The sequence below is a fragment of the Cornus florida genome, unplaced genomic scaffold, assembly GCF_030987335.1.
Source record: "Cornus florida cultivar Cherokee Brave unplaced genomic scaffold, ASM3098733v1 CherokeeBrave_3.0.0_Hap2_Chr11, whole genome shotgun sequence".
Taxonomy (NCBI): Eukaryota; Viridiplantae; Streptophyta; class Magnoliopsida; order Cornales; family Cornaceae; genus Cornus; species Cornus florida.
The window spans coordinates 120243290-120356574 of record NW_026775581.1 but is presented as its reverse complement, the minus strand read 5'-3'; the positions used below and the strand labels follow the sequence as shown (position 1 = coordinate 120356574).

General features: G+C 35.2%; 5 protein-coding genes and 1 long non-coding RNA gene across 9 annotated transcripts; 5 read left to right on the top strand and 1 right to left on the bottom strand.

The window, feature by feature from the left end:
- Window positions 1-45863: 45863 nt before the first annotated feature.
- On the top strand, window positions 45864-46663 carry LOC132281997 (uncharacterized). The gene is made up of 2 exons (XM_059783641.1): window positions 45864-45962; window positions 46184-46663. The coding sequence occupies exons 1-2, from the start codon at window positions 45864-45866 to the stop codon at window positions 46661-46663; spliced, it is 579 nt and encodes a 192-aa protein (XP_059639624.1).
- Window positions 46664-57476: 10813 nt separating this feature from the next.
- LOC132285815 (formin-like protein 5) lies at window positions 57477-65612 on the top strand. Its single transcript, XM_059788042.1, has 5 exons — window positions 57477-57904; window positions 58947-60144; window positions 63867-64067; window positions 64165-64316; window positions 64587-65612. The coding sequence occupies exons 2-5, from the start codon at window positions 58974-58976 to the stop codon at window positions 65190-65192; spliced, it is 2130 nt and encodes a 709-aa protein (XP_059644025.1). The 5' UTR covers window positions 57477-57904; window positions 58947-58973; the 3' UTR covers window positions 65193-65612.
- A 1277-nt stretch (window positions 65613-66889) lies between these two features.
- On the top strand, window positions 66890-69999 carry LOC132285816 (large ribosomal subunit protein eL30-like). Its single transcript, XM_059788043.1, has 6 exons — window positions 66890-66984; window positions 67080-67126; window positions 67257-67362; window positions 67600-67701; window positions 69571-69639; window positions 69723-69999. The coding sequence occupies exons 2-6, from the start codon at window positions 67106-67108 to the stop codon at window positions 69761-69763; spliced, it is 339 nt and encodes a 112-aa protein (XP_059644026.1). The 5' UTR covers window positions 66890-66984; window positions 67080-67105; the 3' UTR covers window positions 69764-69999.
- A 2240-nt stretch (window positions 70000-72239) lies between these two features.
- LOC132283040 (uncharacterized) lies at window positions 72240-79962 on the top strand. 4 transcript variants are annotated; one of them, XM_059784915.1, is made up of 8 exons: window positions 72240-72573; window positions 72738-72935; window positions 76030-76277; window positions 76384-76539; window positions 76703-76859; window positions 77096-77238; window positions 77407-77442; window positions 78754-79962. In XM_059784915.1, the coding sequence occupies exons 2-8, from the start codon at window positions 72860-72862 to the stop codon at window positions 79558-79560; spliced, it is 1623 nt and encodes a 540-aa protein (XP_059640898.1). In that variant the 5' UTR covers window positions 72240-72573; window positions 72738-72859; the 3' UTR covers window positions 79561-79962. The 4 variants fall into 4 exon arrangements, with proteins under 4 accessions (XP_059640898.1, XP_059640897.1, XP_059640899.1 ...); XM_059784916.1 differs by adding an exon at window positions 75414-75544 and having other exon boundaries at window positions 72249-72935; XM_059784914.1 differs by having other exon boundaries at window positions 72240-72935.
- A 5074-nt stretch (window positions 79963-85036) lies between these two features.
- LOC132284893 (short-chain dehydrogenase RED1-like) lies at window positions 85037-101960 on the bottom strand. Its single transcript, XM_059787033.1, has 3 exons — window positions 101533-101960; window positions 95341-95500; window positions 85037-85499 (listed from the first exon to the last, which is right to left on the bottom strand). Exons 1-3 carry the CDS (start codon window positions 101867-101869, stop codon window positions 85163-85165), a joined length of 834 nt encoding a protein of 277 aa, XP_059643016.1. The 5' UTR covers window positions 101870-101960; the 3' UTR covers window positions 85037-85162.
- Window positions 101961-106277: 4317 nt separating this feature from the next.
- LOC132283297 (uncharacterized) lies at window positions 106278-107261 on the top strand. Its single transcript, XR_009471988.1, has 2 exons — window positions 106278-106441; window positions 106585-107261. It is a non-coding gene; the product is annotated as an uncharacterized LOC132283297 (long non-coding RNA).
- The last annotated feature ends 6024 nt before the right edge of the window (window positions 107262-113285 follow it).

Sequence of the window (113285 nt, the reverse complement as noted above, 5' to 3'; positions counted from 1 at the left end):
AACTTTAATTTAGATTTTTATCAAATATAGATAAATTTAAAATAAAAAATAATATTTTACTTGAAAAAGTAAAACTTTTTTCTAAAAAAAATTATTACGTCATAATTCACCCCGCTCCCCCGAATTTTTTGAAACTCATCATAATTCACCACAAAAAAAATTGCAGAATAATTTTTAAAATTTATTAGAGAAACTATTGCTATTGACTGGTTGAAGGGATTGAGTTCATTGCAACGCAGCTTTATTCAGACTATATTTGTTTGCTAAGCGCAATGTTTACATTGACTGGTGGTCAATGAAGATTCTATTTTTCTAGGTAATGTACTGCTAATCAATCAATAATTTAATTTCCTTTGTTCTAAGCTCTAACCTAATAAACAAGACAAGAGGGATGGAATTTAAGGAACATGATGTGATATAATGGTGGACCTTCAGTATTATTGAAAGGACAAAAGGGTTTGGGGTCACATGGGATTATGTTGTTGGTAGTTCAAAAGTCCCATTTCGCATAATAAATTGGATTCCCAGTTCGAGGATGTGACCACTGTTCTTTTTCCACACTCAATTCTTTGTTACCCTAACAAACAGAAATACCACGAGGTATAGGTGCCAGATGCTTTGATACTCCAGGCATTTTTCATTGAGGAACACTTCTCATACACGTATTCGATATGTTAGAAGGCGGGATATATATTATGAAGGAACTGTATTTATGTCGTGTGACATTAACACTTTTTAAATATGTGTTTAATATTTTTTATATATATTCACAAGCAAAAATTAAATTTTATTATTTTAGACATTTGGTTAATACTTTTTAACTGCTTACGTCCATATTTTTTGACATGTCTAAAGACGGGTCTACTTGGTAGTAATAAATAATATCAACATATTTTAAAGTGTTTCTTTTAAAAAAAATTGTCCTTATTATAGATGTATGATAAATGATACTTGTGCGTTTAAGGCAAAAAACTATTAAAATAACGATACATATAATATAAAAATTATTATAATATATAACTAGATAATTTCATTTTTTATTTTTTTCGAAGTAATTCTTAGTATAGAAATTAGAAATAGATTAAAATTTTATAATATTATTATTTAATAAATATATATAAATAAAATTTCATATTTATATATAATCGTATTCACGTTGCACTCATATCTTATTTTTAATAATTTTACGTATCAATGTATTCGTATTATATTGTGTCCATGTCCCAAGTTGGTGTCTATAGTACTTATTTTATGTGTGATGTTAATGAATGATACAGAATTATTACAAATAAATATTTTCACACCATCTGCCATGAAGTTGCTTCCAGAGTTTCTATAAGTACGTAGTAATTTAAAAGACGGCACAATAGTTTGTGTGTTCAGTTCATTTAATAGACAATATATATATATATATATATATATATATATATATATATATATATTATTGCAATGTCTATTGACAATAATCGAGACAGGGTGAATGTCATTTGTTACCTCTGAATTGAAGAAAATTATTGAAGCATAGCGTGTGTCAAGTTTTCATTGGAAAATAATTAGCCAAATACTATCATTTTGTCTCTCACCTGACAACCTTTGAGACAAAGTAATGTTTCATTTGCACTAAAATAAAGGAACGGGTGAAAATGACACTAAAAAAAATTGCTTTTTTAGTCCATTGATTCTTATATATAAAGACATTATTAGAAGAAAAGATGATATTTTTAAAATTTTATATATTAAAAATTAAATTTGTAATTAAATAGTGATTTCAAACCCTCTTCAAATTTAACGCACTTATACAAAAAAAATAATAAAAAAATTAAATAATAATAATAATAAAGTGATATAGATATTTGTCTAAAATTTTAATATTAGTAGTGTTTTTCTCACTTTGTTATAATTTAAATAACCCAAAAAAAAAAAAAAGGACAATCATTCTTATTTTAAAGTATTCAAATTAAAATGAACCCATCAGTCAATAATAATATCGGTTCGTAATTTTTATCATTTTTCTTATTATGCTACAATGGTGAAAACGCCAATGATCCAACAACACTGGGAATTCTAAGATGCTTCTAAAGTTTACAATTATTCAATAAGCAAATTTTCCACCTTGGCTGAGAGAGGCCAACTTATAGTTCTGTTTGATAAATAAATAAAAGGAAAAAGGGAAAAACAGTTGGTAATTGTTTTGCTTGGTGTAGAAGGGGATTTAAAGTTGCATAAAGGAACCTTTCAAAAAAGAAAAAGTTGTATAAAGGATTAAGTGTAACTAGGGCTGCAAGTTGGGCTGGCCCAACCCAGCTCAACCCCAATCCAACCTCAACTCAAATCGAGTTGGGTTGGGTCAGCCCAAATTGTACCCAACATGGGTTATGGTCATAATTCGGACCGAATATTTTAGAGCAGGTTGAGTCGGGTTGACGGGTTGATTTTTTTTATATAATTTTTTTTCTAAAATATATATGTATTATATATTATATATATTTAATTATATTATTATTAAAAATGTATATATTTTTAGGGCAAATCATTTCAGCCTCCCCAATGGCTTCCATCTCTATTCTTGTTCTCAACTTTAAAATTGCCCCTCTTTCTCTCTCTCCGTGAAACTGCAAACTACAAAATCAACAAGAATCAGAAGTTCAAAACCCATATATTTCAATTTATCTATCTGTTTACAAGAATCAAAAGTTCAAAACCTATTATCTATATCAAAACCCATATCGGTATATCATTTCAGATTGTTCAAAAAATCAAAACCCATTTTTTTCAGTTTCCATCCCTCGCTGTTTCAGTTCGGGTTCGCCGTTCGTAAGCTTTAACCGTTGTTTCTCAACTCTCAAGCATACCCCCTCTAAACTCTCAAGCTTCGCCGTTCGTTTTAGGATTGCAGAGAAGTGCATATACGGCGACAGAAAGAGAAGAGAGAGGAGAGAGAAAGAAGAAAAATAATAATAATAATAATAAATTTTGGGTTTTAGGTTGGGTTCGGGTTGAACCCTAACCCAACCCGAACATGTCTAGATTTTGACAAAACCAACCCGAACATGAACCTGATTTGTGAATATAAGCCCCAATTTCAAATTTTCTGGGTTGGGCTGCCCAAGTTGCAGCCCATAGTGTAACTAATTATTTTTAATAAGAAAAAGAGGTTTTGACTAATTACAAATAAATTTGAAATTTGCATTTATTTGGAAATGTGTCTCCTTGAGATTTGCCCCACTTTGTAAAGACCTCATTTGTGTTAAAAAATGGGTACTTTTTGTCATAAAACTAGTTTTGAATGACCAAAATGCCCTTCAACCTAGTGAAAAAGACCCAATTACCCTTATTGTGTCATCAAATTGCAAAAATAAATTGTTCAAAGGGTCAAAATTGCCCTTTTTCTCTCCCGCTCTCCTTTTCTCTCTCCACTCACCTACTTCCACCACTAATTGCCGCCTCCATCATCATCACCACCACCACCAAGCACCATCTTCCTCATCTTTTTAATATAATATACATAAGATCGATGGCTCAAATATATATATATATATATATATATATATATATATATCTTTTTCATATATATATAATTTGTTTAATTTATATATTAAACATTTAGCCTCTCCATATCTCTCTTAAAATACTGTTATAGCGGATTCAGCCCTATCAGGACAAGTTTTGTCCTCCACTCTAATTTGGCCTTATAAAAACTTGACACTTATCTAAAAAATAAAAATGGATCAAATTAGTTACCCAGATTAAAATCCATGAAAGAAACCTATTTTCTCTCTCTTTGGGGGGGGGGGGGGGGGGTGGGGCAGTCCTTTCATCTTCGCCGGTCACCGTTCCAAATCCTCCATTCCACCGGCCGAGTTCAGCCCACCTTGCCATAGTCCATCCACAGCCGAGCTTCTCCTTGCCCGCCGGCGCTGCGCTGCAAACCCATATAAGAGCAGCCTCGCGATTTTTTATTTTTTCCCCAACAAATTCTTCTTTCCAACTAAAACTTTTCTATAAGATTTATGGCCATCAAGAACAGAGCTGCTTTTATAAAATGTGCAAAAACTTTTTGAGTGCTGGTTCTATTTACTGTTTTGTAGCTTGAAATTTAAGGGCTTCAAAAAGTTCCTAAATTGATTGATGCATTCTGTTTTAAAAGCTGAGTTTTGCTCCAAATTTTCTTTGCCTATCAAAATCTGGTTTATAAATTACTCTGCAATTAAAGTATATACTCCGTATCTTAGATGCTGGCTATTAGTAGTGTTATTCCAAATTCCCTTTTCTTTGATGTTGGTGGACGGCTCGGCCGTGATGGAGCCGGTCAGCGGTGAGCTTGCTGGTGGAGGGCTCGGCTTCGGATGATGGCGGCCGTAATGTGCGCGGCTGCTTGACAGCAGCGGTGACGGGCTGACTTTGGATGGTGGCGAGGACGGCTCGGCTGAGGACAACTCGGATATGGAGAGCTCGGCCGTAAATAATCTAACCGGCGGTGGCGATGGAAGTCTGGCGAAGATGAAGACGGTGTGGGCTTACGGTGATGCTCGGAGAGAAGAAAAGAGAGGAAGAACTGGATGAGAGATAAAATGGGTTTGTCTCATGGATTTTACCTGATAACCAATTTGATTCATAATGATCCATTTTTTATACTACATTTTGGACGGGTGTCAAATTTTCATAGGGCCACATCAGGACCGTGGATAAAACTTGTCATAATAAGACAGGATCCAAGCATTGCCACTTAATAAAAATCAAATTAAAATTCAACTGTAGCCCACTAATATGTCCTTTACTTTTCCACGAAAGTTACAAAACCATTTTATAATAGCCAATTTGAGACTGTAGCCCCTCATGTAAAATTTCTATGATGATTGTAACAAAAAATCAAACAATCATCATAAAAATTCTATTAAATGGGTTATATATACATATATTAAACCCAGACATGTTACATAATCAGTCATCATAATAAGTTCTCAAAGTGCTAAGTTGGGTGAGTCTAAAAATCTGATCTTTTTTGTTCTTCCATTCCTGAAAATTGAAGGACTCTACATTACCTGTAGGCGATTAGACTGATTATTGCAGAAGATGAATGAATTGAAGAAAGAGACTGCAAAACTCAAACCACCATGCACATGACTTTCACGATCTGTAAGCAAGGAATCACTAGCTATATACACACACATATAGTGAACTTTTATATATAATCGCCAAAAATTGTTTGCCATATATAATCACTAGATAATCTCTATTTATTTATTTTTTGTTATATATATACACACATACACATAACAGGAGCAAACAGAGGGAAAATGTTGTCGGAGTCGTAGGAGGAGGTCCAGATTAAAAATTTAACTTGACGGGGGTTGGTGATTGTGGCAACGCCACCACAGAAGGAAAGGTTCACAATAATAGTTTAATTATTACCTTGCTGGCGGTGAAGTTGTCGAATTCATCCTCGAGCTTCTGTTGCAACTCATCAGAGTCGATGTCGACGGAGAGGACGATGACGCCCCAATTGATGCCTTAGAGGACGGAGGTGAGGCGGACGTGGAGGAGGATCACGTCATCCCTGGGGCGGAGGTAGTTATGTACCGCCCACTTGACGGCGAAGGCACCTCGTTACTGAGGTCGACGATGATGGTGATGCGGCGGTGGGCTCCGGCGGAAGAGAGGGGGAATCCAGGGGAAGATGGCTGGATGTGGGCCGCCGGTAGCGGCTGAATCGGATGGTTTTGTTTTAACCAGGATTGTTGTTTTGGATTCATAGGACTGTGTTAGTTTGTGTGAAAGAGTGTATAGAGAAAAAGAGGGGAGATAGATGGTGGCAATTGAAGGTTAGTGGTGGTGGTGGCCATGGTCACAGGTGGGTGAGAGGAATGAGAAGTCAGAAGAAAGTGGGAATTGTGGTTGTAAGGGGTAAAAATGTTATTTGACATATCAATATATTTTGATATCTTTAATAATATAATAATAAGGGTAGTTAAGTAAATTTACAACAAAATCTGACATAGGGGTGTATTTGTGAAAAATTGGCAAACCTCTGGTTTGTTTGTAATTAGGCAAAACCTTGGGGGAGGTAAACCAAAATAAAAAATAAAGTAAAAAGAGAACATAAAAATTTCAAAATCTCTCCAAAATTTTCTCATCTTCCTTTTCTTTCTTTTATTTTTACTTATTTTTGTTATTTTGCACAACAACAACTTTCTATTTGTTCCCTTGATTACTTCTTTTTATTATTATTATTATTATTTATACTTAACCTTTCCATCTAAGATTTCTTATATAAATCTCTCAGCACATATTTGGGTCCTGTTTGGCTGGGCTTCCTCTAGGCTCAAAATGGGCTTCCAGGCTAAGGAAGCCCTTTGCCAATTACAATAAGTGTTTGGTAAAATTTCTGAAACGCACTTTTAAAAATATTTAATGGTTTAGAAACCCCTTAGAAAGAAGCCAGGAAAACCTACTTTCAAATCCACTTCCCACAAGTGAAACACTTTTTAAGTAAAATCTCTATCTTGTCCATTATTTAAACCTATTTTTTAATTCAATTGCCAATTCTTTTTTCTCTGAATCCATCTTGCCACTCGTTCTCCTTCCATACGCCATTTGAATTTTCAACCAATCCATCTGCTCGGTTGGTTCTCTCCTCATATCTCGTTTGTATTTTTTACCACGATTTGACTCATATCCTCCTTTGACGCCTAAATTTACAAATCTCTATTAAAAGGGTGAATAACATATTACTCCACACACGATTCTCTTTAATTAGCAAAAGAGGCGATTGCAAAAAAAATCGCTGGCGAACCCCTTATATTTTATAGGGTATTATTAACTAACATGTCTTCATATACGAGCATTTGTAACATGAAGTGGGTCTGTAGAACAATAAATATATATGCGTGTCCGAAAATTAAAGTCATGGGTTTTAGGGAGGAAGGACTCTTGTAACGTATATCAAGGTGAATAAAGTCAATAAAATGCCAATTCTAATTCCCTGTTGGCTTATACTCAGACTCAGGACTCAACCCGTTATGTATTTGTAATGTAACCATAATTAGAAGGTGAATTTCTAAAGAATCGATGGATCTAATGCACCAGTGTTAAGGATGAAATCCATGATTAAATCTTGAGTAGGGGTAAAAATGGGTATACAATTTCACTGTAATTAGTTTATATGTTGAGGGTTCTTTAAGACATTGTAATAGGGATGAAAATTCATAGTACACGGGCTTGCTGTTTTTGCTGCATTCTCATTTTGATCAACTAATCTTCCTGTTTTGCTGCACTCTCATGTTGTTAGGTAGTATATTTTGTTTATAAAAAATTTCATTTGGTATTTTTTCAACCTTCGTCAAATAGTGACCATGGCGATGGGTTTGAATGGGACCAAAATCCTCTCCATTGGAACAATGCTCTTATTCTGGCCGATTTTTACTGTAGCGGCAGTAAAAAAGTTAAAATATGTATTTGTGGAAATATAAATTATATACATAATATATACGAATTATACGCATAATATATACGTATATCATAACAGTGTTACATCCAATTTGAAATTTGAAATTTCAAAAGCCCGCCCTTTATTCTATCTTATTATCCCAAAGCCCAAAATAGAATCAGATTTTTATTTGTTACCAAAACAAGAGAGAGGTCTCATCTTTTTCCTAAAATTTGTTCTTCTTTCTTTTTTTTTACTTCTATAGATAATTGTTTCCAAAGAAACAGAGCAACTGGTGCATGCTGTGAATTCTCCGGTACATGAATTGCTGGAAAAGGAAAGTTATAAGAAGGAAGAGAGAGAAGAGAAAGAATGCGAAAGTGTTCGGCGTAAATTATTTGGGTTTACAAAGATAAATACTTACCTATTTTCAATATTGTAAGTTAAAGTCGTTTCCAATATATTAGGTTTGTTTTTTTTTTTTTTGTTTGTTGATGTATTTATAAGTTTATTCCTGCTCTGAACCACTATTAAAGGTTATATATATTGTATGGTTTCTAAACCCTAATTAATGTTGGAGACAAATATTACATTTATTATTCTTATGATTATTTGGATTCGGACTTTGTATAAAAAAAAAATTTGATTCATTTTTATTTAATTCTGAACCTTAATTAATGTTGGAAATAAATATTGCATTTATCATTGTACTGATTCTTTATGATTGTATTTTGAAGAAAAAAATTCAGCCCTTTTTAATATTGGAAACAAATATTGCATAATTATTGTTCTTACCTTTTTAATGTTGGAAACAAATATTGCATAATTATTGTTTTATGATTAATTGGGTTCATATTTAATATTGCATATTGCAAAATTTTCAAACCATAATTAATATTGGAAACAAATATTGCATTTATTGTTCTTATGATTAATTGGGTTCATATTTTGAAGAATAATTCTTAACCTTTTTTTTTTATGACATGTGAATCCTAATTAATGTTGGAGAGGAATTTATATTTTTAAGTATCAGTATATAGTTGATAATTAATAATTGATGAGAAATTGTTCAAATTTAATTGCTGATACATACTATAAAAGAGTTGGGATGTACTTTGTTATACAGAATGGACCATATGTTTTTGTTTGATATTGTTTGTAATAGTAATTGAGAATTATGAGTGGTCGTAATAATTAGTAGTAATTTAACATAGTTTTAATATTTAAGAAAATACTAGCCCCAAAAAAGATTTGAAGTTCATGTCTCAGTTAGAAAAAGTAAATTAAAAAATTAAACTGTCACATTATTGTACGAAATTAAATATATTCATTGACTTTAATTTTTTTTATAGTCTTATCCTAACGTTATAGAAAATGGATTGACTTTGGTTTGAATTTGGTTTGCAATTGAGGGCCTTGGATTCTTGATACATTGTGTTTGTTTAATAATCTTAATGGGTCACAAAATTATAGTCGTAAATTTGCTGAGATGAATGCAATTTATAGTACTTGTGGTAAAGGCAAAATTAGGGAGCAACAAAAGCACTGACAAAATCCCCAATAGCCTCAATTGTAAATATACGTGTAAATGAAAATGTAAGGGGTTGAAATCAACCATGGAGCTAAAGATTCACAATAAGATGAACTCAACGAAATGAACAGTTCAGGTTGAGGTATTTTTCTCCCCTCACCGTTTTCCATGTAGTTTCATAAATAATACCATTTGTCTATTAAATTATGCACACGTAATAAATCTTATTATTATGTTGCAGAATTTCACTGAAGCCTTTGTATCCGGAGAGGCAAGTGGCAACCAAAGTTGAACAATCCCCTACCACGTGTTCGTTACTGTCAGTATTATTGCAACTATAAGAATTTTCATATGTGACGCCTTCATATGTGATACCACCACCACCTGCAATATCAATGCTGGTGAACTCAATACTCCATTAACTAACCAAACAAATGTGCTATTAAGGTAGAACATGCATTTAAGAACAACTCCAGATGTAAATTGGATTGCATTTTGTCCTATCATCATATTCAAAGATACCAGATGTAAACAATTGCCAATCGACTGGCACGCCAACATCCCACTTGTCAATTTCGGAGATAGGCTGACCAATTCAACGACGACTCTTTGATTCTTGACAGTCATTCCAATATGTATTTGACTTTAATTTTATGATGTTGTTCATTTACGTCTGCGTACTTGTAACCTTTTGGAATTTGCGCGAGTTGTTTTATATGGTATGTATATTTTGGTATATCTGGAAATGTAGTGGTTGACCGACTTTTGATAATTTTGTGTATTTATTTATGTATTGAAATTAAATGTTTTCTTTAGAAGAACAAATGCATGTGACTGACCTATTTAAAATGAGGCAATGCATGACGTATTAACACAATACATTTGGCATATAATACCGTTTATTGCTCCTAATATTAATGATTTCTTTTAAGTCAACTCATCAATTCAAGTAAAATTATTTTACAACATAACTTTTTTAACTTATATAGGCTAATACAAATATATTTGTACAAATCATTCAAATCTATAATTTAATAGTTGCATGCCTAAGTTATACATAACATCCCAATAAATTCGTGCCGAATAGAGTAATTGCATCCACAATACAAAAATAATTCAAGTGTTTTCTAAATGTTGTTCCAATTTTTCTGGGACTTATTTCCTTTTACAAATATATTTGTACAAATCATCCCAACCTTTACTTAAATAGTTTCATTCGTAAGTTATAAATAATATCCCAATATATTCGTAAGATAATTTGTAAGACCCAAATGAAAATAATCGAAATACAATTCTCAAGTGATCCATTTATGCAAATAAATATGTTATATTTATCCATATATTTTTATAGTTAATGTCATTAATAGTTTGTAGAAAACATCCCAATAAATTTGTAAGACAATTTCCAAGACCTAAAGGAAAATAATTCAAATATGAAATGATCCATTTATGCAAATACATATGTTATATTTATCCTTATATTTTTATAGCTAATGTCGTTAATAGTTTATAGCAAACATCCCAATAAATTTGTAAGACAATTTTCAAGACCCAAATAATAATAATAATAGAAATACAACTCTCAAGTGATCCATTTATACAAATAGATATGTTCTATTTATCCTTATATTTTTATAGCTAATATCGTTAATAGTTTATAGAAACATCCCAATAAATTTGTAAGACAATTTCCAAAGCCTAAAGGAAAATAATCGAAATACAACTCTCAAGTGATCCATTTATGCAAATACGTATGTTCTATTTATCCTTATATTATTATAGATAAGGTCGTTAATAATTTATAGAAAATATCTCAATAAATTTGTAAGACAATTTTTGTAATACCCCTAATTTTCAAAAGGATAAAATTGGAATTTAAATTATTTTTAGGGCATTTTTGTGTGTTTATTTGATTTTGTGTTTAATTATTTTTTTATTTGATTTAAATGATTAGTTGTTGTATTGGAATGTTTAATTGGTTAATTGAATTCTTTGTTCTAATTGAATTATATACTTAAGAGGCCTTTGAAATGTTTAATTAAATGCATTGTTTTATTTATTTATTTTTAAAACAAGGTTGGGCTTGGTTAGGATTCACGGACTTTTGGATAGTGTAAATGGGTACAGTATTTACCCATGGAAGTATATACATGTATATATGGGTATATATGTATATGTGGATTTGGTTAATAATTAGTAATTATTATTAATTAAATTATAATATTACCGTCATTTAAGGGGTATTATAAATTCTAGGGTTTTAAATCGTATAACAAAATTGGCCGACTAGGGTTTAGTTGTGATTCCATCTCTGAATATAAGTAGACGTAGGTTTTATATATGCCTATAAATATACTGTGATAATTTTGCAAGGGATTTTTTTAAAACCCTATTCGTATATAGAAACATAGAGAAACAGAGAGGGTATTGTGTGGAAGAGAGAGTTTCATTAGGATTTCCGTTATGGATTAAAGGTTGGACCAAGGAGAAAGGACTGAGTTGCTCTTGGGGTTAAACCAAGAGCAGTAGAGGAGATTCAACGGCAACTAAGGTCGTCGGAAAACCTAGAAAGAAGACGATGTTGAAAGGTTTCAAACCGAAACCGAAACCGAAAGGCAAGTTCTATTCTGTCTCTCTCCCTTTGCCTGTGTTCTGTGCATCCTTTGATGATCTCTAGGATTGTATTTGAATTTTAATTGAATCTTACATGCTTGGAATATGTTAATTAGATCATCTGTTTATGTGCATATTGTCTGAAAACAATTCTTGCAACTCTGTTCTTCGTTGTTTGTTTCAAAGTATTAAATTGGTCGTTGTTTTATATCACTATATTAACTTGTAGTATGGTAAATTAAGGACTGGGGATTAACATTGTATATATATTAGACAGTGAGGACAAGTTTTAAGGAAGAACAGAGGGGTAGGAAAGGGCCGGAGACGAGGCAGATGGTTGAAAACGAAGAGGGAACAAAGTCGAGGCTCTCAAAAGGGAGAGAGCCGGTTCTCCCATGGAGAGAGCCGGCTCTAGGCAAGGAGAGCCGGCTCCCCCTTGTATGAGAGCCGGCTCTAGGCAGATTGAGCCTTCTCCACTATTTTGGAGAAGGCTTTGTGATCCTATTTGTTTACAGAAGCAGTTTTGTGCGTTGTTTGGTTCGATTGTGGATTTTTGGGTGCACTGTGTGGACGATTCTTGAGTATGGAATTGTGTGGGAAGTAGACTAAGACGATTAACATGCAATCTAGGTATTGTTATAAGCTTTCAGTGCATAAGAGATGCAATTATGCAGGTGGAATAGGAAGCAAAGGAGAAGGCTCAAAGGGAGAAAGAGAAGGCTCTAAAATGTGGAGCCTGCTCTAGGTAATTTAGAGCCTTCTCTAGTTTTTTAGAAAAGGCTCTAGGTGGTTTAGAGCCTTCTCCAGTTTTTTGGAGAATGCTCTTTTCAATAGTGTTCTCTGAATTTTTTTTTTTTTTTACGAACAGTTTATTTACTGTTGGAGCATGGGAACTGTTCAGTTGACTCTGGGGTTTTACAGAGGGTCTAAATGGTTAATTCTTAGTGTTATTAAACTTATTATTGCATGGTTTAAGTTTCTATGATAAAGGATGAAGCAGTGTAAAAATATGCAACTGTGCATGCTATTAACATAAGAAAGGAACTGAGTGGCTTGTTTAAATTTCAGAAATTTAATGGGACTTCACAAAGGGGTTAAATATTTAATTTTGGGTGTGATTAAAACCTTGAACTGATTAAAGTTGATTTCTAAATCAATGGGACAAACAATATAAAATTAATGAACTTTCTATGCTGTTAACAGATGGAAGACGGATTAATTGCTTAATTAAATTTTAGCAATTTGATCGGATTTAGCATGATTATAAAACTTGTTTAAAATGCATGAGAAGGTCATTTAATTATTAGTTCTGATCTATGCATGCTCGGGATGCTATTTGTTGAATTATTAAATCGGTTCCTGCAACTATATGGTTATAAGCTTGGATTTGAATTGCTAAATGTTAAACACAGTTCTGCAATTATTTGAATATTGGTTTGGACTGTGAATTGCTAAAATTTAATTTATATGTTGTAATTTACATGGTTTTGGATGTTAATTGTGAAATCGTATATATTATTCTACAATTAACTGGATGATGGCTTTGAATAGAAATTGTTGAAGTATTATATGAACTATTCTGCAATTACCTGGCTTTTGGTTTTGGATATTAAATTGCTGTACTATTTATCATAGTCTATAATTTTTACATGGTTTTGGATTTTAATTGCTGGATTAATATATATTCTGTCAATTACATGGATACGGAGGATTGTATGCACCGGTATGGGACGGTGTCATACTAGGGATGGTTTAGCTCAAAAACGCATAAACCTAACCTATTGGATTAAAGGAAAGGATTGTAAAATATTGAATCCTAATTTTGTTTAAGTCAGATCAACTGAGTAAGTTGAGTGACCATTTGGATTTACTGTTGTTTGGAGTTAACTCATATCAACTGAATAAGTTGAGTGGTTAACTGATTATACGTCTTATGTCAGATCAACAAAAAAATTGAATGACATACTCTGGTTTGGACGGATTTTAAATATATGATTATGGTACCGCGAGATGAGCTTGAGTCTCAGACTCGTTGGTTAGGGTGTGTATATGCAGTGGATGCGTAGCTGGTTATAGTAGGTTGTGGTGTACCCTGTTAGGTCTAGGTACTCATGCCCACCTTTGGGTGCGTTTTTGCATGTTGCCTTCTATTCAGGTTGAGACCCCCTACATAGTCTAGTGAATGTCCCTTAGTGTGGATATTTATATATGTATGGACTAGATAGCTATTACTGAGATATCTAGGGCATATCTGCGTATCGGGTCACTGTCTGGATTGCAGTTAGGATAGAACTTGCATGTGGGCCTGACCCACTCTTATTTTTACAGGTGTTCGTCAGTTTCAGGCTTAGAGCTTGATTGTGCTGAGCAGATACAGTTATTCACTCCACCGACGACGTATGAGTATTTTCTTCTCATTATGATCATTGGTTTTCTTTGCAGTTGTTCATGTTCAGTATTGAAATATTTTTTAGTAGGGGTCCACGAGATGGATTCCCGAGTTGTATTAGAAGTAAAGGAGAAGTTGGTGTATTCAAACTAGTTCTTGCATATAAAGTTTATTTGGAGGTTTTTTTCCATTAAAAGATTTTCATTTTTGTTCTTTTCAGCAAAATTTTATTCATTTCTGTTTCATATATTATATTCTGTGTTTGTTAAATTGCTAATTGATTTGATATCCTCGGGTTACCGGGCGTGGGCCTGGCCAACCCGCATCCGGAAATCCGGGGGTATCACAATTTCCAAGGCCCAAAGAAAAATAATCCAAATATAAATCTCAAGTGATCCATTTATGTAAATACACATGTTCTATTTATCCTTATATTTTTATAGCTAATGTCGTTAATAGTTTATAGAAAACTAACTAATAAATTTGTAAGATAATTTCCAAGGCTCAAAGGAAAATAATCCAAATATAACTCTCAAGTGATTAATTTATGCAAATACATATATTCTATTTATCCTTATATTTTTATAGCTAATGTCGTTAATAGTTTATAGAAACATCCCAATAAATTTGTAAAACAATTTTCAAGACCCAAATGATAATAATTGAAATACAACTTTCAATTGATCAATTTATACAAATAGATATATTCTATTTATCCTTATATTTTTATAGCTAATGTTGTTAATAGTTTATAGAAACATCCCAATAAATTTGTAAGACAATTTCTAAGGCCCAAAGGAAAATAATCGAAATACAACTCTCAAGTGATCAATTTATGCAAATATGTATGTTATATTTATCCTTATATTTTTATAGATAATGTCATCTATAGTTTATAGAAAATATCTCAATAAATTTGTAAGATAATTTCCAAGGCCTGAATGAAAATAATCGAAGTACAACTCTCAAGTGATCCATTTATGCAAATACATATGTTCTGTTTATCTTTATATTTTTATAGCTAATGTCGTTAATAATTTATAGCAAACATCTCAATAAATTTGTAAGACAATTTCCAAGCCCAAAGGAAAATAATTGAAATACAACTCTCAAGTGATACATTTATGTAAATACATATGTTTTATTTATCCTTATATTTTTATAACTAATGTCGATAATAGTTTATAGAAAATATCCCAATAAATTTGTAAGACAATTTTCAAGCCCAAAGGAAAATAATCGAAATACAACTCTCAAGTGATCCATTTATGTAAATACATATGTGGTTTAAATTTTAGCCGTATCATCCTAATAAATTCGTAATCATCCTAATACATTTGTACAAAGTTTCGTTCCAAAGTTATAGAGAACATCCCAATAAATTCGTAAGTAGCAGAGTAGTTGCATTCATACCACTTTATACATAATTCACGTGTTGTCTAAAGTGTTTCCAATTTTTACATGACCAAAGTAATACAATCTAAATACACCTTTTAAGTTATACGATTATGCAAATACATATATACAAACCATCCCAATATTTATGTATCGTTTCGTTTTAAAGTTATAGAACATTCCAACAAATTCATAAGTACCAGAGTACTTGTATTCACACTACTTCACATATAATACTAGTTCCAATATTTTTGTACAAACTTTCGTTCTAAAGTTATAGAGAACATCCTGATAAATTCGTAAGTACCTTTGCAAAAGCTTATAACTTAAAAGGTATCTTTGGATTCTATCACTTTGGCCCTTTATAAGTAGCAAAATACTTGCATCCACACTACTTCAAACATAATTGACGTGTTGTCTAAAGTATTTCCAATTTTTTCAGGCCAAAGTAATACAATACAAATAAACCTTTTAAGTTACAGTCTTATGCAAATACATATGTATAAACTATCCCAATAGTTATGAACATATTTTCATTTCAAAGTTATTTGGAACATCCCAATAAATTCGTAAGTCAATTTTGGGATGACTGGTATATATGTATTTGCAAAAATAAATAACTTAAAGTTGTATTTCATTCTATTACTTTAGCCCTGCAAAATTTGGAAAAATTAAAGAAATAATCTTCAATTAAGTATGAAGTAATGTGACCGCAAGTACTCTGGTTCTTACGAATTTATTGGGATGTTCTCTATAAACTTGGAACGAAGATTGGTACAAATATATTGGGTTGATTGGTACATATGTATTTGCAAAAGTAAATAACTTAAAGTTGTATTTTATTCTATTACTTTAGCCCTGCAAAAATTGGAAAAACTAAATAAATAATCTTCAATTAAGTGTGAAGTAATGTGAATGCAAGTACTCTAGTTCCTACGAATTTATTAGGATGTTCTCTATAAACTTGGAATGAAGTTTTCTACAAATATATTGGGAAGATTGGTACATATGTATTTGTATTGTGTTGTGTTGTGAGTTCACAATCTTGTCTTATGTTGTTGAGCTCACACTAGACGCCGCTTCTAAGTTTTTTCACTTGGTATGATTTCGTATTTATTTTACAAGTTGATATAACTTAGGGTTATAACCTGTTGTATATCATGGATTATTCCATTATATTTGAGTTTTATACCTATTGTGGATTGCTTACAATGTATTTCAATCATAGGATGTTGCTTTACCTCACCCTTGAAATGTAGACGTTAGGAAGCATGATCCATTAAGTACAATTTATATTATTCATGCAAAGGCATTAAGACTATACGGTACACGCATACTCATTTCCTACAAGTAACTTGTTTACTCCCCTTAGTTGTTTGGGATATTTTCAGGTAAGGAGAACTTATTTTGCGATGCACAACATCCCTAGGTTGGTTTTGTTGTATTGATGTCCTTTTATGTAATAGGCGATCGATCGCCGAATTCGAGACTCCAAATCTTCTTATGCAAATGCTTTTGTACATCCCAAACAATCTCATACATTTGTTTAGGTTAGCTTGGTTGTATTGACATCCCTGTTCTCACAGTTTTGTTAAGTTTTTTTGTAAAATTTTGAGGTTTCATATCTTCTTCATCTAGACTCCGAATCAAGTGATTCTTAAGTCTAACTTTGTTAATTTTTCGTTGTCTTTCCAATGGTGTATACTAAATTCCATGAATAATTGTAACAGAATCACCATTTATTTCTCCTTCAAAAAATCATCTTTGATTTTTTATTTTGAACACATTTAATTATTCATTATGAAAAATATGTATCCCATAATATATATATATATATATATATATATATATATATTTCAAGTTTGGTTCTGAATCTTCTAACAAACTCCAAATTTTAAATCATATTTCATTCCAAAAATGGTACACTAAAGTTACCCTTATCATCAATAAAGATTTCAAACTTGAAGTCGTTGCTTTGGTTGATACAGGATGTGATACCCCTCGGATCCGAGACACGGGTTGATCAGGCCCAAGCCCAAATCCGAGGGATATCAGACAATTAATATTTTAAAAACGAACACGGAATACAAAGTGATTAAAGAAATAATATAATGAGCGGAAAGAAACTAAAATAAATCCTCAAATATAAATATTTAAATCTTGACAATCCAAACTCTATAAGTTTAACAACTCGGGAATCCATCTCTAGTGGACCCCTAATAAAATCCCAAACTGCATGGAAGAAAACTGAAGATAAAATCCAAATCTAATATCTGGAAAGAAGTCCTACGTTGTCGGTAGAATAGAAGTCTGTATCTGCTCTGCACGATCAAACTCTAACCCTGGAACTGACGAGTACCTGAAAAATATAAGGGTGGGTCAGGCCCACATGCAAGTCCTGATCTACTACAATCCAAACAGGAATCCGATACGCAGGTACATACTAGAAAGACTCAACAATATCTAGAGTAGTCCATATATGTATAAGTACACACTATAGGACGCTCACTAGTCGAAAAAGGTCTGTCTCAGCCTGAATAGAGATACCATGCAAATCGCACATACTGTGGTCATGTGTATCTAGACCTACCAGGGAACAACACCTCTGTCCAGCTATCCATCCTAGGCAGTATACGCACCCTAACCATGGTCCTGAGACTCAAGCTCATACCATTGCACATATAATAAATATATAAAGTCCGTGTCCTCCTATTACAAAATATCAACCATCTGAAAAGTGGTTTGATAAATGTAAAGCAAATCCATCCTGAAACCATATTAAGTCATTCAATTATTTGATTGATATGACACAAGTAGGTGATGGACTTAACTCATAGGGTTAATCCATACCTTAATCAAAATTAGGTAGGATTTAGTGTTTGACTAATCCATACCTAGTATGTCACCGTCCCATACCGGTACACACAATCCTCCATTATAACATAGTTATTAAAATAACACTATATAATCAACAACCATCCTCCAGTATATGCATTTGTATAAATTCATACATATACCAACATTAGGTATTCACTACAGAACCTAAATATCATGCTCCAATCATTTAAATAGCTAGAATAAGACATAGCATTTAAATCCTCCAAAACAGCCAATAAATTGATACAAATTAAATATCAATTTAAATCCAAGCTAAGTATAGTTAAATGTAATTAATTTACCGTACTCATAACACTGTAAAAATATATGATTATATATAATTAAATTATATAAAATATCTTTGCCAAGTTACAGTAATTAAAACTAACTAGACAGTGTGCAAGCTACCCGTTTCCTCTTAGGTTCTCCTTGCTCTATCCTTCAATCCAATTATGAATTTATATTTTTCCATCATAATACCAGTCTTATACAGTCCCATACATCACTTAAAACAATTTAAATGAAGTGCAGAACCCAGAAAACCCAAACAGCCCCTTAAAACACTACTGTGCGAGGCAAGAATAGAGCAGGCTCAACAAAAACATTGAGCCTGCTCTAAAATTCACTTAGAGCCGGCTCCTTCAACATTGAGCCGGCTCCAAGTCCTTTATAGAGCCGGCTCCATCCACTTTGAGCCGGCTCTATTGGTAATTTAGAGCCTGCTCCTTTCCCCTTTGCAACCGTTGCCTGATCCAGCTTCGTCTGCTCCAACTCCGGTGATTACAGAGTTTCTGAGATGTTTTTAAATCTTTGTTCAAGTTCAAACTCAGTCCTAGGCATATATTAAACCACTGATATTCAACTAAAGCATGCATGGAACACAAGCTTAAAAGCTATGATTACAGAACCTCTGTTATCCAATTTTAAGCAAGTTCCAATAGAATTTACTTCAGTTTAATTTAGTGCAATTAAATATTGTTCTAAGCACTTGTTCTAGAGTTCAAACTCAGTCTTAGCGTGATTACAAGACATCTAATCACATCACTAATCCCAACCGCAACAAAACTGAAACATCCACCATACATGATACAAATAGCAAAACATCAAAAATTATTCAAAGCAGATAATTCACGATGTTAATTCAAAGATTAAACTAAATTCATGTATGCATAAAACATGTTACTATGTTGGTTTAAATCTGTTTTAACCTTTATTTAGCCCCTGGAGTCCAACTAGTCATGCACAGAACACGAATTAACGGGAGAGAGAAGAACAGAACTTGCCTTTGAATTTCAGATTTGAAATTTTAATTCACCGTCTCTGTGTGATATGTTTGTGTCCTACCCTGTAGTTCCACCCTACCCCGCTCCTTCCTCCTTGAGATGCTTTACTAACCACCCAAGTTCACTCTGTGTTTCCCTTCAATCTTTCGCTCTGTTTTCCCCCTATCTCACTGTATATGTGACTATGGTGAATAGGGTTTTATTTGTAACCCTAAACCAACGTATACACACATATATATAAACACTACAGAAACCCTAAGTCCATAAAGATATAACTCGGCCCATAGATAAACCTAGGTTATAATCAACGTCGGCTACCCATGTAAATTTAAACCTAACTTACGATAAGTAAGTAAATTAAAAAAAAAAAAAAAGACCAATTAATTAATAACAATTTTATCGGGTAATTAAATCAAATAATACAATTTAATGAAAATTAAAGACAAATAAATAATTAAAACAATTAACTCAATTAATCACAATTAATGCAAGTAATGCAAATAATTAATTAAAGCAAATAAGTCAATTAATTCAAGTAATCCAATAAATAAAAAAAATGTAATAAAAATCATAAATTAAATTCAAGAAATAGCCTTTTTAAAATTAGGGTTATTACACAGGAGCTGATCTAAATTGCATTTAGGAAGGTCTCATACCAACTAAATATTATGAGAAAACCTCTGAAAGGCTAAGCTCAGCTAATGGTAGTAAAATGGACATAAAATACAAGCTTTCTAAAGCTCATATTTGCCAAAACAATGTACGTTTTAAAACGTCACTTGTCTTGGTCAAAAATATGACTGATAAGCTAATATTAGGTGTCCCATTCATCTACCTCCTCTATCCATTCACCACTAATAATGAAGGATTAGTCACTCGCCCTTTTGGACACAAAGTTCAATTCAAATTCCTTAGTCCTCCTTCCAGGAACGAATTAAAATCAGTAATTGATTCCTCTGTATCTAAATCAATAAATCTGCTTCAAAGTAAAACTCAACAGTTGAGGTTTTTAAAAGAAGAAGTTAACTACAAGAGAATTGATATTCAATTAACTGAACCAGTTCTCCAAACAAAAATTCCAGATTTTGAAGAACAAATTAAAAATACAGTTTGTTCTGATCTACCCATTGCTTTTTGGCATAGAAAAAGACATTCTGTGAAGTTACCTTGTATTAAAGGATTCAAGATAAGACATATTCCTACTAAAGCCAGACCAATTCAAATGAGTCCTGAAGTCATCGAATTTTGCAAAAAGGAAATTAATGATCTTCTACATAAGAAGATTATTAAGAAAAGAAAGTCACCTTGGTCATGCCCAACCTTTTATGTTCAGAAAAACTCTGAACTGGAAAGAGGTGTTCCTCGTCTAGTCATCAATTATAAACCTCTAAATAAGGTTTTATAGTGGATCAGGTATCCTATTCCCAATAAAAAAGATCTTATTAGTCACCTTAGTCAAGCAGTTATTTTTTCCAAATTTGATATGAAATAAGGTTTTTGGCAGATTCGCCTCCGTAAGAAAGATAGATACAAAACTGCCTTCACTACTCCCTTTAGTCATTATAAATGGAAAGTAATGCCCTTTGGATTAAAAAATGCTCCTAGTGAATTCCAAAATATCATGAATGATATTTTCAATCCTTATAGTCACTTTTCCATTGTTTATATTGATGATGTTCTTATCCATTCCAAGTCCATTGATGAACACTGGAAACATTTGAAATCGTTTCTAGCAACAATTCAAAAAAATGGTCTTGTTGTTTCTGTTACAAAAATCAAGTTATTCCAAACTAACATCAGGTTTCTTGGTTACCATATCTATCAAGGTCAAATTTGTCCCATTGATAGGTCTCTTCAATTTGCTGATAAATTCGCAGATCAATTTCTAGAGAAATCACAGTTACAGCGGTTCTTAGGATCTCTAAATTACATTGCTGATTTTTACAAAGGTCTTCGCAAGCAATGTAAACCCCTATTTGATCGACTTCAGAGTAACCCCCCTCCATGGACTTCTGTCCATACTGATATCGTCAAATCTATTAAGCGTTATGTCAAGTCTTTGCCTTGTCTTGACATTCCAACTACTGATTCTTTTAAAATAATTGAAACCGATGCCTCTGACATTGGTTATGGTGGCATCCTCAAGCAACGAGTCAGTCCAAATGCACCTGAACAATTAGTTCGATTCCATTCTGGTGTTTGGACAAAAGCACAAAGTAACTATAGTACTATTAAGAAAGAAATTTTATCTATTGTTTTATGTATTAGTAAATTTCAAGATGATATTTTGAATCAAAAGTTTTTACTCAGAGTTGATTGTCAAAGCACAAAATATGTTTTAGAAAAAGATGTTGAAAATATTGCTTCTAAACAAATTTTTGCCCGATGGCAAGCTATACTAAGTATATTCGATTTTGATATAGAATATATCAAAGGAAGTAACAATTCTATTCCAGATTTTCTTACAAGAGAATTCTTACAAAAAGCCGATGGCAGACAGACAGCCTCCCCAGAGGCCCCACAGAGTTAAACCTTTTGATATTTGCTCCGGTAAAACCTCAGTCACCAGATCACAATCCTAGTCACGATCTTCTGCCCTCGCAGTCACCAATAGATTTCAACCACTTACTTCTCAGTTACCAACCTTCAAGTCTGCTCTAGTTAACCCTGTACCTGATCCCTTCGAAGTCACTACTACAAGCTCCCCCCAGTCATTTGCCCCCAGGCCTACCCCCAAATTACCCAGTGACTACATTGAAAAACCAGTTCTTGCCTTATTCTACATAGAACCCTCTCTTAGTCACATCCAGAACCCTATTGAATTGGCCCAATCCTATTTTCCCCATAATCTTCATTATTGCTCCAGTCATCCCTTCAAGTCACTTTTATATTACAGAAATATTCTGTATTCCACTAAGTCCATCCGTATTAACAAAATCTTTGACAAAATTGATAAGACAAAAGTCCTTTACCATTCTCTCTACATACAAAAAATCACGTCCTTAGAAGAATAGGGTAGTCATCCTGCTCTTTGCAAACTATTACCCGATAATGATTATGTGTTTAATTACCATGATTACATGAATGCCTGGTTTATCATCCTGTTTCACCAAAATGAGTCATTCACACATTCTTGGTTTCTCAATTTTGATAACCAATTCAATTACAAAACTCCACTCCCTACTTGGTTTTTGAAATGGTGGTCTCAGTATGGCTCCATTCCAGAAATCTTGCCCTTGACTCTTGCCAACCAAATCAAATATTTCCACACTGTTTACAAAGTTAGTAAACACAATTCTCAGTTCCCTATTCTCTTCCTCTTCTCCTGCAAATACAAAGTTCCATGGATTTTCAAATGGCAATATGATATCCAAGGCACTCTAGTTATCCGTCGTCACTATGTTAAATGGTGGGACGCATTCCAAATTGACAGAATCATTGGTTACATTGAGGGAGAATTTCCCCAGCAATCACCAACCCCAGTCACAGCAGTTTTACAGCCGCATCAAGTAACTCAACACAAACAGACCTCCTCTTCTGCGACTACCTCCAAATCCAAGAAAACTCCCAAATCGGAGATTGAAGAGCTCAAGAAAATGGCTGCTTCCTTAACTGATCGCCTCCAAGAGCTTTCCCAAGAAGAGGAAGAAGCTGATGATGCATCTTCTGAAGCTGAGTCTAGTCACCCAGTTCATTTATATGATGACTCAGTATTCCAAGATAGTCAAAATCCGTATAATGATCCTTACTAAGGATTTTCAGGAAAAGTCAACAATGCTACAATAACAGGTCAAAGTCACTATTTTTACAGTAACTGTCGGCAGAATCACTATTTCAATAGTGCTCCCGACAAAGAACTATTCATCTACAGTAACCGTCGGCACAAACGACAGGAACAGTAACTCACTATTCATGAACAGTCACAGATGCCTCAAAAGTTAAAAGTAACTTTTTGAAAGCCGAAAATTGCGCCTCAGATGTCTCCAGCCTCGCCTATAAATGCAATGGTCAGTCCCATTGTTATTCAGGCTTCATTTAAGCTTAGATTTCAGACTTCGCTTGAGAGAGAATTCAGGCTTCAATATTCAGTTCTAATTGTAATATTCAGTTTTTGTTTATTTATCCTTTCTGGGTGTAATACATCACCAATATGTTGTATTCTTCAGACTTCTATCAGTTACATTAATTTATAAGTTTATTTCAGTAACCTTTTGTTGTAATTATTTTCTGATTTTAATATCAGTTTAACATTCAGTTATTTATCTTGTTATATATCTTGGTCAGTTATATACCACCTTAATTAATTTACTCTGTTATATATATATATTTGGTCGGTTATACACCGCCTTATTTAATTTAATGTTTACTTTGTTTAAAGTTATTGTGCGCTTCCCTTTTTTGGTATCAGAGCCATTTATTGGTGAATATTTGTATAATCTATTCTGTATCTTCTCTCTTGCTTATCTTGATTGATTGTTCTGTTTAAATCATTCTGTTTATTGATTCTCATATCGTTGTATTCTTACTCTTTCCTGTAAGTCCAGATCCAAACAATAAGACCCGAGCCAAACAGTAAGACCCAAGAGAGGCCTGAGCAGGACGGCATGAGCGGATGAGTGCGTGGATAGGAATTAGATACCACTTTGAGAAAATCATGACAATGGTATGTTTTATCCAGTCAACCAACCACAGATAGTTCGAGATAAGTAACCATGAATAGGTTATTCAGGTCTTCCTCTTCAATGAGTTCTAGATCCAGAACCAGCCTACCCCCTATTCCAAACATAGTTAATGAAGAAGAATACCAAGTTGAAGATATTAGTTTAGATTTTAGCGATTGGAGTATTCCTCGTATTCCAACCAGAGAAATCTACAAAACTAGTTTCTTCAAGTCAACCTTTCTTAGTAACTACACAGTTAAAACAGTAGAACAAATCTACTCCTTGTCCAAAGAACATGAAAGATGTCAGTTACTAACTAGTAAAGCAATTAAGAAACACAAAGATCGTGGATCCAATTTTATTCACATAGGATTAGTACTAGTGGCTATTAATCCATTGGGTGGTACTGGTCTCAATGCCTCAGTACTCTTAGCTCTTTGTGATGCTAGATTCCTATAATATGATGATAGTCTCTTAGGAATAGTTGAAACCAGTCTCTGTAATGGTCTAGTTCATTTTTATTGCTACCCTGATCTAACCCTCAGCCTCACTGATCCTCATTTATTAAAAGCCTTAACCCTTAATATTAAGACTTCTGGTTACAAGATGCTCCCTGGTTCACAACCTCTAGGTCTTATTTACCGAATTTATTATAAGACAAGAGGAACAAATCTCAACATTAAAGCCATAAAAAAAGATGCTAAGGGCCATACTCTACTAATTGAAAGTAGTTATGCTGATGCTAATATTCAACTCAAGAAAACTATTGCTTGGAAAGACATTTTTTTACCAAATGAATGGTTTCTTAAGAATAAAAATCATCCATTAAAAATACAAAATGATATCTGTAGTCCTGATAGAGTTCAGGAATATATTGACGGAACAGTTAGAATAAGCTTTGATGAACAACGCCTTTAAACCCGTTCTCGTCCTTTTACTTCCTCCAGACTAGATCATGACAAAGATAGTAACTCAGTTCCTCCTCTTGAAAGAAAAAATTCAAGACTCAATCCACAGTTCAAAGATCTTAAGCTAAAGGGCATTCATATTGAAGAATAAATTAGTCATCCTTGTTATGAGCAGACTCCTCCAGCTAAGTCTCAATCTGCACCTAATTCACCTACCCCTTCAGATTTCATTGGTAACATTAACCCAGTTGATCCCTCGTTAAACACCATTAGTAAACCTTATAAATATAATCTCCCCAAGTTACATGATGAATATTCCTCTCAGCAAAACAAAGAAAAAAGAAAAAAAATCGGAAAAATCATACTGAGAAGGAACAACAAAAAATCCTCCGTCATTGGCAAAGATTTATGACAGAGCATCAGCTAGAAATCAAAATTTTTGATTATCTAGAAAACTGTTATAATCAAGTCAATGTGTTAACTAAAGTCAAATGGAAAAAATCAGATAAATCAGTAATTTCTTCTTCCCATCCTCCTCTAGACTCTGTAGTTCAAGATCATATGGGAACAGAAATTGCTGCCTCCCCTTTAAAAGTTACTACCACAGTCATTGATAACGACACAAGAAAAATCATTGAACAAAACAATTTTACAAATCAATATTTGCATACTATTAGGACTCAACTTGATAAGATTGAGCTTTCCCTCACTCAGTCCTCTATTCCTCCAGTCACTACCACCCCACTTGAGTTACCAATTATTTCTATGCCTATACAGCGCAAAGGCCTTCCCAAAGCCCTTCCTGATCCTTCTGTCCTTCTCCAGATCGAAATACTTCTCAAAACAATGGAGAAAGGCAAAGCCATTAAAGAAGATAAAACGCTTACTGTCATCAATAACACTGATGATTCTAATAGTCTTTCTTCTACCTCTAGTTACCCCTCTGATATTCAACAACTTGAACATGCTTTTTCTAATCTAGAGATTAATCGATTAGCCAATAAACGGGTCAAACCGACTAGTCTTACCAAAAATTGGTACCCTAGACCAACACCTCCTGATCTCTAATATGAAGAAAGAAATATTCAAAATCAATTTTCTGTATCCTCTGATAAACTCTATGAATGGAATATTGATGGTTTATCTGAATAAGAAATTCTTAATAAACTTAGTCATATTTCCATGGTGGCGAATAACTATGTTACTACACATAATTTTAGCCAACCTGAAATAGTTGATCTTCTTGCTTCGGGATTTTTAGGGATGTTAAAATCCTGGTGGGAAAAACATCTAACTGAAGATTCTCGCACACAAATCAAAAATGCTATTCAAAAGGACAATGATGATCTTCTCATTTTTTATGAAGCTTTAGGTCAGGCCATTCCTGTTGGAGTTAATACTCTTGTTTACACCATAGTTGATCATTTTATAGGAACTCCTAGTAACATCACCTCCAGAATACATGACCAACTTACAAATCTCTCTTGCCCAACCATGAGTGATTTCAGATGGTATAAGGATGTATTCTTGTCTAGAGTTATGCTAAGAGATGATAGTAATAAACCATTCTGGAAAGAAAAATTCATTAATGGATTACCTAACCTCTTTGCTCATAAGATTAGAGATACCCTTAATAAAGTCACAGGGCTGGCACCTGAGTAGGAACAGTTTTATTCCCTCCGCAAGATGCTAAGGGCCATACTCTATTAATTGAAAGTAGTTCTGCTGATGCTAATATTCAACTCAAGAAAACTATTGCTTGGAAAGACATATCTTTACCAAATGAGTAGTTTCTTGAGAATGAAAATCATCCATTAAAAATACAAAATGATATCTGTAGTCCTGATAGAGTCCAGGAATATATTGACGGAACAGTTAGAATAAGCTTTGATGAACAACGCCTTCTAACCTGTTCTCGTCCTTCTACTTCCTCCAGACTAGATCATGACAAAGAAAGTAACTCAGTTCCTCCTCTTGAAAGAAAAAATTTAAGACTTAATCCACAGTTCAAAGATCTTAAGTTAAAGGGCATTCACATTGAAGAACAAATTAGTTATCCTTGTTATGAACAGACTCCTCCAGCCAAGTCTCAATCTGCACTTAATTCACCTACCCCTTCCGATTTCATTGGTAACATCAACCCAGTTGATCCTTCGTTAAACACCATTAGTAAACCTTTTAAATATAATCTCCCCAAGTTACATGATGAATATAGCAAAACAAAGAAAAAAGAAAAAAATTTCGAAAAAATCATACTGAGAAGGAACAACAAAAAATCCTCCGCCATTGGCAAAGATTTATGACAGAACATCAACTAGAAATCAAATTTTTTGATTATCTAGAAAACTGTTATAATCAAGTCAATGTATTAACCAAAGTCAAATGGAAAAAATCAGATAAATCAGTAATTTCCTCTTCCCAGTCTGGTCTCATCAGGGGAACGGCTCCAGTTCCCGACCAATGTTGCAGAAGAAACGAAAGTCACGGGGCTGGCACCCAAGTAAGAGCAGTCTGGTTTGGGCTCGCACCCATCCCATACTATCCCGCATCGAAATTTTTCCCCGGACCCAAACCCATTCCCTCCGTAAGACGCTGAAGGAAGGGAGCATCCCCTTTATAGGACGCGGTAGGTCACATCAAGAAAAAACTTTCACCACGTGGGTAAAAACTGTTTGTCCTTTTTCTCCACCGATAGTAAAAAGCATCTGAAAAAGAAAGATGCTCTACCGACATCTTCTTTGCTCTGTCATCATATAGATGATGGATGTGACAAGAGCAACCGTCACACCTGACATCAGCATCGATGAAGCATTCATCTATTCGGCTACCTCGTGGTCTGTCTGATTTCTTTCCCTGCAGTCACCCGCTCATGTCGTCCTGCTCAAGCCTCACTAGGTCTTACTGTTTGGCTCGGGTCTTACTGTTTGGATCGTCGGACCGGAAAAAAATCGCTGACTCCATCACTTTCTCTGCAACCATAAAACTCATCATCTTTACAGCTGAAATGGGCGTTGACTGATCGCCACTTGGCTCCGATACCATTTAACAAAAAGAAGATTGTCGACTCACAAGATGATCTAGCCATTCAGAACAGGATTTGGTAATTTTGTGCTCGGAAGAGAAATAACTGGTTTCGGCCTGTCTTGGCCTCATCAGGGGAATGGCTCCAGTTCCCGACCAGTGTTGCAGAAGAAATGAAAGTCACGGGGCTGGCACCCAAGTAAGAACAGTCTGGTATGGGCTCGCACCCATCCCATACTATCCTGCCTCGAAATTTTTCCTCGGACCCAAACCCATCCCCTCCGCAAGACGCTGAAGGAAGGGAGCATCCCCTTTATAGGACGCGGCAGGTCACATCAAGAAAAAGCTTTCCCCTTTATAGGACGCTGAAAAAGATGATTTGCCGACATCTTCTTTGCTTTGTCATCATATAGATGATGGATGTGACAAGAGCAACCGTCACGCCTGATATCAGCATCGATGAAGCATTCATCTATTCGGCTACCTCGTAGTCTGTCTGATTTCCTTCCCTGCAGTCATCGGCTCATGCCGTCCCACTCAAGCCTCATTGGGTCTTACTGTTTGGCCCGAGTCTTACTGTTTGGATCGTCGAACCGGAAAAAATCGCTGACTCCACGGCAACCATAAAACTCATCATCTTCACAGCTAAAATGGGCGTTGACTGATTGCCACTTGGCTCTGATACCATTTAACAAAAAGAAGATCGTCGACTCATAAGATGATCTAGCCATCCGGAACAGGATCTGGTAATCTTGTGCTCGGAAGAGAAATGACTGGTTTCGGCCTGCCTTGGCCTCATCAGAGGAACAACTCCAGTTCCCGACCAGTGTTGCAGAAGAAACGAAAGTCACGGGGCTGGCACCCAAGTAAGAACAGTCTGGTCTGGGCTCGTACCCATCCCATACTATCCCGCCTCGGAATTTTTCCCCTGGCTCTGATACCAAAAAGGGGAAGCGCACAATAACTTAAAACAAAGTAAACATTAAATTAAATAAAGCGGTGTATAACCGACCAAATATATATATATAACAGAGTAAATTAATTAAGGCAGTATATAACCGACCAAGATATATAACAAGATAAATAACTGAATGTTAAACTGATATTAAAATCAGAAAGTAATTACAACAAAAAGTTACTGAAATAAACTTACAAATTAATGTAACTGATAGAGGTCTGAAGAATACAACATATTGGTGATGTATTACACTCAGAAAGGATAAATAAACAAGAACTGATTATTACAACTAGAACTGAATATTGAAGCCTGAATTCTCTCTCAATCGAAGTCTGAAATCTAAGCCTGAATGAAGCCTGATGAGCAATGGGACTGACCACTGAATTTATAAGCGAGGCTAGAGACATCTGAGGCGTAATTTCCGGCTTTCAAAAAGTAACTTTTGACTTTTGAGGCATCTGTGACTGTTCATGAATAGTAAGTTACTGTTCCTGTCGTTTGTGCCGACGGTTACTGTAGATGAATAGTTCTTTGTCTGGAGCACTGTTGAAATAGTGATTCTGCCAACAGTTACTGTAGAAATAGTGACTTTGACCTGTTACTGTAGCATTGTTAACTTTTCCTGAAAATCCTTAGTAAGGATCATCATAGGGATTTTGACTATCTTGGAATACTGAGTCATCATATAGATTAACTAGGTGACTAGACTCAGCTTCAGAAGATGCATCATCAGCTTCTTCCTCTTTTTAGGAGAGCTCTTGGAGGCGATCAGTTAAGGAAGCAGCCATTTTTTTGAGCCCTTCAATCTCCGATTTAGGAGTTTTCTTGGGTTTGGAGGTAGTTGCAAAAGATGTCTGTTTGTGTTGGGTTACTTGTTGTGGTTATGAAACCGCTGTGACTGGTGTTGGTAACTGCGAAATCGCTGTGACTGGTGTTGGTAACTGCTGGGGAAATTCTCTCTCAATGTAACCAAGGATTCTGTCAATTTGGAATGTGTCCCACCATTTAACATAGTGACGACGGATAACTAGTGTGCCTTGGATATCATATTGCCATTTGGAAATCCAAGAAACTTTGTATTTGTAGGAGAACAGGAGGAGGATAAGGAACTGAGAGTTATGTTTACTAATTTTGTAAACAGTGTGGAAATATTTGATTTGGTTGGCAAGAGTTAGGGGCAAGATTTCTGGAATGGAACCATACTGAGACCACCATTTTATGAACCAGGTAGGGATGGGAGATTTGTAATTGAATTGGTTATCAAAATTGAGAAACCAGGAATGAGTGAAGGACTCATTTTGGTGAAGCAGGATGATGAACCAGGCATTCGTGTAGTCATGGTAATTAAATACATAATCATGAGTGGGTAATGGTTTGCATAAAGCAGGGTGACTATTCCACTCATCTAAGGACATGATTTTCTATATATAGAGAGAATAGTAAAGAACTTTTGTCTTATCAATTTTATCATAAATTTTGTTAATACGGATGGATTTTGTGAAATACAGGATGTTTCTGTAAAATTGGAGTGACTTGAAAGGTTGACTGGAGAGGTAATGAAGATTAGGAGGAAAATAGGACCGGGCTAGTTCAATGGGGTCCTGTATGTGACTAAGGGAGGGCTTAATGTAGAATAAGGGTTGAACTGGTTTTTCAATGTAGTTGCTTCAAAAGGATCAGATGCAGGGTCGACTAGAGAAGACTTGAAAGTTGGTAACTGAAAAGTAAGCGGTTGAAATCTATTAGTGACTGCTAGAGCAGAAGATTATGACCGGGATTGTAATATAGTTATTGGGGATTTGCCAGAGCAAATATCAAAAGGTTTAACTCGGGGCCTCTAGGGAGGCTGTCTTTCTGCCATCAGTTTTCTGCAAGAATTCTCTGGTAAGAAAATCTGGAATAGAATTGTTACTTTTTTTGATATATTCTATATCAAAATTGGATATACTTAATATAGCTTGCCACCGGGCAAAAATTTGTTTAGAAGCAATATTTTCAACATCTTTTTCTAAAACATATTTTGCACTTTGACAATCAACTCGGAGTAAAAACTTTTGATTCAAATTATCATCTTGAAATTTACTAATACATAAAACAATAAATAAAATTTCTTTCTTAATAGTACTATAGTTACTTTGTGCCTTTGTCCAAACACCAGAATGGAATCGAACTAATTGTTCAGGTGCATTTGGACTAACTCTTTGCTTGAGGTTGCCACTATACCCAATGTCAGAGGCATCAGTTTTAATTATTTTGAAAGAATTAGAAGTAGGAATGCCAAGACTGGGCAATGACTTGACATATCGCTTAATGGATATAACTATATCAGTATGGATAGAGGTCCATGGAGGAGGGTTACTCTGAAGTCGATCAAACAGGGGCTTACATTGTTTGCGTAGACCTTTGTAAAAATCAGCAATGTAATTTAGAGACCCTAAGAATCGCTGTAACTGTGATTTCTCTAAAATTTGATCTGGGAATTTATCAGCAAATTGAAGAGACTTATCAATGGGACGAATTTGACCTTGATAGATATGGTAACCAAGAAACCTGATGTTGGTTTGGAATAACTTGATTTTTGTAGCAGAAACAATAAGACCATTCTTTTGAATTGTTGCTAGAAACGATTTCAAATGTTTCCAGTATTCATCAATGGACTTGGAATAAATTAGAACATCATCAATATAAACGATGGAAAAATGACTGTAAGGATTGAAAATATCATTCATGATATTTTGGAATTCACTATGAGTATTTTTTAATCCAAAGGGCATTACTTTCCATTCATAATGACCAAATGGAGTAATGAAAGCAGTTTTGTACTTATCCTTCTTGTGAAGACGGATCTGCCAAAAGCCTGACTTCATATCAAATTTGGAGAAAATAACTGCTTGACTAAGGCGACTAATAAGATCTTTTTTATTGGGAATAGGATACCTAATCCATTCTAAGACCTTATTTAGAGGCTTGTAATTGATGACTAGGCGAGGGACACCTCTTTCTATTTCAGAATTTTTCTGAACATAGAAAGCTGGACACGACCAGGGTGACTTACTCTTTTTATAATCTTCTTATGTAGAAGATCATTAATTTCTTTTTTACAAAATTCCATGACTTCAGGGCTTATTTGGATAGGTCGCGCCTTAGTGGGAATGTACCTTCTCTTAAACCCTTTAATGTAAGGTAACTTTACAGAATGTTTTTTTCTGTGCCAAAAAGCAGTAGGAAGATCAGAACAAACTGTATTTTTAATATGTTGATCAAAATCGGGAATTTTTGTTTGGAGAACTGGTTTTGTTAACTGAACATCTATTCTTTTGTAATTAACTTCTTCCTTCAAGAAGTTCAGTTGTTGAGTTTTACTTTGAAGCAGATTTATTGATTTAGACACAGAGGAATCAATTTCTGATTTCAATTTGTTCCTCGAAGGAGGACTAAGGAATTTGAACTGAACTTTGTGTCCAAAAGGTCGGGTGACTAATCCTTCATTATCAGTGGTGAATGGGTAGAGGAGGTAGATGAATGGAACACCTAATATCAGCTTATCAGTCATATTTTTGACCAAGACAAATGATGTCTTGAAACATACATTATTTTGGCAAATATAAGCTTTAGAAAGCTTATATTTGATGTCCATTTTACTACCATTGGCTGTGCTTAGCCTTTCAGAGGTTTTCTCATAGTATTTAGTTGGTATGAGACCTTCCTGAATGCAATTAAGATCAGCTCCTGTATCAACCAAAGCAACGACTTCAAGTTTGAAATCTTTGTTGATGATAAGGGTAACTTTAGTATACCATTTCTGGAATGAGATGTGATTTAAAGTCTGGAGTTTATTAGAGGATTCAGAACCAAAGGGGTTTGAATGTTTTGATTCTGCTGAATGAGTAGAAGTTTCTTCATCAGAGGATTCAGAAGAGTCTTTTCCTATAAAAGAAAAAGCAGGATTTTGCTTTAATTTCTGTATATTATTTTTGGTAACTTGGTGATCTGTCTTGAGATTTTTAATCTCAGTCTTTATTATGTTAATTTCTGTTTGCAGATTTTGGATAGTGACTTCTTTAGGTTTGTTATTAAACCTTTCTAAAGTTTTATATAGACTGAAATTGGGCTTACTAATTGTTGGGGCTTCAGGTTCTGAGTTACCTAATAATACCTTAAGTTTTTTAAGATATAAGGTTTTTAACTCAAGGTCATCTACCTTACTGATTAAATCAATAAGTAGATGTTCTTGTTCATCATTTTTTGTGAGAACATTAAGTGACTTATTAGGATTGCAGCAACTATCTTTACATCCTAGTATAATATTGGGAGAACTATGAGAATCATCAGATGACCGGGAAGAGGAACCAACTTCTGGATCACTACTGCTATCATCAGTGTCTTTTAACTGGAGAATTTTGTAAATTGATTCTTTGATTTCACTAGGGATTTGTAACTAGTTAATTTTTGTTTTTGTATAACGATCTTTTGCAAAGTGACCTGTACGTCCACATTTGTGGCATTTATCATTTGTGGTAGGGGTATTCTTTTTCTTAAAATCCTTTTTCCTAAATTTCTTTTTAGGCTTAGGTTTTTTAGAATAGTATTCATTTTTAAGAAAGAATGGTTTCCTATTTTTGTAGTTTCGACGGTAACCTTTGTAACTCTTTTTGTGTGACTTGGGGTTTTGTCTAGATGGAGCTATGGGTGGAAGTCCATATTGTTCACAAAAGGTTCCCATTTCATATTTAGCTCGTTTCCTATCATCTTGTAATTGGTTACTAATTTTCATGTCAATACACATCCTTAATCCTTCCTTTTGGATTAAGCTGATGATATTGCCATATGTGAGATTATCATAATCAATGTTACCTGTTGCTTTACTAAGAGTATCTCGAATCTTATGAGCAAAAAGGATGGGTAAACCATTAATGAATTTTTCTTTCCAAAATGGTTTGTTACTATCATCTCTCAGCATAACTCTGGATAAGAATACATCTTTATACCACCTGAAATCACTCATGGTTGGACAAGAGAGATTGGTAAGCTGGTCATGTATTCTAGAGGTAGTGTTACTAGGAGTTCCTATAAAATGGTCTACTATAGTGTAAACAAGGGTATTGACTCCATAAGGAATGGCTCGGCCTAGGGCTTTATCAAAAATAGGAAGACCATCATTATCTTTTTGAATGGCATTTTTTATTCCTGTTCAAGAATCTTCAGTTAGATGTTTTTCCCACCAAGATTTCAACATCCCTTAGAATCCTGAAGCAAGAAGATCAACTATTTCTGGTTGACTAAGGTTATGTGTAGTAACATAGTTATTAGCCACCATAGAAATATGACTGAGTTTATTAAGGATTTCTTGTTCTGATAAACCATCAATATTCCATTCATAGAGTTTGTCAGAGGAGACAAAAAATTGATTTTGAATATTTCATTCTTCATATTGAAGATCAGGTGGTGTCGGTCTAGGGTACCAATTTTTGGTAAGACTAGTTGGGTTGACACGTTTATTGACTAAGCGATTAATCTCTAGATTAGAGAAATCATGTTCAATTTGTTGAATATCAGAGGGATAACTAGAGGTAGAAGAAAGACTATCAGAATCATCAGTATTATTGATGACAGTGAGGGTTTTATCTTCTTTAATGGCTTTGCCTTTCTCCATGGTTTTGAGAAGAGCCTCAATTTGGAAAATGACAGAGGGATCAGGAAGGGCTTTGGGAAGGCCTTTTCGCTGTGTAGGCGTAGAAATAATTGGTGACTCAAGTGGGGTGGAAGGGACAGGAGGAATAGAAGACGGAGTGAGGGAAAGCTCAATCTTATCAAGTTGAGTCCCAATAGTATGCAAATATTGATTGGTAAAATTGTTTTGTTCAATTATTTTTCTTGTGTCATTATCAGTGACTGTGGTGGTAACTTTTAAAGGGGATGCAGGAATTTCTGTTCCCATACGATCTAGAACCACAGAGTCTAGAGGGGGATGGGAAGAGGAAATTACTGATTTATCTGATTTTTTCCATTTGACTTTGGTTAATACATTGACTTGATCAAATAGAGGAAATTACTGATTTATCAATTAGAAATCAAATCTATTATATATATAATATGTGTCAAATTATAGTTAATATAATCCCAACGATAACCTAAAATGAATCATCTTTTATTTCACGTCAACACGAGAACATCATGGAGATATATACATCCCAAAATTAAATGTAATATGTGACAATCAAATATCATATAATAAATCCCAACAAAATTGTAGAAAGAATCACCCCTTATTTTAGTTGAACACGGTTTACAGTCTTCATAGAAAACACACATCCCAAATAAAAATCATATTTGATTACATTTTAAGAAGACAAATTAAATCAATCTTAATAGAAAATATACATCCCAAATTAAAATTGAAGTGTGTGAAATTGTAATTATTCATTAAATTCCCAACATAAACCAAGAATGAATGCTCTCACTAGAACACATTAATATGGATAGAATACATCTCGAGTTAAATGTAACGTGTTTCAAAATTATTTGTTCTCTATATCATAACATAATTGTATAATGAAAATTTCAATTATACGTAAATAATAATAATAATAATAATAATAAAAATAATAAATAAATAAATAAATAAATAAATATACATGGCATTTATGCCAACTTGTACATGAATAATTTTCTATTGTAGCTCAACTCCGTTTGTACGCAGGAGTGCCAACCATTTAGTGTCATAAACAATCCAATCTACCCGCAATCACAACAATTTAATTTGCAGTTTAAATTTAAAAATTATAAATTTTTAGAACTTTTAATACAAACTTAGAATCTTAGTTACCGTACCACCCTTTACAAACTTTGCATCATGATTCATAAACTCAAAACAATGTTGGAGGTACATATGCCGATCTCCGATTAAATTTTTTGGCCCCTCAAGTCCAAGTATTTGCTCTATTGCACTGTAATATTCACATGTTGTCGTCCATTTAAAATCTAAAATTGTTAGCTATTAAGACTAATATCCATGAATATGACACACACACACACACACACACACACACACGAGCATATAAAGATCCTTTTGTTGGTAACTAACTACAAATGATATACCTGAAACTAATGTGGTCCATGTTAATAGAAGGTTTTAAAAGGGATAGACATTAATCATAAAAATACCTAATATTTAACATTATTTGCACAAAAAAAATACAAGATAAAAAAATATTGATTGGAGACAATTGAACATAGTGTAGTAAAAAAAATCATGATTATAAACTACACATAAGATAAAGGAAAGAGTAGCACCGGTCAGCTAAAACTCAATATTTTCAATTTATAGTACTGAAAATTCAAATACCAAAGTTTTTAATACATCGAGATATAAATCAAAATATGGTATGAGAGACATGTAACAAAAATCATCATAGGTTGAATCAAACACTAACATAAATAAATAAATAAAAATGATATGTAAACCTAAGAAATCAAACGCATGCAAAAGAAATCAAAATATGAAATACAAATTAATGCACGCAATAGAAATCAAAGGTGGCATGAAAGAAACATGAAGTTAATATTACATTCACCGATTAACTAATTTTGTTGTTTCATAAGAATGCGTACAAGAATGAACACATTAATTTTAGAATTAAAAAAAAAAAAAAAGTGAAAAAAGAAAATAAATGGTAACTAATACAGAGTTAATATTACATTCAACAATTAACTGATAAAAATTTGCATAAAAATGCAAACAAGAATGAACACTTAATTTTAAAATTGAAAAAAAAAAAAAAAAGAGGAAGGAAACTATTTCTTTGGACTTTTTTTTTTACATACTTAGTTTTTTGCAAAAGAACTATCTTAAAAAATATATATATTAAATAAAGGAACTTGTTTACCTGTGTGATTAACATATATATAATCTCCAATTATATATACATGAAGACACCGATATAACATTTACCGAATAAATTAAAATAATGATAGTTATAGTAATAATAATAATAATGCCACCATCAATCTTATTATAAATCAAATAATAAAACCTTAAGCAAAAAAAGTGACAAATTTGTTCTCCAGAGTAAAGTAAAAAATTTTGGTGCATAAATTAGTCTTGCTCTAAATGCTTAAAAAATAAATGATTGACGAATTGAAACTATATATATACATTCGATACTAGCAGTGCCTGTATGATACAGGCTCTAAAATTAAATTTTATATGAATTAGCTCTCAAACTTAAAATCAACTCATTCGACAAAACAAAAAAAAATAAATCATAATAATAGAAGGAAGTTGGAAATATAAATACAATCTTAATTGGTTTATAACATATTGTCAAACAAATCATTCAATACATATTTCTAATGAAATTAATTCCATGAGTAATTGAATGATAACACTTTTATTCTTCCTTGATGGCTGAGAAAGCTTACCCAAAGAAATGAAACAACAGTACTAACTTGTTGATTTATTTTTCCTTTCACCAAAAAACCAAAGAATTAGGAATTTAAAGAAATTTAGATTTCCTTTTTGTAATCTTTTTACTGGTTTCTTAGTAACCAAATGAAGTTGCTAACTAAATATAAGATTGAAAAAAAAGAAGATAAAAATATAATGTGAAAGAAACAAGAGAAGTTTATCCTTTAAATTGCCATTAAAGGGCTGAGTTGCAGTCGTCATATCTTATTGCAAACCACTGAACCAAATGATTAAAAGATGATATGATTGCAAATGTTGAATGTTACAATATTGAGTTTTTAATTATTAAATTAAGGAACAAGACCTAGAGAGCAACTACAACTGAAAGAGGGCTAAACATGGATAAATATAACACCAAAATGAAAATTAAGGTTCTTTTCAAAAAAGGATATATATGCCTACCAAGGGCCATGATTTCTAAGCACCTAAAAATCTCTTCGAACATTCATTCTTACTATAAGTGAAAATCATGAGTCTCTAATCGACTGGCTAAAATTATTATTGGAATAGTATTCTTAAGGCACTTTCTATCATTATGAACATTAGACCAGTTTCTCCATTTAAGCAACATAAACAACAAACCAGCACTACTAACCTATGATTTCAATTTATGTGATAGAACTAAAGAAAGTCGAAGAGTGATCGTTTTTCTACCTTGGCACTAGATTTAGATTTATTTCCATTGTGACTTGAAATTGATGCCTTTGCTCGTTTCTTCGTTGCCCCTGTCATAACTTCAAAAATTGTTGAAAGATTGTTTTATGATATTGAAGAGGCGTTTCCTGCATCAAAAACAGCAAAATGTCAATGGAGGGATAAAACCATAGAATACCGCAACCCATGGGAAAAAAGCAAGAAACAATTTGGCCATAGTTGGCAAAACTTCAGAAACCCAAATGCAAGACTTCTGTGCTTATTTTTTTTGACGCCTCAATTTTAGCCATTTAAAACCCTAAAATACCACAACACCACAACAAACTTCTGCGATTTACACCAAATTTAACCAAAAAAGTGGAGTCAAGGTAACCAAACAAGCAAGGCTTTCAATATAGAGAAGAAGATTGTTGTGTATTTAAAAGGACACAAAATTTGAGTGCTTCAATATGTACTAACCACCTCTACAGCAATAAACCAACAATAATTCATATGAACACCCAAAATGATCACCAAATTATTTGGAAATAAACTACAAGAATTGAAAGCATAGAGCATAAGATTAAAAATTGAAACAATTTAAATGACCAGACCTCTAATATGTATCAACAACCTCTGCATCAATTATGAACAAAATTTTAAGTATAAACACCAAAAACGAACACAAATTTAACTATAAATAAACTATAATACATTTGCACCAACCACCTCCGTAACAATAAAATAAATCAAATTAACTATAACAATTGAAAGGATAGAGAGAAGAACAAAAATAGAAACAAATAAAACGACCAGTCCTCTAATATGCACCAACAACCTCTGCATCAATTATCAACAAAATTTTAAGTATAAACACAAAAAACGAACAAAAAATTAACTAGAAATAAACTATAACAAGCGAAATAATATTAGATAAGAAGAAAATGAGACCAATTTTATCTGATTTTGGGGAGTGACGATCTGACCAGATGAACACCCAAATAAAGACCAAGTTGATTTGATCAACCTAAAATTTTCAGTATAAACACCCAATCAAACGAATGAAGATCAAGTTCACAAACAATTACCAAAGATTCAGTTCTTTTCTCTTCTGATTCTCCTGCCTTCCCCACTTCCGTGTTCAGATTTTTCACCTGCCTTCCCCACTTCCACTTCCACTTCCACTTTCATGACCTAAAAAATTTAGGAAGGAAAATGATAAGGGCATTTTAGACTTTTTGAAATATAAAATAAGAATATTTTGGTAAAATTCTTTATTCGGATAATTACGAAGTATTTCAGAAAATACATGAAATAAATAAATAAATAAATAAATAAATATATATATATATATATATATATATATATATATAATATTCTCTCATACGTGGTTAAACTTTTGTTACTGTATTTTTTTTAATTGACGTGGCCCAAACTGAGCCACACATCCAAACTAGCGGGAACAGGCACCGGAGAAGATTTCTCTCCGGTTTGAATGGGGGTATTAAGGAGATGGGTTTGAATGAAAATGGTATATACAAGATGGATAAAATTGTCAAACAAAAATTTATTTAATAGTAAAATGACTTCTAAAAAGTACACTCACCAAAAAACTTTTTATTGTAAATTCCTTTAAACAAAATTCCTTATCTACAAGAACTTTTGGTGTTGAGAAAGCCCCAAACATAACCTTGAAGAATTAACTAACTTCTTTATTAGACGGTTTTGTAACAAGTCCCCCTTTCGAATGTCCACCCACTCTTCTTATGTTTTAGAATCTTAAATACCAATTTTGCCCTTGTGATTTGGTTTTTTTTTTTTTTTTGGAGTCACTACACATCCACTGTTGCCTTATCACTTGCTATTTGATTAATGTATAAAATTAAGAAGTGGAATTTTAATTAGTAATTATGATTTAATTTTTTTTTTTTCATATTTTTGTTTAATGATTTTTAAAATTTTAAGTGTTTGATGTTGAGAAATAAGTAACGATTTTCTCACTTTTTAAATTTTTTATTTTATTTTATTTATTATTATTATTTTCATACCAAAACTCGTACAATTACCTTTCATTTTATCAAACAATTAAATTTATGCTAAGACATTAAATAAGATTCCATGATTTATTAATAGTAAAGCCCTGGTCCACTTGTTCTTGTTCAAAGATAAAATTAAATCAAATCAATTTTAACGGTTTCAGAAACATCATAACTGAAACAAATTGTAAGAATTAGTTGAATTAAATTATAAATAATTGGTTTGGTTTAGTATTGATTCTATGATTTTTTACTTTATTCTTTATTAATGAAAATCAAACATTTGTATTATATAAAATATACAAATTAAATTATCAATAATGGTTCTAAGGATACCGGAAGTGACATGGGCCAGATATGACCCACGAAAAGAGGATCGGGCCGAGAAACTGGATTCAGCCCACACAATGACGTTGCGGAATGGGCCGAATGCATGGGATCTTCCGAGAAGAGCTAGGCCCGTAAGGAATGAAGCCTGAGGTCGAGGGACCCAACTTAAAGAATCAGTTATAACATTCTAATAGCACTTGTAAATGCCTATAAATAGGCAGGAAGGAGAGAATGTAGGGGGGATTTTTTAATTGAAAATGTAATGAGACTCTGTCAAAATAGAGAGAGTTAATTCTTTGCATCTTCAATTGGCGCCGTTTGTGGGAAATGATGAAGAACATTCATTCATGCTTGATCGATGTCATGTTAATTCAAACTGATCCATGAAGACGAAGCAAAATTTCTAGAAATTGAATCCAGATCGGAGAGATTGTAGTTTTTTCTGAAGGAATTCTTGATTACTGTTGGTTTTGACATGTTTACGTTGGAATTACGCAGTTGAGATTTGCTTGATTGCAGCTAGATCCGGTGAGTTAGAAGCTAGAAAAGTTCAGATCTAGCAAACTGTGATCGCGATTCGGTGAATTTGAGTCCAGATCCGACGAGAGTTGCATCAGTAAAGCTCATATCTGATTAAGATCTTGTGATTAATGCCTTTGCTTCGCTCCCGAATCATGATAGGAGGTGAAAGCTCCAATCCTGTGGAGAATGTCCAACAGATGAAGCTTAATGAGTTGATGAACATGATCGAAGTTCTCAGGAAAGAGAATGCAGAGTTGAAAGCTGGAATGCAGCGCCAAGAAGCTCCGGCGATTCTGCAACCACTTCCGGCGGATGAAGAGGTTATGCATCCTGTTGTTACGCGTCAAGGTGAAGAGGAAGAGAACAATCTGATAAATCCTCATCACGAGGAGGATAGGCCAGATGATTTACCGTCAAATCCTCGTCGTTTTGATGATCGAGAAGGCTCAATTCACTTAGATCCACGGCGTGATCAGATCAGGCGAAACGAGGCAATGACTTTTAATCCGTATCAGGAGAGGTTCAACTGAGAAGAAGCTGTGGAGTTTAGACATCACAAAACTACACCGATCTGGCAGAAGGAATACATGGAGGGAAAGATCATCCGATTCACTTTATCGACCTTCAATGACTACGTTAGACTACCGAAGCTCAGAAAGGAGACTACGGATCAGAGAGCTGCCGCAAGGTTCCATAGAGAGAATGAGGCCCTTCGTTCAGCAGCTCGGACGATTGACTCGCCGTTTACCGATGAAATTCTGAATGCTCCGAGTCTAAAGAAATTCTCCATGCCAGCTTTCATCCTGTTTGACGGAACGACTGATCCGATCGATCATGTATATCATATCCAATTGAAGATGACTCTGAACACGGAGAACGACTCCTTAATGTGCAAATGTTTTCCAACAAGCTTAGCGGGACCAGCGCTCAATTTGTTCAAAAACTTACCGAGGGGCTCGATTGATAGTTTCCGAAGCCTTTACGATTGGTTCATCAGCCAATACTATAGGAATAAGCGCCCAGCAAAAGATGTCTCCAGTCTGTTCACGATGAGGCAGCATGAAGGTGAACGCCTCCAAGCCTTTCTTACCAGATTCAATTTAACCAAGAGCATAGTGATCGAGTGCCATCCGTTCATGGCGGTTCAGGCATTCAAGCTGGCCATGATTTGTGATACCCCTCGATTCTAGAGCCACGGGTGATCAAGTCCGAGTACAGATCCGAGAGATACCAAACAATTAATATGTAATTGAACACAGAATATAAAAAAAATGAAATAAGATAAAATAATAATAAGCTGATAAGAATTCTAAATACGAAAAATCCTTAAATAAAATTTTAATATAATTTAAACCTTACAATCCTTACAACTCGGGAATCCACCAAGTGGACCCCTAATAATCCTCAACTGTAAATGAAATACAGAATTAAAACCCAAAACTAAAATAAGAAAGAAACTCCTATATAGTCGGAAGAGTGAGTGTCTGTATCTGCATCACCACGATCAAGCCCTAAGCCTGGTACTCACGAACACCTGAAAAATAAGGGTGGGTCAGGCCCACATGCTAGTTTCATACTACTACAATCCATACATAAACCCGATACGCAGATACATCCTAGATAGCTCGGCAATAGCTAAAATAGTCCATATAGATATAGATACACACTATAGGACGCTCACTAGTCCAATAGGTCTGTCTCAGCCTGAGTAGAGATACCATGCAAATAGCACATACTGTGGTCATGTGTATCTAGACCTACCAGGGAACAACACCTGTATCCAGTTATCCATCCTAGGCGATATACGCACCCTAACCATGGTCCTGAGACTCAAGCTCATACCATGGCACTATAATGATATGTATATAAAGTCCGTATACTCCTAATACAAAATATTATCCATCTTTTGTAGTGGTCTGATATAAGTATAACAATCCATCCAGAAACCAAAGTAGGTCATTCAATTCATAATTGATATGACACAAATATGAGTGGGACTGAACATTTATGGTAAATTCACACCTCAATCCAGAATAGGTAGGTTATAGTGTTTGAACTAATCCATACCTAGTATGCCACCGTCCCATACCGGTGCATACCATCCTCCATCCAATATAGTTGACAAATTAATAATAAATATTCATCAACCATACTCCAAAATAAACATAAATACAGTCTATTATATGTATGACCAAATTATGCATCCAGTATATGATTATAATCATAAACTTCCATTTAAATTGTTAACGTATTGATAGACAATTTAAACCATCTATATCCATCCAATTGACAAAACAGAAATTTAAATAGTTCATCAATTAACACCCACACCATGGTATAATGACTATCAGAAATATGAGCTGAGCACATTATACTAGACATCCCTAACCATACTCTCATACTAGTTCATTTAAATTATTAAAACAAAGACTGGTAATGAAAATCCTCCTTAATCCCTAACGGCATGAAAATTATCGTTTCATTACATGACGTCCTTTTTAATCCTCCATGTTAAAACCTGTACTTGACATAATATGTCAACTAAGAAGTCTCATAACACATTATATACAACCCCAATGGTATTTTATACTTACCAAAATAAACTGGTTAAAACAAACAGGCAAATAAAAAACTCCTCCACTCCTGACAGCATGCAACAATGTATTTAAATTACATGACGTCCACAACCACAACCCAACCAAACCTCATGAAACTTAAATATATCACAAATATCTTTGGTACAACATCCCTAAAATATCTTTCAATTCAGTCCATTCAATTGGCTAACCAAACTAGAAATTTAAGACTTTCTACTTCCTGGACAACATGCACATTAATTTTTAAAAAAAAATTCATGATGTCCATTTATATTAACACAATAGCATATACTAACTAATTTATGGTTTTAATAGGTTAATTTTAAACATCTAAAACCCCACACCACTTTCCATTAATTTCATTTAAGCCCCTGAAATCAGAAAAACCACAAAAACGCACTTACTGTGCATTACCAAAAGTGGAGCTGGCTCCATTATATTTTGGAGCCTGCTCTATCCTCTTGGAGCCAGCTCCATAATAGTTTAGAGCCTGCTCCATCTCAATGGAGTCGGCTCCTTTGAAGAATGGAGCCTGCTCCATTATCTGAACCTCCGTCTTCTTCAATTCCGGACACTTTCTAACTTTCCGGTTGCCCTTGTTCAAGTTCCTAACCCAATGTTTTAAGTTCCAGACCATCCCAACTAATTATAAAAAGTAATTTTTGCGATACTACATGATTCAAAACAAGTGTACATTCAAGAGAAATCATGGTTAAAACAGGTACATAATCCAACCGTAAAAGCAGTCCTAAAACAAATTCAATTTCATGCAATTAAATTCCTTTAAATTCAAGCACGTTAATTAAATAAATTTTACTATCCATTTAAGTCCTAACAATCCTAGAAGCTTCTCCAATTTGAATATGAATTAATTGACAAAACATAAACCATAAACGAAACAGTTTATGCTTCCCTTGTTTGCCCTCTCTGTTACCGGCGAACTCCATCCTTTGGTTCTGAATTTTTTTTTATAAAAGTTTACAGGGTTCAATTAGAGTCTAAACAACCTTAGAAGCCCTTCATGTTCCAATGTAAATCAATTGACAAAAATCTAAACCGAAAACAACACAATTTATGCAAGAGAACTGAGACCAGTTAATTAAGCATGTAACAGGTTACAGTCTGATAATCTTGTATCAACCTTCCATTTTAAAGTTAAATTAATTTCCTGGAGACCATATAGAATGCACAGAATACAAGTTTACAGGAAGGAGATAGAATGAAACTTGCCTTTAGGTTTCGGTTTGAAACCTTACAACGTCGTCTATGGAGTTTCCGACGAACAAACAACTGGCAACCTTCCTACTGCTCAGTTCCAATACCACAATCCATCCACTCTTTCCTCCTTGATACGACCTTCAGGTCACAGTTGAACTCTTAACTGGTGGCCCATATAGTTTCTTCTCAAAACCATTATGTGTGCCTCTGTTTTCTCTCTCAAGAATTCTTACGTACATAGGTTTGTTTTTAACCCTAGCAGACTTGTAAAGTTAAATATATAGGCTACCATAAAAACTTTACCCTAATTCCAACCTCCTATAAGTCGGCACCCTTAATTACATAATCGTAACACCCTAAACCTAATTAATTAATTACACGTAAAACAAATAAGGAAAGCAAATAAATAATCACTCAAAACACAAACATAAATTCAAGACAATAAATAATTAAATACATACCCACTATTCACAATTAAACAATATTAATTTAAATACACACTATTAATCACTTAAGAAAAACAAAACAACTAAATCACAAAATTAAATCAATTAATCAATAAATAAATAAAAATCCCAATTTTATCATTTTTAAAACTAAGGGTATTACATGATTCGTGGGACTCTGTTCCACACAAGTCTGGTGGTGAACACGCCACAGACCATGGACGAGCTGAACGAAAGAGCTGATGGATTTGTTCGTTTGGAAGAGGAAGAGGCAGCTAATGCAAGGAAAACATCAATTATATCAACAGAGAAAAAGTCCAAAGCCAAGATCAGGCAAAAACCAGCTCCATCACAGCGGCAGATCCCTTGAAAAGCAGAAAAGAGGCCCAGGGAAGAGGAATAGGTCACTCCATTAAAAGTCACTCTAGCAAGGCTGTACCAAGAAAACAGAGATAAGTTCCGACCTCCTTTACCTATCAGACAACCCCTGGAGCAGAGAGATCAGCCTAAGCATTGCGCTTTCTATTCTGACTTTGGGCATCAGACTAACGAATGCAGGAACTTAAGGAGGTAAGTGGAGACGTTGATAGCCAGAGGGGAGTTCGCAAGTTATATTCAAGGCCCGGCGGTAGAGCAGAGCCAACCGGCGGAGTAAGTGAAGAGGAATCAGAAGCCGAACTCCCATATCGCAACCAGTTCGAATAATCAATGTAATTCATGGCCGGCCTAAATATGAAGAGTCAAATGAACTGCTTTGAACACGGCTTCGCCAGGCGCAGATGAAGAGGAGGATAGGCAGTGTAAACACTCTGCACCAACAGAGCGAATCAACACATATAAAGTTTGACAGAACTGATCTGTTGCGTGTTTAGATCCCTCATAAGGACCCGTTAGTCGTTAGTTTAACATTGGCCGAATGCTTGGTACGAAGGGTTCTGATTGATCATGGAAGTAGTGCAAATTTTATACCAAGGGACACGTTCGATCGGCTCGATATAAAGCCCGATAGGCTCAAGCCCACTGGCAATCCCTTGCTCGAGTTCGATGGAAAGCGGATGGAACCCATTGGAGTGGTGGAAGTAGCAGTGCATGCTGCAGAAAGGGTTCTGATGGAGAGCTTTGTGGTTGTCGAGATCCATCTCTCTTACAACCTTCTGATGGGCAGAGGGTGGATCCACAGAGTTCAAGGTGTTCCTTCCACTCTGCATCAAGTAATGAGATGCCTGGGGCCAGACAGAACCAAGGTGATTGACATTCATGGGGACCAGGTTGCAGCTAAGGAATGTTATTCAGTAACGCTGAAATATGCTGGAAAAGGGAAAGCACCCATCCGTTCGGCAAGCCCGAGATAGCAATTACAGGAACCTCCACCCAAGCAGAATGGGGAGGAGGAGCCAATGGACTTGATCGAAGAGCCCCTAGTTGATGTACAGATCGATCAATTTCGACCAGAACGAACAACCAGAGTGGGGGTAAGACTTGCTGAGGGGGAAAAACAGGAGTTAGTTGATTTCTTATCTCAGAACGTCGATGTATTCGCATGGAGCCACCTAGACATGCCTGGAATCAATCCTTTTGTATCCGGTCATTCTCTTTACGTCAATCCGAACGTCAAACCTGTGAGGCAAAAGCAGAGGAGGTTCGCTCCAAAACGTAATCAGATCATAGCCGGGGAAGTTGATAGATTGCTTGATGCAGGGTTCATTAGAGAAGTGCAATACCTAGAATGGCTCTCGAATGTTGTTGTTATGCAGAAGAAGAATAAAAAATGGCGAGTGTGTATTGATTTCACCAATTTGAACAAAGCCTGCCCTAAGGACAGCTTCCCGTTGCCGAAGATTGATCAAATGGTGGATGCTAATATTGGGTATGAACGTTTAACCTTCTTAGATGCTTATTCAGGTTATAATCAGATCCCCATGGACCCTGTTAATGAAGAGAAAACTTCTTTCGTTACCGAGCGAGGGACCTATTGCTACAAAGTTATATCGTTCGGACTGAAGAACGCTGGAGTAACTTATCAAAGGCTTATTAGCAAAATTTTCAAGGATCAAATAGGGAAAACTGTGGAAGCCTACATTGATGACATGGTAGTAAAAAGTAAGAAGAAAGTTGACCATTTGAAACATATACAAGACGTATTTGATGTGTTGAGGCAATATGGAATGAAGTTCAATCCAACCAAGTACTCATTCGGCGTGAGTTCTGGTCAGTTCCTGGGATATGTGGTTAATCATAGAGGCATAGAAGCTAGCCCTGCCCAAGTAGAAGCTCTGACCAAGAATGCCGAGCCGAAGACAATCAAAGAAGTGCAATCATTTACGGGTCGGACAGCTGCATTGAGCCGGTTCATTTCCAAATTGTCAGATCGCTGCAAACCATTTTTTGACACAATACGAAGCCATGGGAGACAAGTTTGGGGGGATGAACAACACCGAGCATTAACTGGTTTGAAAGAATATATGCAGAACCTTCCGGTCCTGTCAGCTCTCGAACTAGGAGAAAAACTATTTCTATACCTCGGGGTATCCAGCATCGCGACAAGTGGCGTTCTGATCCATTGTAAAGAAGGAAAGCAATATCTAGTTAACAAAATGATAACTAAGGCAGAATGACATTATTCAAAGGCCGAGCGGGTGATACTCTCGTTAGTACATGCGAAAAGAAAGCTCAGGCATTATTTTGAATCCCATCCTATCATCGTTCTAACCACTTTCCCTATTAGAATAATCCTGCATAAGCCAGACCTCTCAGGAAGGATGACAAAGTGGGCCATAGAGTTAAGCTCATTTGACATAACATATGAACCCAGAACGGCGGTCAAAGGGCAAGCAGTGGCAGATTTCTTACTGGAATGTGATTCAGAAGACATGGAGGAAGACCTTCGAGGTTGCTTGTGGAAACTCTTTGTCGATGGATCCTCAAATCATATGGGGGCAGGCATTGGGGTTAAACTGCAGACACCAGAAGGCACGTCCCTAAGTCAAGCGCTCCGGCTTGAATTCAGAACCACTAACAATAAAGCAGAATATGAGGCACTACTGGCTGGACTTAAGCTCGCCAAAGAGCTGAAGGTCAGGAATTTGACCGTCTTTAGTGACTCGCAGTTAATTGTTCGGCAGGTGAATGACGAATATGAAGCCAAGGATGAAATGATGGAAGCATATCATTCTGCTGTTATGCGAGAAGTCAGAAACTTTGAAAAAATTGAATTCATCCAAATACCGAGAGAGCATAATGAAGATGCCGATCGGCTAGCATGTAGCGCCTTGAGTTTTGGAGAGACATTGGCAAGGGTGATTCCAGTAGGAATACTGAACCAGCTATCCATTTTTGAAGAACCTTCGGGCCCAGATCTTTGGTAAGTGAATGTTATTCCATATGAGCCAAGTTGGATTGATCCGATCATAACTTATATTCGGGACGGTACTGTAATACCCCGATATTTTAAAGGATTTATTAAACAAAATTAATTACTTTTATTTTATTTTAAATGATTTATTTGATTTAATTTAAATTAATTGTGTTTTTTTCTTTAATTTTTAATTAATTTGTTTTTTTGAGTGCTTGATTAAGTGTTTTATTTTATTTATATTTCATGAATTATTGATATGATGATTGTTGTGTGTGTGCTTAATTATTGATTGAATTGTTGGCGTATTGATTTTATTGGTGTGGTGTGACTTGGTTGTAATTTATTATTTTGTTTATGTAATTAGTTTTTAATTTAAGTGTTTATTTAATTTTTTGATTTATTTAAATTAATTGGATTTGGGCTTAAGGGAAGTTGAACCAAAAGATGGGATCTTAGGCTTATATGAAGCTTTATTGGGTTAATTAATAAAGCCCATGGTTTTGTGATTATTTAAATAATCATTTTTGTATAATTATAACTATATATTTAATTATATATAAATATAATTAATTAATTGGTATTATTGAAGGATATATATAGGATATATGATTTAATTGACCAATAGTTAATTATGGAAGATATATATATATATATATATATATATATATATATATATATGTAATATAATCTATGTTTATATATATAATATTATTTAAAAGATAATTACTATTATTTTTATTTAGTAATCCTAGTAGGAATGGGATGAGGGTAATTACTGTTTATAAATATAGACATAAGGTTTTATTATTAAAAATTTTACACGTTAGAAAAATAAGAGAGATAGAGAGAGAAGAATAAGGGAAAGTTGACCAGGAGTAGGCCGGATCTGAGAAAAATGATGCCAGAATTTGAAAAGACAATCAAAGATTGAAGCGTCGGTTTCATTTTGAAACCTTCAAGTAAAATCTTTTCTAACTCTCCTCTTAGGACCTATAAGTTTATCACCTTGAGTATCAATATTCAGATTAAATTTGTTTGTTTGAAAATCATTGTTAGACTAGATTAATTAAAAACATAAATTATTATAATTGATCTGTTGGAATTTTGGATTTTAAATTGATAAATATAAGGTGTTGTATATATATTGTAAAAGCAATGTATAGGTGGATTTATGACCCAAAAGGGTTAATTAGGGTTTTTATATTTTTCTGGAATTTATCTGGAATTTTCTGTAATTTTTTTGGATTTTTAGAATATTTTTAGAATGTGTTTTGTATTTTTTTGAAATATTCTGGGATTTATTTTAGAATTATTTTATAATTTTTAAATAAATATATGCACAGTATGCATCTGCGCATCAAATGGGTGAGGTTTAGGTGAGTTGCAGTGCGCAGCACTTTGGTGCACCACAAGGCAGGACCATTTGATGATTTTGATGACCAGTAAACGATCTAATGTGGTCAGGTGTATGGAAAAGTTTACACTCGCTGATCTGGGGTGTTGGATAGAGTTGATGGGTGTAGGATAATCCTGTGTGGGCGTGTTCAAGAGCGTATGGATTTTGGACCATTGGATGAGGTGTAACGGAGTAGATGGATCCAGTGTGGTAAGCTTACCGAAGCAAAATGGAGCCAACCAACCAAAAGACGCCACCTCACTCCGCGAGTAAGAAAAGCACGTGGGAGCGCGTGCAGGCGAGTCCTATGAAGGGAAGCGCGTGGATGCTCGTGCAGCAGTCTGGGGGCGTGTGGTGGCGCGCGAGGCAGTGTTTGGAGTCCTGGAAAGCTCCTGTGGGGTTCGGTAAATTCCCAGAGTTGATATTTAAGCCATTAGGGTCGAACGCAACCATTGGAAGAGGTATTCTTGGTATTCCTAGAGCCATAGAGTACTACTACATTATTAGTAGCATTTAATTAACGTTTACATAGTTAATTAATACTTTTTGTGATGGAATGAGATGTGGATATATATATATATATATGTGTGTGTGTGTGTGTGTGTGTGTGTGTGTGTGTGGGGAAAGTATTATACATATATATATTGTATAATATATTGGTATATGTATATATCATTTAAGGTGATTAAAATATTAGTCTTATTTGGTATATATGGATAAGCTGGTTATTAAATTAATTATATGCATATGATATGTATGGAATGCCTAGGTATGAGTTATTTTATTGATAAGTTAATTTGCCTATGTATGAATTGTTTGGTTGGTAAATTAATTTATAAGGTTTGGTACATGGTTGAATTGTAGGCATGGATAAGTTGCCAAATGTGTAAAAATATTGCCTAAGTATAGGGATGAATAAAATATAAATAGGAAGCATGGATGAGTTGTTAAGTTAAAAGTATAAAAAATATATACTTAAGGAGGCATGGTTGAATTGCCAAGGTATAAATATATATACTTTCAGGAGGCATGGTTGAATTGCCAAGGTATAAATAAATATATTTATAATGGCATGGTTGATATGCCAAGGTGTAATTATATTGCTATGGGTTTGATGATTAAAATATATCATCTATGATTATTGTATGTATAAGGTGGATTAGGATTAAATATTCTTAAATTAAAATAGTCTAGTACTTATAGGTTAAGGTATTGTTTTATACATATTAATAAAATAATACTGAAGGTGACATGGATGACTTGTCAAAGCCTCGATATTGGCTGTGTGATTTAAATACTTAAAATCATTATTGATTTTGGAATTAATGCACCTAGCTATAGATGTTATTGTTATACTGTATATAATTAGTTATATATATATATATATATCATGGTATATTAAGGTTAAAATTTTATCAGGTTTGCTTTTGATCAGAGATGATCTATTTATTAGTTTTCAGATGTTTGGTAGAGAGAACTTGCTTGTAGGGTTTAACCCACGATTTATTTTTCAGGTTATTAGAAGTTCAAGTCTCAAGGTTGAGGATCCGCAGCTGGAGGACTTATCTATTATTTTGGTTTATTTAAAAGTAGAATATTATTATTATTTTCATTTAAGGTTAGTATTTAATAATGAACTTCTGGATAGTGGACTTTTGTTAAGGGGTCCTTGAGTTACAGGATTCTCGAGTTGTAAATTTTGGAGAATTATTAATAAAACTTTTAGTTAATAGTTTTCTTCAGCGGTTTATTTATTCTTTATTATTCATCTTTGTATTTTGTGCTTGTTTAAATACTAAATTGTTTTGATATTCCCGTGTTTTCGGGTGTGGGCCTGGCCAACCCACACGTGGAAATTTGAGGGTATCACAGGTACTCTGCCTGAGCAAAGAGATGAGGCTAGGAAAATCAAATCGAACGCTGCAAAGTACGCCATAGTACATAACCAGTTATACAGGAGGTCTTTTTCTGGGCCGTACTTAAAGTGCGTTACCCCCACAAAGGCTCAGCAGATATTGCGAGCTATTCATGAAGGTGTGTGTGGAAATCATTCAGGGGGAAGATCTTTAACGCACAAAGCAATGACGCAAGGGTACTTCTGGCCGAACATGTCACGAGATGAGAAAGAATTCTCCAGAAGATGCGATAAATGCCAAAGGTTCGGACCATTAATCCACTTGATGACTTGCACGTGATGGCCACACCATGGCCTTTCGCATAATGGGGGATGGATGTGATTGGTCCTCTGCCAACTGCAAGAGCTCAGAACAAGTATGTATTGCTGGCAATAGATTACTTTACCAAATGGGTGGAAGCAGAACCATATCCGAGCATAACGCAAACCCATCAAGTAAGTCAGAGAATAGAACAATTTTCGCTTGTATTAAGAAGAAACTGGAAGACCATAAAGGGAAGTGACTGGACGAACTCCCGAACTTCCTATGGGTTTATAGAACGACCCCTAGACGGCCGACCGGGGAAAGCCCATTCGCCATGGCATACGGAACTGAGGCAGTCATACCGGTTGAATATTTGGTTCCAACTGTCCGAAGCTTAACATGGAATCAGGAATAGAATGACAAAATGCTGAGATTTAACCTTGATATGTTAGAGGAAAAGAGAGATGCTACGGCAATAAGGCTTGCATCCTATCAGCAGACACTGGCTAGTAGCCACAACAAAAGGGTAAATCATAGAGATTTCACACTTGGCGATCTGGTTCTGAAGAAGAAGGTAGGAATGGTTAAAAAGATGATGTCACATTGGGAAGGACCATACAGAATTACAGAAGTCATAGGGAAGGGGCATATATACTAGAGACCATGGTTGGAAGGTTGGTTAACAAGCCATGGAATGCTACATCTTTAAAAAGGTATTATTTGTAGAAAGTTTAAAGTTCTAATTTTGGCATTATTCATTTTCAATTATACATAATTCTAAAATTTATAAAAAGCTATCTTCTTCTGAAAAGTTGAGTGTATGAAAACAACAAAGTAAGTGGCAGCTGACATTATGAGCCGAACGTCAAAAACTTGCCAAAAAGTAAAATAATGAAAGTGCCAAGTGGCATTCTAGCCGAGCGCCAACCACTCAGCAAAGTAAGTGGCAGCTGACACTATGAGCCGAACGCCAAAAATTTATCAAAAAATAAAAGAGTAAAAGTGGCAAGTGGCATTCTAGCCGAGCGCCAACCACTCAGCAAAGTAAGTGGCAGCTGGCACTACGAGCCGAATGCCAAAAACTTGCCAAAAAATAAAAGAGTGAAAGTGACAAGTGGCATTCTAGCCGAGCGCCAACCACTCAGCAAAGTAAGTGGCAGCTGGCACTATGAGCTGAACGCCAAAAACTTGCCAAAAAATAAAAGAGTGAAAGTGGCAAGTGGCATTTTAGCCAAGCGCCAACCACTCAGCAAAGTAAGTGGCAGCTGGCACTATGGGCCGAACGCCAAAAACTTGCCAAAAAATAAAAGAGTGAAAGTGGTAAGTGGCATTATAGCCGAGCGCCAACCACTTAGCAAAGTAAGTGACAGCTGGCACTATGAGCTGAACGCCAAAAACTTGCCAAAAAATAAGAGAGTGAAAGTGGCAAGTGGCATTCTAGCCAAGCGCCAACCACTCAGCAAAGTAAGTGGCAGCTGGCATTATGAGCCGAACGCCAAGAACTTGCCAAAAATAAAATAGTGAAAGTGACGCCAAAAACTTGCAAAAAAAAAAAAAAAAAAAAAGGTGGCAAAGTGGCACACTAGCCGAACGCTAACCACTGACATACAGAGAGAAACCAGATCAGATAGCATTAAATCATTAAGTAAAGGAATTTTTGGCAAAAGTTCAACCAAAAGTCAGACATCTCATTAATAATGAAGTTTATGAGTTACAAAAAATGAGGTATACAGATGACAAAAGTGCAGAAGGAAGGAGGTCAGTACATCAGAAAGGTTCTAACTATAAGCATTTGCCCCGTCAGCTTCTTGATAGTGCTAAACGGTCCCCTCATCACTGTTGGCAGTTCCGTCCTCACAAGGAGGAGAATCAAGCTGAATGACAGAATCATTCTACTGAGTTCTATCCTCAGTAGCATTGGAAGAATCATTTTGCCGAGTTTCATCCTCAGCAGCAGTGGCGGATGGAGTCACGGTGGACAGAGGAAGAACGTCCAGAGGTTGAGCAGTAGAGGGAGTAGGAGTGATCCTGGAAGAGGCGTTCTCTTGGCATTCATTAAATATGCCCTCAACAGGGGTGGAGTCTGGGTCGGCATAAACACCCGGATGATCAATCTCCAGCTCTTTGTCAACCTCATCAGGGGTAGAACTGGTCTGACCTTCAGTTGGAACACGATCGGTATAACCCTCTCGGAACCCCTGAGCATATCTGAGGGCCCCAACCCTGGAAAACCGAGCGTGCAGAGCTAGCACACCACCATTTACCTTGCTGATGGTGTTGAGTAAAGCATCATGCTCGTCTAGAGCTCTTTTCTCAAAGGCCATCCGAGCGGATTGCTCATCACTCAGAAGGCGCTGAAGTTTTTCCTTCTCAGCCTTAAGAGATTCTCGCTCAGTATGCCAGACACTCTTCTCAAGTTACAGAGCGTCCTTTTCATCCTGAAGGGAGCTTGTCTCCTTTTTCAGAGTATCTCTCTCTTTTTCAACTTTACTGAGCTGAACCATCAGCTCAGCAGTTCTGGTGATGATGATCTTGTTTTCTTTATTGGCAGTATCAAGGCTATCAGAAAACTTACGAGCCCTGGCATTCCCCATCTCTACTTGCTTCTGCATGGCCATCATCCCAAACAGGGTCTGCAGAGATATACATGATAACTAATTAAGCCGAGCAGGTGATCAGAAGAAATCAAATATAAAGACTATGTAAAAATTTGCTGACTGAGGGGGAAGACTTACCTCTATGGCAAATAAGGGGAACCGGCTGAACAATTCTTTCTGAGACAGACCCTTGGTTACCTCAATATCTTTAGGAGTCCACATGCTCCTGTAGTATGCCATAGCGGTCTGACCATCCTTGAACATGGTCTCGTCCGGCTTTACAGACGATCCATCCGTTCGAATAAAGCGAGGGTTCCATGGTGCTGATACAGAGGCAGAGGTATTAACAGAGATAGGCCCAGAGAGGGCAGGAGGCCTAGTCAGAGGGGGCCTAGTCAGAGGAGGCACGGACATACTTGGCCCAGAGGGCCTAACCCTTTGTGACAAAGGAATGTCATAAATGCTAAAAGCACTGTCAGGCTGAGGCCTTTTTCCTCTCGCCTTTTCCCGAGCAGCAACAGTAGCAGAGCTGGGAAGGTTGCTAACAGAAGGGGTCACGTTCGGATTGACAGGTGGAACATTGGAGATCGGATCGGTAGCTATCACGGTCAGATCGATGGAAGGAATTGTATCAGAAATAGTGGCAGAAGAATATGCTGAAGCTGGGGAAGAAGTTGCCGCAGGGGCAACAACGGTCCGGGGGGTTGCTTTCTTCCTGCCGAAGGAAGGGATCTGGAGTTGACTCATTGTCTTGCCAAGGGCCGAGAGAGCAAGAAGGTTGTCTGAGGTAAGGAGGTCCGAGCAAGAGGGAATGTCGTTCAGAACGTACTTTTTCAAATAGTTATCCCTATCCCTGCAAACACCGTAGCTCAAATCATCACAAGGAATGCCTAAGGAACGGCATAAGAAAGTACAAAAGCGAGGAACGCAAATCTCACAAGGACAGTCACTCTTATGGGTTTTGTATTTTTTATACACCAAAAGCGCTCGGGATAGGGAAGTCCTCTGCGGCTGGAGAAAACCAGGCTCCCCTAATCCCAATTATATTTTTCCTCCAACTCTTCTCAGATTTGATTTTATCTTTGCATATGGACCTCTTCTCAATTTGGTAGAAATGGTAAAACGGTTCATCAGTTCGGATTTTGCTAACCTTGTAACAGAGGAGAAAATCTATGTGGTCAAGATTTAGACCTCTGTCACGGTTTAGAAGCAACATAACAGATAGAACCCTAAGAAAATTTGGGTTTACTTACAAAGGGGAAAGTTTCAGTTTATTAAAAACGTAGCTAAAGAAGGGATACGGAGAGAACCTAATGAGATTTAATTGAAGATTGGAAAACAAGACATCTCCGGGAAGAAGGCCAGCACCAGTCCTAATATTTACATCTTTGGGGCAAGCCCTAATTTGAATGTCATCAGGAAGGTTAAGTCTTATACGAAGAACACCTAAGTCTATAGTCATAGTGAAAACGAACAAAGATTCTGAGGAAGAACAGCAAATCCCTAGAGGAGGAGAAAAAAACAAAACTAACCTCGAAAAATTGAACACCACGAAGAGCACTGCAAGATCACCGGAAAAAGAAGCTTTTGCAAAAGTTCGTCGGAGGAGATTTAACTCAAAAGAGACAGATTAAGATTTGTCTAACGGTAAAGCAAGATAGAGACGGTAAAGAAGATTGATGGAACATCTCTGAGGCTTATAAAGACAAGGTGGGCCTGAAGGCCGAAGAGTCAGGAAAGCGAGGAGTTTTTTGAATCTCGAAGCATCGACTCCCAAATCCAACCATCCATTTTTCCATGTGATCTTTTCGAGCCGTCAAGCCATGATTAGCAGCCTCTAATAATTACCCCATAATTAATTAAGGAGTAATTATGGGGGCAGTTGAGGATACCGGAAGTGACATGGGCCGGATATGACCCACGAAAAGAGGATCGGGCCGGGAAACTGGATTCAGTCCACGCGATGACGTTGCGGAATGGGCCGAATGCATGGGATATTCCGAGAAGAGCTAGGCCCGTAAGGAATGAAGCCTGAGGTCAAGGGACCCAACTTAGGGAATCACTTATAGCATTCTAATAGCACTTGTAAATGCCTATAAATAGGCAAGAAGGAGAGAATGTAGAAGGGATTTTTTAATTGAAAATGTAACGAGACTCTGTCAAAATAGAGAGAGTTAATTCTTTGCATCTTCAGGTTCAGTTTGGTTCTTTTCTAATTCAAATCGAAACTTAATTATTTTTTTAATTTTTAAAATTCAACCGAACCTGAACCATTCCATCATAGAACTGACACAGTTTGATTTTGGTTCGATTCAGTTCACCAATTTTAATAGTTTTTTACACACCTTAATTTGCAGAAGCCATAAATTTATTAGATTATCAAGTGGTGTCAAAAAAAAAAAAAAAAAAAAAAATCATTTCAATTAAAACTAAATAAATTTAATAAAACATATAAAGAAAACCCAACAAAATTTTTGAAGAGACCAAGCAACTTCTATCCAAAAACTATTTACGGATTTCTCGGAAGGATACGCTTTGGAAAAGTTGTGGTTCGTTGATCACCACCCATGTGAGTCAAGACATAGCCCACTAGTCATAGCCCATTAATAGGGGTATTTTAGGTATTACGCGGACTAGTTAATTCCCTCTGTCCTCGTCCCGTAACTCCCATTTCTCTTTAGAGCGCGCGCACACATTAAACCAAGAACCACAATCAACCCTAGAAGGGCTCGTCCTTTCACTTCCCCCATCTCGAAAACGCTAAGGAAACCCGAGTTCTTCTTTAACATTTTCGCATTAAATCGTCTTCTGTTTTCACCCCCATTTTGTTTTTCATGTTTTATTATTTGTTTTAGATTTGTTTTCAGGAAACAGAATCCAGTCGAAGCAGATTTTGGCCCTTGTTTCGAGAGGGCTCTAATTTGTTTCTGCAATTGCTTTCCGTATGTGGGTTACTCCGGTATGTTTTTGTTCTCTCTTGTCTAATTTTCTGTTCTGATGAAATTAGGGTTTCGTGTCTCCACACATCAATCGTAAGGAAGTGTGGACGTTTCTGAGCGTTTGGAGGCCGTGAATCCAACATCACTGTGAGTACCAACTCAATATTTTTTCATATTTTCTTTTGCTTTTCTTTATACTCTTATTTTATGGAATTATCGGTCTTTTCTGTACTTTCAAGTCTTGAAACGATCGATGGTTGGATAAATTAGGGTCTTCGGAGGTTTATGTTTCTTCAAGATTTCTCTCAGACAACTCTTTCTTTGTGCTTTTGGTTGTTTAACAGAAAACATTTTCCCAGGAAAAAAACTAATTACAGTTGTTGCAAGAATCATGATAAAATGGGTGGTACCATAGAAATATTTCTGTTAGTGGGTTTGTCCCCATATCTTCAATTCAATTAATGGGGTATATAGTTCTTTACCCATGAAACACTCATAGTTTGTTCATGGTGAAGATCTATGGTCAAACCAAGTGGAGTTAAGAGATTATTGTGTGGTATGGTTGTTTTTATTCATCATGAGATTTGCAATTTATTCTCATGGGCTCATGGCTTGAGATGGTTTGTTTATGTTTCACAACAATTTCTGTTATGAGATTATTGTTGCAATGTAACAGACTGCGTCCATTTTATGACTAGTGATGGTTGTGGTGTTGTGGGATTTCTACATGCATGGAGGGTAATGATGATGGTTGGTTGCTAGTGTGGTGATGATGGAGGGTGGTTGGGTATAATTGTTGTGGTGCTGGGAGAAATGGTGATAAACTGGTTTATGTTTGTGTAGACGTTTTGTCAAATATATTGGAATATGTTTGCTTGGCAGTTCTTTAGTGTGATCATAGGGGAAAAAATAGATTGGCAATGGTGGTAGTGTGGCTAACAGCGGTGTGATGATGCTAGGGTTGTGTTCCCCTCCCCACCCCCCTCCTATTTAGTTTGTAATCGAGAAAAACAATATTGTATTCTATAGTTTCATTTGCTTCAGTAAGTGAACTTATTTGTTTAAGTAACTGATTGTTTTTTAAGATATATTTTCTTTTTATCCATCACTGTTTCAGTTATGTTCCTTACTGTTCTACTTACCTTTTTTTTGTTTATGGGATTATTAACGCATTAAACATTTTAATCAGGGTGGGGTTTTCCTTGAAAAGGGAAACATGGAACACGACAAATTGTCATTGCTTTCTCCAGTTCTTGACAGCAGACCAATTGATCAATGGAAAGTTACAGAACTTAAAGAAGAGCTCAAGAGGCGGAAATTGGCTGTTAAGGGGTTGAAAGAAGATTTGATAAAACGGTTGGATGAAGCAATTCGGAATGAAATTGAAGTTCCGGGAAACATTGATAATGTTTTTGTTGGTATTCCTCATACTGAGTCCGAGTCTGAACTTGCTGATACAGTGTTGGTTGGGGCTGAAACAGCTAGGGATGTGATATATAATGGTGATAACAGAACCGGGGTGGATGGTGTAACTGTCCAGCTTCACACTGACGATACTGCAGCATCACTAGGTGAAGGAGAATTTCAGGATGGGGAAGTTATAGGAAGTACTGATTCTGCTAGCAAAGAGGAGCTGTTAATTCATGCAACTTCTGTGGAAATGAGCATTACTATCTCCAAGAATGTGGTTTCTGAAATTGCCTTGAGTGCTCAGGAGTCACAGAACAATGAAACCCCGGACGAGAGGGGGAATTTAGAGCCCCAGCTGGAGAATGTGGATCCAAAGTCTTCTCATGAGGATGTCAAACTTAAGTCTTCTGATCCAAATAACCAGGTATCTGAGATCAGCCCTGTTTTAGGGTTTCAAGTAAAATCTGATCTTATTTCTCCTGATTCTATCTCAATTAAAGAAAAGAATGAACTAAAGGAAAATTTAATTGCTGATAATGTTACATTAGATCTAGATATTAAGCCTGAGATGGTGAAGCCATCATCCACTAACGTTGTCCCTGATGGTGGCGAACTACATCCAATGGATGTTGAAGAGCCACTTGAGGATAAGGTATCTGTTGAGGAGAGAGATGACGATAATGCTGAAAATGCAGATATTAGCAAGAAAGATGGTAATGCGGATATTAGTTCTTCAGAAAAGTTACACGTAGACCGAATTATTGATGATGGTTACATGGAGGAGGATTCATTAGAGAGTAAAACAATTGAATTTCCTGTTGAAGTAGGAGATAGGGGTGAGAAAACTGAAGTACCTGTGGTGAAGGAGGACGATCCTGTTGATGTTGTGGGGGATGATATTCCTGCAAACAAGAAAGACATTCATGGTAAAAATGAGAATGGTCTTGTTGCACCCACCGTGAAAAGAAAGTTTAAAGGTAAGCTTTTTTGCTTCTGAAGGCTTTTCTATCTGTTTCATTTTTTCGTGCCTTTGATATTTTATTAATTTAATTATTTTGTTTGTTTGTTAGTTAAAGGTTGTCTCTCAGGGTGTGCTAAGTATATCATTGTTGATCTAGTATCGACAATGCTTGTAGATTTTAATATTTAGCAGATCTGTGTCACTTCTTCTGGATTTTAATGTATGCCATGCATCCGTAAGGTTTTTATTGTATTTGTCAAAATTTATTTATTTATTTATTTTTTTTTGTGGGGCTATGAAAGCAATAATAAAAGTAGAGAAGGCATATAGATGAGCAAGACACTGGTTAAATTGGCGGTGCCTATGTGCATGGGCTGATAAATATTCTGCTTGCTTATGTAGTGCTCGTGCCTCGACTGTCAAACATTTTAATTGGTCTGGTATAGGGGTTGAATGCATACACTTAGTATGTACAATAAATTAAACAATTCTGGGACTCAAATTACTTTTAAACTTGGTAGAATGAATGTTATGCATGTCTTTGAAGTAAAAGGAATAACCACATTTATAAATATGTTTTGACTTGTTTACATTGACTTTAAAACATTAAGTTTCCTCATTTTTTTAAGCACTCCATGTTGCACTTTGCTTGCAGCACTGAATTATTATCTTCTTGTTTTCCATAATATTTTGCTTGTGTGAGCATTTGCTGACTGGTGGTGGGGTGGTTTCAAGGTTGAGGAGGACATATACATAACTTTAGTTTAGGCACAGTTTAAGAAATGCTAGTATTATGAAATAGGATTAGTGCTGGTTTAATTAGGCAATTATCTGAGTTGTTTGGTGGCGATGGGATTTGAAGATGAATTCTGGTTAACAGTGGCTCTTTGTATGGAGAGCTTTTAAAAAAGTCCAAGGAATGTGTTGAAAGATATCCAGATTTTAGGTAGTTCTTCCGGTGGCACAGCTATTATAATGTCATCCATATTAGAGATGCCGTTATTGTATAATTGGGTGTTAGTATTTGACATTATAATATACGGGTCATTGGATGCATGGCCAGATTATGATTTTCAGTAGTTGGCGGCAGTCAATCTAGTTTTGCTAAGAAAATCAAAATTTTGATAGAGCACAACCTGTGCTGTTCCGAATAGACTGGTTATAATGGATAAGGCGGATCTATAGATAACTATCTCTGCCTATCTGATGTGATGATTGATGCGTGATGATGAATCAATTAGGCTGTTGTACTAATTGCATTATAAATAAAAATACTTTATTTTATTTTATCGTGCGAGGATGCTGCCATGGTTTGAGCATTTTTATGCTGGATGAATAAGCAAAACTTGGGTTACAAAGAGGAATACATGAATGAAGATGCTGGTATATGAAGCTAGTTTAGGTTTGTTTCATGTTTGATTGGAGGATGGATGCTAGAATGGGAAGTTTGAATTCAGACAAGGATCTAAAAGAATCAGAGGGCATCAATGTAGTGTTTGGGGAATAAAGGTTTTTAGATTGCCTTGTCCACTTCTACTAAACATGTCCTCTGCCTTATGTGTTGCGCTTTTTTTCTTATCAAGCATTTACAACATCAAAAATTGACTAAAAGCAGATCAGAATATAGTAAATGGAATCTCTTATAAAAACTGCAACATGAATTTGCATGCAATTTCAGTTAGGATCAAGTGTCCGACATCTTTAGTTTTGTGAAGAAGAAAAGGTTGTTTATACCTTCTTTGCAACCCTAAAAGAGAAATCTAGTTCGGCCTGCTTGTTATCATTATTAGAACTGTTTTTTTTTTTTTCCCTCCCCTTTCCTTTTTCAATTTAAAAATTAGCATTTAAAACAGAAACATGTTTAACATGGTCTTTTGGATTCTCCTTTTTAAATTTTCTCTTAGGCCAGTATAGAGACATTTAAAGCACCTCCTTTTTTATTGTTTCCAAAAGCTCCTTATCATTTTTGGTTACAGTGTTTAAAAGATTTGAAGAAAAAAGCTACTGAAATTTTTAAAATTGGTCTCACTGAAGTTTTTTTAAAATGGGAAGCTTTCAGAAAAGTAGTTGTGTTATGTGCAGAAATTAAAATTTCAGAATTTTTATCAAATAGACCCTAAAAAAAAATAAAAATAAGAAACTTCTTTTTATATGCATTTGTTGTTTATAACCTAAGTCACATGATTCGCCAAAGAAGGTCGGCGATTTGCGTTCCGTGCACGAATTTCCGAATTGAGAGCGAATTCGGCAGGAATTCGCGAACTCGTTTTTGGGAATTCACGAATTCATTTTGAGAATTCGTGAACTCATGTTTTGGAACGCGGATACAAATATTTCGCATTCAACATCCGCCACGTGTACTGTCCAAGCATCACCGATGCAAGAAATCACCCATCTCTTTCATGAAATCCGACCTCCTCCATCTCTGACAAGAAATAAGAAAGAAGAAACCAATATTTTAAGAAGAAATCAAACCTTCCGATGCTTGACCTTAAGATTTAAGAGAGATATGAAATGACCAGATCCATGAAAGAGAGAGAGAGAGAGAGAGAGTTGTGTGACTGGCATCTAGCGGGCTGGCGCTGCCGGCGGATCATGCGATGGTCACGGTGGTGTTGATTTGCGGAAGAGGACTTTGCTGCTGGTTTTACCGTTTTAGTTTCAGGTTTTAGGGTAAGGAAACCAATTATACTAGTACATTGGATAAAGTTTTATTTGGATGACGGGTTGAGAACAATTATACTACATTGGACCGTATTAATGAAATGATGCTTATTGGGCCGAACTTATAATAATAAGGGTTAAACTTTTAAATGTAGAATAATAATATACATGGGTTTTAAAATTAAAGAGCTTGAATATATATATATATATATATATATATATATATATATATATATATATAAAATATAGACGCTCTCAAGACGCTCCCGCTCTCAAGTATTTTGGATATTGACGCTCTCGCGCTCCCGTTCCCTCTCCCGCATTATGTGACTTAGGTTATAACTTTTGCCATCTTTATTTTCAGATATCAAAGCTATCAGAATATGCATTTGAAATATAAACCAAATAAGGTCGATAACAGCTTCTAAATATGTGAGGTTCACGAACATAGTTCTGTGACAGTATGCGAAGAGGCATAAGAGAATTAATAAGAGAATTTGCAATTAGATTTTTAGTGATGATTAAGGTTGGGAAGATGAGTAAGGGTTGCGAGTTGATTAGATTTACCTTTATATAACTCGATTATAATAAATAAGATGGGTCCAAGGTAGGCTAGCTGACCCACCAATACATATCCAACAGGTAAAATTAAAATTGAATAATTGATACAATTTAAATATTAAACAGATTTTTCTTTTGTTGTTTTTATATTATATAATAGTTCGAGATAACTCATTTCATTAAAATATAGGTTACTCATATCATTTGGTTGACTTTGGATGTTCATGCATACCTTTTTGATTACTTGGGAAAATAATGGCGATGCCTTGTTGATAACAAACCGTAGGCTCCTTGTTGCTTATTATTAAGAAACAGTTTAGGGATGGCAAGGCAACTTTTTTTTTTTTCATAAGCAAGCAACTGAATCTTTAGGTTGTCTGAGAGTTGCATAGTTAATTAGTAATGATTCCTTACTCAGCAGCTTATGTTACACTATTAAAGTTGTGTCTTATTTAACTTGGTCTTGGGTATCTATGGTCACTGGTCATACCTGTTAACAAGCTGTTTTTACAGACCAAGGAGTAGTTGGGAACATTGAGACTTCAAAGAGGCATCGCAGGTGGAGCTCTGAAAGCCTCAAAGTTCCTGAGCCACAAATCATTACTCTTCCATCTTCGACTACTCCTAAGGATACATTTCCATCTAGTGCTCTGAGACGCAACTTTGCTAGATCTGTCTCTACAGTTAGTGAAGATGCACCCAAGGAACATGTTGGTGAGTTCTCATGGTTCTTCTTATCTGATATTATATTTGTTCAGGAATGTTTGCTTCAGTATTTGAATGGTGTCATTCCCTTTATTTTTTTTAACAGTTCCTCCATCGCCAAGAACTCCTACAAATTCTCTCAGAATTGATCGTTTTCTGCGGCCTTTTACACTAAAAGCCGTGCAAGAACTTCTGGGAAAAACTGGTACTCTCACCAATTTTTGGATGGACCAAATCAAAACCCACTGCTATGTCACTGTATGTTTTTTACTCTCTCTCTTTCTTCCCTTTGCCCCACCCAAAAAAATAAAATAAAATAAACTCTTTTCACGTGGTATTATTGTCATGATAAATTAGTGGTTTTGATATAAATGTGGAAGTTTTTTTCTTTCTGGGGATGGGGATGGGGCTGGGGCTGGGGCTGGGGCTGGGAACATGGATTCTCCCTGTTCATCCTCAAGGTTCCGAAGATCTTTGGAGTGAGAAATAACTGAACCACGTTTTTTGGTGATTACTTTGTTGATGCAGTATTCATCAGTGGATGAAGCCATAGCGACTCGGAATGCTGTTTACGACTTACAATGGCCTTCCAACGGAGGACATCTACTGGTTGCTGAGTTTGTTGACCCCCAGGAAGTTAAATTGCGGGTGGACCCTCCTCCTCAATCTCTGGCAACACCTGTCAGTACTGGTCCTAACATTCCTTCTGCTCCACCCACCTTGCTGCCTCAACCATCTCCCCGGCAACATGTTAAGAGGCAGCAGCTCCCACCTCCACCACCCACCTTGTTGCCTCAACCATCTTCCCGGCAACATGTTCAGAGACCTCAGCTTCCACCTCCACCACCCATCTTGCAGCCTCAACCATCTCCCCGGCAACATGTTCAGAGGCAGCTGCTTCCACCTCCACCACCTCTACCCCATCCGCTGCCATTGTCTACCCCTCCCCCAGCAAGGGAACGTCTTACTCTACCACCCCCACCTCCACTTCCTGAGAAAGTTGACCCTCCAGTCATCACTCTGGATGATTTATTTAGGAAAACCAAGGCAAACCCGCGCATCTACTACTTACCGTTGTCTGATGAGCAAGTTGCAGCAAAGCTGAAGGCGCAGGGAAAAAATGCCAATCTGTAGGGATTAGGCTGTTACTTATACCAGCTGCTATTCGGTTATTCTAACGGATTGGTCAGTATGTAAGATAATGGTTAGAAAGTATCATATAATTGCGTCTTTGCAGGTCTGCAGGTGTTGCTTGTAGGAAGGAACTTTTCCAGGCGAGGTACTGGAGGCGCAGGTTGGTAGATGGATTTGGGTTTTCTGGAAGACTGCTTTGGTTTGAAGCCGAGTTTAAGATGGGTTTAGAACTCAATGAACTGTTATATTTTTGTATGTGAGTGGATTGGCTCAAGTTTGGTCTCATATACTTTCACTGTTGAGCCAGAGGTCCAACGTTATTGAACTCCAACTGTTAGCATCTAATTACTTAACTGACAATATTTTGATATCCATCTTTATAGACAGAAATTTATATATCCACAAAATGTTGAATTTAAATTTGTGGCTTTTGTAGACTCATGATTATTTTCTGGCGCTTGTGAAATTGTATGGTTGTAGCATTTTCAAACCTCCGTGCTTTGTGTTTTTAGAAATTATTACTAGGTTGGCTCAGGTTTTACTACGGAATTATATTTGCTTAATGACCGAACCTAGCGTTCCAACATGGTTAATGAATATTTTGCAATAGATCACGTATGGAACGTGTACTTTTGAGCTGCTTGTATGTAAAAGGAGGAGGATATATCAACCTAGCATCTAGCATATGGCACACCTTTTCTTCTCAAGGGCCAGTTAATTTTTTATTTTTTAAATTCTTTGTTTGATTTATATTGTAGCATTTATGTTATAATTTTAGTTTAAAATCTCATGTGTATTATTATTGTTCATCGTGTAAGATTTAATTTATGTTTTAAGTCAGCTTCTGAGCTCTATATGTGTTCATGAGATACCAACAAGGTATGAGCATTGGTACAGCTACTGAGCATTGGTCTATTTATCCAAAAAGTTGGTCTATTTATCCAAAAAATTAAGCTGTTAGGTAATGTTACATGCTCATCCATTTATATCCATTTCATTTTTCGTTCGAATTTGGTGTGGGACAAGTCTTTCCTTATAATATTCTCCCCCACTCGAATTCTAACGCCCTGTTGCGGTAAGACCATCCTGTCTATCCGGGTGGCTCACCTGGACGCCTTTTGGGTCGGATGCTTGGCGTGGCACGGCACCGGATCAATGATTGGGTTTGGCTTTGATATAAATTATACCGGGTTGACGTTTGTGCATTTACCAAAACACTTAAGTAACTAAGTAGCATTACATTTATATTTATTTCACTTTTCATCTGAATCCAACGTGAGACAAGTCTCCTGTATATAACAATTGGGCACCCAAAAGTTGTGGCCAAAAGTTGTGGAGCGGCACTATTTACCCTATTAAAAGGATATGAAATTTAAAAATGATTTACTTTGCTCTGAATTTTTAAACAAGAAAATTCTTGTTTTCTTCTTTTGATTCACATGATGAAATTTTTTTTTTTTTTTTTTTTCCCTTCCCACGGTATTTCAAAATTAATCAAGAGTCATTATTACACGTGATGGACTGTTGACACAATGAAAAAAAAAAATAATAATAATAAAATAAAATTCCAACATTTTTTAAAAAAAATTTATTTTTAACTAATGCTATTTTTTTCAGGTTTTTTTTTCTCCCAATTATCGAGTCTGCCGATGAGCGAATATAAGAGTGGGGCCTTTAAAACCACGTGAACGGCACGTGCATCCATATGCTATTTATTGACTCGTGTAAGCCTTTCCCACGCCGTTGCGGCGACTCTCTAGGGTTTCATAACTTACCGAATAACCCAGCAACAGTAAGATCTATCGATTACTTTTTTTCTACGTATTTTCCGAGCATCCAAACACAAATTTACTCACATTCTCAGTCGATCTTCTTCTATTTATACAGGAAAATAAACCCTCGTAGAACCACACATGGCGGCGGGAAAGAAAACGGTAAGATCTCTTGTTTTTAATCAATTTGATTTGTTTTAATGTTCTGTTTTGTTTATCTTCGTTGTGATTGTTTTGTAAAAGATATATATATATATATATATATATATATATATATATTGTGATTTTGTAGAAGAAGACTCATGAGAGCATCAACAGCAGGCTCGCTCTTGTGATGAAGAGCGGCAAGTACACGCTTGGTTACAAGACAGTGCTTAATTCCCTTCGACATTCCAAAGGTTTGTCCCTATAACCCATTATCGGTTTTTATTTCTGTCCTCCCTGTTTGGTTACTGAGAAAAATTACAGAACGGAGAAGAGTGCAAAGTCCTAGTTCTAAAGTTCTCGTTAATTGAATTGGATTCTTATTGGTCCTTGCAGTAAACACGTTAATATTTTTTATTTTACATCTTTTTTTATAAACAATCTAGAGATCCTGATATTCAGATTAATCGATCGTTTGCTGGAAATGGCAGGAAAATTGATAATCATATCTAACAATTGTCCACCACTGCGGAAGTCTGAGATTGAGTACTATGCAATGCTTGCGAAAGTTGTGGTCCACCATTATAATGGAAGTAAGTGCTTAATCTTGCTGATAAATGCTCATGTACTGCTTACTTTATTCTCACTCATTTTATGCTGTCAGTTAGATTTGTATTTATAGTAATTGCTCTGAAGAGGGTCTTTACCACCGCTCTTTGTCTATACTGTTACATTGTTTTTGTAGTTTTGGATAGTGGGACTTTGGAATCTAATGGGGAACTGGTGATGAAATGTGTTGTCAAGGTGTTTCCGCCTTGTCTTGCATTTGTGTATATGTAAAATTTGACACACAAATGTATATGGAACATAAGCCATTGATAATGGTGGAACATGTACCATTTTTCACCCTTTTTGGCTTCAAGGATACGCCTTGTCCATCTAACTTCCTGTTGGAAATATTTGATCCCGTGCGATGATTTTGTGCAACAAATTGGTCAGGGTTTGAGTGAAAGTTCTACCTTGAACTGTCAGTGGGACACACACTCTACAGAATAGAGTGGATTTTGTGAGATGGGGTGAAGGAGGCACTCACCAATCTTTAGGGTTATTGCATTCATCAATTAAGGTTTCATAGTTTATATGTTTTGATCCATAAATGACCTTTTTGAAGTTCATAAACTTTTTTTGTGGCACTTACCTTAAATTGACATTCTAATGGAAATAGGACACCAATCACCATTAGGGTCTATTGCATTCATCAATTAAGATTTCAAAGTTTATATGTTTTGATTCATAAATAACATGTTTGAAGTTTATAAACTTTTTTGTGGTACTTGCCTTCAATTGAAAGTCTGATGGAAATAGGACAGGACACTTTGGTTGATCGAGGGATAAATTAAATGCTACTGACCTTTTGTCAATTGATCGACCTTTGGCTTGATTGATTGAACTTTGCAAAATTCAATCCTTCATATTAAACAGAATCTCTTCTAAATACTGCACATTAGAAATTGGAGTGAGGCAACCTAGAACATATAGATTATGTTTTGAGTGCATTATGACAAATCCTTGATAGAAGTTTGTTTCTTTAATTTATCAGTGCATATAGCATGATTACTGTGTCTTAGGTTTTGATTATTAACTTGTGCTGTGTTAATGGATATTTAAACACCAATAAGGAGTTCAGCATAACAGGCAGTTTGCTTGGATGACTAGTCAAGGAGATTAAGTGCTTGTCGAGACGTAGATTACATGAGGAGCAATATATTGGCGGCATAATAATCTAAAATTCTATTTTTGACCAGTAATATCATCGAGTACTTGTAGAAAGCATTCATTTTATCTTAATTTAATTATTCAACATATAAAGTGTTCTGTTCCCAATGTTTATTTAAGTAATCAGGGACAGATTAGCCTGAACTTCAAATAGGGCTATGACATCCTTCTTCAATTTATCTTCTTCTGTTGTACTATTGATGAACTACAAACTACTCGTTTATTCGTTCAACATTTTACCGGAACAATATTGTCCATTACTGCTTTACAAGCAATTCCTTTTGGTTGTGAGTATACCTGAATCTTTCAGGTATTGGGTTAGTGTGTTAGATTTCGTTTTCTTTCATATAGTCTGCTTAAATTAAATAAGAGAAACAAAAATGAAGTGAATGATTTTTCCTTGAACTAGCGTTATGCATTTTATTTCATTTTTTTTTTTCGTTCTTTCCTAGAATCACAGTGTAGGGATAGTGTTTTTTGCCACTCGTTGTTTTCTTTGCCACTCTTCTTTCTTGATCGATTGTTTGCAACCTAATTTCTTCAGGAAATCTTGTCTATTTGACATTCATGGCTAGAATATAGAAACTTTTTATGATTTGTTGGTGTAATTAATGCGGACAAATTTAGTGTTCTACGTATTAATATCTCTCTCTCTCTCTCTCTCTCTCTCTTTCTCTCTCTCCCAGACAATGTTGACTTGGGAACAGCATGTGGCAAGTATTTCCGCGTGTCATGCCTTAGCATTGTTGATCAAGGTAGAAAAAAATATTTTATTAGTGTATTAAGTGATATTCTATTGAGTGATGACCTTTCTACAAATTGCATTTTTGTCATGCAGGTGATTCTGAAATTATCAAAACATTGTCTGGTGATCACTAAGAAGATTGGTGTTGATGCATTTCTATATCCCCTCGTGAAACAATGATTATTAGCATGATGTTTATTTTTTTCGGTTCAGAATATCTTATAGAGACCTGATAATTTGTCACCATCCAAGCATGTTTTTTTCTTCTTTATTTGTGGACGTGCCTTTTGAATTAGCAAATGTGATTTGATGCTTCACTGACAAAAAAGGATGGATGAGAAGAAGCTGATGATATCTTTATTGGGTTAAATTTTCCTTTGGATGCTTAGGGATGATGATTGCCTGTGGGTTACTTGATACAGTTAAAATGTTCTAGGCATTTGTATCCGGAGTGTTTCAGAAATCCCAGGTACAAATGTTATTGGCGTCCATGGCTGGATATGCATAGAAGGACAATGCAGCTTCCTATTTTAGAGGAACATTTCATCAAGAACTTAGCTCTTCTCTTTTTCTTTTTTAATGACCACGATGGTGGTATTGGGCCTCTTACAACAGCTCATAATCTACTACCGGACACATGTAGTATCCTCGTCCCACCAGATGATTACTCAGAATTTTTGTTTTTTTGGGAACTCTTGTGGGATGTGAGGTGAGAGTGTCTTTGCCATTAGGCTTATTTTCCTGGCCCTCTTCTTTTTCTATGTGGAAGTTGGAGTTTATGTTTGCTCACTTGTCTTACCTACCAAATACCAAAATAGAGTAGATTAAATTAAGGTGGCCTTTTATAACCTTGTAGTAACTCGTCGCTTTAGTATTGCATTGCCATTTGGTACGATTTCTGGTAGTTCCTAAATGATTCTTCGTGACTCAATTTTGTTATGAATGCCTCAAAACTTCTTAGTTATTTTAAATAAATAGTAACAAATGACTTTAAAGATTTGCTTGTTTTAGAACTATTTCCAAATCATTGTTACTATCATATTGCAATGCATTTACCCAAAAACCCAAATTTATTCACTAGGCTGGTAGAGACTAAAAAGGGATATATGTTCCAATTTTCACATAAGGATCTTGAATTTTTTTATTTATTATATATATATATATATATATATATATATATAATGAGGAATGTTAGCCACAGTGTATTTCACCCCTTTATCATATAGTTAAAGCAATCCAATCATTTTGTGCAATAAATGCTTATACTTTTTCATTTAGAATAATTCTCTTTATAGTTTTTATAAATTTTTATTAGCACCATCAACGAACAGATAAAGAGTTCTATTCTACGCCATCATTTTTGTCTTAATTTCATATGAATATCAATCACATGAATTCTTTTTCTAATTTTTCCTATTGCATGCCATTTCCCAGTAGTTTAAAACTTAAAAAGAGTTTCATGGGCTATATGGTAAACTATGCAACCATAAAATTCCTTTTTAATTTAAAAAGGAAACTATGTTCTTTTAATTCAACTAGGAGCCAAGATTCATAAAGTATTTTTATGTACTATTTAATTATAAATTTATGAAAAAAATGTATATAGGAAATGGTTATAGTAAGTATATAGATTAATATAAATATTTTTATTTATAAATCTAAAATATGTAATAGAAAGAGTGTTATTTTTGTTTTATGTTAACTTAAATTTTCTAATTATTATGATAATTTTAAATTTTATGATCTCATCTACAATGAACTTAATTTCAGTATACTGATATTTAGCAGTATCAATTTCAAAGTTTGAAAAACAAATTAATTATTAATTTTCTTTTAATTTCATTGTTTTTATTTTCATTTTTTTTTATGTCCAAGCATTATTTTAGGATACTTGACTTCTTGTTGGTGGTGTTATTACTTATTAGTCATTTTTTTTTGATAACCTACTTATTAGTCATTTGATAAAAGTAAAAAAGGGCATTTTTTTAATGGATATTTATGAGCATTTAATTGCTTGCTTCTTGTACAAATGAGTAAATGTGTTGGCACCAAATTAAGAGCGGGCTGTCACAGACGTTGTTACACATTGTTCATATTTTATTTCTGACAAATTATATTCCTAACGTTCTCTTTTAAAAATATACATTTTTTATTTTTGACTTTGAAATAAGTGGAGATGCCACCATACCAGTAAAATAACGAGCCAAACTAAAAAAAGCAGCAGCTTAGTAGTGGGATTGAGTTCCGCCAGGAGTATGGATGTGTGAATGTGTTATCACAAATTTTAAAAAATTGGTGCCAAACTCATATTTTGCGCGAGTTTTATTCTCAAGCTTTGTACACTCATTATGATATTTGCTTTTGTGTGATTTAAAATTTTCGGCCCTAACCCCTACTCCTCCTTCTCAGGTCTTGCAAAGGAAAAACATGAAAAAACTCCCACTCCCACTCCCACTCGGTCTTGCCGAGGAAAAAAACAAACAAACCAAACCGATTTGGTGTTTCATTTGATAATTCATAACTATTTTTATTTAAAAATAAAATAATAAAAATAAAAATGGGTTTAGTGAAAAAACATCATGATGTGCCCGTTTAGACAACACCCTTTCTCTTCTGCGCTAGTTCAAGAATAAATATATATAAAAATTACACACTCCTATGTATAGACACAAACCGGAATTCTACATATTGGCCCGGTTTTGCTTCCACAGAGAATCCTACTCTGCAACTTTCGCTCTCTCGCCGTCCCTCCCGCCGTCCCTCCCTCCCTCCCTCACTCCCTCAAGACGTTTATTCTATGTGTAAAACCAGAAACGTTTATGGTCCTAGGGTTTATAGTATCTCTTACCCTTCTTCTCGTGTCGTAGCTGATCAAACCCTCGTAATCTATTCAATCTCTCTCTGTGTCTGAAGCTCCATTCTCTGCGATTCGTCACTTGTCCTGGTATGATTCGCCGTTTTCTCGAGCACTGGTTCTAGGGATTTGTGAAGTGTACTAATGCAATTCATCAATTCTTTTTAAATACATCTCATTCTCATATCTGGCCTCTTCTCTGCATTTGTTTTGTTGTTCCTTTACAATTGAACTTTGTCTTACATAATTTTTAGGGTCTAAAGATCGATGCTTTGATCAGTAGGGATTCAGTACGATTAAATTAGGGGACTTTCGGTGCTTTTTCTTTTTTATTTTTGGTTGGGGTGTGGGTGGTTAGAGGCATTGTTCAGGTGGGATGAATAGCGTCTTCAGTGAACAGATACTTGCAGACAAGCTTTCCAAGCTCAACAGCACTCAACAGTGTATTGAAAGTATCCTTATTCTTCTTTTTCTCTCTTTTTATTTTTATTTTTATTTTTACCATATAACTTTGATTGATTTATTTTGTTAATGTGCATGCTTGGATTTGTTTGTCTGATGAATTGGAGTAATTACATAAATTTCATTTCTTGTGGCATTTTGGTTTCTTTAGTTTCTGCCTTGTTATTTTTTCCCCTGCTTCAATGGCTTGGTAAATTTATATTTAAAGTTATTGATACTCTCTGCCCAAATTTGACCACAACTCTTATGGCAACTTGTAGTTGCTTTTGTAGTAGTTGATTTAACACAAATGAGAAATGATGGTCATTTTGTTGAACGTTGTCCTAAGAAGTACGGATACTGGTGATGCACTTGTATCGTGTCACTATTGAATACCAATACTCCTTGGATACTAGCGGAGACGTGTCCGATACTTCCTAAATGTATTCATGATTTTAAAATATATATATATATATATATATATATATATATATATATATATATATATATTTTGTTTTAAGACATATCTGATACCCAGATACTTCAACCACGTATCCGATACTTCTCAGATACTTTAGAATACATATTAAACAAGTTTTGGACAATAAAATGTAATTTTTCCTACCATATAATCATAGCATAATTGTTAAGAAAAGTTCAAAATTTATTTAAAAAAGAAGATTTGATATATATATATGATTTAGTACAAAATTTAGAACATATTAAGGTCTCTAACTGGTTTACACTACCTCGTTGGTGGTTATCTGAATTTTAACCCAACATGCAAATGCTTAAAACATAAATTTACAAGGGTTTTTTTTATTTCGTTTTTGTGGATGTTAAGTCGGGGAGGTAACAGGAAAAGTACTGTTTCTACCTGCCTTCATGTTTGTCAAAATGTGATTATGGCCTCTTTTTAATTAACTTCCATTCGCATTTTGCAACTGTTTTAGTTATCAATCTATCTCATTGAATTATATTTACATTTAACAAAAAAGACAGAAAAGAAAATCTGTTTGGGATTATAATATTTAATTATTCTTCATCCCTTTTTGGGGCTTGCTAGAATAGAATTTGAATTCTTCTAAGGAATGGCAGACATAATCGGAAAGAAATTTGGTACAATAAGTGGGTTCATTTAATTTACAAGGTTGGACAGTGATAATCATATTTCAAATGCAAGATAAGTTTTGCTTTATTGTAACAATGGAAAGCAATATAAAATAATATATTATTCGATGTACATTTCGTACAAGTTTCATTAAGTTTGCCCACTGGAAGTTCTTGATGGTTAAGAGATCGGCCATTCTTACGTGTTTCTGGTAGTTCCATTCTAATACTTTGCCCTATACAGGCTATATGAGGTAAGAGTAAGAAAATTGTGTATCTCAATGTTATATTTTATTTTTCAAAAGAAATCCAAGTTGCATGGATATTTTGTATTTTTTATTTATTTAATATTACTATTATTTTTTGGAAAGAGGGGGTGGGGGGGTGGGAGCTGTGGGTGGGGGTGGGTAAGGAGTTGAATTTATGTTGTATATGGCATTAGACATTGACACTTTTTGGACACTCCTGAACACGTCTTTAACATGCTTTGGACATGCCAATAATTTGAAAATAATTTCTTCTTCATAACTGTGACTTGACCTACAAGGAGAGTAGCACACTCTTGCACACATCTCTGGCATACCTTAGATGCTGTGGCATGTAGACATATAGAGAGAAAAACACAGTTATTAGCATATATAGTAAAATTTATAAACCTGAAACACCTTTAAGAATAGCACAAGGAGCAATAATGCAAGTTCCAATTGAAGGGTGACGGGGATAAGGAAGAAGAGGAGAAATTGAGGAATTACATTAATGTGTGTATATGCATATTTTATGTCTGAAATACATCAATTCTTGTCGTATATAGACATTCCATTAGTTACATTACCCTATTAGGAAGTGATATCTAGGATCCTTGCGTTACACGCTTTTATGTATTTTGATGATATGCAACCAGTTGACTTAAAAGGATCTACAATATCTAATTGCTAGTCATTTTTTTGGATTAAATTTATCCTGTTTTGGGAAACCTTTTAGTCAACCATTAACGTTTTATTGTGTTTAAAGTATAGATGATTTGAAAATTAGACACAATATTGCATGAGTAGGAATCATTAGAAACGTGACCTGCTTTAAAAATTGAACAGGTGAGACTAATACGGGTTTCAGTCGAAAAATGGAAGGAATAGGAAGGAAGAGGACAAAGCAGTGAGCTGTCACACTTATTTCAGTGTGTATATGCAAATTTTATGTCGCATCACATCAATTCTCTTTCAATGTCTAAGTTCTACTGTCTATATAAAAAAGTATTTACCAAAAATAAGAAGTTCTATTTTTAAACCCTTAGCTACAATTCAATCTTTGTAAACTTTTACTTGCCAAACAAATAAAAAAATAATCCTTGTAATCTTAAACCTTTGTCTCTCCTTTTTCAGCTCATCTGCGATCACGTTTCTCTGAGATGCTTCAGATATTTGTTTTGCGATTGGTGAAGCCATCAACTCATTGAAATTTTATTAGCTAATAGGGATTATGCTAAGGCCTCCAGGACATGTTCATTTTCAAAGTTAGTTATTGTTAAATTTTTGTTCATTGTGTCGTTGTTGTTAAAGAAGATTTCATTTATTCTTACTGGGTTGCAATGTTGCATGCGACTTAAGTAGCACATCATAGCAGAAGATACTGTATTTTTGGCAGTGATTGTTCTTATTTGACTGCAAACTAACATTTGCTTCTATATATGGAGAGAGAGGAGAGAGACATGTAGGAATTCTGTGACCTTCCCTGGTTCAATTTGATTATGAAATTTGCGAAATACAATGTTAATTGTTGAAGTTAATTTTGAGTATTTGGTAAAATTGATTGAATCCAACTTTTGTTGACATTGTTATAATGTTATTCTACGTTTAACCTAGATGTACTCAACCTTGATTCATTTTCACTTTGAATTTGTTGTGCTTTATATTGTGATCCATTTAAGGAGGGATTAACAAATTAGCTTCTTGCAGTATGATTTATGACAGTTTTTGTTGTCTTGACTTTCGTGTGTAGCTTTGTCTCATTGGTGCATTTTTCATCGGAGCAAAGCGGAACTGGTTGTTGCAACATGGGATAAACAGTTCCATAGTTCGCAGATGCTTCAAAAAGTTCCCCTTCTGTATCTTGCAAATGACATCCTTCAGAATAGCAAGCGCAAAGGAAACGAATTCGTTTCTGAATTTTGGAAGGTTCTTCCTGCAGCACTTAAAGATGTTGTTGAGAAAGGCGATGAACATGGAAAGAATGCGGTCTCCAGATTGGTATCCCCTTCTATGTTTTTTCTTGGGACATCAGACAATAGTTGGCTTATCAAAAAATGCAAACCAAATTGGTTATCTGTTTAACTAATGCTTAAATAATTGATAGGTTGATATATGGGAAGAGAGGAGAGTATTTGGGTCCCGTGCACGGAGCCTTAAAGATGTAATGCTTGCAGAAGATTTGCCTCCACCCTTGGAGTTCAGCAAAAAACGTTCTCGTTCTGTCAAAATAACAAAAAGGGATTCACGCTCCATAAGGACGGTCAGGACCAGAGACTCATGCAATTCGTCTTCCTCCTCCTCCTCCTCCTTCTTTTTCTTTATTTTTTTAATCTATAATTTTGTATAAATTGGGCATTTAATTACTTTCTCTTAGTAAATTGAAATTGTATTGCTTCCATGTAAACTGTTGCTTCGGACTCTAGAAATTGACAATTGGAGGGGCAGCAGAGAAGATAGTCTCTGCATTTCACTTTGTGCTCGGTGAACAACTTAGTGAAGATGAACAGATGAGTAAATGCATGTCAGCTGTTCACCACATTAGGAAGATGGAGAAAGATGTTGATCTGGCCTGTAGCAAAGGTAGGCTGACAATGATTTTGCAGTTAATGTCTGCCATGGCATTTATTGAAAGGGTTCTCTGAAGTATTTAATTTGGCATCCTTGACTTCGTGTCCTCTAAATATATATATGTATTTTTTTCCTTCTAAAGGTGTTTGCATAATTACACAAATTTTTTTATTCCAAAGGTGTTTTAGTAGTCATACATCGATGCTGTCCCCAATTGGGCATCTAAGTGTAGTTTGTTTTTTACACAGCAAAGGATCCAAAGCGAAAAACTCTGTCCAAAGAAATAGAGGAGGAAGAAAATCTTATGAAACAGTGTATTGAGAAACTTAAAGTAGTTGAAGCAAATAGAGTGGCCCTTGTATCTCAGTTACGAGAAGCCCTACATGAACAGGTACTTGGTCATTTTCTGTATTTTGGGAAGTGTTACTTGTTCATTTTTTTCTAATTACAATTTGTTATAGCATTTATGAGCAAAAAGTAAGGCCTATTCAATATTGTATGCAATTTGAAAATGGTATGCATATGAAACTGCATGGGCTTACATTTTGAAAATTTTCAGGAGTCCGAGCTGGAGAATGTTCGCACACAGATGCAGGTATTTGTTCTGATAACTCTGCCCTGAATAATAGTTTCTTTTCTCCCCAAGGTCATTTGTTTCTATTTTTCTTTTGGTTTGATAAATGTGGTGCCTGTGCTCAGTGTGTATACTGTATAAATCACACTCCTGTTATGTGCCAAAAACAGCATAAAAGAAATTGTAATTTTGTTTGTTCACTGTGTGTACTTATATGTTATGGGATGTATGCCTTTTGAGTTCTTGATAATACTTACTAAGCTGGTAAAAAGTCAAAACTATTGCTGAGACTGGAAATATTTTATTTAAGCTTTTTGAAGCTTTTTGGTTTATGTATAGTCACACCAGAAGTGGACTTGTTTCCTGAACATTGCGAAAATGTAAGTAAGTTAAAAATGAAGTGCTGATAATGGAATAATTACCTTTAAATATGGAATTACGTTGGGATGTGCTTTTGACTTGTTATGCATTTAACATCCTGTTCTAATAGTGTTGGGTGGTTTCAATTGAGATATGTTGACCCAGCACCATATTCAATTTGAGGAATATATCATCATAAACATTGTGTACAGAGATCATTGCCAGATTGTTGTCAAACCTGTCTTGGCAAAATGAAAAATAGTACAGCTGGTGGAGAAGGCTGGCTAAATAGGCAATGGATGCTTTGAAAAGGTTTGCCAGCAAGAGTTGTTACTTTAGTGGTTGGGCTCTGGGGCTGCTTTGCTTCATTATGGAGTGGTCCAATAGCAGCCTAATTTTTCGCGTCAGCTTGGGCTCTAGGGCTGCTCCTCTCCTCTACTAGAGAGGTCCAGTATCAACCTGATTTCAGACATCAGGGGTTACCCCGCCATCGTGGGGCAGATGCTGATGTGGTTCAAATTAAGCAGGTATCGATCTGGTACTGCAGTGGAGCTGAATCCTAAATTTAGGGCGTTAGAAAGTGACTGGAGAATTTGTTTAACTATTGTTCTGAACCAAAATATAAATGTCCTTTACTCCTTTGTGACTTCAGTTCTTTTTAAAGGTTGTGACCATTTTGGAGTTGAGGGTGGCCATGGACCTACTGTGTTTTCGTGTTGCTCAGGTCCAACCTTATCAATTCTGACATTCGGAAAAAGGAAATTTGAATCTCTTATGTAACCACGATATTTATCACTTGTGGGTAGAAATAAATTACTCTAGATTTGCTAGATGCAAATAATAAGTTCCTAGTATTTCTCATTGAGGCTTCAGCTGTTGACATGGTTATCTAGAGAAAATGTGTTAATACTATTAGGACACTATCAAATAAGCCAACCTGATGCTGATGTATCACTTTTAATTCTTTTTCAGGTAGCACAGGCGCAGGCAGAGGAAGCCAACAACATGCGGAAGCAGCTTGATGATGAAAATTATGTTGGGGTTTTAAAACCATTAACTACAACCCCACCATTAACAGATGCAAGCGCAAAAGCAGAACAAGCACCAAAGAAGACAGCTGCTGCCATTGCTGCCGAGGTTGCTGATAGGCTTGCAGCTTCTAGTTCCTCTCAATATATCATGTCTTCTGTTCTCTCTACATTTGCAGCCGAGGAGGCAAAAAGTGCAGGGTTGACGAAGGCCTCCACAGTGTCCAATTCTTTCACATCAATGCCCATCAATTTGGTTACCAATTCAATGCGGAAAGCAGAACAACCCAATTCCATTTCAGATCCCAGTGCTTTTATGTCAGGACAGGTACTTGCTGCTCCACCAAGCAATCCGTATCAATCAGTTTTGGTGCCGCAACCAACCATGCAGACTCAGACCCCCACCTCTCAAGCCCAATACCATATACTTCCTAACCCCCAGTCTCAGCAGTATTTGCAACCGTCAGGGGCAATAATGAGTTCATATGGTTATGGTAGCATTACACCCTTGCCTCCAGGACCACCCCCGCCCCAACTCCAACCCCAAATGTTGAGTCCTCTAGTGCCTTTGAACCAGCAATCGTTGCAGGTAACTCAGCCGCTAAATTTAGTTCATCAACCATCAGCATTAACGCAGCAGCAACCAATACTGTTACCTCATCAACCACCAGCACCTCCTAGTTTTCGACCTGTTGGCCCTGTTCAACCACCTGGTATGGTGTACTATTCTCATCCTCATCATACTCAGTGACAATTATATAGACATTCCAATCAGTGCGACAGTGTTGTTTGCAGAAGCATTTTCTGGACAATTTTGAAAATTTGTCTGTGCAAATTGGGGTTGCTTTTGATGATAGATATAAAGAGAGGTCCGACAATAATTATAAAGTTATATGCATTTAGATAGCAATAGATACTGCAGATGAAGAGTAGTGGCCTTTCCCATTACCAGGCTGTGTTAGAATTAGGGTTGGGCAATCTTAGTGTCCCATCTTTTGTTCATTTTTATGGTCTTCATTCTTCTTCTTCTTTCTTTTTTTTCTTTTTTTTTTTTTATACTTGTAAAATGATGATTTAGAGGCAGAACAATTTTGTATTGCAAATCAAACTAGATAAAGGCATTTCCTTTTTATTTGAAGACTTTGTTGTGTCTATGTGGAATCATCTCTATTTCTATGGTGTGCTGTCTCTATTTTGGAGAAATATTTTTATTTTTTCACCTTCAGTACATATTTGTCATTAAGATGGGCAATTAGGGAAGGGTTGATAAGCTATTAAGCATTTACATCTATTTTGGTGTTTTTTTATTTTATTTTATTTTTTGTTTTCATTATTGGCCGGTTTTAAGGTTTTAAGTGCATTGGGCTTCTTAGTCTGTATCTTTTTTTAGTTGGGCTTAAATACCAATCTTAGGGCTGCAGGTCTATGTTGGCTCTCTTCCTTACTACGTGCATATTATACCAACATCTATACCATTGTTAATTTCAGAATAATAATAAAACAAAATAAAATAAAATAAAATAAATCCTCAATTCTCTCATCATTGAATAAGATGCAGACTGGGCATTACCTTGCCCGAGTTGGTGGAGCGCTACCCATGTTTGAGTCATTTCTTTCCCAAATTTGTCGGGATAAAAATAAAATAAAATAAGGAGGAGGATACATAGGACTCCGTATATAATTATGAATAAATACTTATCAGTCATTTGGATAAATAAGAAACTTAAAATTAATTATTGATAAATATATAATTAAAACTAATCAGAACATATTTGACTTTTTTGATGTTGAGCTTAGTTCTTCTATTATCTTATTTTTTGTTCACAATGCATTTTTTTTTTTTTTTTTTCGAAAAGTTCACAATGCACTTTCAAAGCTCCTTTACACGAGTTTTATCTTTTAGATTTTTTATTCTTTATTTTAAATTATATTACTTACCCCCAAAAAAATAGATATAAGAGTTTAGTGTTGTGTTTGAAATTTTATTTCTAAAATTTTAAGTGAATTGATTTTATGTGTAAAACAAAATAAAGGAGGAGGTTAATAATGTAAATTTGGTAATTGAGACAAACTGTCTTAATTTACTAAGAGTATCTGTAACACAATCTTTTAGATTTGGTATGATTTTCCATAAGTACGTTGTAAAGATTTTCCATAAGTACCACGGAGTATTAATTAGTACCCAAGTAAATATCATCCTATTCCCACAGCTCACAGGTATCTCTCTCTCTCTCTCTCTCTCTCTCTATATATATATATATATATATATATATATCTTACTCCAGAATGCCGTCTTAGGATTTCTCTACAACTTGAAATCTAATAGAGAGAGATTTCCACGGGAGGGAGGGGCGGTGTAAAGGCTTTCTTGGAGAGAGAGGGAGAGGGAGAGGGAGAGGGAGAGGGGGGCTTTTTTGAAATCTGATAGAGATATCTTCTATTAATTGAAAAGGTAAAAGGTAAAATGAATATTATATTAATTGAGGAGTATTTTCACACATGTTGAAAAGAATAGGAGTGTTTTTTGTAAATGTATATTTCAGGTTTCTTGCACTTACCCTATATAATATATATATATATATATCTCCCTCCATACCCAGTAAGCACACACGAGAGACTGCTTTTTGTTACTCACACTACAAGGCATCTTAATTAGGGTTCTCACTAAATTGGACAGAGGGGCGGCATTCTTGAAATCTGATAAAGAGATTTCCAGATAGCGAGAGAGAGACTAGAGCGCATAGTTCTTCCTCACCCACCCATTACGCGGCGGTGTCGTTGTTGGTGTTGATTGACGTGTAGAGACAGATAGATCAGAGCAACGCGACGGTTTCGTTGTTGGTGTTGATTTCATATATATACATGCACATATATTTGTTTAGCCTTTAAAGACTAAATAGTAGTATTCACTCTAACACAGTCATGGTATAATTTTCAGATTGCCTTCTTGTTACTCACACTACAACCACTGTAATTAGGGTTTCTCTACAAAGGAAGGGGCGGTGTAAAGGCATTCTTGAAATCTGATAGAGAGAGAGATTTCCAGACAGAGAGAGAGGCAGTGTAACATTGCAACCCAGATTTCAAGGGGCGGTGCAACATTGCAACCCAATTTTCAGATGGCTCCGAAACTAAAGAAAACTTATAAAGAAGGAATTTATAAGAAACCAAACGGCTTGATATATTAGTTTTTAGAAGAAAAAAAATTGTTTGGAAAAGAATGCCTTTGACTTATCCACTCTTTGTGGTGTTGATGTTTGTATAGTTGTTTACGGTCCCAAATTGAAGGACCACCGTCCGATTGACGATCAGTATCCCTACATGTGGCCTAAAAATTTTGATGCAATCCGACGCATGTTCACATCATACGAGCAACAATCTCATGAAAATCGTAGCAAGTGAATACCTGATTTGTCTCATTTCTTGGAAGAAGACAATCCCAACAACAAAGAGGAGGAGGCGGCGGCTGATGATCATGAAATTGATCCTCAAGGTAGTAGTGCTTCTTCAGTACTTGTACAAATGGAGGACAAGAAAAATAATGACGATGATGATGAAAAAACCACCAAGAATATCAAGTACCCTACTTGGGACCATCGGTTTAACAATATGTCTGAGGAACAATTGATAAACATTCATACCAAATTGGAGGAAATGTTTGAAGCCGTCAAAACTAGGGTTCAATTCTTGAAGTCTAATCACCAAAACCTAGAAAACTATTGGGTTAATTACAACGACACCCCCTGAGGTTTGCCATATTGACAACAATATACAACTTAGTCGTTTTTTAAACAAAGACATCCCTCAAGTTTGCAAACTTGAACAATGATACCCCAAACATGATGAAAGTACATGTTTACCCTTTGACCATATAAAATGACCAAATTATCCTCGATCAAAAAATCCCTTCTTCCAAATTTTTTATCTTCCCGTTCCTGTGAGCCCTTCTTCCCCACCGTCCATCAAAGCCGCCACAGGCCACAGCCGAGGTCATCACCGTCCCGCTGTCACCCTCATCCGAGCCATCCACAACCGCAATCTATTACCCTCCTTGAGTCACATATGGTCTATTTGATGATTAGAAACAAAGCTTCAATATTTCAGTTAGTGTAATGTAGATTATTGAGTCAATTTGAAGATAGATGGAGCTAGAGTTTGGGTGAAAAAAAATTTGCAGAAAAGATAACAGGGGTGGTGCGGAGTGTATGGAGATGATGGTGGATGGGTAGATTGATCATTTGGTAGTTAAAGAATCTTCAGCCATGCCAAGGTGGGGATATCTAACTCTTTGTTTTTTCTTCTTTTTCTCCTCTTTGAATGTCCAAACATTAGAAACAATATCAAACTGAATATGAAAATAAACTTTTGCAATTTGAAACTTATAGAACACCTGGATTAATAAAAGGATGATACAGAGCTTGAATTTTTGCTACAAAATATTATAATAGTATAATATTTGATTGAAATGGTCAAAGCGATATGAAATCTACTCCGACGCGCTTTCTCTTAGAATCCTGTCAAAATCCCACCTTTCCCGACGACAGGCTCAAGAACCACAACATCATTGATTCGGTCCTGGTGAAGTCGAATGGGAAGCTCAAGACCCAAAACGACGTCGATTCGGTCTCGGCGAAGTTAGATTGTTATATTAAGGACGCAGACGTTTTGATTAAGAGTGGGGTCCTCCACGATAAGGTCATTTTGAGGTCGTTTTCGACGACGAGGGAGCTTGCACGAGTCAAGGATCGGAATTTGATAACTCGGTTGCATATTGAGTCGAACTGTCGAAGAACTCAGTGATGGTGCTTCACGGTATCGTTCCGATGCTCATTGATAGAACTCCATCTTTTCCGGCGTATTCCATTCTTGCCGTTGTTTGCTTGGAGCATAGAGAGGTTAGAGAGAGAGAGAGTACAGGGTTTGAGAAAGCTTGCTGCCATCATCCGCAAGCTCACAGCCGAAGCCGCAACCAGCCTATCACTGTCACAACCAGCCCATCTCCACGCCGGGGTTCACAAGCCCATCGCCCATGGGCCAGCTGTCTGCCGTCCCTATCTCCCCACCATTCGAGCCGGCTGCCATCAAAACCAAGCTCGCAGCCACCTCCATCAAAACTGATCTTCTTCTTCACGGCTGACTCCTCCACGGTCGTCGCTTTCTCCACAGCTGCAAGCCGCCTTCGCCATCATCCACGGCCGAGTGCACCGCCGCTGCCATCTCGTCGTGAACCAGACCATCACGGCTGAGTCCTCCCCACAGCCTATCGCCGGCACCACCTTGCCCGAACCAGCCCGTCCTCACCGACAGCTATGGAGCACATTTTTTTGTCAAATATTTTATTCATATAAGGCTGTGTTTGGTCGAGAGGGAAGGAAAGAGAAACGACAGAAAGAGAGAGAGATGAGATGAGAGGGTAGTTTGGTCATTTTAGGTGAGAATTAAAATATATCTTAGGGCATATTAGACATTTCATATCACTTAAGGCTGTGTTTGGCTCCCTTTTTTTAAAATGGGGTGTCATTGTTCAAGTTTGCAAACTTAGGGGATGTCTTTGTTCAAAAAGTGGCTAAGTTGTATATGGCTGTCAATATAGCAAACTTCAGGGGGTGTCGTTGTAATTAATCCAAAACTATTCTGGTTATCAAAACTAGGGTTCAATTCTTGAAGTCTAATCACCAAAACCTAGAAAACTATTCTGGTTATTTCATGCCGTCATCAGACCCTATTATTGACAACCCAATTTCTTTCTTCAGTGATCTCGACGTACCCGTTCCGTTAGATCTCTCACTTGGTGGTGGTGCTTCTTCTTCTTCTTCTGGTAGCAATGTCACATACACTACTCCAACTTTTTATGATCCAATTTTGATGACGATGAATGATGAAGAATGGAATGGATTTGATGCCACATACAATACTGCTACTGATCCTGAATATGATGATCCAATGTTTGATTTGTTGGAGAATGTGATTATGGCCGATCCTATGCCTCCAATGCGCTACTATGGTGGTCTGACAACCATGCAATTGACGTCATCAGACAGGGAATACTCCTCCAGTGTTCCATTTATGTAAATTTAGTCACTTTCTGTGTGTTGGTACATGGTATACTTTGGGTAAGCTAGATGTTGTTATCTAGTATGGTCATATGTGTACGTTAATTAGCTAAAGTCATTCTTTAATTGTTGATACATTAATAATGTGACAATTGTAGCTTTATGGATTATGAATTAATTTTAAAATTTTCCTGATACTTGGTGGCACTTCTACATGAATTCTTTGTTCAGTACAGTCATGATAAATGGAATCAAGTTACATATATGGATGAGAAGACGTCATAAATAAATTGTAAAACTCTAACAATTCATTGCCTTCCCGATAATGGAATCTCTGATAAATAGTGGAAGATGGTACATGATCGCCATTATGGTGGAGTAGCGGGCCAACGTGAACCAAGCCGGTGGATTCTTCTTCAGCACTGCAGCTACAGTCTTCTTCGCGAACTCTTCTGAAGGGGTAGCATTTGAGACTTGTGAGACGTCGGCAGTATCTCGGATTGCTGCTGCAAATTTCTTGTATAACTTCCATTCAGGCATTCGATTATAGTTGGCTATAGCAGAATTTGCTATGTTTGACTTAATAACTCCAGGTACAACATTAATAACATTGATCCCAAAAGGTCTGAGCTCCAATCTGCATTCAGTGATGGATATATGGAATGACAATCTTGTTGGGATTTATATGCCCTGGCATAGCAAATTCCTATCTGGATTGTATTGACATATGTTCCTGACATATCTGAAATATTTATGATTTATATAATTGGTGAATTCAATGTATTATGTTTCGATTCACTATGAAATTGATAGTGTCCAGTTAATTACAAGAAATATTTATATATATGTATGTGATGACAATCAGTGCATGATATATAAATAGTAATTATAAATTGTTCATAGTCGGTAATTATGGATGGACTCATAATTAATTAAGACTTGAACTGGATCCGCTTTAGGTTGAGATATATTGCGAGAGCCGTCGTATGCAATTACTCCCTATCACTGTCATGGCATTTGACTCTTAAGCATGAGAAAAGTATAGACTCTTTTATTAATTAATAATTACTTTGAATTGTTCGGCGGATTCTTCGGGATCCTTAGACCGACACTTTGGGTAGTTATGTAATTAATAGTTAGAGGGTTATATTTTCAATATTTGCATCATTGCTACTTGTATTTATTTTGTATTGATTATGGTTGATCACAAAGTAAATTCGAAGGCCTTCGTGTGTTTTTAGACAAAATGATTTATTATATATTTATTTATTTAAATTATTATTTTTGTCAAACAAATGTTTTATTGTGATCGAACCAGAAATAATCAAAGGTACCAAAATAAATATATTAATTAAGTAGTCGGATTGATGGCTATATTTATCCGATAACTAATTATGCATAGAGGGGTCAAAGTGCAATATTGACTTAGAGGTTATTTATTATTTAATTGGAGTTCAATTAATTTCTTTTAGTGGAGTAGAAATTAATTTATGAATTAATTGAATTGGGTCCATGGACCGGGCCAATTATTAATTCATTGTAGCCAATAAAATAATAGGCCCAATGGATTCTCACTCATAGCCCAACTTGATATTGGAATCATATTAGATTTGAGACATATGAATTAGAGATGGAGAAGGATTTGTTGTTTCCTTTTCTTTATTTTTATGTTGCCTATAAATATACATGGTCTATGTATATTTTAGGGAGTGATTTTTATGAGAAGGAAAAAGGAATAAATTTTCTCTCTCTAGAAAATTAGGGTTTATGTTCTCATCTAATGGAGGCTCCCACAAGCCTAGTTTTCCAAGGTCATTCAAGGAGGCTTATGAGTGATTCCTAAAGGCAAGACCATTACCAAGAAGATGGAGATCCATGGAAAAGATGTCTAGCAAAAGGGATCTACAATAAATGAGAACATTCACTTTAGAGGAGAGATCTGAGGTTTACTCAAACCTTGATGTAAGTATTCAATCTTTTAGTTGAATAATACATCATATTTTATTTTTATTTTTGCATAAAACTTGTCTCTATGTGATGAATCAAGATCTATGAATCAAAATCCCTCGAAAAGTTTTTAAAACTTGCACGTTTCCCAACAGTGGTATCAGAGCATGGTTTGATTCATTACTAGAGATCATGATTTTATGAAAATTATCATTCATGGATCCAAAATTATATTCATATATATTTTTATTGATGTATGTTGATGTATGATTTAATATGTTGATATATATTGATACATAATGATGTATGAATAATTGTGAATGAATGATGATGTATGGTTGGGCCATGGATGAAGCTTATAGGTTAAATTAATGTAATTTTATCTTTGGATGAATGTAATTAAGGCTTTGATTTAGCCGTTTGAAAGTTCAATGATGTAATTTAATTTTTTCCATTGTATTTCAAATTGTAAATATTTTTAAAGCCATGTAATCTCCGTCAAAGGATGCTATGAAGCTTCAAGAAGGTCCAAAAGGATTAAATTATGCTTCAGTAATTTTCTGGAATTTTTCCGAATTTTTTGAAATTTTTCTGGAATTTTTTGAGGCTTAATTTAATTTTCTGGCATTTTTTCGGATTTTTTGGAATTTTTCGGCGTTTTTCCGGTGGCCGGAGCTTCGCCGGCGGCGAGAAGGGGCGTCGGAGGTGGCCCGGATCAGGTGTGGCGTCAAGGAGGTGAGCCTGGCGCGTGTTCCACACGCGCCAGGAGAGTGCACATGCTGGCGCGTGCATTGCACGCGCCAGCCAAGGGAGCTTGATCTCCACGCGCGTGAAGGCGCGTGGAGGCGCGTCCTACGCGCCCCAGGCGCGTGGGAGCGCGTGAGTGTGCATTCCACGCGCCCCAGGCGCGTGCCGGCGCGTGGGAGCACGTGCAGCTTGCCCTAGGCGCGTGCCAGCACGTGTGAGGTCCTCCGGGCTCGTTTTAAGCGGCGTTTTGCTTCTCCTGACGCGTACAAGCTTCCTATGGGTGTTTACAGACAGTTGAAGGATGCCCGTACAGCAAGAATAGGTTTTAAATGCTAAAAGCTGAATCCATTGGCCATTTAATTTGCTTTATCTGTCATTTATTGTTGTATGTGATGCATGAAATAATTAATTGCTAATTATTATTGTTCATGCATTGGATCCATGATATTTATTTAAATGGCTTGATTTATATTAGTTAAATTATGAAAATTAATTGGATTTGATTACTAATTAATTAGAGGGCACTTATTGGGAAACGAAAAATTATTTTTATAAATTATTTTTGAAGTGTGCCTCAAGTTAAATATTAGTGAATCGTTTAAAGTCCAAATATTTTCTAAATTTAATTGGATTAAAATCAAGACGTTTTGCATACATTATATCATGTAAATGAATAAAATGAAAACCCTGATTATGAATGATTAAAAATTGAGTGGGAGCGGGGATTTTTATACATTGCCCCATGGCCTTCGTTATTAAAACCATTGTACTTAGATCTTCAAAAATAAGGCCTCACGCATGATTTGAAGAGTCTTAATATTACAAGAATGGTTGTCTCATGAAAATAAAAATATTAAATGTTCATTGTAATTAGATCTTTAAAAATAAGGCCCTACGCATGATTTAAAGAGTCTAGATTATAATGACAACATATTTAATGTTTTATTTTTCATTAGAGCATTAATAATGTAATACACTCAATCTAAAATCAATAGTGTTAGCTCCCCAACGGAGTGGTCTACACTAGGTGATTTTAGAAAGGCTAAACATAATCGGGAGTCATTTCATATAGATAGACAAGGCATTGTCTTAAGATATATGGAGATGATGGGATTTGCCCGCCAATAGCAATAATGAACTTCGCCAACCGAATAAGTTATTGGTGTATTGGTTATTCGATTTTTCATGCAGTGGTTAAGGGACCCACATACTATTTTAATGGAAGTGCTCACCTAATAGTAAATGAATCTCAACAATAGTAATAATGAACTCCTCCAACAGAATAAGTTATTGACATATTGATTGGTTGATTTATTATGCTACAGAGTTGAGGGACCCGCATTAATTAAAAGGGATTGTTCACCAATAATGATAATGATCTCTTGTTCGATTGAGATTTATTATATTATGTGGTTAACAAACTCATTTTAATTTTAAATATGCATGACAGAATTAATAATTCACCTTGCATATTGTATGAATGCATTTATATTCAGATTAATTATGTTTAATCCCGTTTATCTACTTGCTTACATATTCTATGATATTGGACCTTATTTATAATGACTGGAAAATGAACTTAGATATTTTATTCACAACGTAAGGGTACAAAATGTGTTTATTACTCCTATACCTATCTCTTTTACTTTGAGATACCAAATTTGACATTAATGCTTTTAATAAATTAGATAAGGCAAATGATATGACTTGGTGCAATATTCTAGAGTTTAGCTCGAATATACTCCAAAGCTAACATTTGTATTATTTTATTTTCTTCAAGCATCATATTAAATGTCAATGAGATATTTTGGTGAGATTAAATAGAGCATATGCCTAAGTACTGTGTCAAATTTAAATACCATCAAGATAGCCTGATGAACTCCAGTTTGAAATCAAATTTTGGAAAATGATTGTTTATTATTTAAAAATTAGCTGGAGATCAATAAGGCTGACTTGGGTGGTAAGTTTCAAGTTGACATGATTATTGCCTTGTTACCAAACTCATTCGACTCTGTTAGAGTGAACTAAATAAGGAATCAGTTTGAGTTCACACTCGCTGATATTCTTATAGAATTGGTAACAGAAGAAGGGATAATCAAGAGTACGGGCGTTCCTATCAATCTAACCTAGTCTATACCATCTTCTTCTAGGCCCAAGTGGATGGGCAAAGCAAAGAAGAAGGATGATAATAGGACTAGGCTAGCACAAAACATAGGTATCTAAAAGGTTAAAGGGAATAAGGCAGTGTATGTTGAGGGCGAATGAAACTGTTTCTTTTGCCGTTAACTAAGACACTAAAGGACAAACTGTCTAAGCAATGACGTGGCATAAGAAAATATATATTTAATCATTGAGCCATGTTATGTGGTTGTATCTATTGATTCCTGATGGATAGATTCTGGAGCCACTAAACATGTTTGCAATTTATTGTAAGGATTTCAGGAATCCAGAAGCCTTGATGATATGGGTATATATTTATCTTTTGACCTGATGCCAAGGTTGTAATTAAGTCAGTGGGAGTATTACATCTGAAAATAGAGAGTATGAGGATATTAGTATTAGAGAACTATTTTTATGCACAGAAGTTAGACGCTATCTTATTCTTGTTTCACTTGTGGTTTATAAAAACTGTGTTGCTATTTTGTAAAACTGGTTTTATAAAATTGAATAGATATGCGATTACTTCTGGTGCATTGAAAAATGGTTAATATATTATAATCACAAGCTCTTAAGATTTGCAGGATGTAGAAACTAATGTTGCATCTTCTAGATTAAATGTTAAGAGAACATTTGTTATTCCTGACTCATTGTATTTTTGGTGTCTATTTTTGGGTTGTAATCAATCAAAATGAGATTTAAATATTGGTTAAAGAAGGTTTATTACCTAGTGAGGCAGAGGAGCCTAAACCAAACTTGTGAATCTTGTTTTGAAGGATAGATAACTCTAAGGGCTTAATCAGCCAAATGAAATAGACATAAAGAACAATTGGAGTCGGTACACACGTACACATGTAGTCTTATGAACATCCAATCAAGATTACTCACGTTTTGGATAAATTTACCTGTTGCGACACAAGTCTTATACTTTTGGTATATTCCAAGAGGGTCAAGACTGATGTGGAGCTCAGATTAGGTAAACTTATCAAGACACTTCGATCTGATCGAGTATTTGAGTATTTCTTGGGATAGTGCAAAGACTATATGGTCAATGAGGGTGTTGTGTACCAGTTTTCCGCAATTGACGCTAAATTAATTTAGGTGTCAAATAGGAATAACAGAATTCCACTTAACATGGTTAGATCTATGATTAGTAATGCCACATTATCTCTTTCATTTAAGAGTTTAGCGTTAATGGCATCGATGCGCATTATGAACTGCATTCCATCTTAGTCTGTCTCAAGGATACCGTTGAGCTGTGTTTTTGACTAAATATTAGTTTGAATCATATGCACATATGGGGTAGTCTTGCACACGTGCGTTTGATATGGACAAGTAAGTTGGAATCAGATCATAGGCATGCTAGATTTGATAGCTACTCTAAATGTCACTAGGATGGATTATTTTATGATCTCAAAGATAAAAGTTGATTGTTTTCACTCATTGTTTATCTATAGGGGAATCATATTATGAATCACATACCTAGTAGCATAATGTTAGAGAACTTGGTATGAGTACCAGATGTACCACATGTGAACACACTTATTATAGAGATTGAGAATAATATATGAATTCCCTATTGATGCGTTAGCATCATCTACTACACAGATTCTTGCATCGGTACATTGATGTAGTGGGAGGATTATCATCCAATTCGACAGAATCATGTTTTTAGGTGAGACCATTATGGACATCCCTGTTAAACATGAGTTGGACCCAGTAAGCTACACGAAAGCGTGAACCGATGTGGATACAGATCGTTTTGATGAGTTACTATGAAATCAGAGTTGGAATCTATGTATTCTAATAAATTCTGGGATCTTGTAGAACTTTCTAGTAGGGTGATTCCTATAGAAGGCAAGTTAATCTACAAAAAGATACCAGAAGATTTCTTAGTGAATAAATCATGAGTGTACAAGGGAATGTCATTATTTTTCTTAATTCTATATATTGATGACATCCTACTCATTTATAATGACGTGGAAGTTTTGTCATCAATTAAAAGGTAGTTGTTCAATTACTTTTAAATGAAGGAATTTCAAGATGTAAGCTATATTCCTAGGATCAAGCTTTTGCAAGATCAGGTTAAAAGGAAAATAGGCTTATCTTAATAATCCTACATTGATAAAGTTTTGACCAGGTTTGGTATGCATAACTCAAAGAATGAGTTCTTGCTTTATTGATATGGATGGCTCTCTCTAGTAAGTAGTTTTTCAAGACTATCAAAGGAGATTGAGCAAATGAGACTGGAACAATATGTTTCGGCATATGAGAGTCTCATATATGCCATGGTCTATACCAAACAGGACATCCGCTACATAGTAGGGATAGTCAGTAGAGATCAGTCCAATACTGGACTTGACAACTGGTCTATTGTGAAAAATATCATTAAGTACCTAAGGAGAACCAATGATATCATATTCATTTATGGATGTGATGATATGGTCCTAGTCAGGTATGCTAGTTCTGATTTTCAATCAGAAGTAGATACTATGAGGTTCATGACTCAGTGTAAGTTCACTTAATGGAAAGGAGATCAGTTGGTAGATTGTTAAGCAGATTTCAACTGCTGACTCAAACCTAAAAGTGGCAATATAAGCCTATTGGTTTGATCTCACTGATTTAGAGGTTGTGGAGCATACTAGCTTGCCTATCGAGCTATATATTGCGACAATAGTGCAGAAGTAGTCCAAACCAATTACCCAAGGTTCCATAGATGAACAAAATACACTGATAGGAAGTATCATGTTCTATATGATATTGTCCGGCAAGAAAATGTACTTATAACTAGAACATTGCATTGGAACACAACTTTGTTGATCCATTATCAAAGGTGTCATTGATCAATAATTTTGATCATCATCTGGATAACATTGGAGTTAGGTGCAATTTGAATTGGCTATGAGGGCAAGTGGGAGCTGTTGGGATTTATATGCCCTGGCATAGCAAATTCCTATCTGGATTGTATTGACATATATTCCTGACATATCTGAAATATTTATGATTTATATAATTGGTGAATTCAATGTATTATGTTTCGATTCATTATGAAATTGATAGTGTCCAGTTAATTACAAGAAATATTTATATATATGTATGTGATGACAATCAGTGCATGATATATAAATAGTAATTATAAATTGTTCATAGTCGGTAATTATGGATGGACTCATAATTAATTAAGACTTGAACTGGATCCGCGTTAGGTTGAGATATATTGCGAGAGCCGTCGTATGCAATTACTCCCTATCACTGTCATGGCATTTGACTCTTAAGCATGAGAAAAGTATAGACTCTTTTATTAATTAATAATTACTTTGATTTGTTCGGCGGATTCTTCGGGATCCTTAGACCGACACTTTGGGTAGTTATGTAATTAATAGTTAGAGGGATATATTTTCAATATTTGCATCATTGCTACTTGTATTTATTTTGTATTGATTATGGTTGATCACAAAGTAAATTCGAAGGCCTTCGTGTGTTTTTAGACAAAATGATTTATTATATATTTATTTATTTAAATTATTATTTTTGTCAAACAAATGTTTTATTGTGATCGAACCAGAAATAATCAAAGGTACCAAAATAAATATATTAATTAAGTAGTCGGATTGATGGCTATATTTATCCGATAACTAATTATGCATAGAGGGGTCAAAGTGCAATATTGACTTAGAGGTTATTTATTATTTAATTGGAGTTCAATTAATTTCTTTTAGTGGAGTAGAAATTAATTTATGAATTAATTGAATTGGGTCCATGGACCGGGCCAATTATTAATTCATTGTAGCCAATAAAATAATAGGCCCAATGGATTCTCACTCATAGCCCAACTTGATATTGGAATCATATTAGATTTGAGACATATGAATTAGAGATGGAGAAGGATTTGTTGTTTCCTTTTCTTTATTTTTATGTTGCCTATAAATATACATGGTCTATGTATATTTTAGGGAGTGATTTTTATGAGAAGGAAAAAGGAATAAATTTTCTCTCTCTAGAAAATTAGGGTTTATGTTCTCATCTAATGGAGGCTCCCACAAGCCTAGTTTTCCAAGGTCATTCAAGGAGGCTTATGAGTGATTCCTAAAGGCAAGACCATTACCAAGAAGATGGAGATCCATGGAAAAGATGTCTAGCAAAAGGGATCTACAATAAGTGAGAACATTCACTTTAGAGGAGAGATCTGAGGTTTACTCAAACCTTGATGTAAGTATTCAATCTTTTAGTTGAATAATACATCATATTTTATTTTTATTTTTGCATAAAACTTGTCTCTATGTGATGAATCAAGATCTATGAATCAAAATCCCTCGAAAAGTTTTTAAAACTTGCACGTTTCCCAACAAATCTAACATCAAGAAACTTGTTATATGAATTTAAACACCATGTCAAATCCCACAAACATAATGTGGCCTGTCTCAGTGAATAAACAACATTTGGAGGGACATCAGAAAACAGCAATGCTATGTTTGGCGGCACTGATTTGGTGCTCCCAAACGTAACATAAGGGTATAACCTGCTTTACATCCAATTCATTCATATTGTTCATGCTGGTCCTAATTCAAGTTTTAGGCCGACTGTCGAGCACACTTCAAATCAATAATAACATAATTTTTAATATCAAATAAGTAAAATAACAACAGACTCCATCGATATTCTGTTCCCCACTCATTTCGTATTACTATTTGTCGATAAAACTTATAGAAGCCCGCATTTGTTGCATACTTCCAAGGACAAAACTACTCTTGATCATTCAGACTCATCTCTGTCCCCAAATTTATTTGTTAGTTGGTTCCAACTAACATTTGATATACTAACTATAAATTGAATAAACTTTACAGGACTCACAAAATTCAGGAAATGATCATTCACCTCATCGTAATGGAGGAATATACTAATTAACGCTCTGGGTAACTGAATTGAATTAAATGTGCAGAGCATCACAAAGTGTATTCCAAGAAACATAATTATCCAATGAAGTCAAGACAAAGAAGAGCTCAATGGCACCCTAGAAGCCAATAAAGTTTCTTCTATCACCCTTATTCTACTAAGGGACACATTTTTTATTTTTTTTAATCTACAGATAAGAACAGAGGGTACAAAAATATGTGCGCCTATGTTGTCCAAAACCCAAGGTATATGTGAAACAATGTGGCACAACTTTGGATGAAGTATTACAGCTTAACCAACGGGCTAGTGGCCTAGCGGTATCAGCCTCTTACTTCCCAAAGGGAGGTCAGGGGTTCAAGTCTCAGAAGAGACAAGTGCGTGTGAGTACCAACTAGGAAAAAATGTATTACAGCTTATACACCCTGGACCGTGTTACTTATACATTAAATTTTTAATTCCCTTTTTTCTTTCCTCTTTTCTATTGGGGGTGGGAGAGGTTGGGGAAGCTGTGGGAAGGATGGTGGGTATCTGCATCTTAAGCAGATAAAAATTGGATTAACCATATGGAGATGGTTTAGGACCTCAGGTTAGGAGAGGAAGAGTTGTTTGCCTAAAAGGTAAGCGCTAAAGAAGCCGACCAAAACTTACAAGGGTAGAGGTAATTAAAAATAATTTTTAAAAGAAAAAGAAATGGATTACCAATCTAATAATAACATGGGCAATATAGCACAAACCTCAATGTATCAGTTAGGGAGTGCAGAGCAGCTTTAGATGCAGTGTAAGCACCAGCCCATGGTCCAGGGCTCAAAGCGGAAACACTTCCAATGTTGACAATCTTTCCCTTCTTCTTAGATATCATGTAAGGAACCACAGCTTGAATCAACCTCATGGAACCTAAATATGTACAAACAATAGCATTATAAATATGAAATAGATTTGTTATTATGCAATCAGCAACAAATAGAACATTCTCAAAGTGGACAAAGAAATAGGGGAAAATTATGCACGACAATTGGGATAAACACGTCACAGTCGGCCTGAAGTAATTATGGAAGTGTTGTGTATTTGATCAAAACATAACTCCAAATAATAGGATTTGGTTAAAGACAAAAGAATAATCACGCGTTTCTATTATCTTGGATTACAGAATGTGGTAAGGTAAGGCCTGCTTCCAAGTGGCTGCATCGTGTGAACAATGTACGCGACATATATCATCAAATCTCCATTTTTAAAATTACTATACAAGTTAGCATGTTATGAAATTATCATAAAAAGCTTAGTTAAGATGCAATAGATTTACAGGTGGTATTAACATATTGCAATTTACATTAAAAAAAAAAAAAGAAAAAGAAAAAAAAGAGAGAAATCCACAGCAGTATCAATTTGCAAGCTTAGTTATGAACAAAATGTAAGTGCCTCAAAACCATTTATTTTGATTCACTACATACCTGATGCACTGGATCCATCATGTCGGAGGCCATGTATGTTTCTTATCAGAGCATGAGATCTAAATCTTATATCAGTTCTATGCAGAATGAAGAATTTCATGGAATAAGGTTCAAGGTTGATGATTTTTGCTTTATATAGTGCACTTTGAATAGAGTGGTGGTGGACATAGGTTCTCAACCTATAACACCATAAAGACTGATATCAAGGTTTGAATTATTTCAATAGAAAACAAAATCATAGGCCTTTATCTTGATGCGGATGCTATCGTGCTATGATTATGATTCGAGTACTGAAAAACTACGAGATTGAATGAGTTTTTAACAGCCAGCCTCTTTCCACACCAAGTTGTATCAAAGAAGAATTAAGCTGCTTTCATCATATTTGGTAGCAACTATGAGACACAATATCCACAATGTATCATCTTTAACAGCCAGCCTCTTTCCACACCAAGTTGTATCGAAGAAGAATTAAGCTGCTTTCATCATATTTGGTAGCAACTATGTAATACCCCGATAATTTTAAAAGATTTATTAATTAGGATTAATTATTTTATTTTATTTTTCAATGATTTATTTTATTTTATTGAGTGCTAGATTAATTATCTTATTTTAATTAAGTTATATTTCGTGATTATGTATGATGATTGATTGTTTGTGTGGTTGATTATTGATTGAATTATTGGTGTGTTGATTTTATTGGTATTATATGACTTAGTTGTAAATTCTTGTTTGTTTATGTGCTTCATGTAATTAGTTATTTTAATTTCTGTATTTAATTAATTATCTTATTTATTTAAATTAATTGGATTGGGCTTAAGGAAAGTTGGACCAAAAGATATGGTCTTGGGCTTGTATGAAATCTTATTGGGTTAATTAATGAAGGTCCGTGGTTATTTAATTATTTAAATGATCACTTTTGTATCAATTATATATATATATATATATATATATATAATTATATATAAATATAATTAATTAATAATTGTTATGGAAAGATATATATATAGATATATATTTATTGATATTTATAAGTATATATGATTTAATTAACTAATGAGTTAATTATGGAAGGAATATATATTTTTATATATATATGTTTATAGATATAAATTATTTAAAGATTATTATTTTAATTCATAATACTAGTTGGAATAGGATTTGGAATTTAAGGTGTATAAAAATACACATAAGGCTTTAGGGTTAGAGGTTTTACACGTTAGAAAAATAAAACAGACAGAGAGAGAGGAAGAAGAAGGGCTAACAAGGAGGAGGTCGGATCTGAAAAGGAGGACGTCGGAATTGGAAGAGATAATTAAAGCTTAAAGCGTCGATTTCGTTTCGAAACCTTCAGGCGAGTTTTCTCTAACTTTCCTCTTAGAACTCATAAGGATTTCACCTTGAGTATCAAGGCTTTAATTAAATTTATTTGTTTAAAAATTATGGTTAGATCGGAATAATTAAAAAGTATAAACTATTATATTTGATTTTTAGATTATTGGATTTTAATTGATATATATAGGTGTTATGTATATTTTAAAATCAATCTATAGGTGGATTTGTGACCCAAGAGAGTTAATTATGGTTTCTTTATTTTCTAGAATTGTTCTGTAATTTTCTGGAATTTTTCTGATATTTTTAGGAATTTATTAGGATTTATTTTCCTATTATTTGTTAGGAAAATAATTATATATATATATATATATATATATATATAATTGATACAAAAGTGATCATTTAAATAATTAAATAACCACGGACCTTCATTAATTAACCCAATAAGGTTTCATACAAGCCCAAGACCATATCTTTTGGTCTAACTTTCCTTAAGCCCAATCCAATTAATTTAAATAAATAAGATAATTAATTAAATACAGAAATTAAAATAACTAATTACATGAAGCACATAAACAAACAAGAATTTACAACTAAGTCATATAATACCAATAAAATCAACACACCAATAATTCAATCAATAATCAACCACACAAACAATCAATCATCATACATAATCACGAAATATAACTTAATTAAAATAAGATAATTAATCTAGCACTCAATAAAATAAAATAAATTATTGAAAAATAAAATAAAATAATTAATCCTAATTAATAAATCTTTTAAAATTATCGGGGTATTACATTCTTCCCCCCTAACAAACGGAATTCCGTCCTCGGAATTCACAAATCCATGAAATAAAAACTTTGATTATTTAATTTCAAATTTCATTATTCCTTTTATCCGTGTGGAAATTAACCCATCCACACATATTCATTATTAGCAGACACATCACGTAATTAGCTAATTCCATATTTATATAATTGATAAATATAAGTACACACTAGAGACTCTCACTGGACTAAAGCAGTTTCAACCGGATAGTGGGTATCTCATGTAAAACGCACACAAAGGTGGTTACGAGTCCTCCTTCTACCAGAGCCCACACATCCTTAAACCCAGCTACCCATCTCAATCGGCAATATATGCCTCCATCCTAACCACTGATCCTGAGACTCAAGCTTATATCATGGCCCATATATATGTGTGTGTATGTATATATATATATATATATATATATATATAATCCATTATATCCACATAAAAGTAAACTATCCAACCATATTATTTCAATGGCATACCATCCAACTATTCCGTTGACCTGACACGAATAAGTAGGACTTAACGCTATGGTTAATCCGTTCCCTTATAAATATATAGGTAGGACTTAACTTCTTTGGTTAATCCGTCCCTGAAATGCCACCGTCCCATACCGGTGTATTAAACCATACAATTCATAAATAAATAGGTAGGTCTTAACTATTCCGTTAATCCGTCCCTAAAATACCTCCATATTATTTTATTGGTGCATAAATCCATAAAACCCATACTTCAAAATTAGGGGAAGACTCAACGATTTACCAATACCTTCTAAATCGGTGTTTTACCATTTTCCTGATAAGACTCAATGATTTACCATTAGGACACACTAACGGACCGAATATAGAATACAATGAATCCTAAACTTAAGCTCTAAGTAAAAGAGTACACAACGCGGAAGTCACACAACGAAAGACACCCTAGGGACACTTGAACCTGGAGTGCTCTGATACCAACTGTGATACCCCCTAATTTTGGAACACGGATTGATCAAGTCCGCGCACAAAATCAAGGGATATCAAAACAATTTAAGTATTTAACAAGCACAGAATACAAAGATGAATAATAAAGAATAAATAAACCGCTGAAGAAAACTAATAAATAAATATTACTTAATGATTCTCCAACAATTACAATTCGGAAATCCCATAACTCAAGGACCCCTTAAAACATTATCCAATAATCTAATACTATTTAAAAATACACAAGATGAATAGACGAATGACAGTCTCCCAGTTGCGGATCCTCAACCTCGAGACTGGAACCTCTAATAACCTGAAAAATAAATCGTGGGTTAAACCCTACGAGCAAGTTCACTCTACCAGGCCAATGAAAACCAATAAGCAGATCATCTCTGATCAAAACCAAACCTAATAAAGTTTTAACTTTAATAAAGCACGATATACATGTCTATATATAATTATATATACTATACTAATCACATCCATTAATAGGTTTATTAAATTTTCATACCTATTAAATAATTATTAAAATAATATTCATACCTAGACCAATCTACCATTTCATTTTATAAAAACTCCTTTGACCTTAATCCCATCCTAGTCAGTTGTCTAATCATTTAAACAACAAATTATAATAAAAGAAATACTCTATTTAATCCCAACCCGATAATGATTTTAATTGTTTAAATCACATATCCAAAATTCAAGTTTTGACAAATCATCCACGTCTTCCCTAATATTATTTTATTAATGTAAAATAATACACTAACCAGTAAGTACTAAAAACTATGAGACACAATATCCACAATGTATCATCTTTAGCAGCAAGCACATTAAAAGTGTGGGTTTTATCAGATAGTTTCCATATTTACTTTCCCTAATGCCAAAGGCAACCAAAATTTGATGCATCTCCAACAGTATTATGGTTGGTAAAAATGTGTGAAATTCGCGGTCAATTGATGAAAAATAAGGTTTCTGTGAGTGTTACTTAAGGACCCCAATCGTGGTGCTACAACGTAGGTCTTTCACAAAATATACCAGGTCAGAGATGATCTGTTAAACCCAGTGGCGCACAGTGGGATTTTCATCTAATCTAGCAGGTACCTAGAGACTGAAAAACCAACTTGGAGCCTGAGTTTTTGAGGCTCAACTATCTGGAGAGAGGTGTTCTCTCCAAAATTTTAGTGCGTTTCAGGCCTAACTAGTTCAGCTGTGATTTTTGTGGATTTTGAGGCATCTTAAAGCATGTCGGCCTAGTTTCCAACGTAAGTGTGCCCCAGAAAAACCCTTATTTGAGTCATTTGTTGCAAGGTAGTGGAGTATTTCTTCAGCAAATGGCGTCTCAACCACATCAATGACATACTTCTTAAGTTGGTAAGAGATTCCAATTTGTTACGAATTGATTGTGATCAACAGTCGGAGACAAAGTGACCTAATTGAGAGTAATTGGGATTGACTTTTAATTATTGAGGGCGTTGCACTAGTTGTAGTTCTACAATGTACTTTGAATATGCAGTATCCACAAACAGTAATTAAAATATGGGCAGGTCTGACAAGACTTCAGTAAGTATTCATATATGTTGCTAGTATCATTCTTCCATTATGCTTCAGCCTTGTAAATTTTTAAAACCCTTTTAGCTTTGATTTAATAGATTTCGAATCATCCCTTTAGAACTCTATTTTAAATCCCATCCGCCACTTGTTTTGCTAATCAGCTTTATTATTGTTAACACAACATGCATGCTAAGAGCCAACCCAAGGTACAAGTCCATTGTGGGTAAAATTTCACTTCTCTCCCATTAGTTATTACGCAATTTATCGCTCCATAATCAATGTCCATACTCCACTGTCCATCAACACATCCAATTGGTTCCGCTTCGACTCAGAAACCCCCTCCACACTACTCTATAATTTTATCTTCCCATCTTAAATCTAATCTCAATTTCTGGTACACCCAATTAATGTCCTAGTCTCGGCTTTACTGACTTGAAAACTTTCTTGTGAGTTCCATACTAGTTTAAACATTCTTTGTTTTCTAATCACATAATTTTGACTTGGCTTCAATAATAATTGAAGTAACTAATAGTACTTGTGGAATGATAAAAAATAATCACAACCCGGGTATATATTGAATGAATATTCCTCAATCATTTGCTGCATAACAATACAATAGATTCAATGAAGCTACTAAAATAAGTAAAAACAGACATCAAGACAAAAAGGGAAATCAAATGAACAAATACTAAACATAACTGTGTTGAATTATGTTGAAATTAAATGAACAAATAATAAACATAACTGTGTTAAATTATGTTGAAATCGAATGAACAAATACTAAAACTGTGTTGATTGAGAAGTATACCATAAACATTTGTATTGAAGGTATGCTCAACTGCAGATAAGGGTATTTCAGCAAGAGGGCCAACGGAAAGTACACCGGCGTTGTTGACCACAATATCGATTTGACCTAGTTTTTCGAGAACATTGTCGATTACGTTTCGGACACTTTCATCGGACAACACGTCCAGTTCTTGAAGAAAGAACCTAGAATCGTGCTCCAGGTCCGCCATGGACGACAGTGACCGACTGGTCGCCACCACGACGCAGTTCTCGGCGGCGAAAGCGCGTGCCAGCGCGTGGCCTATGCCGCCGGCGGAACAGCCTGTAATCAGCACCACCTGTTTATCGTAGAACTCCATTGGACTCTAGGGGCTTTCAGAGTTTATGGGTTTTGGAAAGGGATCTGAAAATAATACTATATATTATTGTTAATGGTGATTTTTCAAATTCATGTTTATAGCCCCCAAAAGAAAAGGTATTTTGTAAATAAATCTAAATTGTGGTCATAAAAAAAGTCAATCGGCCCCTCAAATTGCTTTCAAGCATTTTATTTTATTTAATGATCCCTGTATGTTTAATTGTGCATTCTATTTTAATTTTGATCCTTGAAATTCAGAAAAAATAAAAAAAAAAAATTCCAGTTTAAACCTTTTTAAACTAACTTTTGAATTCCAAATTTTGTGAACTCCATCATATGAGTTTCTAAGAGATAAAAAAACAATCCATTTACACTTGTAAACTTGTATGTTTAATTTTGTGATTCTCGACTAATTCATCATATGGTATGTTTTTTTAAAAATTTTTTTTTATCACATAGTAGGTTAAAGACTTAAACTCGAATCTTACATGTGCATTTTTCAAAAAACATCATTTCATTAAATATTAAAATCTTTCACAAAATATGTTTGGGGTGTCTAGAGAATTTAATTTTTATTATAATGAATTTTTTATATTTATTTTGGACAATATTTGGGTCCTTTCCTAGGAGGTTAAAGTTTATCCTCCAGGTGAGGTAGAACACGTGTTCAAAAAATTTAAAAAGTAAAAAAATGAGTATTATTCATTTTTTACAGGTTAAACCGTTGGGTTTTTTTATTTGTGACGGTGATTGAATCTGCATATATAACTCTAGGAAGTACTCGTTGCTCTTTAAACTGTTTACATTCCTTCAATCAGTGACTGAGAAGGTGATCTTTCTTGTTTTTGCCAAAAAAAAATGGTGGCCTTAGATAACAACAATGTTACTATGTAGATAAATTTTGCAACTTAGCAATTCCACCTTATTAATTTTGTGATTTCATAAATAAAATCGTTCTTATATATATATTTGGTACGACAACACAAAATTCTTAATGAATACCTTTAAAAATGAATATTGCATATCTATTTACTAATATGGTTATATCCCCAACATTGAATTAATTGATGCATTGTGAATAAGAATATGGTATGAGTGGAAAGAGGAATTGAGATGGAAGTTGGGTATGCAAAATTACTTTGTGGGGGTGGGGGTGGGGGTGGGGGGGGGGGGGGGGTGGGGTTGTACTTATCTTTTTACTTTTTAAGTTTTTGGAACATGTGTGTTCGAATTTTATTGGTTCACCTCACCTAGAGGATGAACTTCAACCTCTCATGAGAGGACTCAAGTATTGTCCATTTATTTTTATGGACAACAGTTGCATATTCATCCATTTTATTTTTCTATATATATATATATATTTTTTTTTTTTGAGCAAGTGATTTTTACTAACAGGTTAATGTGGTCTCATCACAAAATTAATAAATATTAAAATAATTATTTTTGGGAATAAGTTCAGTCCACTGTTTTCCTTATTTATTGTTTTCCCCATTTTGTAATTATAGGCAATGTGTGCATTTGTGATGAGAAAAAAAACATCAACGAATAAAGATCACATACTCACCGGTGAGCCAGCAAGTTTAGTGTACTTATTTAATAAAAAAATATAGTTTGGAAATACAGAGTATTACAAAAAATAATACATTTATTTTCAAAATAAGACATATATTATGGAACATCTCAAAATAAAAACATGGATAAAAATTTTGAGACGGAGATATACATTTTATTACTAGTATTTTTAATTCTCACCTGTTAAATGACAAATTTACCATTATAACCTTGGTGTGAAATTGAGGACACTGAAGGCTGGGAGTCAAGTCAGTCAACTATGATGCATGTGTTCGGTGGCTGTTATTAAAGCGCGTTTGTGTAAAGAAAATGATATTTTTGGTCATAAATTCCAAAAGCTCCAATTAGTTTAATGACAAATTCACCACACGGAGGAGACATAACGCGGAATCAAGTCAATCAATACATGGACCACGTCTTCACTGCCCCCATTACTTTTTAGCTATAAAAGTGCTGCAAAGTGTTAAGTTTAAAAACATTAAATCGAAGTATTTATTTTATATTTTAAATTTTAACTAATTTTTTATTTATTTATTTCAAGTTCAAGCAGTAAATTTGATGCTCGCAAACATAAATGATATTTTGCTCCAAACTCCGAATCTTTAATTTTATTTATACAAATAATAGTAATAATTTTCACATTTTTTAAAATTAGTTTCTCCTTCGCATTCCTTTTTTTCTTTTTCTTTTTTTCATTATTGAGATTTGAGAATAACAATCCTGTTATCTAATCATTAATTTTCTCCCTCAATTTGTGTTTTTGTAATGTTAAGTCTGTTATACATACATAAGTTATATATACATCTCCTTCACATTGAATTATTCAAATATTAGGACTCATGTGAAAGAAGTTAACAGGAGTTTTTCTTCTAGATGTAATATTAAAAATGACCATACTAAAGGCATTAATTATTTGTTTGGATGTAAAATATTTGCGAATAAAAAAAAAAATTAAAATCTAACAAACAATATTTTACCTATCAATTTTTAACAAATTATTTTATATATCCAGCCCGATGAATTGGTCCTTAATCTTAACTTAAACTTTTATCAAACACAAAAAAAAATTAATAATAATAATAATAATAAAAAGTTAACCTAAAAGAAGAAAATATTTTTTATTTTACATCAAAACAACATGAGTCTAAGATGGAGTAATTCTGTATAGAATGAATGAAGTCGAACTCGAATTCGATCCATACACAAGCCACCAACCTCATATTTTGTCTTTGGTGCACTCATGGTTATGGGCTTGGTTCAAATTTGACTAGAAATAGTCAAACACGAGTAATGGACTTGGCTTATTGAAGCCTTCAGCACGCCAATGTCGAGTCAATGCATTTTCTTTAGTCAAAACAATTGAAAAGCAAGCACATTTGTCTCATAATAAATATTTAGGTAATATATATATATTTTTATTTAGTTGTCGTTAATTTATATTAAAAAATTAAAATACTATTTTTAGTATCACCGCATGTGCTCCAATTCCCAAATTCACACGTAGTCTGCATTTACAAAATTAAAAAATTAATAAATAAGAAAAACAACTTTTTTATTAGTGATTTTGTATTTGAAAATTATGTATACATTTGTAATCCGACCACATCAGCAGCAGTAAAGATAACATACTCACTCATGAGTAAGTATTGTTCATAAAAGAAATATTAAAAACCACTTTTTTTTTTTAAGTTAAGTTCCCAAAAAAAAAAAAAAAAACACTTAAATTAGAATGGATGTAGTGCAATTTTTAGGGCACATTCTCATTTTTGACAAGATAAAAGAAAATTTAAAATTGCAGTATTATTAAACGGGGTCTTACTAACTACTCAAGATTCCCAATATACTCTCTTACATCTTCAAGAAAAATTAAAAAATAATAACAAATAAATGAATCATAGCACTTGAAATTTCCTTCTTTCATTGGATTTGATGTTGAAAGTGAAAGTACCATTTGTTTCTTAAGAAAATTAGTCCTCATTGTCAAAATAAATGTCTATTTCTCCTTTTTAAGTTGAATAATGATACTTACACCGATGAGTTATGCACAATTATTAGGTTTACTAAATTTAATTCATTATTAATGCATTAAATAAATAAGAAAGTTGAGGTCCCACTTTCTTATATTTGATATGCTTTGACGAATTAAATATAATAGGCCTAACAATTCTGTTCAACTCATCGGTGTAAGTATTATTACTTTTTTAAGTTACTTTAAAATAAATGCTATTTTAAAAATTTAATATACAAAAATTGAAACTTTCTTAAACTATTCTAAGTTTTAATTGAAAACTTTTTCAAGTTAATAGTCTTTAGATAGGTTTAACTAAAAATTCAAATGGTCGCTTAAAGAGTTGGAATTGCAAATTAAAGGAGCTTATAAGCATCTAGCTAGAGATGCAATTTAAGCACAATCCCATATTTGGCTGTATTTGGACTGAATATATATATATATATATATAAAATTTTGATATCACTTTGAATTCGACTTAGAATATATAAAATCACCTGTAAATTACATATATTATTCAGGGTGATGTGTTTATGTTCTTTTGAGAGAATTTAATTTAGGATGTCCAAATTTACAGTTTAGATACCTCTCATCTACTATAGAAAGTTAATTTACCGCTGATCTACAGAGCCACACTTACGGGTCATCGAACTACACAATGTTCGAACTATATATTCATAAATTATAATATTAAAAGGGTTGTTGTTTTTGTTTTTTTTAATCTTGCGTTGACGCGGACTTAACTCTCAATAATTTCGTGGACTTCTGACCATTTCCACGTTAAAAGCACCCACTCACGAGCAGTTGAAAACACTATAATATAAATCAGTTCACACACATTGACACGGATAAACAGAGTGAGGCATTTCAAGAGAGACAAGTAGCCCCTGCTTACTGTCTTCAGCTTGTTGGCAGGGCTCTCTTTTAAGTGCTTGAAACCACCTCTGAGACTTCTCTTAATCAAATCAGAGTTAACAACAAATCAAAGCCACTGTAAGTCTCTCGAACTCTCTCCACAAATATATATATATATATATATATATATATATATATTTGTAATACTTCTTTGCTGGTTACTCACTATGCTTATATATGGGATATTTAATTAATTACTTCAATGGTTCGCCTTAACACAGGAAGATGTTTCGGAGCAAAGCACTAAGTTGGCTCTCACAGTCACAGCAACCAACGCCTTCAAGGTCACCAATAAGCTTCAAGGGACTACGTGCTCAAATCAATCCATTACCTCTCACAACATCGCCTCTAACTCTACCAATAAACTCTACGAGAGGTGATGATCAGATAGCTAATTCATCAACTCTCACAGCAACGCCTCCAACAATGGGACCAATAAACTCTGGAGGAGGTGGTCAAACCAACTCATCCGCTCTCAAAGCAAAGCCCCCAACGCCACCCATAAACTCCGGGGGAGGCGGTCAAACCAACTCATTTGCTCTCAAAGCAAAGCCTCCAACACCACCTGCAAACCCCGGGAAAGGTGGTAAAACCAATTAATCAGATCTCACAACAAATAAATTTATACACGTTTGTGGAGGTATATGATGTATCAAGCCCAGTAAAAATTATATATAGATTGGTGTATGTCGTGCAATTCTTAAAATGGATTGTGAGAATTCAAATCTTTGTAATGTCAAGTGGCTGCATGAGTTTGTTGTCATAAAAAAAAAAAAATAATTAGAAAACAATAATTTCAAGAACTTGTATTAATTATTAGTGTGTTTTTAGAGGGAGATCGAATTTATGGTGTATGACATCTTTTAATAAATATATACGTGAATTTACTTCGGTTTAATCATTTACTTGACCCCATTATTTTTTCAATTGTTGTCCTTAACCCCTCCAAGTGCAAGTGTAGTGAATGTAACTTACTTATAATTTCTTTCTTGGCCTAGGGCCAATAAAATTCTCTATCCCTTTAACAAAATTATCCTTTCAAAACAAAGGGTCAAGTGGTCTAGTGATACCAAAATCCAACTTTTCGAAGGAAAGTCCTAAGTTTGAGCCTATCAGTGGAGACATGTATGTGAATTTGCTTTATCATCCAAAAAAAAATTAAAAATTAAAAATATCCTTTAAAATGTCCAATATTGTTTATATATATATATATATCAAGGTTTCTCATGAATCGACAGAACAGCCAATAAAGCATTATGTACTAGAGCATGGATTTTTCGTGATGGACTGGAAACGTAAGTGGTGGTTTTGAAATATGGGTCTCTACTGGTACTGAACTAAATGAAAAATGTCAACAATGACAGCCATTGTATGCAAACCCACCACCACAATCACATTCAAGATGCAAGTAACTCAGGTAAGGTTCACTTGAGTTCATTCAACAAAAAAGCAGGAGATAGTATCATTTATTCGTAACAAAATAAGGAAATACTAGGAATATATATAGTTCTTAAAGCATAGTTAGATGTGTAAACATGTCGGATTCGTGCTGATTCGATTCGAATCTGATAAGGATATATTCAATTTAATAATTCTGTGAATATTTTGTGAATAAATTCATATCCGATTTGTTAATAAATGAATATCTAATCCGGTTCGATAATCCGGTCTGATTCGATATGGGTGAGTGTGTACATTTTTTCTTTTTTCTTTTTTGTTAAAAAAAAAACTAATGTCAAAAGAGAATTAAAACAATAAATAGATAAAGATAAATAAAATATAAAAAAGGAAAATTAAATCTTTTACTCATTGTTAAAGAATAAAAACTTGGAAATAAAGGTTGCATCAGAGCAAGATTTGCCTCCCTTCAGCTAAAGCACAACTCAGACATAAGGAGGATTACTTCTCTGGAAGCAATGCATCAGTTATTCTTACAAGGTTGCTCATATGCTCATGGCCAGTCATGGTTCCTACTGCAATAGTTCTCTTAGCAATTCCTACTGCTACTTGGAGCTCAACAATGGGAGTTCATCCTTGTGAAACAACAATGGGAGTACACATTCTATAACTATGTGTTTTTTTTTTTTAAAAAAAAAAAATTAAGATAATATTAAAAGAAGAGAAGTTACAAATGTTCCAAGTTAGCCCAGGCTAACCAAAAATTCTATAACTATGTTGCATGCTGAAAATTATGTTTTCTTGGTTTTTACACAATGCTGTAGCCTGCTGTAGAATCCCTCTCTACCAAGGAGTATGTTCCTTTCGTTTGTTTAGTTGGTTGGATCACTTTGTACATATTCTTTTTATTTATAAAAGCTTATCTTTTTAACAAAAAAAAAAAACTTGGGAATAAGAAAAAATAGAAAAAGTAAAGGAGGGGAGAAAATAATGATAAGAATTTTTTATAATATAAAAAATATTATATAATATATTATTTTGGATCACTTTGTTATTAGATCGGATCTACCATAATTCATATTCGATTTGTTTAACTAACGGATTATTGAATTTAGATCGGTAACGGGTCATCAGATTAAATCTTTAATCCATATATATTTGAGTTATCAAATTTGATTTGAATTGAATTCGGATCAAAATCCAATCCACTAACAGATCTAATCACAGCCAATTAAAAAACCTTGATCCTTTTTAGCCTTAATAGTCTCTTCTAACTTGGAAGCCACTGTGATGCCATTCTCAGAGATAAAAACAAAATCACCCTATCTTTCCTCGACAGATTGCTTATCATAGGGTAGGGAATAGCTTGTAAAACATCATTCAATTCAATGCAAGTGGTAAATGGCCATGGAATTTGGATCCACTTTTGTGCACCGGATTAAAATTTTCAGTGCATTAAAATTTTCAGGTGAAGACCGTTCAATGCATTAAAATTTTCTTAAATTTCACCAATTTAATTTCAAAGTCCAATTCCATGTAGCCGAACACTCCCTAAGGAGAAAAAAATTGATTTTATGTTTGATAAATTGTTTTCTTTTTCCTTATTATTCAACTATTTTTTTACTTCTTTTTTTTTTACTTTATCTTGCTGTATGCATAAGAAGATATTGTAAATTTTAGAAGGGGTCAAGAATTCGAGTCTTATGTGTGAGTTTGTTTTACATTTCCCAAAAAAAAAACATCACATCTCTGTTCCGAATTTGCAATATAAAAGTAACCCTTGAGGTCAACTAATTGGAACACCCAGAACTTGGACTTGCGGGAAGAACTTGGACTGATTTATATTCGCTTGTGCTTCATGAAGTCATTTGAATTGGTTCAACTAAATTGAAACTAGTAGGTTTTATTGTGTTTGTTAATTATTTAGTTGACACTGTCTGACTTGTACACGCCTAGTCCATACATGAGGAGGCCCCGGATGACATGGGCCAGGTCCGACTCGCAAAACACAACCTTCAGTCCGAACAGCTAGGTCAGCCCATAGAAAGACACTGCCATATGGGCCGAGCGGGAGTAAGCCCATCAAGGGTGACCAGGGCTTACAGAGGAATAGGCCCAGGTCCAGCAATTAGTAAATATCTTGTAAATATCTTGTAAGTATCTATAAATAGGAGTTGGAATGAAGAGGAGAGGGATCTTTTTGGGGGTTGAGGTGTAAGAATTCTAGAGAGAGAAAGAATAGTAGGAGTTTCTTGCATCTCCAATTGGCGCCGTCTGTGGGAAGCGCATGAAAGTTTGGTTGATCAATGAGGAGTATCGAATGGATTCAAACCAATTCGGTTGATCGAGACTCGATCTTGGGGATTTGAATCCAGATCTGAGCGATTGTGACCTACTCTGGAGGAATTACGATTCTTGAAGCTTTGGCAGGAGTGACTTCAGATCTACGCAACCACGAGTTGCTCGATTGTGGCAGGATCTGACGGATTTAGAGTTCAGACAATTCAGATCTAGTAAACAGTGAGCATAATTCGGAGAATTAGAAGCCAGATCTAAAAATTCCTACTCACGAAGCTCAGATCTACTCGCGAACTTGAGATTAATGCCTTTACTCCGTTCGGGAATAATGATAGGTGAAAGCTCCAATCCGATGGAGGCTGTCCAGCAAACAAAGCTTGAAGAGTTGATGAACTTGATTGAAGCTCTCAGAAAAGAAAATGCAGAATTGAAAGCTGGACTGCAGCATCGGTAAATACCTGCAGTTTCGCATCCGCTTCCGGTCGGAGAAGGAGGTGTTCCATCTAATATCGCGCATCAAGGCGATCAGGACGAGAACAATCAGTTAGCTCACCACCGTGATGAAAGGATGATGGACAATTTGCCGCCAAATGTTCGTCGAGTTGAAGATCACGAAGGATCGACTCACGTTGATCCGCAGCGGGAAAGGTTTGACCGAGAGGAAGTGATGGAGGTAGATCGCCGTCGAGTAGCGTCGCCTTGGCAGAGAGAGTTCATAGAGGAACGGTCGTTCGATCCGTCTTACCGGCCCTCCATGGTTACTGTCACTCATCACGGTTCGGAGGGCAGAACTGTAACTCACAGAGCTACCGCTGGACTCCAGAGAGAGAATGAAGCTCTCCGATCCGCAGCTCGGACGGTGGATTCACCATTCACCGACGAGATCTTGAATGCGCCGCATCCAAGGAAGTTTGCTATGCCAGTCTTTATTCTGTTTGACGGAACAACCGATCCGATCGATCATGTGTATCATATCCAGTTGAAAATGGCCCTGAATACGGAAAACGATTCTTTAATGTGCAAATGTTTCCCTACAAGCCTGGCCGGACCGGCGCTCAGCTGGTTCAAAAACTTGCCTAGGAGCTCCATTGGCAGTTTCAGGGACCTGTGCGATCGGTTCATAAGCCAGTACTATGGGAACAAACGCCCGCCGAAGGACATCTCGAGCCTGTTCACGATGCGGCAACACAAGGATGAACGGCTCCAGGCCTTTCTTACCAGGTTTAATCTCACTAAGAGTGTGGTGATCGAATGCCATCCTTCTACGGCAGTTCAAGCCTTCAAGTTAGCCATGACACGCGGAACTCCGTTTCACACCAGTCTGGTAGTGAATACGCCAGCTACCATGGATGAACTCAATGAGAGAGCCGATGGCTTTGTGCGCCTCGAAGAAGAGGAGGCAGCTAATGCTCGGACAACGTCGCTTGTGTCGACCGAGGAAAAGTCCAAGGCAAAGATCAGGCAGAAGCAGGCTCAGCCGCAACGTCAGACCACTTGGAAGGCCGAAAAAAGGTCCAGGGAGGAAGAGTTGATTACTCCGCTGAAGGTCACTCTGGCGAGGTTGTATCAGGAGAACAAGGACAAGTTTCATCCACCGCTGCCAATTAGACAACCCCTCGAACAGAGGGATCAAACTAAACATTGTGCTTTTCATTCTGATTTCGGACATCAGACTAACGAATGCAGGAACCTGAGGAGGCAAGTGGAGATGTTGATAGCTAGAGGGGAGTTTGCGAGTTATGTTCAAGGCTCGGCGATGGAGCAGAATCGACCAGTGGAACAAATAAAAAGGAGTCATAAACAAAGCTCCCACAATTCGCAACCAGTTCGTATAATCAATGCTATCCATGGTCGACCCGAGCCTAGTGAAGAGTCAGATGAGCTGCTACGGGTGCGCCTGCGGCAGGCGCAGATGAAGAAAAGGGTCGGCAATGTGACCACTCTACACCAGCAGAGCCCGTCAATGCAGATAAAGTTCGACTGGACAGACCTGCAGCGTGTTCAACTGCCTCATGACGACCCGTTGGTAGTCAGTTTGACAGTGGCAGATTGCTTGGTGCGCAGAGTTCTGATCGATCCTGGGAGCAGTGCGAATGTTATGCCGAGGGACACATTTGACAGGCTCGACATTAAACCAGAGAGGCTCAAGCCCACCGGAAATCCCTTATTAGGGTTCGATGGGAAGAGGGTAGAACCCGTCGGGATGGTGGAAGTAGAAGTTCAAGCTGCAGAACGAGCTCTTATGGAAACTTTTGTGGTTGTGGAAATTCACCCCTCGTATAATCTCCTGATGGGAAGAGGATGGATTCACAGAGTCCGAGGTGTACCCTCAACTCTGCATCAGGTCATGAGGTGCCTCGGGCCCGATGGAGATAAAGTGATAGACATTCGGGGGGATCAAGTCGCAGCCAAAGAGTGTTATTCCGTCACACTAAAGCATGCTGGGAAAGGAAAGGCGCCCGTCCGTTCGACAAGCCCCAGATAGCAATTACAGGAACCTCCACTCGAGCAGAATAGGGTGGAGGAGTCAGCCGACTTGACCGAGGAGCCCCTTCTGGATGTGCAGATCGATCAGTCCAGGCCAGAACGAACTACCAGAGTAGGTATAAGACTGACCAGAGAAGAGCAGCAAGAGCTAGTGGATTTCTTGTCCCACAATGTCGACGTATTTGCATGGAGTCACCTAGACATGCCTGGAATTAGTCCTTCCGTATCCTGTCATTCCCTGAATGTCAATCCCAATTTCAAACCAGTGAAACAGAAGCAGCGAAGATTTGCTCCAGAACGTAATCAGATCATAGCGGAAGAAGTCGATAGGCTGCTTGATGCGGGATTTATCAGAGAGGTGCACTACCCTGAGTGGTTGTCCAACATCGTTGTGGTGCAGAAGAAAAATGGGAAATGGCGAGTATGCATTAATTTCACCAATTTGAACAAAGCCTGTCCGAAGGACAGCTTCCCGTTGCCTAAGATTGATCAAATGGTGGATGCCACCACTGGGTATGAGCGTTTAACCTTTCTGGACGCATATTCAGGTTATAATCAGATTCCTATGGACCCCGCAGATGAAGAAAAAACTTCTTTTGTCACCGAGCGAGGAACATACTGCTACAAAGTTATGCCTTTTGGATTAAAGAATGCGGGAGCAACTTATCAACGACTTGTTAGCAAAGTTTTTAAGAATCAAATGGGTAAGACTGTCGAAGCCTATATTGATGATATGGTG

Bases quoted from the DNA above. Each gene is read 5' to 3' on its own strand.
- LOC132284893 (XM_059787033.1), bottom strand. From the start codon at position 101,869: ATGGAGTTCTACGATAAACAGGTGGTGCTGATTACAGGCTGTTCCGCC. The intron at 95,501-101,532 runs GTATACTTCTCA...GTACATATTTAG, and splicing joins CTTCAATACAAATGTTTATG to GTTCCATGAGGTTGATTCAA. The intron at 85,500-95,340 runs GTTTGTGCTATA...CACTGAATGCAG, and splicing joins TCCCTAACTGATACATTGAG to ATTGGAGCTCAGACCTTTTG.
- LOC132281997 (XM_059783641.1), top strand. From the start codon at position 45,864: ATGCAGGAACTTAAGGAGGTAAGTGGAGACGTTGATAGCCAGAGGGGA. The intron at 45,963-46,183 runs GTAAGTGAAGAG...TTGCGTGTTTAG, and splicing joins GAGCAGAGCCAACCGGCGGA to ATCCCTCATAAGGACCCGTT.
- LOC132285815 (XM_059788042.1), top strand. From the start codon at position 58,974: ATGGAACACGACAAATTGTCATTGCTTTCTCCAGTTCTTGACAGCAGA. The intron at 60,145-63,866 runs GTAAGCTTTTTT...CTGTTTTTACAG, and splicing joins CGTGAAAAGAAAGTTTAAAG to ACCAAGGAGTAGTTGGGAAC. The intron at 64,068-64,164 runs GTGAGTTCTCAT...TTTTTTTAACAG, and splicing joins TGCACCCAAGGAACATGTTG to TTCCTCCATCGCCAAGAACT.
- LOC132283040 (XM_059784915.1), top strand. From the start codon at position 72,860: ATGAATAGCGTCTTCAGTGAACAGATACTTGCAGACAAGCTTTCCAAG. The intron at 76,860-77,095 runs GTAGGCTGACAA...TTTTTTACACAG, and splicing joins TGATCTGGCCTGTAGCAAAG to CAAAGGATCCAAAGCGAAAA. The intron at 77,239-77,406 runs GTACTTGGTCAT...GAAAATTTTCAG, and splicing joins GAGAAGCCCTACATGAACAG to GAGTCCGAGCTGGAGAATGT.
- LOC132285816 (XM_059788043.1), top strand. From the start codon at position 67,106: ATGGCGGCGGGAAAGAAAACG. The intron at 67,702-69,570 runs GTAAGTGCTTAA...TCTCTCTCCCAG, and splicing joins GGTCCACCATTATAATGGAA to ACAATGTTGACTTGGGAACA. The intron at 69,640-69,722 runs GTAGAAAAAAAT...TTTGTCATGCAG, and splicing joins CCTTAGCATTGTTGATCAAG to GTGATTCTGAAATTATCAAA.